Here is a 135,307-nt window from a genome sequence, read left to right on the forward strand (position 1 = left end):
ATGGGGGTGGAGGCTGGGACTCGGTTAAACTTGGTGAGGGTCTGGGGGCACCTGGAGGGAGGGAAGGAGCGGAGTGGAGTCCAAGTCCCCTCCTCTGCTGCCCCCTCCCTCCACAGCTCCCTCGAAACTGGAGCCGGGGGCCCTAAAAATAGCCCCCGAGGAGCAATTGCCAGCAGGCCGCCCTGGTGACCTTCTGGGTAGCGCAGGCTGAAGGCGGGCGGGCAGCAGAAAGGCAGGGCGCCGGCCCCCCAGGACTCATCTTCCAGGCGCCATCCCCCGGGCGCCCCCGTGCCGTTGGTTCCAGCACCCCCCAGCCCAGCTCGCTGAGGCCATGCAGAAATCGCGGGGCCTGCGAGGCGAGGAGGCGGGCACCAGGGCACCCCCCAGCCCTGGGGTGCCTCCGAAGAGGGCCAAGGTGGGGGCCGGCGGAGGGGCCGGGGCCGGTGGAGGGCTCGTGGCCGGGGCGCCAGTCTTCCTTCGGCCCCTGAAGGACGCCGCAGTGTTTGTGGGCTGCGACGTGCGGCTGCGGGTGGTGGTGAGCGGAGCGCCCCAGCCCAGCCTCAGCTGGTTCCGAGATGGGCAGCTCCTGCCCCCGCCAGCCCCCGAGCCCAGCTGCCTGTGGCTGCGGAACTGCGGGCAGCAGGATGCCGGCAAGTACAGCTGCAGGGCCCAGAACGAGCGGGGCCAGGCCTGCTGCGAGGCCGTGGTCACAGTGCTGGAGGTCGGAGGTAATGAGGAGGGAGGGGCTGGGTGGGTGATCAGAGGTAGAGGACTGCCAGGGCCACGTGCATTCATCCAGACTTCTTCCCAGGTGCTTTGGCGTCTCAGCTGCACTGACCCAGAAGTGCCCACCAAGAGGAAAGTGCAGGGAAAGGGGTGTCAAGGTAGAGAAGCTCCCCACAGGAAGGTCAGAGGTCATGGGTCAGCAGTGGGTAAGCAAAGCCCGAGCCCCACTCAGGCCTCTCTGGGGATTCCATAGTGGACACCCTCATAGTTTCCCCGTAGCTAGAGGCCACCTGCAGAAAATCATCTTCATCAGCTCCAGTAACTTAGACTTGAGGCTCCTGATCAGCTCCTGACAGGTGTGTGCACCTCTGGTCCAACTGCAATGTTGAGGGGATGGGTCAGAGCTCCTTGCAGTCTGTTGTTGGTATGCTCAGCACCAGGCTGGTCGGAAGAGGCCAGTGGGTGGATGAGTATGAATAAATGGGTCCAGGGCAACAGGAGATAGGTCTGGGGGCTCCCAGGCATGTATGGAGGTGTGTGCCTGAGAACCTACATGTCAGCATGTGCTTGTGTGCATATGTGTGGGGGTTGTGGGCTGTGGAGGGGTCTGGTGGTACAAGCAGATGAGGGACAGAGGTTTGTGGAGTTGGTGTAGAAAGCCCATGGCCTGGACACACTAGCGGAGGTTTGGAGAGCGTGGAAAGGGAATGCTTAGGCGGGTGCCCGGGGCCCTGCCCCTCTTGTGTAGAGTGCTAGTCTTGTGTGTGAAGGGACCAAGGATGGTCCCAGGCAGGAGAGTGTCTAAGGCTGGGCTTGGTGCTCAGGGTCCTGTGGGTGTGTGTGCCTGACCAGGGCCCATTCTCCTTAGGTCCTTGTTGGGGCTTCCTTTTTGACCTTCTCTAGGCCAAAGGCAGAGCCTTAGGCTAACTGAGCCTTAGGAAACAGAATTCTGAGGAAATAGGCTGCAGTTAAGGGAGATGGCAACGAGCTTGGGGGAGGTCACTGAGTGTGTCTGGGCAGTTTCAAGAGGGAATTCTCACTCCAGCTGGCTGGTGTCATGTAGGGGTACATCCTTGGGGGCTGAGGAGGAGGCATAGGGATAAGAAGTGCCTTAGTAGCTGGAGGGAAAGAAGGTGCTAAGGTGTAGCCATGGCAGGAGATGGAGCAGGGGCTCACCCTCCCTCTGTCAGCATCTTCTCTTTCCCTAGCTCCACCCTGCCCACCCTCCTACAGTCTTCAGTGACTAGTTCCTTGGAGTTTCCTGAGGCCAAGCATGAGGCAGAGAAGGCCAAGGCTGGCTTCCTTGACTGGCCTTGTACTTGGCCAGGTACAGGCTTTCCCAGTCTGGAGTTAGAGAATGGGGCTCATCCTGGAAGAGCTTTGAGCTGGGGAGGGATCGGACTCCTTGGGGGATCTTAGCTCTGGTCCCCTAAGGGGATGGGAAACAGAACATAAATCGAAGGGCATGATAGATAGAGTGATGAGACTGCAGCTCAGGGAAAGGAAGTGCTGAGGAGCTTGGTGGTCACAAAGTTTGTTTAGAGCTGGAAAGAACCACAAGGAACTGAAGCTCCAGACGCCTCCTTTTACAGGTGGGAACACTGTGGTCCAGAGCGCAGGGAGATCTGCCCTAAGACATACAGCTAATTATGGCCACCCTGAATTAAGAACCCAGGTTTTCTCTCTGGAAGCTTTTTACTGCTCCAGGAGTTCTAGAGGAGGGAGAGAGTAAGCGAGGGGAGCTGTCCATTGTGTAGAGAGTAGCTCAGGCCTGGTCTTGAAGATGAGAGCCTCCTAGCCTGCCCTGGTCCCCCAAGGTAGGCAGAGTGATAGGGTACTAGAGCCCCTTTCCTTGGGGCAGGGTTGTCTTCTCAACCCCTCTGTCATCTGGGTGGCATGGCCAGCAGACTGAGCTCTGGCTGGCATATCTAGATGGAGGCCAGGGGGATGGTCTCCAGGCTGTTCTGTTGGAACAGCATGTGGGAGAGGAAAGGACCCTGGGGGCAGTGGCACTGGACTTGGGGCCTTTAGACAGTCATGTTAAACAGGAAGAGGGTTGGGCTGCAGCAAGTCACATTTGAGAACTTTTCCCACCTGTGAAACCTTTAGCCCAAGAGCAGCTTTATAATTAATATTAATTGGTAATAATTTTTAGTAGTAACTTATAATAGTATGAATAGCTACTACACTACTGTGTGGCAGGCAATATGCTGTCATATCCTTTGACATATCATTTAAGCCCCAGGTAGCCCTGGGGAAACTGAGGCACAGAGGGATTAAGTGGCAGGTACTGCTGTACAGATAGCAGGTGGCAGAGCAGGGACGAAAGCCTTGGTTTGTTCCACTTCGAAGAAGAACCACGTACTTAACGACTACACCCCTCTCACATGATTTGGGGGAGGGAGGGGCTTTGCTTTGGTGATGTTGGGGGCTGACTAGGTGAGTCCGGCTTCTTTCTCTTCCTGTTGCCTCCTCACTCCCACCAGTCCCTGCCCAATGGCAAGTTCTGATCAGGGGCAGCTGGGCAAGCAGCTCAGACTTTCTCATGGAAAACGTTCTTGGTTAGGATCAACAGTGGGAGGACTTCAGGGCTCTCGAGGAAGCCCAGCCAGGACCTGGATGCAGAGGGAAGGAGGCAGTTTCCTGGCTGGAACTGTTGTCTGGCTCAGCAAGATGGGGTTGATGCTGAGGTTCCTGGCACTCCTAAAGCCTGAACTGTTAGCTCAAGAATGGAGGGACAGTGCATGGCTTGGGGAGGCTGGGCCCTTGAGAAGACAAGTGGACTAAAGGATGGAAAGTTTGAAAGATGGGAAACAGAAGGTTGGGATTGAGGGCCTAGAAATGAGGAAGGAATAGGAACAGTGAAGATGGTAGAAATATAGAATCCTTAACATGTGTAAAGCACCTTATCTCATTTTATTTTTTAATTCCTTAGCCCAGGTTATTGTTGTTATTACACATATAAGAAAACGGGGTTATAGAGGGAATTTACCCAAGGTCACATGGCTAGTAAGGTGGCAGAGCCAGATCTGAAAGCCAGGTCTCTGGGTCTAGGTCCACATTTCCTGTCAATATCCCAAAGTCATCTCCTGGCCCGTCTCCAAGACAGGCAGGCAGTCTTCTCCTTCGAAATCTCAGGTTCCCATCTGCATGTGCAAATCAAGTGACCAGAGTAAGTGCCACCCTCAAAGCTTGGGGCATGTGGCTGGAAGGGAAGGTCTGCACCAAAGGGCAGGGGGTAAGGAGGATCTGATGATGCTCACTGTCCAGCTGGAAGTTTCATAGCCAAGAAACCAGTGTCAATCGGAAGGGCCAACGGTCAACAGATGGTAGTGAACCATGCAGGAGGTGGGGAATTTGAAGAGAGGTTAGGGACAGGGAGAAAGGGCCAGTTTATTTATTTTATTTTTTAAATATGTTTTTTTAAAAAAAATTTATTTCAGAGAGAGGAAGGGAGTGAGATACAGAACTAGAAACATCAATGATGAGAATCATTGATTGGTTGCCTCCTGTACACCCTCCACTGCAGATCGAACCCATAACCTGAGCATGTGACCTGGCCAAGAATCGAAACATAACCTTCTGGTTCATAGGTTGGTGCTCAACCACTGAGCCACACCAGCCAGGTGAGAAAGGGCCAGTTTAGACAAGGGAAAGGTGGGGAATACAACAGAGCCTGCATTGAGGTATATTCTGCAGTTGTCATATTTTTCACCTGGAATTTGGAATGTCTGGATAAAAAGCCAGGAGGGAACCAGTATGGAGTTGGGGATAGGTATGGAGTGTCTCCATCCATGCATGACAGGTCCTAATCAGGAGAGGAGGAGGGACCAGAGAGGAGCTCCTGGAGGAAAGAAAGAGAAGAGCAGAGAGATCCGGAAACCAGCCTGAAGCAAGGCAGGTCCTCCCAAGCAGATCCTGAGTGGAATGTGAGATGGAAACTTCTCCAGCCATTTTTTGCAAAAGGTCTGGGTCAGGACAGAGAAGGGAGGAAGGCTGGATGAATGAGCTGTTGCAGGAAGATTTACTATCCCCATCCTCACCACCTCTTGTCCTCTCCACCTCCAGCTCTGTCATCCACTCACTTGTTTATCAGGTGGCTACTGTGTGTTAGTCACTGTTCTCAGGATACATGAGTGTGGGGAGGGGGTAAAGCCCCAAACTCCTGTCCTCCTAGAGCAGTGGTTCTCAACCTTGGCTGCACATTAGAATCACCTGGGAATCTTTTTAAAATCCTGATTTCTGGGCCTCATCCTCCGGAAATTCTGTTTATTTGTTATGGGGTGGGGCCACAACATTAGTAACAAAGAAACAGAATTTCCGGAGGATGAGGCCCAGAAATCAGGATTTTAAAAAGATTCCCAGGTGATTCTAATCTGCAGCCAAGGTTGAAAACCACTGTCCTAGAGATGACACAGCATTCAATAAACATAACAAATAAGCAAATATTATACAGTATACTAGAAATACAGAGCTCATAAGGTTTCAAGCTCAGGGTAAGTGAACGAAGGGAAAGGAGAAACTGAATCTAGGCATGTAAGAGAGGAGGCAACGAGGAGGGTAGTGAGGCAGGGCATGATGACAGGGGTTTTCTCTGGTAGGGGAAATGCTGGCAGTGCAGAAATTAGAAGTCTGGGTTTGGGAAATGAGAGGGGGGCACAGCAGTACAGCCATGGAGGAAAAATGGGGTAATATTGGATATACCCTGCAAGCATGCCCCAGATCAACCTTGTGGGGGTGAGCAGAGCAGGCCTAGAGCAGGAACACAGAATCCCACAGGCCTCTGCTCAGCCCAGCTGTCCCGTCACTCACGCCCGTTGCCCATTGGTTATTTTTGCTATGGAATGTGCCAGCCCCTCGGATTCTCCTGGAGAACAGGGGCTCAGGTTACTCCCTCTCCTCACTCAGCTCCCCCATCTGTGAGTGGGTGTGTTTGGGGGTGGCAGGGAAAGGGCCTGTGGGTGGTCAGGGTCCTCTGGCTGGAAATGATATAGACACACATGTGTACCCTCTCAGCACAGGTCCCTGTGCATGTGTCTGCATGTAGAACATTTGCCTCCGGGCATCTGGGGAACTGGACCACTTGCATGTACCCAGAATGTACCAGACATGACTGTAAAGTAAAGGGGCCACAAGTAACTTCAGGGGCCAAGTGGAAACTGATCATGAGCAAGGTCCTGTTGTCAGCGGCTGAACTTGAGCATGCTTGCCCCCCCTAAAATATGTACTGTGCAGGCTGAACAAAACTCATCCTTTGGCTCTGTATTTATTTTGGACCCATGCTTTCAGGGAACCTACTGACCAATCAGTGTGTGAGTCTTTATGGCATAGTGGTCACTAATTCCATCACAGTGTCTGGATTAGAATCCCGATTCTACCAATTGTTGGCTGTGTGACCTTGGACAAGTAACCTCTCTGTGCCTCAGTCTTCCCCTTGTTGTGAGGATTTAGTGAATTTATTCATAGAAAGTGCTTAACACGCTAAGGTGCATACTAAGCATACAATAAGTGTTGATGGTAATGACTCTGTAGTCACATCTCGGAAACCAGGACTGGCACTACTTGTGTATGCTGGGATGGAAATTTGGATCTGGGGGACACGTGGAGACACACAACCTGTGTGGCTTTGGCTAAGTGACAGGACTTTTCTGAGTCTTAGCCTTGTAGGTTAAATGAAGCCAGTTAACGCTCATAAAGATTTCAAGCTCATAGGGTTGTCGTGAATGAGGTAGCATTTATAAAGTGCCTGGCACTTGGTAGATGGTTAAGAAAGTTACAGTAATTGGGTGGAAAGTAGAGTTTTGTGTAGGCAAAGTGTGCATAATGCTATGGGAGAACTAAGAAAGTTTGGTGAGTACGCTCACCTGTGAGTGAGAAGATGGGTCCTATTTGTGAATAATTAGGAGAGCTTCTTGGCACCTTAGCTTGCCTGTGTGTGTGTGTGTGTGTGTGTGTGTGTGTGTGTGTGCAGGGATAGAGTACCTACCATCAAGAAACTCAAGAGCCCTCTCTGGGCTTTCCTGAGATGCCTGGGGGTGTTTACAGCTGGGGCCATGTCAGCACGGAGCCCCCAGCCACGAGGAGCCTTGTCCTGTGTACGACCTAGGCGCCCTCAACCAGCGCTGTGGCCTGCAGCATACTCGGCCACCAGCGAGTTGGGTACCGCCTGGCACAGGTCCGTGTGCGCATGTTTGTAGAGTGAGCAAGTCGAGATGCGCTGACCTTCCGGAGCCATTCCGCGGGAAGCGGAAGGAGGTGGCGTGGAGGTTGCGTAGGGCTGCCAATGAGAGCGTGGCCCGATCTCTTGTGGGGGCCACTGGACCCCTTTCTGTGCCTCAGTTTCCCCATGTGTCCAGGGCCCGGGAGGCAGATGCGGGATGGGGGTGCGGGAGCGCAGGTGATAGCTGTCCCAGGAGACGCAGGGGTGCAGGCCAGGGAAGGGGCGCCAGGTGGGGTGCGGGCTGGCGGGGGAGGGGCGGGCTCTGGGCGCGGCCGCCGCCTTCCCCGCGCCTGGGCTCCCGCGCCCCCGAGGCTGCTTCCGCCACCGGCGCTGGCTCCAGTCCGCTCCCCGGCCGCCCCCGGCCCCGCCTCCGACTCCGACTCCGCCTCGCCCCCGCCCGTCCCCTCCTCGCCCGGCCGCCCGCCCGGCCCCCTCCCCCGCCATGAAGAAGCTGTGGGTGAAGAAGCGTTTCCAGGTGAGGGCTCCGGGGGCGGGCGGCGCCGGGAGGGGGTAGGAAGGGCTGGGCACCCGGAGGGAGGGCGGGTCACCGCGGCTGGGCCCGGGGAGGGGGCGCTGGAGTCGCGCCTGTCCCACCCTGGCCGCTGAGGCCGCGGGGCCGGGCGCTCAGGGGGCTCCCGGATTTGCTGTGTGAGCGCACAGCCCCCCGCCCCTCCCCGCGCGGAGCCCCCTCTCCCCCATCCCCATCCACTGTATTCCCCGCGACCACCCGGGGAGATCTCCGCGCCGCCTTTGGCGTGGAGCGCCCACTAGCTTCTTGGCCACCTTGTTCTCTTCTAGCCTCTGGCCAACCTGGGCCCGGGCCCTGCCCGGCTTCCCCCAGCCCCCCACTCTGGAGCCTTCCATCTTCCCGAGCTCCTGGAAGCCGGGCACAGGGATCCGCGCTGAGCTCAATAGATTCCCCAAGCCCTGCCTTGTCCTCGCATACCCAGGCCTCCTTCCTGCATTCCTGAGGCCCCGGCCTTTTGGGGTACTTTGCCTTCTGGCCCCCATCACCCTCCCTGCCCTCTTGACACCTATCCTTGGGATCTGTCTTGCTCCCGGAAGGAATTTGTGTCCTTATCTCTCCATCTTCCAGTCATCCAAGCAACCCCCCCCCCCCCCATCTCTTCCTTTATCTCATCTCCCAGTCATCCAAACAAACACTGCCCCCCCCCCCCCAATCTCTTCACTTCAGCCAGCCCCCTATCCTATCTCCTAGCTTCTGTCTCTGGGGGTATCGCTCAGGTCCCCAGTGCTGTGAGACTATGAATTATGACCCACAGCCTTGCTGTCCTCTCTCTCCTTCCTCCCCTGCTCCTCCCCAGAGCCGAGCTGACAGGAAGAGCAGAGACATTCTCTATGCGGGAACTTGGCCACCTTGAGTCTCTGTCCCACCACCCCCCACCCCATGCCCACTGGCCCTGGAATGTTTGGACAGGAGGTATAGGGATGGCAGAAGCGAGCCTTCCCCTCAACAACTCATTCTGGCTTTTCTCTTTCAGAAAACCGGCCACTCCCGCCGGGCCTTTAGCCGCCTCACCCATGGTGTGTGGACTGTGGGCTTCCTGCTCTACCCCATCCCACTCCTTCTCTTGGTCCATGTTCCTACATGAGGCACCCAAGTCCCGAAGACAGCTCATGAGATGTGGGACCTCCCCCCCCCCCACACACACACATACATGCATCCATACTCACCTACCCACCCAAGAAGGCTCCTGTGCCCTGCTGCTGAGAGAGGACCTAGCAAAGTGGGGGCAGGGGGAGTCATACACATTCCACCATAGGTTCACTGTTCTTCATCCACGGGACAGAGTGAGGATGAGCTCATTGCCATAGTTTGGCTACCAGTACACGGCTCCTGCTTGTCGTGACACTCATAGAGAAACTGAGGCTCAGAACCGGATAGAGTCTGGGAAAGTTAGACATGGGCCCAGAAATGTTGCTTCTAGCCTAACTGGGCATTTTTGAAGACCACTCAGCAGAAGAGAGGGATGGGGAAGAGGATTCCCGTCACATCATGATGCAGAACAGATGAGGGTGTGGTTTTCAAGGAGGGGTCAAAACACAATACAAATATTGTAATAGCAGGTGAGCCTGACCCCTAATGGGGGGTGGCTGGGCTGAGCACAAGCAGGCATGTGTGTGTATGTACGTGTGTGTGTGTGACCAGTGAGTACACCAGTAAAAGTGCCAAGGGTACAGGAATAACCAGCCAAAGCACTCGGGCTTCCCAGCCCTGGGCACACTGGGAGCTTGCAGGCAGTCAAGAACTAGAGATGCTTTCCCCATCCCAGGTGTCTCCCTCCCCAGCCCTGGTCCCACAGGGCATCTCTGGGCACTGGGTACCCTTGTGCCCTCTCTGCTGCCTGCCCACCATGCCCTACCCCACAAACGCTCTGATAACAGTCTGTCCATGTCTCTCTTCTGCTGCTCCTATGGAAGCGAAGTTTTCCGCTCCTGCAGAAAGCAAAGTTACGGTAGGAAACTGGCTCCTGCCCTAGCCCTCCACTCCCCCCTCTTCCCTGCCCAACCCGCCTCTCCTCACCCTGCCTCAGCTGCACCCCGATGTGTTCCGGCTGGCTTGGGGTAGAGGACAGGCTGGTCCTGCGATTGGTCAAGTGCCCTGACAATACGACTCTGAGGTGACTCCCCTTTATTCCTGGGGTACTGGAACCCAGAATTTAGAGCCTTGGAACCTAGGACCTTGTTATTTGGGAGGCTGCATGGGAACTTAAGCTACCACTGGCAGGGGAGGAGGGGTAGGGGCTGAGGCCCTGGTAATTCATTAGGTAGTTGAGGGGACTACAAGGAAGCAAGGGTGAGTACCCAGGGGCCCAGAGTTGGAGCCAGGGAATTGGCAGGGGAGGGGTTACCCTGAGCAGCCCAGGATGGGCAGGGGAATATGGGGAGCAAAAGAGAGGAGAAGATAGGTACCAGGCAGCCTACAGTGGTAAGATGGAGCCTGCTGTGGGGGAGGTAGGAGGTGACATGGGGGAGAGTTGGAATGAGAGGGAAGAGGGCCCTGCCCACACAGGCCCCTGTTTCTTCAGACTTGGAGACAGGTGAGGATGACATCAGCGATGTGCAAGGGACCCAGCGCCTGGAGCTTCGGGGTGACAGGACCTTCAGCACCCCCACAGGTGAGCTGTCTGGGGCGCTCAGAGAGCAGGTGGGTGGGCCTCCCACGAGAGGCGTGTGTGCTTCACCATGCTCCTTTCTCCAGGGGGCTCCGACACCCTGGTGGGCACCTCCCTGGACACTCCCCCGACCTCCATGACAGGCACCTCCGAAGAGCAAGTGAGCTGGTGGGGCAGCGGGCAGACGGTCCTGGAGCAGGAAGTGGGCAGCAGGGGTGGCACCCGCCGCCTCCCGGGCAGCCCAAGGCAAGCACAGGCGGCCGGGGCCGGGCCACGGCACCTGGGGGTGGAGCCGCTGGTACGGGCATCTCGAGCTAATCTGGTGGGCGCAAGCTGGGGGTCAGAGGATAGCCTTTCGGTGGCCAGTGACCTGTATGGCAGCGCATTCAGTCTGTACAGAGGACGGGCGCTCTCGATCCACGTGTAAGTAATGCTTCTCAGGGGCCTGCACTGTCCCACATTACCATGCTGTCCTGCACTGCCCCTCCACCCCCACCTCCCGGCACCATCCACCCCTCCGTGCACTTCTCCACCTTCCATTGCTTCCACTCCCGGCCCCAGCTATTCACTCATCTTCCCACACTGCTCCATCCGCCTCCTGTGCCATCACCACCCACATCCTCCCACACCTACTGTTCTGGCTCACCATGCCCTCTCCATGGTCTCTGTACCCCTTTGTCCCTTCCTTGTCTCCTCCAAAATCTCCACTTTCCCTGGGGCCCTCTCCTGCCTCACCCATTCAGGCTCCAGTTGTCCCCAGGATCCCCCCCTTGGGGCCCCCTCCGTGCCTGCTGTCTCTGCAGCTGCTGCCTTTTCATTCTCTGCACATTCCTGTTCCCTGTGGGCCTTTCTCTGGGAGGAACGGAACCACGGCAGCTCCCGGGAGAGCAGGAGAGAGCAAGGAAGCAAGAGCACACCAGGAGAGAGAAGCGAGCGAGGTGGTCAGGGGGCAGATGGGGTCAGGGGCCTGGGAAAGCAGGAGTATGTGGGGGGTCGGGGAAGTAGGGACCAGGGCAGGGAGTGATGGAGACAGGAGGCTGGGGTAGAGGCAGAGGGGTTGGAATGCTGGAGGGGGGTGTCTGTGATGATCTTGTGGGAAACGCCTGAGGGTGGGGTTGAAGGTTGTCCTGGTAGGGGGTGTTGAGCACAGGTGTTGGAGTGAGGCATTGGAGCCATTTTTGGCGATTTGGGGGTTGGCCGATACAGAAGAGAGTGCTATGGTAGAAGAGGGGAGTGGCTGGTGAAAGATGTATTGGGGGCATTTGGGGAGCTGACAGGGGGCCTGATTTGTGATGGGTGTGGGTGTGTTGGGGGGGTGGGGTCATCATGGAAGAGAAGGAAGGGGCCTGTTGTGGGTAAGGAGGTTTGAACGGCTAGTGGTGGGTAGGGGAGAGGTCTGGGCAGGGGCAGGGGCAGGGGCAGGAGAGGCTCTCTTGCTTTATCTGATTGGCATTAGCCGGGTGTTCCTGTGCCCTGGACTTGCCTTTTCCTTCCCTGCCTGTCTTTGCCAGGCTCCAGCCAGAGCCTGGAGTTGCTATGGCAACTTCGAGGAACCCATTTCCTTAGTGATGTCTGTGGTACAGAGGCTGGCCTGGAGCTAGAATCTGCCGGCAAGAGGCCTCCTCTGCTGTCCCAATTTCTCTCTTGCCTCACCCAGTTCCCATGGGCCATTCTTCAGGGACTGTGCTGTAGAGTAGATTCTGCCTCCCTTCAGGTGGCTGGCTGAGGTTCTGCGCCCTCAGGGCACTATGGGTTGCCATCCCCATGTCCACTGCGCCCCCCCCCCCCCCCCCCAGAGGTGAGGTCTACAGTGGAGGTTGCTGACCCAGGTAGTCTAAAACATCCTTAGAATTTATGCTTGTGGCTGGTACCCTATTTCTCCTTCCTTCTGTGTCCCCAGAATCCCAGACATTTTGGAGGGAGCAAGGGCTCAGAGGTCAGACTTCGCTGGCTTTCCATCCTAGCACCATTTCCTAGCAGTCTCACCCTGCTAAGGCACGTTTACCTCTATAAGCCTCAGTTTCTTCATCTGTAAATGGACCTGTAACAGTTCCCATCTGAAAGGGTTGTTGTCAGGATTAAATGACTCAGTGCATTTAAAGCATCTAGCACATGCCTGGCACACAATAAGTACTCAGTGAGTCATTTCATACTTTGTATTCAGCTCTCTAATGTGTCAGGTGAGATGCTAACATCTCAGATTCCCTTTCTTATTAATCTTTATGTTTAGCAAGGGTCCAGGTGGGGGAAACTGAGGCCCAGCTCTTGGACCTCAAAGCTCTGTAGGTGAGAGGTGTACTCTGGGCTGACCAGCTCCTTCCCGTCTCCTCTTCGCCCGCACTCCCAACTCGGGCCCACGCAGTAGTTATTTCTGAACTGAGTTATTTCTGAGCACACCCCTTTGGGGAGCCTCTGTGCTTCTCCTGGGAGTTCCAAGGACTCAGGTAACGTCCCCAGGGGCAGGACCAAGTCAAAGGCCTGCACTGGGGGCAGACTGATGAAATGGAATGGGAACCTGGGCATCCTAGTCTCCTACCCTAGGGACCCCCGCTACCACCTGCTGTGTCCTCTCAGTACTGGACTCAGGTCAGAGCTGGTGTTAGGTAACCCCAGGGATGGAGCGTTGCTCCTGGAAGGAAGGCTGAAAGGCTGGTGCCTGTTCTTCTGGGGCCGCTGTGAAGGCGCCATGTCCTGCGGAGGATGGGCAGGACTGTGGGGGGCAGCTGGGGGCAGGAATGGGTGGGAGGCTGCATTCCTGAGAGGGCCCCTCCCGGTGCACCCCTTCTGCCTTCCCTCACCACGTCATCCTTTGGGTCCTAAACCTCATTCTTTTCTCTCCCACCGCTCCGTTTTGTTTCCGCTGTTCCCCAGCTTCCAGGGCTGGGGGGAGGGGCTGGCCCGAGCGCCTGGGGCCGAGTCCTACCTGGACCCAGTCACTAGCCCCATCTCCCGGTGCCTGAGCCGCCGCCTCTCCCCAGCACCGCACCTGCCCTGGCTGTGCCTTCCTCTTTTCGGGGAGGGGGTGGTGATCTAGCCCATGTCACCCCAAGCCTTCCCCGCATGCCCCACCGCCAACCCCTGTCCTGAGCTGAGGGTCTAGGAGGGGAGGCCGCCTGAAGTTTCTACCCTTTGGTCTCGGTTCCGCAGCAGCATCCCGCAGAGCGGACTGCACAGGGAGGAGCCCGACCTTCAGCCTCAGCCGGCCAGTGAAGCCCCTCGTCGCCCGGCCCTGCCGCCTCCCTCCAAATCCGCGCTGCTGCCCCCACCGTCCCCTCGGGTGGGTAAGCGGCCCCCGCCGGGGCCCAGCGCCCAGCCCCCGGCCACCCCCACGGCGCCCCACCGGCGCGCTCAGGATCCTGTGCTGCCCGAAGACGCCACCGCCGAAGAGAAGCGAGGGAAGAAGGCCAAGTCGTCGGGGCCCTCGCTGGCGGGCACGGCCGAGTCCCGGCCTCAGACGCCCCTGAGCGAGGCCTCCGGCCGCCTGTCGGCGCTGGGCCGCTCGCCGCGGCTGGTGCGCGCCGGCTCCCGCATCCTGGACAAGTTGCAGTTCTTCGAGGAGCGACGGCGCAGCCTGGAGCGCAGCGACTCGCCGCCGGCACCCCTGCGGCCCTGGGTGCCCCTGCGCAAGGCCCGCTCGCTGGAGCACCCCAAGTCCCACGGCGATGCCTCGTGGGGTTCGCCCGAGGCCTCTCAGGAGGAGCTGCGGGCGCCGGCGGGCAGCGTGGCCGAGCGGCGCCGCCTGTTCCAGCAGAAGGCCGCCTCGCTGGACGAGCGCACGCGGCAGCGCAGCCCGGCCTCCGACCTCGAGCTGCGCTTCGCCCAGGAGCTGGGCCGCATCCGCCGCTCCACGTCGCGGGAGGAGCTGGTGCGCTCGCACGAGTCCCTGCGCGCCACGCTGCAGCGCGCGCCGTCCCCCCGGGAGCCCGGCGAGCCCCCGCTCTTTTCGCAGCCCTCCACCCCCAAGACCTCGCGCGCCGTGAGCCCCGCCGCCGCCCAGCCTCCCCCTCCGAGCGTCGCGGGGAGGTCGGGGGATGAGCCGGGGAGGCCGCAGAGCCGCGGGCCGGGCGGCAGGACAGAGCTGGGGGAAGGCCCGCAGCAGGAGGTCAGGCGCCGGGACCAGTTCCCGCTCACCCGGGGCAGAACCATCCAGGAGTGCCGGAGCCCCGTGCCGCCCCCCGCCCCAGGCGATGCCCCCGAGGCCAGGACAAAAGCCCCTCCGGGTCGGAAGCGGGAGCCCCCGGCACAAGCCGTGCGCTTCCTGCCTTGGGCCACGCCGGGCCCTGAGGGCGCTGCCGTGCCCCAGGCGCTGGAGAAGAGCAGGGCGGGGCCTGAGGCCGAGAAGAGGCCGCGCCGAGGGCCAGAGGAGGATGGTCCCTGGGGGGCCTGGGACCGCAGAGGGACTCGCAGCCAGGGCAGAGGTCGCAGGGCCCGGCCCACTTCGCCTGAGCTTGGTAAGGCCTCCGGAAGCACCACTGAGAAGGTGCTGGGACTTGGGTGGGAGGGCGTTTGGGGAGAGGAGGCTGCTAGGGTATGGTCTCCCGGGGCAGGAATGGACTCAAGCACAAGTCTGAGTGAAAGTTTTGAAGGTTGATGTGCTAAAACCTGCCTGCTGGTGAGATAGTGTGTGTTTGTGTGTGCGTGTGTGTGTTGTGTTTTTTAGAGTATTTGTGTTTTTATGGAGGCGAGGCTGAGGTGTGAGCAGAAACCCAGTGCTCAGATGCCTGCCATAGGCCCTCTGGGTCTAGGGGCCTGCTAGTCTGTTGGGTTAAGGACCTAACTGATGGAAGGCACTGGTGGAAATCTAAGGAGCTCCTCCCCACACCACCCCTCCGTGGGGGACGAGATGGAAGCCTGTCTCAATATACCAGTGTAATGGGTTAGGTCCCTGTTACAAGAAAGCTCTGGATCAGCCAACTCTCGTCTCTGCCCTCCCCATCCTGGCACCATCCCGGGACCCATCTGTGGCCACTAAGGTCTAACCCAGCCTCTCCTTCTAGCCTCTTTGTTCCCAATCTTGAGTTCCTGCATCGCTGAGCTGACTGGTCACCTGCCAGCCTGTGTGTGGTCTCCCAATCTTCCTGTGGGTGATGGCCAATAGCCAGACTGCCCTTGCCCCTAATTCTGCTCATCCTGAACACCAACTTGGGGCCCACTCCTGGGTTGAAGCAGGGGAAGCCATCCTTCACTCGCTCCCACCCGCTGCTGCTTTCCCAGGCCAGAGGCCCCTACACACCGCTCCCAGGAGACCCTGTATGTCTTTTTCATTGCACTTACCACCCTGTATTTTTCTTCAGCAGAATCACTTTATTTTTCATTAAAGTATTACCGCCCCCAAATTTCTAGAGATGATTAGGCCCCTGTCCCTTGTTCTACTGGCCATCATTATTGCATATGCACAGCCATGTCCCAGGCACTGTTGACTGGGTGCCTAGGGGGTGTTATTTCAACTTAATCTGTATGCCAGCTTTGCGAGATATTGGGTATTATTTATCAGCTCCATCATACAGATAACAAAACTGAGGCACAGAGAGGTTATCTAATTTGCCGGTTTATGTCGCTAGAAGACAGCATAATTGGGATCATCACTGCTCTTTTGGCACTGTGCTTTATCTAGCTTATAGAACGTCAGAGTTAGAAATACCCAGAGAGATCTCTGTGTGTACAAGCGTCCCGTAAGCAGGGACCACATCTTATTTCCTCTTATCACCCTGGTGCCAAGCAGAGCTTAGTATGCAGTGTTACTGTTTGATGAATGGACAAAATCAAAGCCGATTTTCATGGGGCCTCTCAGACGGATATAGGGCGGCATCACTAATATGACAGTACATCCCATGTTGCCCTGTGACATCACTATTATTACTTACATGTCAGGTTGCTATTACCTTGTCTTCTGTCTGTATGGAAACTTGTAGTATCTTGTGCCCCTCAGCGTGCCTTGCACAGGGATGATCGACCATCCCTGACCCCTGATTTGTGTAAAGATGTGGTAGGGCTCCTGCCTTCCTCCAGAAACAACACTGTGGCTGAGGTTGAAGAGCAGACAAACTAATGCAGAGTCCTGGATGCCCTGTCCTGCTTGAGAACCCCCTTTCTATCTTTCTTCCCTGTCTCAGAACATCCAGGAGAGAGGTCTTTTGCTCCCCAACCGCCACCTTCTAGAAGCCCCTCTCTCTGGGTTTGGATTTCTAAGATGCAGGGCTGCCATCACAGCCTTTATCCCTGAGTCATCTCCATAGGACCATATCCCTTTACCCTGTCACCCGTGTCTCTGGCAGAGTCTTCGGATGACTCTTATGTGTCTGCTGGAGAAGAGCCCCTGGAGGCCCCTGTGTTTGAGATCCCCTTGCAGGACGCGGTGGTGGCCCCAGGGGCGGATGTGCTGCTCAAGTGTATCATCACCGCCAACCCCTCGCCCCAAGGTGAGCTCCAGAGTTGGGGCCTGGCTAAGGTTGAGACAGGGAGGGGTGGGTGAAGAGGGAAGCTCATCTGCTCCCCGGCTGGGCTCTCCTGACTCCTGCATGTGTTAGAGCTTCCCCAGAATCCCCTGAGAAAGGGGAGGGCAGGCCTGGGCTTCTGTGAGTGAGGGGAGTCCTCTAAATTCCCTAGGGTGGGGAGAGGAGTGGCTTGGGCTCTGTGTGGGGTGTGGGGTGGAGGGAGATTTGTCCCAGTGGGCCCCTGTGGGCCATGGTGACTGGGCACCCTGCTGCTTCCCCCCAGTGTCCTGGCAGAAGGATGGGTCCACGCTGCGCAGTGATGGCCACCTTCTCATCCGGGCGGAGGGAGAGCGGCACACCCTGCTGCTTCGGGAGGCCCGGTCGGCTGATGCTGGGAACTACATGGCCATCGCTACCAATGAGCTGGGCCAGGCCAGCTGCGCTGCCACGCTGGCTGTGAGACCTGGTAGGGAGCCTGTGGGCCCCAGGGCTGGGTGGGGTGAGCAGTGACCCTTCCCTGTAGGCCCAGGTCCCCTTCCCCTCCCAGCCTAGAGCTCAACTTTCAACCACTGTGCAGATTGTTCTTGTGTCCTTTGCTCTGGTGGAAGCATTTTAAATGGCCTTGGCCTCAGGGCAGAGGCCAAATTCCCAAGGCACACAGCAGGCTGGCCAATTCATGAAGTCCCTGAAATTTGTCTTTAGACATCCTCTAAATGCCATCCTTTCATGGCATTTCCCTGAACAGGGTCCTATGGGGAAAGCAAATTATCCGTGAGTCTCAGAGAAAAAGAATCTCCCTGCTCAAAGGGCTTAAAAACCATCAGGAACCTCTGAGGTCATTTCCTCTCCAGAGCAGCCCCCCTGCTCCCTTAAGAGAGATGCTTTTAAGTGCTTTCCTCCCTCCCTTGTTCCTTCTGTTGAACCCAAAGCTCTAAAGAGGGTCCAGCTGAGACCACTTCTTGGGAGGTGACAGTGACTGAGGCTGCTCTGTTTTCTATTTTTATGAAAGTCCTCACTTGGTGTCAGACTACTTCCTTTGGGTTTAAGCCCAGTTGCTTTCAGGCTCAGGGTAGGGCTGGACTGGTGTCCATGTCCATGGCCATGGCCTGTTCAACTCGTTCAGGTCACTGGGCCCAACAATGTGTTGACCCTGGACAGTGGGGGTAGGAGGAATTGAGGCTGGGAAAGGGGCATTCCAGAAGCAAAAGATGCAGACTCAACCCTCAAGGAGATTACGCTGGGTGAAGACCCTCCACCAGAGGACTTAAGTTGGAAGAAAGTGCAGGGCAGATCAACCCTGTCCCTAGGAGAGTCGAACAGTTGGTCAGTGTTGTGGGATGCTGGATGGAGAGACATGAGGGCCCTGAAGGAGGCTGGGATTTAGACTGGCAGCGGGTGGGGTGGGCATGCCAGGAGGGGCGAGAGAACACGCTGTTCTGTCCCTTCTTTCACTCAGCCCTGCTGGTGACAAGATTACAGAGCCTGTCTTGCTGTGGGTCAGGGCCTCGGCACCTTCACCATCCACCATCAGGGAGTTCTTGGTGGTATCTGACCTGAGTCCAAGTCCTGCTTTACATCCTTATGGTTGTAACTCTCTCGCTTTGCAGAAGAGCAGGTCTTAGCTTACAGACCCCTCCCAGAAGCTCAGATATAAGGCTCTCTCCTTCCCCTTGCCCCTCCCACCTCAAGGAAACATACTGTCCCTCCACTGTGTGCTTCCCTCCTTCCATCACCTCTGGGATCTGCTTCTGATTCAGCTCCCAGCTCCGATTAGGGGGCCCAGGCATGGGTCCAGGACTCTGGTCAATACCTGGCTTGGACTGTTTGGCAAGGAGTGGGGCGGGGGGTGTTCCCCAATACTGGCGCAGGGCCATTTGGGAGCCTTTTATGGTTGGGAAGGAGGCTTGGGGCAAGGCAGCTGTCTGCACTCGTCTTTGCCTGCTGAACCTCCCTGCAGTTGCAGTTTCCTCATTTGTAAACCAGAGATAATTATACTATTCGCAAGAAAGAAAGCAAATGTGTGAACGAGCTTTATGAACTGTAAAGCTATAGACAAATGCTAGTTGTTAGCATTATTAAGTGATGCTGTTGTGCACGGGAGCTCAGGTTCCCTCGAAGCTTCGGGAAGCTGTCTTTCCCGTTTCTTTCCTTTCTTCATACTGTTTATGCCTTGGAGTCTCCTCCCTGTCCTTGCCAAGCCCGCAGCCCCCAACCCCCCATATTTCCCAGATGTCACAGCATCTCTGTGCCTCTCCACCCTGGGGAGCTAGGGTGTGCACCCAGAGCATAGCTCCAGAAAGTCAGACTGGCTCCAGGCTCCAGGGCTTGAGGGGCAGGCACGTGGGTCCAGACTCAGCTCTTGTGGAGGAAGCAGACTTTCTTACCCTACAAGGCTCTGTTTGGTCCAGAGCAGCTGGATGGAGGCCAGTGGACCGGGAGAGCAGCAGGAATGGGCGGAACCAGTGGGTGGCACAGACATTTGGCAAAGGCTGGGGTCCCAGGCCTGGAGTTTGTAGGGAGTGGGAGGGGGGCTAGGGAAGGGTGTTCCAGTGTGGCTGTGGGTGGGGTAGGAGTAGGGTGAGGGAGGGAGTGTCTAGTGTATTTTGGGAAGAGGCCTTGTGGAACCACCTTCTTTTCTTGCTCCTCACCAACCCCTTTGGTAACCAGGACTGGCTGCCCAGTGCCCTCTTGGGGTTCCTACCCCAACAGGACCTGCTTTTGAGGGCTCACAAATCTCAGTTCCTGGTTGGGAACCACTGGAACAGGGAATTGGCAACTAGAGAATGTAGTTACCCTGGTGCTGTGGTTTGGGGGGCACAATGTCCTCACCAGCTCTGGCAGCCCCACCCAGCCCTGGATCCCTCTCATCCTGCCCCACCTCACTGAATAACTGCTGAGTTGAGCTCCCAAAGGGTGTGTGTATCAGGACAGTGGGTTGGAGGGTGTGAGAAGTGCTTAACTGAAGCTAAGCGTTTCACAGCTGCCTGCATCCATCACACAGGCATTTATTGAGTCCCAACTGGGTGCCAAGTGCTACATCTCTTGAAATAGTTTCGTGTGTTTGCGGAGTGCCATATGCTTTCTCCCAAACCCTTTCACGTCTCTTCCCTTACTTGAGCTACGTCACACATGTACAGTTGACCCTTGAACAATTTGGGGGTCAGGGGCACTTACTGCCATTGTAGTAGAAAACCCTCATTTAACTTTAGTTGGGCCTCCCTGTGGGCAGATTCCCGACTGCCAGGTGACCCTTGAACAACGGGGGTTTGAACCGCTCAGATCAATGAGAAACATTCGTGTATGAGGAACCATTGCAGTTCAAACCCCTGTTATTCGGGGTCAGCTGTATATTTCTTGGAGGGACATGATGGGTGGTGACATTCCCAGTTTATAGATGGGAAGGTAAAAATGTGGAGAGTAAAGCGACACAGAGATAGCACGAGGCCAGCATGTCTACTTCACATCTGTAATCTGCCTGGGGTGCTGTAAGCAAGAGGTGAGTGAAATACTCACCTATGGAAAAATAAACATAGTGTGATGGCAGATGAAAATAACATGACTAGTCAGCATCTCCTGAGCACATTGTATATACCAGGCCCTGTGTTGACTGGGTTCTCACATTTAATCCACCCTGTGAGGTAGGTTCTATTATTATGCCCATGTTACAGATGAGGGAACTGAGACTTGGAAAGCTTTAGCAAAGTGCTCTAGAGTAGTGCTGATCAATAGAAATTTCTGTGATAGAACTACTATATACGTGCACAGTCCAATATGGTAGCCACTAGCCACATGTGGGTATTGAGCACTTGAAATGTGGTTAGTGTGACTGAAGGGCTGAATTTTTAATTTCATTTTCATTAATGTACATTTAAATCATCTCAGTGGCTAGTGGTTGCCGTGTTTGCTCAGCCATAGGAGCATAGGGTCCGTGGGAAGCTGGATGGTGATTTGAAGCTCTGCCCTTGGATCTCCCAAGTCTGCACTCCTAACCACTGCACCATACTGTCCCCTTTCCTCTACTCAAGAGGTTCGGGGTTCAGGTAGAATTGTGCTCATGAGCTCATGGGGTGGGGGTGGGAGCAGAGACTGCCGATGCCCTTGGGTTTTCTTTCCTTTCTTGCCCTCCCCCGCCCCTGTGACGGTGGTCCTGCTTTGTTTCCCTGTGTGCCCAGTGTGCACACAGTTGGCTCACCCCACCAAGGGCTCTGGTCAGGAGGAAGGGGGACATGGGTGGCTTCATGTACCCAGGCCTCTGTTCTGCTGCTGTCAGTCCTCCCCTCAAGCACAGGTCTCATCTATTTTCCAGCGGAGACCTTGGCCTCTCCACTTCGCTTTAGCTGGCCACCATGTCCTCATCTGAACAGCAAGGATCATAACCCCTGAGCTGGTTTCTCAGTCAGATTTGTGAGGCTCTGCAGGGCTGAAGATTCAGCTAAGGACCTTTGGTCCAGAGGAAATGGCTTATCAAAGCTCATTTTGGTCCCATCTGTATGATGACATGATCACAACAGAAAAGAGGTGGTTTGGGGAGGTCATGAATATAAAAGGAAAGGAAGAAATTATGGCACTCCTGTCTGCCCCCTTCTCCTGGCCCCAGCAGATTCTTACTTATGAAGTCAGTGGCTGCCTGTGGAAGGGATCTTGAATGCCACATGGCCCCATGGCCCATCCTTGATGGGGTCTGGACAGCATCGAAAGAAAGCAGTGTGGTCTCTTAACTAGACTCAGCCCTCCCTCCCCTTTTCTGTCTCCCAGAAGCAGGTCTGTCCCAACAGGTGTCCCCCCAGGGCTGCTACCTCAGAACGGGGGTCCTCACACACAGCCTATCAGAGGAACGTGGACCTAATTTACTGTGGGTGCCAACGCTGATCTAACATGGGGCAATCTTAAACAGCAATCCTAAATAACCATACGTAACAGCTGAACCACTTCCATGCCTAGGTCAGGCTGACCATGTGAAATGCTCTCTGCTTCCTTGTCTATTTTTAAACCAAAATTAAAACATTCTCAGCACAACTCTTCTCCTTTTCCCTCCCTTTCATGGTGGGATTAGCACAGCAGGCACTTAAACAAATGGCCCCTGGAGAAACCCACTGGGACGGTGCGGGTGGACAGTCGGCTGTGAGCAGCCAGGCCACGTGCAAGGCTGTGAACCTCCAGCACATACTCCCTTCCACAGACACCTCAAGGAGCTCCCTTAGCCCTCAGGGAAGGCACGGAAGCTGGCCTCCATCTTCCGCACCTGAAGTTGATCTGAGGGTGGCTGGAGGCAGCTGAGGCAGCGGGAGGGACCTGCTCTAACATGGTCACGTCCCATTTCTTTCTTCTTTACCTAGTTCTGTAGCCGGAGGGTTTGAGCTGCAGTTCTCTGCACACGCTTTCTGCCTCTGAACATTTGCTCCCGTGGTTTCCTCTTCCAGGATTGCTTTTTTTCTGCTTAAATGGAACTAACTCTTTATTCTAATACACCCCTTCCCTCAGCCCCCTCTTCTTCCCTGGGCCAGAAGTAATGTCCTACTGTCTTCACTACTGTGGCCTTCTCTGCCCCTCTCTTGCCACCTTCCTTGTTCCTGTTTGCTCTTATAGTCCTGTGTGTATCTGGCTTGTCATCCCATCAGCCAGAAGGCTCCTCAGGTTATGGCTGTGCTTTGGCTACTCTTAGCTCTTGCAGCCATACCTGGTGGTCTTCGTGGACAGTCAAGGTCTGTGTGTGAGCTGACAGTGGGGGGTAGAGATCCCCAGGACTTTCCAAGTCCCCGGAACAACCTGGATAACACACAGAGGCTGGGTGAGACACACATCTGCAAAGGGTAATGAGGACCTGTCTGGGAGTGGAGGTTGGGGGCCAGAGGAGACCATAGAGCAGTGGTCCTCAAAGTGTTGTCTCCAGACCAGGAGTACCAGCATCACCTAGGCCAGTGATGGCGAACCTTTTGAGCTCGGCGTGTCAGCATTTTGAAAAACCCTAACTTAACTCTGGTGCTGTGTCACATATAGAAATTTTTTGATATTTGCAACCATAGTAAAACAAAGACTTATATTTTTGATATTTATTTTACATATTTAAACGCCATTTAACAAAAAAAATCAACCAAAAAAATGAGTTCGCATGTCATAGGTTCGCCATCACTGACCTAGGCCCAAAATACCACGTGCGGGCGCGCACGTACAGTGCGATTGAAACTTCGTGGCCCATGCGCAGAAGTCGGTATTTTGTGGAAGAGCCACCCTCCAGGGGCCAAAGAGCCGCATGTGGCTCGCGAGCCGCGGTTTGCCGAGCCACAGTTTGCCGACCACTGACCTAGGGGAATGTGTTAGAGACGCACATCATCAGCTCCAGCCCTGACCTAGTGAATCAGAGACTCAGGGCAGGTCCCAGCAATCTGTGTTTTTAGGAGCTATGTGGGTAATTCTGGTGAATGGTGAATTTGAGAACCACTGCCCTAGAGTTAGGGACCTTGAACAGGTGGGAGGCCAGGTGGTATAGTGGGAACACGTGAGCTATGGAGCCAGACCTCTGAGGTTCAGAGCCCTGCGCTGAAATTTGGTGGCTGAGTGAGATGGGACTGAGTAATACCACCTCTTAGGGTTATCCTCCTTCTCACATGGGGATTGTGTAGGTCCCTAAACTTTCATGTGCATAAGAATCAACAAGGTGCTTTTGAAAATGCAATTTCCTGACCTCTGTTTCAAGAAATCTAATTTTGGGGCGTCAGAGTGAGGCCCAGGAATTTATAGTTTAAACAGGCTCCCAGGTGGTCCTGCTGTGGGTGGTTCAAGGACCATGCTGAGAAGCCCTGAGGTAGAGGGCCTCACACGACGCCTGTCCTGTAGGGGACCCTGACTTGTGGGCTCCCCGATGCCAGTACTTTGATTGACCTGGGAGCAGTGTTGACAGGCCAGACATATGCAGAGTCAGTGTGTTTTGCAGTGGTGGGGTGTGCAAGGGCAGCACCTACATGGTGGACATTTGTGCATCTTGGGTTTGGGGGGTACCTGCTCCCCATTCCCTGGCTGGGGTAACTGTTTCCCACAGTGAGAGCTGGCCTTGTGGGTGGAGCACAGCTGGGATGTAGGGACTGGCTACAAAGATGGTTTTGGTGGAGGGGCCAATGAAAAGGGGTGGTACCAGAGCCTGGTGTGGAACCGTAGTGGCTCTGGGATCTGGAGACAGAGATCCCTGATCAGCCTCCTTGGCCACACAATTTTGGGAGCCCAGAGGGGTGGGGGCCATGGTCTGGTTTCAGAGAGGCCCAGTTCTGGCCCTTCTGTAGCCAGAGCCTCCTGCTTAGGCTGCACTGACAGCCCCCTCTCTGAGGGGCTTTAAGGACTCTGATTAGCTTGGCCACTGGATGCCCCAAGGTGCTGTTCCCCTAGCCACCACCAGAGGGCTCTGAGGATCCCTGCAAACTTTACCCATCAGCTTTAATCTCTCCTCTCCCTCCCTGGGCCAGTGGCCTCAGCGCTGTCCAACCTGGAGGTGACTCAAGAGGTCACCAGAATCCACAGAGGGGAGGGGGTGCCTGCCTTCAGAGGCCATGCCTGTGATCTCAGCATCAGCTAATGGCAAGCCCCGAGCAGATACTCACCAAGTGACCATTCTGACTTCCTTCCCCACCCCCACCTCAAGACAGCCAGCCTGAATGGTGAACCCCCTCTTCTGCCAGTTCCCCCCCCTCTTCACTGGCAATGATGGGAAACACAAGTCATAGCTTGGGAATGTGGCCCTGGGCAGGGGTGATAGGAGGAGGGAGAAGGACATGTGACCTCTCCACAGCTCCCCTGCTCTGTCTCTAAGCCCCTTCCTCGCCCCAAATACAGATGGGTGCTGGTAGTGAGGGCTGAGGGGGAAGCAGCCCCTGCCTCCTGACCGCTGGCCCTGGTGGGGCTGATGAGGGGAGGGACAACTGCCAACTGGTAGCACCCGTAGGAAGAGTGTTGGGCACAGGCCCAGTGTCCTGTGGTGGCTGCTGGGCCAAACCTGCCATGGCAGGATGGGGAGACAGAGATGGGATTCTGGGCCCACTCAGATGGAGAGGGGCTTCTCTGGGAGCCGAGTTCTCGGATTCTCAGCACCAGAGAAAACAGGCTGTGGCCTGGCTCGTAGCATTTGAGGCTTGTTGGGAATCTCAGTGGTTTGGTCAGAGCAAGGGGCCTCATCGGGGCTGTTTGCCTTCGGTACCTCCTCTGGTGGACTCGTTGAAATGAGTGGGTCAGGGCAAGCATCTTGGATGCTGCCACCCCATCTTCCCCTGGGGACCAAGGCCTTGGTGCTTTGAATCGAGGCGCCACTGAGGGGGCTTTGTGCTTGTCAGGGTCCAGAGCTGTAAGGAGAGAAAAGGCAGATCCTGCTGCTGGGGAATGAGCAGGGTGGCTAAATACAGCCGCCAGCACTCTGCCCCTCCCCTCTCCTCCCCCTCCACTCCAGGCCCAGGCTGCCTGTGGTCTCAGCAGGAACCACCTCCCCAGCCAGCTGCCTGCCTGCCACCCAGCCTGTCCCCACCAGGCCAGCCCCCACCTTTCCCTTCCCCTCCCCCAGGACCTTGTGCAGAGCCTCAGCAGGGTCAGCGAGTGAGTGGGGCTGGGCAGGCTGGGCTCTTGCTCTCTGGGGAACCTGGCAGGGTGGGTAGTGGGCAGGCAGCGGAAAGGCCTGGTGCCAGGACAGAGCCTTCGGGACAGGCTCAGGCTGGGGTCTGTGTGGCAGAATCTCCAGGTGAGTTGGGGTGCAGCCCTGTGGGGGGCCGGGCCACAGGGACTTGGGGTGGGGGAACCAGGAGGAGGGGCCAGGGGGCTGTGGCAGATTCATGTCTGTATTTGGCAGTCGGCGAGAAGCCAGCTCAGTGAAGCTGGGCCCCTGGCCAGTTGCAGGGGAGGGCGTCAGGGCCCTGGAGACACCCCTCCCCCAAAGACACACTGGTGCCCCTTCCTCTTCCCCAGCTGCCTTTCTTTGTGGATGACTCAAACTCTGCTCTCCCATCTCCTGAGAGTTTGGGGGCCCATGCTTTAGGTCTGGGGCCAACAGGTGCTCCTGGGGTATCTGGGGCAGGAAGCTGAGAACGGAGAGGGGGAAGGGCAGGCTGAACAGTGCCACCTCATTGGCCCTGGCACTGAGGTCAGGATGGGGCTTGTCTGAGGTGTGTGTTCCTCTGCACTAGGCCCAGTTCACCCAAGATACGGGTGTCCTAGTTGTGCCACCCTGGGGTCCAGAGACGTGAACCACCTGCATTAGGAGCCTGCGATTCTGTGCCAGGAATGTGTGGGTTCCAGGCTCCAGTGGAATTCCACGTCTCCCACAAGGCCCAGGAGTGGCCCTTCTGCTGTCTGAATCCTTGGCCCCAGGCCATTCCCTCTGGTTCCCCTGCTAGGAGGATGAGCAGGGTCAGTATTAGGAGAGTCTGTGACAGGATTCAGGGACTCAGGGAAGGAAATACCTGGCAAGGTCATATAGCAAGCAAGCCCCGGGAAGTGAGGTCACAGCTGGGCCAGCCTGCAGGAACCGTCGTCTCACCTCCTGGGCTCCCATTCCAGACCTTATCAGGTCCTTGATCTCAGGCTGATCCATGTATAGCTCTCTCAGTCTCTCTGCCCTCCTTCCTCTCCTGACATCCCTCTATGTGCCACCGTCTCTCCTCTGTCTCTCCTCCAGGTGGGTCCACATCCCCTTTCAGCAGCCCCATCACCTCTGATGAGGAGTACCTGAGCCCCCCAGAGGAGTTCCCGGAGCCTGGGGAGACCTGGCCCCAACCCCCCACCATGAAGCTCAGTCCCAGCCAGAACCGCCGCTCCTCAGATGCTGGCTCCAAGGCGCCCCCCACCTTCAAGGTCAGATCACGGAGCCCAGCCTCAGCCTCCTGACTACCTCCATTCCTTTGTGTGGCCTCTTGTTCTTGGGGCCATACCAGGTTCTAGCACAGCCTGGAGCTTGACCCCATTAACTGAGAGCCAGCCTAGGTCAAACTGGGGTTGAAGAGGCCTCTGTCCCAGATCCCTTAACCCCCAAGGAGCTGCAGCTGGGCCCTGACACTTTGGGGTTCCCTGCAGGTCTCCCTTATGGACCAGTCAGTAAGAGAAGGCCAAGATGTTACCATGAGCATCCGTGTGCAGGGGGAGCCCAAGCCAGTGGTCTCCTGGTGAGTAGCAGCTAACCACCACCTGCCAGCTCCCCTCCTCCCAGGCCTGGCCCTGTGAGATCTGGCTCTGGACAGAGGGGACTGGGCCCTTGGTGGACTTTCCGTTGATCTGTAGGGGGCCACATTCCGAGGTACAGTGGTGCCACTCCCCCAACCTGCCCCTGCCTCTGTCCCCGCCTGCGTTCAGGGCTCACTGGGGGCTTCCTCCTGGAGGCGGGGTTTGTTCACTTGGGCCGAAGAGCTTGGAGCCATCTCACTCCCTGAGGAGGCTGCCCACCCCCAGTCCATTGACCACAGGCTGATTTTTGAGGCCTTCTCTGCGCCCAGCCCTGTGCTAAGCCCAGGTGGAACCATTTGTTTCTGAGCTGCCAGAGCCCGGCGTTAAATTTGGGCCTCATATGTGGTGCTACATCCCAGGTGCCTGGAGCTTTGATTAGTTCGCTCAGGTTATTGTTTTTATTGGTTTGGGTTCTACTTCATTTTTAATTGATTGTCTCGTCCCCAGTGTGATTTCTTAACATTGTAAGTTATTTCATGTCCCTTTGGGGAAGTGGGGAAGCTACCTGTTCATTATAAAGAAATAAAAATAAGACATGAGGAAATTTAAGAGCTATTAAGAGCTGAAGAGCATGGCGCCACTCTAGGTGCAGTTCAGTTCCAAGAAAGGAGATACCCAGGTGGGAAGACGTGATCCGGAAGTTCCTGGTGGAGGTGGGATGTGGAGTCAGGGTGAAAACCTATCTGTAACCCAGGGTGCCCATGGTCAGTGGGACAGATCTGGGGAGGGGACAAATGATGAGCAGGAAGGAGAGGCCAGCTTGGCGCTGTGCCCCCACTTCCTCATGTGCAGGTGAGGACCCTGGGCCCTGGGACTGAGTTCTTGCCCCTCTGACAGGCTGAGAAACCGCCAGCCCGTGCGCCCAGACAAGCGGCGCTTCGCGGAGGAGGCAGAGGGTGGGCTGTGCCGGCTGCGGATCCTGGCCGCTGAGCGGGGTGACGCTGGCTTCTACACTTGCAAAGCAGTTAACGAGTATGGCGCTCGGCAGTGCGAGGCCCGCCTGGAGGTCCGAGGTGAGTACATCCCACTCCCCATGAACACCCCCCCCTCCCACACACACACATCTGGCCCCGGCCTCATTCCTGCCCAATTGCCAATGTTCACAGAACCTTAGTTACGGGATGCCAGAACTGAAAGGGCCTTCAGAGCCCCAAGTTTAGCTGCTCATGTTGTGGTTGGGGAAACTGAGGTCCAGAGAGGGAAAGTGACTTTCCCAGGCCACATGGCAACTTGCCCAGTGCTCAGCTTACTACCCAGTACTGCCTTCCCCATGCTCAGGCATACCTGCCCCTGATGCCAGCCAGAGACCTTGTTCCTGCCACCAGCCATCCTCTCTTTCACTCTTCTATGCCTTTGTCACCTTGCCCTTCCCAGGCCCCCCCTCACACCCACGCCCCTCTCTCCTATTACCCATCTCATTGCTGTGCAGAATCTACTGTGGCTGGGGGTGGCAGTGGGAATGTCTGATAGTTGGACCCGTTCGGAGGGGCCCTTGGGGTGATTTGGGCATGGAGCATTGCCGGGACTCAGGGGTGCCAGGGTGAGCAGAGCTGTGAAATGTGGAGAGGGCTGAGTACCAGAGTCGGGCCTAAGGGTAGGGGGCCTTTCAGGCATCAGGGATGGCAGGCCCTAGCCAGGCTGCCTTGGGGGGCAGTGCTTTTCTTCCCAAGGACTGGCCATTTGCCTCTCCTTTCACCTCCCTTTTCCCTGTGGACAGTTCAGGGCTGGGAACCCCTTCTCAGCTCCGCACTCAGCCATCGTCCCCCCTTCCTGGCAGAGGCCAGTTTTGAGAGCTTCCAGGATCCCCAGACCCTGCTGGAGCCCAGACCCTCACAGTCATGGTTGCCCCAATGGGCCCCGCCTGCCTCAGTTACCGGACCCTGTGCCTCCTGTTCCTGGGTTCGCCTACTCCTCAGTCTCTAAATTCTTCCATCCCCACCCCAACCCCCATCCCCACAGCCTGGCCCATTCCCTGCCCTGCGCCTGCCCCTTCAGGGTCTGGTCTGCCCTGCTTCTCTGTGCTAACCCATGTCTCGGTGCTTCTCTCTCTTTGGAATTCTCCCCAACATCTCTCAGGTTTTGGGGTGCTCCTGGTAGCTGTGAATGCCTCTCCCCTGGTTGCCCAGGGCCTCTACCTGCCCAGAAAACCCAGGGCCCCGGCCTCTGGCTGGCTGCCTGCCCCCCACCCCAGGGCTGCGCTTGGGGGAGCTGAACGTGGCAGTGCTGCCCTGGCAGTTGGAGAGACAGCTGTCTGTGCTGGGGGCCTAGCCAGGCTGCGTGCGTGCTTGTGTGTGCGTGTGCGTGTGCGTGTACTGCACTAACCTGCCGCTTGCTGACTGAGGTTTTTGTCTGTACACAGGCGAGTGAGCTCAGGGGGCCGACTGCGCTCCCCCCGCTACCCTCCGAGCCGCGCCCTGTCTCAGGCACCTCTCGGACCTCGCTGTGTTTCACTGCCTCCTGCCCACAGACCCTGCCGGCCTGGACCCTGTTCCAGCCTCCCCTCCCCTCCCCTCCCTTTCCCGTGCAGCATCCTAGGGTAGCCCTGGGCCCCTGTGGACCCCTCCCTCCCCAAGTGGACATATGACTGGGCTAGGAGCCCCACATGGACTGAGTGCCAGGAAGGGGTGGCCATGAGGACTATCAAGACCCCTTCCCAGTCTCTCCCTGCAGGGGAGCACCCAGGGAGTGCATGTGCTGCCACTGCTACAGGCCCTGTCTGTCTATCCGTTTGTCTGTCTGTGTGTCTGTGACAGTCAGGAAAGGATGCCTCCAAGCTGGCGTGGGATAAAGCAGAGGGGGAGAGACAGGGCATAGCACCTGCAAGGTGGAGGGCCCAGAGGGGTCGGGGCTGTTGACAAGGAGCTCATGAAGTGGGGGCAGAGCACTGACCATTCCAGGAACGGGTTTTCAGCGGTACAACACTATTTCACAAGGGGCCAGAAGCCAGAGGCCCCGGCCCTGCGCTGATGAGGAGGCCTGGCTGAGTCCTGGCTGTGGGCAGGTGTAGGGCCCACGTGGGGCTCCCCCTTTCACTGTCAGAGTCTGGGAGGCTCTGTCTGGGAGCGAGGGAGTTAGCCAGACTTGACATGGGTGTAGGGGCCTCCTGTAGAGGGTGTGGAGATACTCACAGTACCTGTTTCTTAGTTCAAATAAAGTCCAGTTTGTACCCAGCTGGTGTGCTGTGTGGTATTATTTTCCGCCGCCGTCTCTGCCCTCAGTTTCACTGTCCTTGATTCCTGCCGCTTCCCGAGTTCCCCCTCCCTGGCCCAGCTGGGGTCGCTGTCCTGAAGCCAGGCCTGAGACCTGGCCGGCCATGAGGGTGGGCTTTCCCTGTGTCTCCAAAGGAACAAAATGCATCTCTCTCTCTGTGTCTGTCTGTCTCTCTCTGTGTGCGTGTGTGTCTCCCTCACCCCGTGTCTCCGCTCCATGTGTGCCTACTCCCCGTGGCCGCTCCCCCAGCACACCCTGAGAGCCGGTCCCTGGCCGTGCTGGCCCCCCTGCAGGACGTGGACGTGGGGGCCGGGGAAATGGCGCTGTTTGAGTGCCTGGTGGCGGGTCCTGCGGACGTGGAGGTGGACTGGCTGTGCCGTGGCCGCCTGCTGCAGCCCGCGCTGCTCAAATGCAAGATGCATTTCGATGGTCGGAAATGCAAGCTGCTGCTCACCTCCGTGCACGAGGACGACAGTGGCGTCTACACCTGCAAGCTCAGCACGGCCAAAGGTAACTGCCCACTTGGGCCCCAGGGCTGCCTCGGGCCCCCAAGAGTTGGAGGGGAAGGATTCTGGGGGAAGAGTGATAGATGGGAGAGGGTGCCATACACCTGCCTCAGTAAACGCACTTGGAGTAGCACCTAGAGCAGTACCTGGCAGGAAGGGCCTCCCGTGTCAGTGTCAGCTGCTGTTCCTGTAGGAGCCCCTCTGCTGAGGTGTGGCAGACAAACCTGGGTGTGGGTTCCAGTTCCTGCCCCGTCGCATACCAGCCGCCTGACTTTGGACAAGTCACTTCATCTCTCTGAGCTCAGACTATTCATGTGTAAAAACGGGATCATGATAATGCCTAGCTCGGGGATCGGTAGGATTAATGAGATAATGAATGTAAAGAACAAAGCACAGCGCCTGGCCAAGGGTGCCACCTAATAAATGTCAGCCATTAGTTTTATGAATGACTTCTCTGTCCTGGTCCCCGTCCTCGTTTGAGGAGGAGACAATGCCTCGCCAGGTTGTGGTAATGAGCACCTAAGGTGACACTGGAGGGACCTTGTAGGCAGGAAGGGACCAGGTCAGCGTCGGGTGCTGTCACTTCCCCCAGAAGATTGTCTGTGGGGCAGTGGAGTGGGGCGAAGGGGCATGTGCTTTATGTCTGGGGTGGTGGGAGGAAGTATGGGCAAAACCCAGGTGCAGAGGAGAATTCCAAGGGGAGGGAAAAGGGGTGCAGGGGAGGAAACGGGCTTGCCTTCTAGGCCCCTCTTATTGCTGAGCTGAGCATCATCCTGGGTGGGCAAGGTGAGCTGAGGACGGGAGAGCCGGGCTGGGGCCCTGGACATTGTATCCCTAGCCACCATGGCAGCCTCTGCCACCCTTGCTGACCTCTACCTTCCTGAGAAGGCCCAGTGCCTCTTCCAGTGCCTAGGGACCTTGCTGGGTTCCAGCTCCTGGCCCAGGCAGGGGGCCTGTGGGTCGGGGTACCTGGGGTTCCGTGGTCTTGGATGCCCCAGTGCTGATCCCTCCCGCAGATGAGCTGACCTGCAGCGCCCGGCTGACGGTGCGGCCCTCACTGGCGCCCTTGTTCACACGGATGCTGGAGGATTTGGAGGTGCTGGAAGGCCGCACGGCCCGCTTCGACTGCAAGATCAGTGGCACCCCACCCCCCTCCGTGACCTGGACTCATTTTGGTATGGCCCTCCACCCTGCAGATGTTGGGGGACCCCCAAGGGCCAGAGAGCAGGACCCCTCTCTGAGTCTGCTGTGCATTCCGCCTCTCTCCCCCCAGGCCGCGCCGTGGAGGAGAGTGAGAACTTGCGTCTGCGGCAGGATGGGGGGCTGCACTCGCTGCACATTGCCCATGTGGGCGGTGAGGATGAGGGGCTCTATGCTGTCAGTGCTACCAACACCCATGGCCAGGCCCACTGCTCGGCCCAGCTCTACGTGGAGGAGCCTCGGACAGCCGCCACTGGCCCCAGGTACTGCCTGGGGCCCAGAGCTGCCAGGGCTGCCTCTGTGGGGCCCCAGCCCAGCCTGTGACAGGAGGCAAAGCTCTGGGACTCTGGGCAGCTTTGTGATTTTTGCAGCTCGAAGCTGGAGAAGATGCCATCCATCCCTGAGGAGCCAGAGCATGGTGAGCTGGAGCGGCTGTCCATGCCCGACTTCCTGCGGCCGCTGCAGGACCTGGAAGTGGGACTGGCCAAGGAGGCCATGCTGGAGTGCCAGGTGACTGGCCTGCCCTACCCCACCATCAGCTGGTTCCACAATGGCCACCGTATCCAGAGCAGTGATGACCGGCGCATGATGCAGTGTACGTGCTGGGGAAGGGGCCCTGGGGAGTGTCCCCTCCAGCACCTCTCTGCTTGTGGTGCCCTCCGCTGTGCTCACCCTCAGGCCTTCCTTTTCTAGCCTCGTCAAGGATGAGGCATCTAGTGGAGGGGAGCCCGGAAAGACTATGAGGTCGCCTCCTGACTTGAGCCCACACAGCACCCATCTTGCTGAGTCACGACTCTGGACCTCATTAGCTCCTTAGACACTTACTAGACAGCCTGCTACTGATCGTGGGCAGGTTACAGAACCCCTCTGTGCCTCAGTTTCCTCATCTGTAATCAGTTTGTTAGAGAATTAGATCAGCAAGTACATATAGAACACTTAGGGCGTGGCAAATAGCAAGTGGTCAGTACGTGTCATATCTTATGATTATTGCTACTGTTTTTGCCACCATTGTCATTCTCATTGGTAAAGTAGAGAAATTTCAGTGAAAAGGCCCATGCGGCCAGTGTCTGGCACCGAGAGGATGCTTGGCCAAGGCTATTCATGAATAGCAAGTAAAGAAGGAGCTGGAGGAAAATAGAGGGATGTATTTGGGACCGTGTCCTCAGCCTGGGGTGTATCCCATGGGACTATTTCAGTTCCACCCTCGAAGGAATCAGAGTCTCCAGTGGAAAGGGCCATCTACCCCCATCAGACAGCGCCACTCTGTGCCACATGATGGCCTCCTCTGACAGCAGCAGGGTGACAAAACTCAGCGCCTCATGTGTGCCAGGCCCTGAGTGCTAAAAGCCTGGCGTGGATGATCTCACCATGGGCCTGTGAGGCAGCTACGATTATTCCTGTTTAAAGATGGGGAAACTGAGGCTTACGGAGGATCAAGGACTTGCTCAGAGGCAGGCAAGGACCATCTGACTCTGGCTCCCACCTCCTAACCAGGATGCCCCCTGTCGGCCGTGCCCATTTCCAGTGCCACCACTGAGGTCCTTCCCCTCTGCCCTCCACCACAGCAGTTGTCTGCTCAGCCCACAGGCTTCCTATCTCTCCATCTGCTTGAGGCCCTGGGTGGGTGTCTGGCTCAGAATCTGAGCTGGCGTCTCTTCTGTTTGTATCTGGGGTCAGCGGCCCTTGGTTTCTCTTCCTTTATAAATAGTCTCAGTAGAGATAAATGGGTGACTGCTCCATGGGAGATAACCACTGAGAGGAGGGAGGGTATTTGGGGACAGCCCTTATATGAATGAGGATAGTGTAGGCCTCTTCCTCTTCCTGTCCCTGCTGGAGACAGCTCCCTTATCATCATTCTGGGAACACAGTGTAGGGACAGAGCTTTGAATTCAGAGGGAACCAAGTTCAAGCCATTGCTCCATCATTTATTAGCCATGTGACCTTGGACAAGTCCATTAATGTCTCTGACCTCATTGGCAAAATAAGGATAATTTTGCAAGGTTATTGAAAGGATTATGGGGGTGGGAAATGTATGTCAAGTAGCTGGCATAGCAGAACACTCTTATTGGAGGTTATAATGTAATACATATATTTGGCACTTACTGCATGCTAGGTAGTGGGTTCTGATGGAGATCCTGGGGAGGGGAGAAGGGATGGGGGTGCTGAGTGGGGCCACCAGTCATGGCACAGGAGGTTTCCCAGGCTGGCACTCCCTTGAACTATGTCTTGAAGGAGAAGGCCTTAGTAAGAGAAGAATGTTCCAGAAGGGAGAAATTTTGTGAGCAAAGACCTGAAGATGGAGCCCCTATGGCTTGTTCAGGGACCTGCTGGCTTGTCAAGGTCAGATGGTGGAGGACTAGCAGGGGATGTGGCCAGGTGGGAGTTTAGTCTGAGTGCTCTGGCAGCTGTCAGTAGGTGCCTACACAGTAGGTGCCTACACAGTAGGTGCCTTTAAGATTTCCATGTTGAGACGCAACATGCAGTGCTGTAGGTGGAGTGTGGGCTGCGCTAGTGGAGCGCTCTCAGGGGCTCTGTGCTGGCCATGGGACCGCCATTGGCCATGGGAAGGGCCCTAGGAACAAAGCCTTGATAGAACTTTGACACAGAGGTGTGACACCCTCCCCAGAGGTGCGAAGAAGAGGGGCAGTCAACAGTTGGAGGAAGGTGAGAAGCTGCAGGGCCTGAAGTGTGGAAGGATAGACAAGAGGGGCCAGGGCTGCAGGTGTAGACTTGGCAGTCTGGACCTAGGGTTTGCCACACGATGGACACTCTTCTTGCTTGTCTGCTATTCTTTCTCTCTCCTCTCCTCCCTGAGTGGGTGGGGGTGAAGGGCCAGGTCTAGGGTGGCGTGGGCTCACCCCTCAAAGTATTCTCCTAGCTCAGGCCCAGTGTTACTGTCCCTTCCTCCCCCTCCCCCCCCCCCCCCAGACAGGGATGTCCATCGATTGGTGTTCCCTGCTGTGGGGCCTCAGCATGCTGGTGTCTACAAGAGTGTCATCGCCAACAAGCTGGGCAAAGCTGCCTGCTATGCCCACCTCTATGTCACAGGTGAGACTGCATGCACAGCCTAGCCTCTGGCCTACCCAGGGGGGCTGGTGAAGGGGGCTTTTGCACCAGCTCTCTTCCTTCCATCCCCTGGGGAGCCGTCTGGCCTTGCCCCTGCCCCCAGCCCACTCCCCTGAGGCCTGGTGATCCTGTGGAGCCACTGGGACGCAAAAGCCTCAGCAGATGCTTGACCTTTGGCTTTCAGATGTGGTTCCAGGCCCCCCAGATGGTGCCCCACAGGTGGTGGCTGTGACTGGGAGGATGATCACCCTCACATGGAACCCCCCCAGGAGTCTGGACATGGCCATCGGTGGGTCAGAGCCACACAAGGCTGAGTGGTGGGGATGGAGGCATGGGCAGGGCTGGCTCGGGCAAGGGTGCCAAGGGAGCCAGGAGGGGTGGGGGGCAAGGCACAGGGAAGCATATGGGGACGTAGTGCTGGGAGCATGGCTAGGAGCAGCCTTGACTGCCTCCTCTGCATGGTGGATGGAGCTCCGGGTCAGGAGGGGACAAAGGGAGCCACCACATTCCCGTATCTTTCTCAGAGGGATTGGGTGCCTGGGTCGTGCTCCTGGGAATATGCTCTTCTTCCCTGTCCATGACCTCTTCCTGCTCTCTGCCTCAGTTTCCCCACCTCAGATAGTAACAAGGAATTGGGATACAAGGCAAGCTCCCTCCATGCCTGTAACTGGACCCCATGCCTGGCACTTTGTTGGCTCTTAGCCTGGCTAGGCCAGTGGTCGGGCAAGAGCAGATGGAGAGCAGTTAGAAGCAACAAGAGACACTGAGACAGGTCCTCAGAGCAGACTGATGATGAGTTCCTGGGTCCTGAAGAACTGAATGGGGGTGGAGCAGGGCACACCCCAGCCATGCCCATCTCTAACAGCTGCCTCCCCATCAGACCCGGACGCCCTGACCTACACCGTGCAGCACCAGGTGCTGGGCTCAGACCAGTGGACAGCGCTGGCCACGGGCCTGCGGGAGCCTGGATGGTCAGCCACAGGGCTGCGTAAGGGGGTTCGCCACATTTTCCGGGTCCTCAGTGCCACCATCAAGAGCAGCAGCAAACCATCACCCCCTTCTGAGCCTGTGCAGCTGCTGGAGCGAGGTGAGCCTGGGTGTGCTTTTGGAGCGGGGATGGGTGCTGTTGGGCCAGAGAACTGGGTCCCCTCGGTGGGAGCTCAAGGGCTGGTCTGGACATTAGAGCTTTGACAGGAACAGTGTGGCTGGGTGCGACCTTGACCGTCAAAGTGCTTCCTTCTCACTCCTGAAAGCAGCACTCACAGTGGGCGAGGCTGAGGCTCTGGAGTCAGATAAGCTGGGAGTGCAGTCCCAGTTCTGTGGCTCCTAGACAAAGTGCTGACCCTCTCTGAGCCTCAGCTTCCTCCTCTGTAAAAATGGAGCTCACAGGGCGATGGGGAGGGTTAGAGGAGCAGTGGGTCCTAAGGATCTCCTCCTCCCAGGCCCACCCCTGGAGGAGGCGCCCGCTGTGCTGGACAAGCCAGACATCGTGTATGTGGTGGAGGGACAGCCTGCCAGTGTCACCGTCACCTTCAACCACGTGGAGGCCCAGGTCGTCTGGAGGAGGTGGGGCCCTGCCTTGCATGCCCCATTCCCACAAGTGGCAGTCCAGTTCTGGCCGTCCTAGCCTGACCTCCTGTTACTGGGTCCTGGGTGACCTCCCTCTCGTGTGTCCCTTAGCTGCCGAGGGGCCCTCCTAGAGGCGCGGGCAGGGGTGTACGAGTTGAGTCAGCCAGATGACGACCAGTACTGTCTTCGGATCTGCCGGGTTAGCCGCCGGGACATGGGGCCCATCACCTGCACTGCCCGCAACCGTCACGGCACACAGGCCTGTTCGGTCACACTGGAACTGGCAGGTAGGTGATAGCAGACCTCCTTCCCTCTCCTCCCTCTGAGGCCCGTAGCCCTCTCCTCCCGCCCCCAGGTGCACACACCCATTGGCCAGTCCTAGGTCTTCCCTCTCAGCCTGTCCATCTAATGGCCATACTAATACCAGTACTACTACCACTAATAGTAATAGTACTAACAAGATATTTATTGAGCACCGAGTACGTGTCAGGCTTAGTGCCAAGTATCTCACATGTAACTACTCATTTAATATTTACATCAACCCTGTGCGATGGGGGGTTGGTTATTATCCCTGTTTTACAGATGGGGAAACTGAGGCTCAGAGAGTGTGGTAAATAACAGGCTCAAAGTCACACAACCTAATAAGACCGGGAACTAGGATTCAAGCTCTGATACCCAATTCCAAAGCCAGAGGGTGCTCCTAGCTCCTGTGATAAGCACAACAGGAAATAATACCTCAAGTGTAACAAGCATAGGGAGACAAGATCACTTTAAAAAAGAAAAAAACCCCAAGGGAGTGCATCTTATCAGGAGACTCTCAGCTCCCGGATCCTGGCTGCCCTTGGCTCAACTTGTCGGACAGAGTCTCCCAACCTTTGCTGTGAGGACTTTTTTTTTTTAATTTCTCCATCACAGACGTTGTCCCTCAACCCCAGCATGCATTAAGTAGTAATTGCCTCGTGTTCCAGTTTGTTAATTAACTCTAGACATATGTAACTGCCACTCAGGGTTTCGGACCAGCGCCAGCTAAACAGTGTTACCTGCTGAGCAGATACAATTCCAACCAAATGCAAAGAAAGTGACATTTTAGTTAGCACAGGCAAGCTTCTCGTGGGTAAATGGGCATTTTCTGGTGCTTTTAAAGAATTGTTCAGGTTCATCTGATACACCTAGTGCTTTGACCTTCATAGAGCCTACCCTCTCACCCCCACATCCTCCCCTCCCACTAGAAGCCAGATTCCTAGAGGGGAGGGAGAGCATCTTTAAAGTGGAAGAGAAGTGGCAGGAGCGGATGAGAAGATGGGAAACCGCACTGCCCCCCTGTGGATGGTGGATGGGGTGAAGCCGCAGATCACCTGGGCCCTGGATCTCCCTTTTACATGTCTTTTCCTTGCCCAGTTTCCCCCACCCCATCCCCTGTCAATTTCTCCTTGACCACCGCTTTGCTCCTTGATAGTACCATCTGCAGGGCTCATCTTTCTTTCCAGATATAGGGAGAGGCCCTGGCCACCCAGCCCTCAGCCTGGCCTGGCTGCGACAGTGACACAGAGACTGTGTTCCAGCCAACCAGGGCGAGAACAGGCCTGGGGCTTGGGTCTACACTCTCTCCCACTGTGCTCCCCGCCCCAGGCAGGGCAAGTGGGATGGCCTCTTTCCTCCCCTTTCCTCCATATCCATCTCACTCTAGATCAGTGATGGCGAACCTATGACACGCGTGTCAGAGGTGACACGCGAACTCATTTTTTTGGTTGATTTTTCTTTGTTAAATGGCATTTAAATATATAAAATAAATATTGAAAATATAAATCTTTGTTTTACTATGGTTGCAAATATAAAAAAATTTCTATATGTGACACAGCACCAGAGTTAAGTTAGGGTTTTTCAAAATGCTGACAGGCTGAGCTCAAAAGGTTCGCCATCACTGCTCTAGATCTTCCCCACTCCCAGGATGCCCTTCCCTTTTATCTATATCAAACCAAGCAGTGTGCCTGTGATGGTGGGGGTCCCTGCCCAGTGCCCTTGCTCTTCCCCAGGGCCTGACCATCCACTCTCCTTAAAGCCTAGATCCTCAGCCATGCTGAGGAAGAGGGCACCAGGAAGTTACAGGCTCCTCTGCAAAGCACACTGGAATATGTATTTAATTCCATCACGAGAATTAGAAGCCACTTCATAAGGAAATAATACGATTGCATGATATGTGTAGAGAGTAAAATCACAGTCACATGTGAGAGGACTAAGCTGAGATTCGGCTCCAGTTTGTTCTTACATCTCCAAGGTGGCAGAGGGCCCCTTAAGCATTTAAACAAGATTCAGAGAGAAAACTTCAAGACAGAGGCAATGCCATCGGGAACTTGATTCAGGGTCACAGGCTCAGTGGAGTTTGGAGCTCAGGACAATAAAGTCGGAGAAGCCCTCAATGGGACTGTGCACAGGGCGATCGCCCACAGGGGGCAGCGTTGAGCCACTCCACGCCAGTCCATTAATGCAGTGAGGGAAGAGGCTCCGTCAGGATGGCCAGCCCTGATTTGTCAAGAGAGACAGGAAACCCAGATTTCTTTTGTGTGTGAAAATCTCATTTCAAAGCTGGCAGATGAACACTGAGGGTCAAACAAAGCAAGCCTGCACCCTCTGGCTTAGGTTTTCTGAGATTCAGGGGACATCACGTACAGATTTACAGGGAGAGCCGTTGGTCCAGGCTAGGAGTTTGTGAGCCCCAGTGGGTGAGGGGCTGGGGTCTGGGAAGTGGGGGCGGGGGATGGGGTCCTGGGTGGCCAGGGCCTCTTCCTCAGTTGCTGAGGAGGCAGGCCCATGTGACCCCAACATTCTGTCCCCCTCCCTTCTCCACTCCCACCTCCTGTGTTTCAGAGGCCCCTCGGTTTGAGTCCATCATGGAGGACGTGGAGGTGGGGGCTGGGGAAACCGCTCGCTTCGCTGTGGTGGTTGAGGGGAAACCACTGCCCGACGTCATGTGGTACAAGGTCAGAGGGTGACGCCAAGGCCTCAGGGGAGGCCTAGCCTGGGGCTGGCCAGGAGCTTGGGGGAAAGGAGGAGGGATTTCCTGGGAGAGTGGGAGGGGTCCAGGCAGCCTTAGGAGGAGGGGAGCTGAGGCAGAGAAGAGAAAGGGTGCTGCCAGAGGTGCGTTTTAGAAGGAAGTGGGACCCAGAGGTGCTGAGTGATGCTGGTGGGTGTGTGAGGAACCGGGGGACTAATTGGGGTAGAAGGGGTTCCTGGCCCTGAGATAGGGGTGAGACTGGGTCTCTGGCATGGAGGTAAACCTGGGTCCCAGGTAGAGGTGAAGCCAGGCCCAGGCTGGAGGTGACGGCTGACTCTGCAGGATGAGGTGCTGCTGACTGAGAGCAGCCACCTGAGCTTCGTGTACGAGGAGAACGAGTGCTCCCTGGTGGTGCTCAGCACGGGCGCCCAGGACGGAGGTGTCTACACCTGCACTGCCCGGAACCTGGCTGGAGAAGTCTTCTGCAAAGCAGAATTGGCCGTGCATTCAGGTGGGCTGGAGCTCCGGGGCAAAGTGCTCACCCCCTGGGACCCATATGAGCCCCTGTCCAGGAGTCACTCATCCGGCCCTGCACTCCTGGGCTCCCACATCTTCCAGCCCCAGCACCCCACTCAGGCTTCCAACATTCTTGCTCCTCTTCTGTCTTCTCCATCTACCCTGCCTGTCTCAGTCTCTGCCCTCATTTCTCTCTTGCCCTTCCCATCTAACACCAGGCATCTCTTCCCCAGCTCAGACAGCTATGGAGGTAGACGGGGCCCGGGAAGACGAGGAACAGCGAGGAAAGAGACTCAGCGACTTTTATGACATCCACCAGGAGATCGGCAGGTGTGGGCGAGGTGTGGGGTGTGGTGTCTGGGGGCCAAGAAAGGCTGGGTCTGTGGCCGGGAGGGTGAGGAGAGTCAGGGTTGCAGCAATGCCTGAATCCCATCCTCTCCGTCTGTCACCACCCAGGGGTGCCTTCTCCTACCTGCGGCGTGTGGTGGAGCGTAGCTCTGGCCTGGAGTTTGCAGCCAAGTTCATCCCCAGCCAGGCCAAGCCAAAGGCATCAGCGTGGCGGGAGGCTCGGCTACTAGCCCGGCTCCAGCACGACTGTGTCCTCTACTTCCATGAGGCCTTCGAGAGGCGTCGGGGGCTGGTCATTGTCACCGAGCTGTATCCTGGGACAGGCTGGGTGTCTAGGGGATACCTGCCTGAATGACCGGTTCCTGTAACAACCAATTAGTAACATGTTTCACACTTAACAAAGTGGTCCCATTGACAGTTGGGAGGGGCTGACAACCTTTACAAAATGTGCCCATTGACAATTGGGAGTTCTGAAGGCATCTTATAAATACTTCATAGAGTGGAAGTATTTAAAAACCAACATTTTCTGCCCCCCTCCCCTTTTAGCTTAAATGTACATAGAACTTAATGTGTGCCTCACAGTGGTCTAAGAGTTTTATTTATTTAATCTTCATGTATACCTACTTATCTCGTGGACTTTTATCATCCCCATTTTACAGATGATGAAACTGAGGTACAGAGAGGTTAACTCACCAGAAGTCACACGGCTAGGAAAAGGCATGAGATTTTGGTCACGAAATGCAGTACAGCACTGCATTTCTGAACATTTGAAGTGACCCCATTTCAGATGAACATCAATACTTGGCTTTAGTAGGAGGCTGTTACCATAAAGAATGGACTTTAGCTTTGTAAGAGAGTTTTTTAAACAAAGGCACACTATGGTAAGGATGCTGGGTGGTTGGCTTATCACTCTCACAAGCAGGGTGACCATGTCCTTCACACCAGGCTCCCAGTCTGCACTGTTAGAATCCAAACCTCAGCAAAACGGCCAATTATTATGTGTCATGGACCTTCTAGGTCATTCTCAAATAGCCAAGAAGTCCCATCTACAGTCAACAAAAGTCTGCTCCAACTTGATCCCTACAAATACCTCACAGGGTGGGCAGGAGGAGGTGTTATCCTCGTTTTACTCCCGAGGGAGTGTAAGCTCAGAGAGGTTAGGAGGCGTGCCTGAGAGCCCACAGCAAGTGAGAGTACAAGTAGGGTTGTCCCATCTGTGCACCCAGGTGACAGGCGGAAGAGTGAAGCCACAGTTGCTAACTGGTACCAGATGTGCTTTAAGGGAAAGGAGAAGCCTGCGCTGAGCTGGGATCTGACTTGAGCTCTGGGAGTGGGGGCACTGCCCAAGGAGGGCTGGGCAGTTGGCATTGGTCACTGTTCTCCTTGATCCAGGGCACAGCTGCACAGAGGAGCTGCTGGAGCGAATGGCTAGGAAGCCCACCGTGTGTGAGTCTGAGGTGAGGGCAGTGGGTGGCAGGGGTCAGGTTGGGCACTAGCGTTCACCCACCTGAACTCTGAGAGCTGAGGGGTGGGTCCTGGACATGCCATCTGTGCCCATGAATAGGCCAGGGGTGGTCCTGGAGAGCAGTGGTAGGAGGGCAGCAGAGCCCTTTTCCTGCATCAGACCAGACCCCCACCCAGGGACTTGCATATCTCAGCAGACCTACCCTGTCCCTACTGTGTTTCCCAGGCTTCCTTGCGTCAACATTCCTCAGACACTCCTCCCAGCAGGAGCTCCAGCTGGGCTCCATGCAGCCTCACTCTGTCCTGGCACGGGGGGCGTGCAAGTTGTGCACTGCACACTTCTATTCATTATCATGTAAACAACTCCCTTCTGTAATCGTGGTGTGCCTGACTGTGTAGCTGTACATGGAGGCCCTGGGTCTCAGCAACCCAACCTATGTTCCAGTCCCCTCCACCAGCCGTCTGAGGGCCACCTACCAGGCACAGCCTCACCTCTTGCCACAGCCCTGGTGGTGATCAGACATAATGCCCCACCCTTCCCCCACGGACTCTGGGTCACCTGTTTCCACAGATCCGGGCCTACATGCTACAGGTGCTCGAGGGGATATGCTATCTGCACCAGAACCATGTGCTGCACCTGGATGTCAAGGTGAGGTGCAGGTGGGGGTGGGAGCAGGCAGCCCCGTGGGAGCCAGGCAGCGGGGTGTCCTCCCCTTTTCACTCAGCTCCCACACCTTGCCCCGTGTCCTGCAGCCTGAGAACCTACTGGTGTGGGATGGTGTAGAGGGTGAAGAGCAGGTGAGGATCTGTGACTTCGGGAACGCCCAGGAGGTGACTCCGGGAGAGCCCCAGTACTGCCAATACGGCACACCTGAGTTTGTGGCGCCCGAGATTGTCAACCAGACCCCTGTATCTGGAGTCACTGACATCTGGTAATGTTGGCATCCTGAGCGGCTGGGGTGGGCCAGGGCAGCTGCCCTCGGTGCTGGGGAGATGCTCACTGGCAGAGAGGAGCTTTACTAAGCCCAGGTTCCTTCTCTGACAGTCGACGGGTGGCATTGCTCATGGGTCCCTTGCCCACATAGCTACCTACCCCTACCCCTCATCAATCAGGGATGACCCAGGCACTCGAGGCCTGTCCATCCTTGGTTCCTTATCTCCCCTGGGTGGTCAGCCACCCCCTCTGCAGCCACCTTGCCTCCTCCTCCCTGGCCCCCTTCCCCCCCAGTGAGGCAGGCATTGTCCCTTGGTTCCCAGATTTCTCATGGCTTCCTGGGCTGGCCCTGCCATGACCCTGGACTCCTCCAGGGATGTCTGGACCTTTGAGTGCAGAGTCTTCCCTGAGGAGGCATCCTTGCATAATCCATTTGTCCAGTGTTCACAGGATGCTTCTGGCTAGATTCTCAGTAGCCAAGAACGGCTCACTTCTGGTGGGAGGTGGGCTGTCCTCTCACCAACCCTCTCTCCTTCCCCAACAGGCCCGTGGGCGTCGTTGCCTTCCTCTGGTAAGGACCTCTTTGCACTCAGAACCCCAGTCTCCAACGGTCTCTTAGCACCCCCACTCCCAACATGTATAGGGTCCTAGCACCCCCACTCCCAACATGTATAGGGTCCGGGGCTAGCGAGCAGTTAGGGGTGTGCAGCCCACCCCTTCTCTTCCACACCCCCTGCTGCTTCCTGCACAGCAAGGGGCCGCATATGCAGGAATGTGGATGTCCCAGCCTGTGTGTCTGACTTCCACCGCCATGCCCCTCCATAAGGGGTGGCACACAGCTGGATGGAGAGGTCAGAGCAGGCTCGGTGCCATTTAGGCAAGGGGTACAAGGCCCTGACTGTCCAGCAGGGACTGGAAGGAGTAGGCTCAGTCTCAGGGAGGCATATCCGCCCACCCCCGCCCCCTTGCTCCCCCCCCTCCCCCAGCACAGACTCCTTACCTCAAGGACAGGCCACGGCTGGACGAGGCACAGAACAGGTCCTCTAAGCATGGGCCCAGGGCAGGGACCTGGTGGCTGCCTGTCTGGGTGGTGGTGGGAGTAGGACAGGCAAGAGTCCAAAAGACTCTGCCCAGGTTCACCCAGCCTCTGTCTGCCCCACAGCCCCAAGGCCTCCACCTCTTCCTGGCCCTATGTCCCCACTGGCAACCTGTCATCTCTTGCTTAGCCCCAGGGCCCTGACTACTTCTCACTCAGCTCTCTCCACCCCTGCAGCCTGACGGGAATCTCCCCGTTTGTTGGGGAAAACGATCGGACAACATTAATGAACATCCGAAACTACAATGTGGCCTTCGAGGAGAACACGTTCCTGAGCCTGAGCCGGGAGGCCCGGGGCTTCCTCATCAAAGTGCTGGTGCAGGACCGGCTGTGAGTACGAGCCCCCGAGGAGCCCCGACCTGCAGAGCCCCCTCATGCCACCCCTACTGCTGCCCGAGCCTCTGCCCTTAGACATCCAATTCTCCAAGTCCTTAGAGGCCCCATTTTCCCAAACATTTATTGACTGACTGAAGTAATGAGTGATGAATCCTTTCTTAATCCTCATTCCTTACAGGAGGCCTACTGCAGAGGAGACCCTAGAACATCCTTGGTTCAAAGTGAGTCTAGTACTGCAAAGTCATGGTAGAAGAGGTGGAGAGAGAGAGAGAGCATGTGAACAGCTTCATTTATTGAGTAGCTACTGTGTGCAGTTACCATGATAGGTGTTTTATATACTTATGATCTATCCGCCTCAATTAGCTCTGTAAAGGTAGGTATAACTCCCATTTTGTCCATAAGGAAACAGAGGCTCGAGTTGGGGTATCATGGATTCCAAGGCACAGATCTGGACTTCCCATCCTGGGGGTCCTCATCAGGGTTTTTTCTGGCTCTTGAAACCAACCGTGTGTCCACCTCTGTCTTGCACTGGTCCCACACTCTGTGGTTGGTATGTGGCCTGGCCTCTTGGCTTTGAGCTCTGTGTGGGCAGAGTTCTCATTCATCTTCTAACGCCAGCACTGCAGGGCACAGCGCCAAGTGGGGGGGTGAGATTCAGCAAATGACCCAGAAAGAGCAACTAAATAAACCATCCATTGAGAATTATGCTGGGTCAACTGAAGGCTGAGGTAATTCTGGTATCTGTCCTTGGAGAGCCAGCCTTGTCTCCCAGGTCAGAAATGAGCCCCAAAGAGGACAGCCTGGGTGGTTTGCTGAGGGAGGTCTCTGTCATGGCCTGGCCCACCAAGGCTCCAGATACTGGGCCGCTAGCTCCACATGGAGATGGGTGGTGAGCTGGGCAGTAGGGCCACGCCCAGGGGCCTAAGCACAGGCCTCCCAGGCAGCCACTGTACTAGGACAGGGCCTTGAGTCCTGGTGTAAGCTCTGAAGCCCACCCCAGAAGCCACCAATTTTTGGCCTCTCCTCTTAGGTTCAGGGAATTTGTCTACATGTGGGCACCTTGGCTGTTCGAGTTGTTGTGACAGATCCAAGGGGAAGGGGACCCCCAGGACCTGGACTCAATGCTGCTTGGTCCAGTGTCCCCTCCTGTGGACTTTGTCTCTCCATTGTCAAACCTTGAGGGTCTAGGTTGACAGAAAACTTTCTCTAAGTCCCTCTTTCCTGGGTTTGCAGACACAGGCAAAGGGCGCAGAGGTGAGTACCGATCACCTGAAGCTATTCCTCTCCCGGCGGAGGTGGCAGGTGAGTTTGGCTGGGTCCTGCTTCTGTGCCTTCTACCTTCTCATTCTAAGCCTTCTCTCTCTAACCTTGCCTTTTCTCTATCATGTGCCCTCACCTCCTGCTCCTCTGTCATCTGCTTTTTATTCTCTCAACTCCCGGTTTCCCTCCTGCCCCCTGCCCCTCTCTCTGTCTGCCTTGGGCCTTCTCCCGGGGCTGAGGTGAGCCTGAGCGGGTCAATCTAACCCCCGGGGGACTGTAGGTCTGACTCTAGCACTCTTTCTTCAGCGCTCCCAGATCAGCTACAAGTGCCACCTGGTACTGCGCCCCATCCCTGAGCTGCTGCGGGCACCCCCCGAGCGGGTGTGGGTGGCTGTGCCCAGAAGACCACCACCCAGCGGGGGGCTCTCGTCCTCCTCTGACTCTGAAGAGGAGGAGCTGGAGGAGCTACCCTCAGTGCCCCGACCACTGCAGCCCGAGTTCTCGGGCTCTCGAGTGTCCCTCACCGACATTCCCACTGAGGATGAGGCCCTGGGGACCCCGGAGGCTGGGGTTGCCACCCCTATGGAGTGGCAGGAGCAGGGAAGGGCCACCTCTCAGGACCAGAAGGCCCCAAGCCCTCCTGCCCTCCCCTCCCCAGGCCAGGAGCCCCCAGCTGGGCCCAGCCCCAAGCGGGGAGAGCTCCGCAGGGGCAGCTCAGCTGAGAGCGCCCTGCCCCTGGCCGGGCCGCGGGAGCTGGGCCGGGGCCTGCAAAAGGCAGCGTCTGTGGAGCTGCCACAGCGCCGGAGCCCCAGCCCGGGGACCGCCCGCCTGACCCGGGGAGGCCTGGGTGAGGGTGAGTATGCCCAGAGGCTTCAGGCCCTGCGCCAGCGGCTGCTGCGGGGAGGCCCTGAGGATGGCAAGGTCAGTGGCCTCAGGGGTCCCTTGCTAGAGAGCCTGGGGGGCCGTGCCCGGGACCCCCGGCTGGCACGGGCTGCCTCCAGCGAAGCTGCACCCCACCACCAGCCTCCACCAGAGACTCGGGGCCTGCAGAAGAGCAGTAGCTTCTCGCAGGGTGAGGCAGAACCCCGGGGCCGGCACCGCCGAGCCGGGGCGCCCCTTGAGATCCCTGTGGCCCGACTTGGGGCCCGAAAACTACAGGAGTCTCCCTCCTTGTCTGCCCTCAGCGAGACCCAGCCCCCCAGCCCTGTGCGGCCCAGCGCCCCGAAAGCCAGTGCCCGCAAACCCAGTGCCCCCAAGTCTTCAGAACCTCCTGCCACCAAACCCAGTGATGCTTCTCAGCCCTTGGCATCCCAGCCTGCCCAAGAGAAGGCCCGGGAGTTCAAGGCAGAACCAGTCCCAGCCCCCAAACCGACACAGCCTCCCGTGGCCCTGCAAACCCCAGCGCCCCCCCTCACACCCTATGCCCAGATCATTCAGTCATTGCAGCTGGCGGGCCACACGCAAGGCCCTCCCCAGGGCCTGGCCACACCTCCGACGGAGCCCAAGTCCCACCCCGCGGTGTTCGCCAGGGTGGCCTCCCCACCCCCGGGAGCCTCTACCAAGATCGTGCCTGCAGCCTCGGCTCCCCCAGCACCGGCCGAGAAAGCCCGGGTCCCCACGGTGCCCCGCAGGCCGGGCAGCAGTCTCAGCAGCAGCATCGAGAACCTGGAGTCCGAGGCCGTGTTCGAGGCCAAGTTCAAGCGCAGCCGTGAGTCGCCCCTGGCACGGGGCCTGCGAATGCTTAGCCGCTCACGCTCAGAGGAGCGCGGCCCCTTCCGCGGGGCCGAGGAGGACGGCATGTACCGGCCCAGCCCGGCGGGCACGCCGCTGGAGATGGTGCGACGGCCCGAGCGCTCGCGCTCGGTGCAGGACCTCAGGGCGGCCGGGGAGCCGGGCCTGGTCCGCCGCCTCTCGCTGTCGCTGTCCCAGCGGCTGCGGCGCACCCCGCCCTCGCAGCGCCACGCGGCCTCGGAGGCGCGCGGCGGCGGGGACGGGGAGAGCTCGGAGGGCGGCAGCTCGGCGCGGGGCTCCCCGGTGCTCGCGGTGCGCAGGCGGCTCAGCTCCACGCTGGAGCGGCTGTCCAGTCGGTTGCAGCGCAGCGGCAGCAGCGAGGACTCCGGGGGCGCGTCGGGGAGGAGCACGCCGCTGTTCGGACGGCTACGCCGAGCCACTTCCGAGGGCGAGAGTCTGCGGCGCCTCGGTCTCCCACACAACCAGCTGGCCGCCCAGGCCGGCGCCACCACACCTTCCGAGGAGTCCCTGGGCTCCGAGGCCAGCGCCACGTCGGGCGGCTCAGGTGAGGAGGGGCAGGGTGCAGGGAGAATAGGTGGACTAGTATGGGTGGGTTGGAGGTGTGGGGCCTGGATGACAGGTGCAGAGTTCAGAAGAGGGTGGCGCTCGCTGGACGAGAGGCTCTGGGAGGAGGAGAGGGCAGGGACACCCACCAGAAAGAGGCCGAGGAGGCCCTGGAGGCCGCAGAGGATTGAATTGGCATGGCTGGAGCGCAGGAGGTGAGGGGCAGAGGCTGGTGAGGGAGAAGGCCAGGAGGGGCTGGGTGTTCTCTGCTTCTCTGGGCTAAGGGCTGCAGCGGGTGGGAGCTGCCTGGCCCTGGCTGGGCAGCTACTAAGGCGCCTGGGTCTTCACAGCCCCTGGGGAAAGCCGGAGCCGGCTGCGCTGGGGCCTCTCTCGGCTGAGGAAAGACAAGGGCTCGTCACAGCCAAACCTCTCTGCCAGCGTCCAGGAGGATTTGGGTCACCAGTATGTGCCCAGTGAATCAGGTAGGAGGTGCCTGCTGGGTGGGAGATGGGCCACTCTGAGGAGCCCCAGCAGTGATGCAAGGGACCTGGGATTAGGAAAACAATAACAACAACAATAATAGCAGCATTGTCATTAATTAGCAATGCCCAGCGTCCTATGAAGCACTTTACAAGGGCTGCCTCACTCAACCCTCCCGCACTGTTGAACTATTTATTATTTGTGTCATGTCCATATGGCTCAGGTGAGGAAACAGGCTCAGCCGTGCTAAGTAGCTGGTGGAAGGCACAGAGCTGGTAGTAAGCACAGCAGCCAGAGTTGGAGTGTATGCCCCTGTGCACCAGACCCCAGAAGCGGCTTCAGGACACCATAGCTTTTCTTTGGCTAGCCTCCTCCCTCATGGGAGAGGGTCCCCATAACTCCGTGTAGTTCTGAAGGTCAGGGGAACGCTCCCTTGCTCCTACAACCCCCATACTGATGTGTGTATGCAAAGACACTATTTCTCTCCCAGTCTAGAGGCCCACAATCCAGACTGTGCCCCCAATTCTACATTTCTCTTCAGCCTGAACACCCGACTGCCCCTCCCTGCTCCCTGCCCTGCCCCTGCAGGGTCTCCAGCACTTTCAGCACCTTCAGGGCTCTTTGCTGGAATGAGGGGAACATGGGATTTGCCCTGGTCTGTTTCTCTGCCTGGTGTCCTGCAAGGAGGCAGGTATTTCCCATCTGGGGTCACCCCGTCCCTCACCTAAAAAAGGGGCATTACTCAAGGACTATACACAAAGGCTCAGGAGGCCAGGTTTCCCCGGCTGGCATGCAGAAAGGAGCAGGCCCACCAGGGCAGGCTGCGTGCAGGATCTTCAGCAGTCACCAGTCTGTTCTTCCCCAGTTTCTGATAAAACTCCTCCGAACTGGTCCAGCTGTGCCTCCAGTAGGCTTGAGGTGACTATGTCTGGCCTCGGCCAGGGGAGCTGGGGCACCTTCTCCTCGAGGCAGTGGGCATTGGGGGGCTATAGTGCAGGAAGAGGGAGGGAGGCCAGCTGGTGGGGACAGGGGTGGAGAAGGAGAAGGACTAAGACAGAGAGAGAGAAGCCAGCACAGAGGCCTGGGGACAGCTGATCCCTTCCCACCAGGGGCCTCCCTCCCAGGTCCATTTTGCTTGTGCAGCTGATTTCCTGCTGAGGCGGTGTCCCCTTACCTCATCCTCCCCCCTCCCTGCGGACTAAGGCTGCCCATGTCCACTTGACCAGCTCGGGCTAGCCTCTGGGGGGTGGAGGTAGAACTGGCAGAGCTGGGCCAGGATCACCTTTCACCTTGCCTCCTGGCCTCCCTCTCTCGCCCCTACCCAGTACCCTCCCTTTGATGAAACCGTATTCACTTTGTTATTGGAGCCTCAGTGTGGGACCCCTCCTTAGGGAAACGGGTACAGTGGGAAGGGCGGGCATGCTGCTATTCGGACCATCCAGTCCTGCTGAGCATTCCTCTCCTCCCAGCTCACCCCACCCCCACTCCCTCCTGGTTCTTTAGACAGGCAGCTGGGGCTCCCTGGGGCATCCATCCCTCAGCCTTCTCTGCCCACGTGAGAAAAATCCACCCACCCACCCCCACCCCCACCCCCGGTGGCCAGGACCAGATTGGAATATTTCTAAAGACATATGCCAGGGAGCAGGAATACAAGTGCTCACGGCACTAAGGAGCCACAGGCGACTGCACTGAGCAGAGACCTTGGCCCATCTGCACCCAGGCCATGACCGGTTCACCAGCCAGCTGTGAAGCCAGCTTTGCCGAAACAGCCTCTTCCTCTGAGAGTCTGTGCCTGGCTCGCTACTGAGCATATTCATGAGCTAATAATCATAACAATAACAAGAGCTAACGCTTATGAGCACTTATGGTTATATCTTAGACACGTGCTAAGCACTGTATATGCTCCTTGTAATTCTCACAACAACCCCATGAGCTTGGTGTTTTTTTCTTTTCCTCAATTTACACAAGACATGGTCCAAGGTCATGCAGATACTGTCTCTTGCCCCTTCAAAGGCTCTCAACACTCGGCTGACCTGAAAGAGTATTAGAAGTCTAGAACTGAATCCCTGGACCCCAGGGACAATGAGGGGTGGGGAGGCTGACACACTTTCTGGCGCTGCCCCCTGTTTTGCCATGACTTCAGAGCTTTTGAGACTGCATTTTTGGATTGAATATTGTGTTCAACCCCAGGATTCTCAGCTCAGGTGACCAGCTCCTCTCACTTACCTGTGGTGCCCCAGAGGGAGTGAGTATTGCCAGCTTAACCATTACGGTTTTTCAATATTTACTTGTTTTTATTTTATTTAACAAGTGTGTATAGAGCACTTGACGCAGTGCCAGGCGCTGCTCTGAGTGATTTGCAAACATATGAATGAGGTCACTACCATGCATCTTCAATAGTCAGCGAAAGGAAAAGATAGCTCTACACACAGCGAGTGCCTGGAGAGAGTGCTGCTCACCCCAAAGAAAATTCTCGAAAGTATGGCCTGGGGTGGCACTGTTCGCATCTGACTGGGAAGAGAGAAGCTTTTACTCTGCTCTCCACCTCTCACGTGTATCCTCCCCTCCCTCAGCAGTGTGAGCTGAGGTCCTTGCAACCCATGGCCATCTGCTCTCCCTGCAGACTTCCCCCCAGTCTTCCACATCAAACTCAAGGACCAGGTGCTGCTGGAGGGAGAGGCAGCTACCCTGCTCTGCCTGCCGGCAGCCTGCCCTGCACCCCGGATCTCCTGGAAGAAAGGTGAGATCACTTCTCCCCAGAGGGGGCATGGCATGTGACCCCAATGCCCTGCGAGGCTTGGGGGAGTGGCGGGCGAGGGGTCCCAGAGGACCATATGTGCTGCCCCACTCAGCAGCCCCTCCTGCTCCTCTCTGTCCGCAGACAAGCAGTCCCTTCGGTCAGAGCCCTCAGTGGTCATCGTGTCCTGCAAAGATGGACGGCAGCTGCTGAGCATCCCCCGGGCGGGCAAGCGGCACGCGGGGCTCTATGAGTGCTCAGCCACCAATGTCCTGGGCAGTGTCACCAGCTCCTGTACCGTGGCTGTGGCCCGTGAGCCTGGGGCAGGGACTGGGGGGGGGGGGCGGGGGCGGCTGTGATGGAGGGGGTTGGGGCAGGGCTAGATGGGCTCTAAGCTGGAGCATAGGGGCTCACTGAGGCTCCCTTTCTCTTGCCAGGTGTCCCAGGGAAGCTAGCCCCTCCCGAGGTACCCCAGACCTACCAAGACACAGCGCTGGTGCTCTGGAAGCCAGGAGACAGCCGGGCACCCTGCACATACACGCTGGAGCGGCGGGTAGACGGTGAGGGACTGCACAGGCTGGCTGGGGGAAGGGGTGGCAGGTGGAAGGCGAAGAAGCCAGGGGGCAAGTGTCCTTCCCAGGCAGAGTTCCGCTCCCTAGACTCCTTACAGATAGCACTGGGAGCTTGGGCCACCCTCTGTGACCTCAGCCCTTCCCCAATGGTGCCCGCAGGGGAGTCTTCCTGGCACCCAGTGAGCTCAGGCATCCTCGACTGTTACTACAATGTGACCCACCTACCAATCGGCGTGACTGTGAGGTTCCGTGTGGCCTGTGCCAACCGTGCAGGACAAGGGCCTTTCAGCAACCCTTCTGAGAAGGTCCTCGTCAGGGGCACGCAAGGTCAGTGTGATGGGGCGGGGGGGAGGGTGGCCAGAAAAAGAAGGGGACCCTAAGCCCAGGATCCACCCCCTTCTCAGAGCACCACAGTTTTGCTGCTAGGGGCACCATGGTGATGATTTTCCTTGTCTTTCCTCAGATTCCTCAGCTCTGCTACCTGCTGCTCACCGAGACACCCTTGTTACCTCAGGGCCAGCCAGGGCCCCGCCTCCGGACTCTCCTACCTCACTGGCCCCATCCCCGACCACTGCTGCAGCTCCTGGTCCCCCAGGCCCCCAGTCAGCTGCTCTCAGCCCTTCATCTCCCCCAAAACCCCCCAGCCAGGCCTTGTCCTCACTCAAGGCTGTGGGTCCACCACCCCAAACCCCCCCACGAAAGCACAGAGGCCTGCAGGCTGCCCGGCAAGCAGAGCCCTCCCCACCCAGTGCCCAGGTCACCCCAAGTAAACCCAAGTCTTCCGTCCCTAACACTGGGACCCCCGACCCCAGCCTCCACTCCTCAAGGGGTTAAACCAGCGTCTTCCTCTACTCCCCTGTATATGGTGACATCCTTTGTGTCTGCACCACCAGCCCCCGAGCCCCCAGCCCCCGAGCCCCCTCCTGAGTCCACCAAAGTAACTGTTCAGACCCTCAGTTCAGCCAAGGAGATGACCAGCTCCCCTGGTGGCAGTCCCCGCAGCTCTCCGGGGCCGGAGGGCACCTCTCTTCGACAGGGCCCCCCTCAGAAACCCTACACCTTCCTGGAGGAGAAGGCCAGGCAAGCAGAGAGGGGAAGGGATGGAGGACAGAGTGGGGAGTGGGTGGAGCATAGGGGACACAGGAATTCAGAGAAAAAACTGGGCTGCCCACCCAGCATGGGGAAGGTGCTGAGATCTGGGTCATCAGCACTATTGAGCTCAAAATTTCTCTGGGCCACACACTGTGCTAAGCTCTGTAGCCATATGATCCCATTTAATCTTCATCACTTGGAGAGGAAGCCACTGCATTATTATCATCACTCATTTCACAGATGGGAATACTGAGGTTAGAGAGGTTATGGGATTTGCCTAAGGTACAGAGTCACTGGAGGGCAGAACTGGGACTTGAACCCAGATTTCTAAGATTAAACCCCAGAGCCCACACTTGGGTCTCTGCTCGCCAAACCCCAGTCCCCTTAGCCTTCACAATGGTGGTGTCCCCCTCTTTCCTCTAAGCCTGTGGTGTCTCCTTAACACATAGGGGGCGCTTTGGTGTAGTGCGTGCATGCCGGGAGAATGCCACCGGGCGGACGTTTGTGGCCAAGATCGTGCCCTATGCAGCTGAGGGCAAGCGGCGAGTCCTGCAGGAGTATGAAGTGTTGCGAACGCTGCACCACGAGCGGCTCATGTCCCTGCATGAGGCCTACATCACCCCACGCTACCTTGTGCTCATCGCTGAGAGCTGTGGCAACCGGGAGCTCCTCTGCGGGCTCAGTGACAGGTAGCTGGGCATTCTGGGGGAGCAGGGAATGACAGCAGAGGAAGCTGGGCTGAGATATCACCTGTCTTCCCTGGACCTCCAGGTTCCGATATTCAGAGGATGATGTGGCCACCTATGTGGTGCAGCTGCTACAAGGCCTGGACTACCTCCACGGCCGTCACGTGCTGCACCTGGACATCAAGCCAGACAACCTGCTGCTGGCCTCTGACAACGCCCTCAAGATCGTGGACTTCGGCAGTGCCCAGCCCTACAACCCCCAGGCCCTGCGGCCCCTTGGCCACCGCACGGGCACACTGGAGTTCATGGGTGAGGGCACCACGCCAGCCAGGGTAGGGGGTTGGGGTACTGCCAATGGGACAGCAGCCATAGCTTCCCCCACTTCACCCACATATATGCCATTTATTGGGTGCTTACTGTATGCAAGAAGTCCTTTCTATGTTTGTTTGTTTTTCCCCCAGTTTATCTTCACAATAGCCCTGGAGATTGGCATAACATTACTTCCATTTTACAGATGAGGAAACAGAGGCAGAGTGAGGTTATTTGTCCCATAGAAGACAGTTTCCAAAGGTGGAGCCAGGATTTGATAAAGCTGGAAAGATAGGAGAACCAATATTAATTTATATAAGTAAGGAAAACCAGCTACCACTTAGCTACCTGCTAAATACTTTATGTTCATTATCTGTATCCTTTAGATTTATTCTGAAAGCCACACTTTACAAATGAGGAAATTGGAGCGCCAGACGGGTTTAATACATTGCCCAGGGTCCTATAGCTAGAAGGGGCAGGCCTGGGATTGTAGGCAGCCAGGCCGATTTCAAAGGCTCTTCATCTTTGAGCTGGCCACATTCACTGTGAATGGGTACTCCACCTTGGAGCTGACCCGAGGGAGCCAGTGACCCTGGTTCTCAGCAACTCCGCGGTTCTGGTGACCCCACCATTCAGAGCCTGGGCTGATTCCTCAGGTGCCCACAGCTCCCCTGGAGGCCACCCCCACTTCCACCCTGCCTGCTGCTCTGGTCAGACCCACCTCAGGGTGGTGGCCTCAGGGGCCTCCCCAGCCTTTTCCTGCTTCCCTGCCACCAGGAAACTGGTTCAACTTGGCCTCTGTCTCCTGTCAGCTCCTGAGATGGTGAAGGGAGACCCCATCGGCTCCGCCACAGACATCTGGGGTGCGGGGGTGCTCACTTACATCATGTGAGTGCCCCGGACCCACCTTCCGCCCACGGTCTTCCCCCTCCCCAGCACGTGTGTACCCAGGTGCCAGTAGCCCTGTCCCTGAGTGCTGTGCCCCTGAGGACCCCCATACTAATGTCTCCCTGGACCTGTGAGTTGACTCTCTGTTCACATGTCTCAACTGAACTGTCTCCACCACAGGCTCAGTGGACACTCTCCGTTCTATGAGCCAGACCCCCAGGAAACAGAGGCTCGTATTGTGGGGGGCCGCTTTGATGCCTTCCAGTTGTACCCCAACACCTCCCAAAGCGCCACCCTCTTCTTGCGAAAGGTCCTCTCAGTACACCCCTGGTGAGTGGGCCCTACACCTGCCAACCCCCCAGTATTACCTTCTTGGCCTCGGACTGCCCTGGTCTAGCCCATGCCCTGGTCTAACGCCTCCCCTGCCCTAATAATACACTGTTGCTGCTACTACTACTAAGTGGTTGTCCTACCCACCATGTAAGACCTATGACACAAGCAGAATCACTGTCCCCATTCCAGAGACTGGGAAACTGAGAGTTGCCCAGAGTCACTCACTAGGGGTAAATCCAGGCGTGGGACTCAGATATATGGGAGGACAGAGCCCAGCCCTGCTCTAGGCTGTCCTCCAGGCTCACCATTCCTGGCTGGGCCTGGCAGGAGCCGGCCCTCTCTGCAGGACTGCCTGGCCCACCCGTGGCTGCAGGACGCTTACCTGATGAAGCTGCGCCGCCAGACGCTCACCTTCACCACCAACCGGCTCAAGGAGTTCCTGGGTGAGCAGCGGCGTCGCAGGGCCGAGGCCGCCACCCGTCACAAGGTGCTGCTCCGCTCCTACCCAGGCAGCTCCTAGTGGCTCGGACCACAGCCTGGCCCCGGGATTCCACTCGGGGCTCCCGCTGATGCTGCGGGACATTCCAGGGCCCACGCTGAACTGGGTGGACTCAGGGCTTCGGACACCACCAGCAGAAAAATCCAGCCGGGCTGTTACCTCATGGACCTGCGGGGACAGAGGCCCCGGTTTCGGGAGCTTCGGCCAATGCCACCAGGCCAGAGCCAGAGCTGGAGACTCACTGGCCAGGCTGGGTGGAGTTGGAAGCAGGAAGAAGGGCAAGAACAGAATGGGGAAGTGAGAGGAAGGAGTGGGAGACTCTAGGAAGGTTCTGGGAATGGGGGACAGTGCATCCAGGGGAAAGTAACCCAGGAGGGTGTGAGTGGCTGGAGAGGTGGAAAAGGAAGGAGCCCAGGGTATCAAGGCCATGGGCTGAGAGTGCCAGTGAAGCAGGGACAGGACATCGGACAGTGACAGGGTGCCAGAGGCAGCGTGTGAGAGAGGGCAGCAAGATAGGGGAGGGAGAGGAGAGAGGACTCAGGTGGGGATGGGATGGGCCAGCTGCCAGCATCCCATTGAAGAATTGTGGAGGGCTGGAGGCAGGAGGCAGGAGGCAGTGGTCACTCAACCCAGTGCTCGCCTGTTGCTCCAGTGAGTGCAGCTCTGGGCTCTGTGTTGGCCCAAGGATGTCCCCACTGGCCCTCCATGGCCTTTGCCCTTCTTCCCATTCATATTTATTTATTTATTGACTTTTATGAAGTTTTCCTTCCACCCAATCCTAATTGCTCATGTTGTCCTGACCATCCCCCTCCACCCAAGCCATCCAGCTGTCTGTGCAGCTGTCTGTCTGTCTGTCACAAGGGAAATAAAAATAGCAAGCAGCAGGACCTATGTGTGATCTATGGGGAGAGATGGCTGGGGAGCAAGGTGCTGTGACAGGAGTATTCCAGCCTCCTCTGGGCCAGTGAGAGCCCAGGTGTACCAGCCAGCACCTTCAGATGTCCTCCTCCCTCCCTGGCCCTCCTGGCCCCTTACCTCTCCCTTATTCCTGAGGGAAGAGAAACTTCAGTCTGCTTTTCCCTCTGATGTTTCTGGAATCCTGGCGGGACCCTGAATCCCCACCACAACCCTCTAACCACACTCTGGTGGTCCTCACCCTTTCTCACATGTTCCATCATCACACCTTGGAAGATGCCAGGCTCTGAAATGGACCGGCCCACACCTCAATCCTGGCTCAGCCTTCTTTCTGCAATGCTTCCCAGCTCTGGTCCTGGTGCCCCAAGCAGAGGGGGTTTATCATGATGCGAGCAGGTGGTGTGAAGAGCTGCACAGGAGCCCAGGACAGGCCCACCCCCCATGCTCTCAGTGTCAGACCACCAATCAGGCACCAGCTGTCCGGAGCAGCTGAGTTCTCTGGGCAGTGTGTCTGCTGTGACGATGCTACAGACGAGCATTTTCCTAGACCCCAGAGACACCCAGACTGGACCTTCTGATCCCCATGGCAAGCTGCTGTGAAGTCTGCTGGGGGTGAAGGCACCTCGACTCTGGCTGCAGTGCCACAGAATGGTTAGTGGGTTCTAGAACTGAGGTGGGGAGAGAAGGGAGCCAGTTCTCCTTGGTTCCAAAGGGACTGTCCTCCCCCCTTCACCCCTTGAAAACCCTGTTCTTGACAAAGTGACAAGAATAAAGTAGCCACCATGAGCAGAAAGCTGGTGCTGGTGCTGGTGTGTTGCTGATCTAGGTTGAGGACCCCTTGGCTGGAGCCCAAACAATGTCATCCCAGCCCAGCCTCTCTGGCTTCTCAGGACCTGAGGGAAAAGGCAATACCTATCATCATAAAAACAGCAGTTAAAGCAGCTGGAAGGGACCAGAGAGACATCTTTTAGCTCACCTGTCATTTTAGCGATGAAGATATACAGTTTGCCTGTGAGAATCTGTAATCCCCTACTCACTGCAAGTGTTTTCATATAAAAATGAGGTGCCTGAACTCATATCTTGATAAATGGTAAAATTCCTCTCCCGTCCCCCTTCTGATCTTGAACTCCCTTCGCATCTCCATTGGAAATGGCATGTGAACTGCTTGTTCCAAACCCGGAGGAGCAAAGGTAATTTATATCAGCAGAGCTGTGTCAAAATTGCTCTGATCAAAAGGTGACAGTGCTCCATACCCGGGTGGGCAGTTGCCGTAAATGGAAGCAATGCTCTGCCTGGCAGGCTGGACACCAGGCATGTCCCATCACCTCTGGTGCCCCTATACATCAGCTTTGCCCCATAATGGGCCTGGGCCCACCCAGAGTTGCTGAGTCAGTATTAGTGCCAATCTCCAGGGACAGTGCAGCCCATACCGTATCACATGGAGGAGAGTGCGTGGAGATGGGGGTGGCAGGAAGGGATGCTGTTCTTAAACATCTTTACGGTCCTCTCTAGGTTTATCTCAGTTTACCGCCAGGGGGCACAGTGCGGAAATGACAACCCTAGACTCTGGGGTGGGGGTGGGGGTAAGGCGCTTTCGGATTGGTCCGGACAGCCACGTGGCCCTCTCATAATTGGCTGGATGGACAGTTAAGTCCGCCACTTCTCTGGCTTCATTCAAGGAAACCCTCCCCCGCCACTCCCACCCCCCCTTCCCCCCCACCCCGCCAACACTTGCACCCCTTAACTTACAGTATCTCAGGAAGGGCACATTGTCCCATTGTCCAGGGACCGACTGAGTGTAAAGTTGCCCCCCACAAGGAGTTGAATCTCCTGTCGGCGTGGGGCCCGCCTGGTCCTCCCCGGAGTGGGATGGTACCCCTTGCCTTGGAAGGAGATGGGGCCTTGTCCAGCTGTCCAGCTGTCCAGGCGCTGACGCCCGGTGCACCCCAGAGCCGCTCGAGTTTCCCCCCACCCCACCCCCCTAGGCCTATTCTAGCGACTGAGCCAGCATCGCAGGCATCCTCGGGCTAAATAAGGAGCCTGCTTGGGTCAAGGGGCGGGAGCTGGGGTCCCGGGGGGCTTGGGGCAACCACGCCAAACAAGGCAAGGAGGGGAGCGATGTATAAAACCAGGGCCCAGGGCTGAGCACCTGCCCGCGCCCCTACTGTGCCATCGGAAGGGCTTCGCACCGCCTGCTGCCCACCTAGTTCACTCAGGTCCCGAAGTCGACGCCCCCACCCCCACGGTGAGTCTGATCCTCAGACCAGCTCTAGCCACTTCCATCCCGGGGAGTTTTGAATCCGAAGGGCAAAGGCTGAAGGTCGCAGTCTCTGTGTCAGCCTAGACCCCAGTGTCTGTTTTCCGCTGCCCAGATGTCCAAAGCGGCTCCCGCCAAAAAGCCGGGGGCTACGGCCCCGCCTCCGGGATGTAGCCTGGACATCAACGACCCCCAGGTCCAGAAAGCGGCCATTCGTATCCAGGCCTCTTACCGGGGCCACAGGTGAGGGGTAGCCCTAGCGCCTCTGAGGGAAGGGAACTGAAACTGCAGAATCCGCATTCCGCATTGGGGAAGGGCGGTCCTGAGCACAGGGCCAGGACTGCTAAGGCCACTGGGTTTAGGGGAGAGCAGTTGCTGAGGTGTGGCAGGAGACCGACAAGAGCAGGTCATTTCATCGGGGTAATGATTCAGGAGCGGCCCCTCCCCCGCACCTCCCTGTGCTTACGGGTCTAGTCGGCCGAGGGGGCGGGCAGGGGACTGTGTGCGGGCGGACAGGGCTGCGGGAGGGTGCGAACGGTGTCTGGGAGCTCTGGGCCCTGCCCCTGCCCGCGAGCAGGTCCCGGAAGGAGCTGCGGGAGACCGGGCCGCCGCGCGTGCTGGAACCGCTGAAGGACGTGGTGCTGATCGAGGGCAGCGCGGCCAAGCTGACTTGCCGCATTTCGGCTTTCCCGGACCCATTCATCCGCTGGAGCAAGGACGGCAAGGAGCTGCGCGACGGGCCCAAGTATCGCTACATCTTCGAGGACCCTGACGTAGTCGCGTTGGTGGTGCGCGATGGCGAGCTGGCGGACCTAGGCCAGTACAGCATCAACGTAACCAACCCCTTCGGCCAGTGCTCCGACTCGGCGCGCATCCTCGTGGAAGGTGGGCGCGCCCCGCGTGCAATGCTGCGGAGCAGAGCAGCATCGCTGCCTGCAGCCGGGTTCAGCCGCGCGTTTATCCTCGGGCCTAGCTGAGTCCGGATGGGGATGTGGCCAGCCCAGCCCCTGGCACAGCCTGAGGCACAGAGTAGGGCGCAGAGCCGCACGGCCTGTGTAGTCTTTTCTACCTCGGGATCCCATCCCACCCAGGCTAACAAGTCCGGTATGGGTTTCAACCACTCGACTTCAGAGCGCCAAGGGCGCAGCGATCCAGAGGCAGAGCTAGGGTTAGAGAGAGCCCTGATCTTCTGGCTCCCAACCCAGGGCAATCTCCACTATCCAGAGCTGTCTCCAAGGCACCCCGAGAGGTGTGAGCATTCCTGGGCTTTCACCCATAGTATCTCTTCTCATCCTCCATTCAACCCTACGAAGTAGGAGGGGCAGGGGTTAATCTCGTTCAACAGCTGAGTCGCTGAAGCCCCGAGAGGCTAAAGACGTGCCCAAGGTCACGCTGAGAGTTCAAATCCATCTCGTATTTAGGGCCGGGTAATAGTTGGGAGGGTGATGCCCCGCCTCACCTTTAGGTCCCTGACTGGGTCGCATTCCCTTCCCCTGTCTCTAGTCCCGGCGAAAATTCAAAAGGGACCGGATAACACTAAGGCGCGCAAAGGCACCACCGTGACGCTGACTGCGGCGATCATGGGCGAGCCTGCGCCCAACGTGGGCTGGACCAAGGACGGCAAGGACATCGAGGAGGATGACAGGCGAGGGCGGGGAGCGGCTGCAAAGGCAGGGCCTGGCGCTGGAGCCTGGGCCGGATGGGGCCCAGAAAACCCGCGGGAGTGGGACGAGGGAGGGGAACTGGGAGGCAAAGAACAGCGCTGGCTAAGAAGCCGGGCCCGGGCAGCCCGTAAACTGACACGCGGCCCCGCCCCCTTCCCCCGCAGGGTTTACTTCGAGATCGGCAGCACCAACACAACGCTGACCATCCGCCGGGCCACCCCCCAGGACAGCGGCAAGTACGAGGTGTACGTGGAGAACAGCCTGGGCATGGACCAGAGCTTCGCTCGCGTGGACGTGGCCTGAAAGGGACCCGCGGAACTTTCGCTCTGTCTCCACGCCTTGGGGTGGGTGGGACTAACAACCCCCTTCTTCTTGCTTAATAAAGCTGCTCTCTCGGATCCTCCGCGTCTGTTCTCTTCTTATGAGTCGCCATTTCCACTCCCCGGTACCCACACACCGAAGTCACAGTGTTGGGGGCAGAGGGAAGTTTGGAGAGTGCCTAGTCCAGTGCCTGTATTTACAGACAGTAAATCTGAGCGAGATCGCTTCTCTCACGGTAGGAAGCTGCTTCACTGCCCAGCAGGAGGGCAGAGGCGTCTACGACTCCTTCTTTTGTAACCTTCAAGCCTCACCCTTTCGTGGGGGATTTGCGCGCTGCCCACGTCCGTTTCAAGGGTGACCACACCCCACTCTCCTCTGCAGGCTCGCTTCCCCTGTGACCTACTTTCTCTACTTGAACTACTACCCCCGGGCCCATTCCCAGACGGCTGGTGATCCTAATCCAGGCTCCCGCCTCCGCTTCTCATTTCGACCCTCCCCTTCAATCCCTTGGCCACGCCTCCTTGTTCTCCCACAAGTTCCACCCCTTTCTCAGTGGGAACGAGGGAGGAACTTCAGAACTACAATTCCCGGCAGACCCTGCGAAGTTCTCGCGAGTGGCGAGAAGACACGTGCGCGGAAGGAGCCAGCAGTAGCGGGCGGCAGAGCTGGCGGAAAGGGGACTGGGGGTAAAGAGATCCGATGGAGGGGTGGCGGAAGGGGGAGAGGGCGGGGCACGGCCCCTAGACGAAGGGCGGCGCGGAGGTCCGGGCTGGCTCTCCGCACGTCGGTTGCAGTCCTGGTCCCACAAGCCCTGGATACTCGAGGTTAGGGTTTATTAGTTAGTTGTGGGGTTCAGAGGGTCAGCAATCAGTCCTCCGAACCCAAAGATTCAGCACTTGTCAGTCTTGGGACACAGGCGATTGGCATATTGTGTTTGGGATGCTAAGGGAACCTGTCTTTTTTGATTCAGGGATCATCACCCTAGAGGTTAATTTTAGGATTTAGGTTCAGCATAGAAAGGGTTTTTGCCAGGGGTTGGAGTTGTCAAATGTAGATCAGTGTTAGTTTAATATTTAAAGTGGACTCTTAGGACTGTCGTGAAGTATGTGGGGCTCACTCGGGATTTGAGGTTCAATATCAGGATTCACTGTTGGGATGCAGGGCTTAACATCTAGAGTGGGGATGGGCCAATTTGGGAATCCGTGGTTTGGGGGTTTGGTTTTTGAAGGTTTGGGGTGTGAGAGGGAGGTCTATTGCTGAGCTTCGGAGTTTGCTGAGCTTTCAGCCAGAAGGAAGTCTGTTAGGGATCAGATTGCGGGGTGTGGATTTCAGAATTTGGGAGGAATCACTGTGAGGTTTGAAGGCTGGCTGGATTTGGGTTGGGATTTGAGATGTGTGAGATGTGTGAGGTGGGGTGCCCAGGGAGGGACTAGATTGAATTTATATCCTGGGAGGGCTCAGTGTTGCTATTTTGGGTTTAGGGTTGGTTGGGGTATGAGTGGGGTTCCAGGATTGGGGTGTGAGATCTGAGCCTAACTTTTCTTTGCTATTTGAGGTTTAGGTCGCAATTGCCATCATGCTTAAAGCTGTGATCCTGATTGGAGGCCCTCAAAAGGGTGAGGAGCCAGGGGAATGTCGGGAGGCGGTTGAGCTGGAGTGGTTGGGAAGCAGAAAACAAAAATATGCTTCTCTCTCTCTCAGGGACTCGCTTCAGGCCTTTGTCTTTTGAGGTGCCCAAACCCCTGTTTCCAGTGGCAGGGGTCCCTATGATCCAGCACCACATTGAGGCCTGTGCCCAGGTAATCCTGTAGGCTCCCCCCTCCCACCTCCATTCATCTCCTTCATGCTGTATTTCCCCCTTTACCAACCATGACCTCTTCCCACCAGGCATAACTCCAGGGACCACCATTTACAAATGACATTATGAATCATCTCTCTCCCCCATCACCACACCACCAGTTGCGCAATGCAGTTGTCATGCGTCTTCTCCTAATCTAGCTTCTTGTCTGGCTTCTTCTTGCTCATATTTCACTCCTATGGAATGTGAGATTAGGCAGGAATCTTAGAGGCAACTTAAAGCCGTACGTAGCATGAGAAACCTTAATGATAACAAAGCACAGAATCATACTACTCTTGCTCACTATGGAGCTAATTCCTGTATTGCTTTTGGTATTGGGACTGGCAAGGTTGATTTGAGTCCAGTCTCTGCCTGCTAAAAGGAACTGAGCAAATTTCTCAGCCGTAGTTTCCTTATTTGTAAAGCGGGGCTGATTAGACCTACTTTGTGGGGTTGCAAAGCTTAGAGATGATGTTTGTAAAGTAATTAGTACAATCTAGACCAGGGGTGGGCAAACTTTTTGACTCGAGGACCACAATGGGTTCTTAAACTGGACCGGAGGGCCGGAACAAAAGCATGGATGGAGTGTTTGTGTGAACTAATATAAATTCAAAGTAAACATCATTACATAAAAGGGTATGGTCTTTTTTTTTTTTTTTTTAGTTTTATTCATTTCAAACGGGCCGGATCCGGCCCACGGGCCGTAGTTTGCCCACGGCTGATGTAGACACTTGATAAATGGTATCCTTAACCTCAAGCTGATCTTAAGCTCAGATTGACAGATAATAAATATGAGGGAAATGAATGGATTATCCTGTAATGCAACTTGATAGGCAAAATCTTTCCTAGGGTGAACCCCACTTCAGATTGGGGGTGGGGGGAATAATCTATAATAATAAAAGCATAATATGCTAATTAGACTGGATGTCCTTCCAGACAACCTTCTGGATGAAGCCGGGGCTGTGAGGGAAGCCCGGGTCCCAGGTGCCAGAGGGAAGGTGGTGATGGCAGCCGGAGGAAGGAAGGCCTACTCTTGCACAAATTTCGTGCATTGGGCCTCTAGTAGAATAATAAAGGATTAAAGGACTCTAACTTTGAGAGTCTTTTAATTAAGGGAAATAGACTCTAACTTCGTCATTGTCCAGAGGAGAAATCTGACCAGCATGGTAAAATGAATGCCCAAGGCCACAGTTGAGACTGAACGCGTGGTTTCTGGATTTTGGGCCAGGACCAGGGATTTCTCCCTCCCATAATTCCCTCCTATCAGATGCTGTTCTTCTCTCAACCTCTTCCCTTGATCTCAGGTCCCTGGGATGCAGGAGATTCTGCTCATTGGCTTCTACCAACCTGACGAGCCACTTACCCGGTTCCTAGAAGCTGCACAACAAGAGTTTAACCTTCCAGTCAGGTCAGGTGTTTGTGCGCATGTGCTGTGTAGGGGTGGGGGAGCAGTGCCCTAAGCATCTGAGTTCTCAGGAGTAGGTTGAGCCAGCATGGCCAGAAGTCACCCTCACACACTAGTAGGTTTCTGAATTCCTGTATATATTGAGTTTCTCTGTGGGCCTTAGGCAGGCATATCCTGGGAACAGGAGGGGTCAGTGCCCAGGTTCGTGGTATCTGACTCCTCTGATCTCACTGAGCTGGCTCTCGGGTCCCTGGGGACAGGTACCTGCAGGAATTTGCGCCTCTGGGCACAGGAGGTGGTCTCTACCACTTCCGGGATCAGATCCTGGCTGGGGACCCTGAGGCCTTCTTCGTGCTCAACGCTGATGTTTGCTCTGACTTCCCCTTGAGCGCGATGTTGGCTGCCCACAGACACCAGCCTCACCCTTTCTTGCTCCTGGGCACCACGGTGAGGGGGGCTGGAGGGTGTCAATGGGGTGATCCAGAGAGGTTCCTGGGATGCAGGGTGTTGGGGAGGCAGGGCCAGAACAGGGAGTTGGAGTGGGAATGCAGGTCAGGAGGGGTAGGTGCTAGAAACCCCAGCAGTAATGGAGGTGGTGGTGGAGAGAGACCTTGAGCCCTTTAGCTGCTCAGAAGTAGAGGGGGGAGGGCAGCTGTCAGTTGTCACCCCATCTGAAGGCTTGTCAGTGGCACAGCTATGTGCCAGGTGCTATAGGAGAGGGAAAGCACGAGAGAGAAAACAGACCTTGCTGCCCTGGAGCAGGCAGGTCACTGCCTCGGTGTGTCTGTCTTTCAGGCTAACAGGACACAGTCCCTCAACTATGGCTGCATCGTAGAGAATCCACAGACGCACGAGGTAAGAGCAGAGAGGAGGCTGGCTGGGTGCCTATTCTGTGTATCATCGTTCTCCCACTCTTCAGCCTCTAGAGCAGCAGTTCTCAACCTGTGGGTCTCGACCCCTTTGGGGGTCGAACGACCCTTTCACAGGGGTCGCCTAAGACCATCGGAAAACATATATAATTACATATTGTTTTTGTGATTAATCACTATGCTTTAATTATGTTCAATTTGTAACAATGAAGATACATCCTACATATCAGATATTTACATTACAATTCATAACAATAGCAAAATTACAGTTATGAGGTAGCAACGAAAATAATTTTATGGTCGGGGGTCACCACAACATGAAGAACTGTATTAAAGGGTCATGGCATTAGGAAGGTTGAGAACCACTGCTCTAGAGAATGCTGGAATGCTATGGGGTGGGCCCCAATCTTGTCCAACAGGTGTGGCACACCCTCAGTTGTTCCCTTCTATCTCTTTAAGAAAGATTAGGAAGAGGTCATAGATAAATGCCATGGGTGTGGTGCTCCAATAGATATATGCATAGGTTGCTATGGCAACACAAAAGGGCTCCTACCCAGCCTATCTGGGTGGGGGTGGGGAGGGCTCCCTGGAGGAGGTGTGGTCTGAACTGAGTTAAATTTGGCAGCATGAAGGAGACAGGAAGGCATTGCAGGTAGAGGGAACAATATATGCAAAGACATGGAGGCAGGAAACAGCATAGTGCCTCCAGAATTATGGAGGTGGGAGCATAATTAGTAAGGCGGGGGTGGGGCTGGAGATCTCTGTCCCTATCTCTGAAACTCTCTGGAGCCTCACTGACTTTCATACACCCCTTTTGTCTATTCAAGTTTTAGTATTAAAAATACATATGTGAATACATTATATATATACTAGAGGCCCAGTGCATGAAATTCATGCACTGGGGGTAGGGTATCCCTCAGCCCGGCCTGTGCCCTCTCACAGTCCAGGAGCCCTCGGGATATCCGACTGACAGCTTAAGCTGTCATCTCCAGCCATGACCCCAGCTTCTAGCTGAGCACACTGACCACCAGGGGGCAGCTCCTGTGTTAAGTGTCTGCCCCCTGGTGGTCAGTGTATGTCATAGCGACCGATCATTCTGCTGTTTGGTTGATTTGCATATTAGCCTTTTATTATATAGGATATTTACACACGCACAGAGTTTTGTGTTAGGCACTAACTAGGTGTGAAAGAAACAGCCAGAAAGACACAACCCTGCCTCTCAGGAGCCCTCAGTCTGGGGGAGACATCAAAAACCAACCATTGCAGAGGACACAAGTGCCACTATGGGTGGGTGAGATGTGGCCAGAGAACAGGAGTGCCCAGAGCTGAGAAGCTGACTCTGGGACAGACAAGAGTGTACTTAGAGAGGGAGTGACGATGTCAACTGGGTTTTTGAAATCAAAGTCTTCCAGACGAAGAGTTGGTTAAGGGCATTCCGAAAGGCACCGGCATGCGTGGCATGGAGTTGTGTCCTGGAACCGCTGGGAGGTGGGGAGGATCTGGAGGGAGAAGGCAGACAGTTCGGACTTATCTTGAAGGTGGAGTTGAAGGGCAGTGACAAGATATGCTCTGCATTTTAGGAAGACTCCCGTGGCAACAGGAGGACCTGGCCATTTGGAGGGTCTTAGGGGATGGTGGCCGTGGCCCCTCCTCTGCTGACCCCAGCCTGCTCTGTCCTCAGGTTCTGCACTATGTGGAGAAACCCAGCACGTTTGTTAGTGACATCATCAACTGCGGCATCTACCTCTTTTCCCCGGAAGCCCTGAAGCCCCTTCGGGATGTCTTCCAGCGTAATCAGCAGAATGGGCGACTGTGAGGCAGACCCCATGGCCCTGTAACCTCAAGTACCCTGAGTCACAGCCCCCCTGCCCCAGTCTCTGCTGGCTCCATCTCAGCCAGCTCATCTTCCTCCTCCCTTCCCCCTTCCACTTGTCATCTCCAGCCAAGCCTCTCCAGTTCCTCCCCTTCTAACCTCATTCTGTCCCTCTTCCTTATCCATCCCAGTTCCTCCTCTGTCACCACCTGCCCACTCCCCTTCTGGTCCATTTCTCTCAAGCCCTGAGTGTCCCAGAGATGTCTTTCAGAACAGACGGTAACACACACACTTGGGCGCACATATGTTTGGGTGCAGGCATGCGTGTGTGCACGTGCGCGCGCACACACACACACACTCTCAGGCTGAGGAGGCTCCCTTTGGAGTATAGTACCCCAAAGGGAGCTGTGCTCACCACAAACCACAATCCCAGGGTGGTCTTCCTAGGCCTGGGAACGGTTCCCTTCTCTGGCTCCCCTGCCTTCATTCCCTCTCATGCCTCATTCCCTCATAGCCATCTTTTCACTCCCACTCTTATCTCTGCTTCTCTCTCCATCTCTCCTGGCCTCTTTGTTTCTGCTGAACTGGCATCTCTACCATCTCTCTCTCCCTCTTTTTCTGTGACTGTCTCTGCCCTCACCAGCTGCCTTCCTCTGGGGTGAGTCTGTCTGTGTTTCATTCCATCCAGTGAGAGGGAGGGACCGGAGGTGGGGTTTAGAGGGGTGGGTGGGAGGAGGATGGGATAATTGGGGGAAGCCAAGTCTGGTTGAACTCCTTCTGGACATGGGGCAGGATGGGCAGCAGGTCTATGCCTGGGGCTCCCCTGGGATAATCTCCAGCTGGGAGAGTGAGGGGCTGAGTGGTAGGTGAGCCTCCTGGGATGTGAGCATCCTTAGGAGAGGCCTTGCAAGGTAATGGGGTGCCCTCTGATTCCCCTTCCTGAGAGACTGTATTGGCCACCCAGTTGGGCTCAGTTGGGGAACTGATGTCAGCATCCTGTCCCCTCTACCAGGGAGGACTCTTCAGGCCTGTGGCGGGGGGCAGGCACCATCCGCCTGGAGCAGGACGTGTTCTCAGCCCTGGCTGGGCAGGGCCAGATCTACGTGCACCTTAATGACGGTATCTGGAGCCAGATCAAGTCTGCAGGGTATGGGAGAGGCCTCTGATGGGGTGTCTGGGGGTTGAGACTTCAGGACGGTGGGCACAGGCCCTGCTGGCCCCTGAGCCCCTGCTCTACTTTTGTGGCCCCCCAGCTCAGCCCTCTATGCCTCCCGCCTCTATCTGGGTCAGTACCAGTTCACTCACCCCGAACGCCTGGCCAAGCACAGCCCAGGCGGGCCGCGGATCCGAGGTACCCATCCTGCCACGATTCCTGAGCTCTGCCCTTCCCTCTCCCCTTCCCCCTGCCCCCCCCCCCCCCGCCCCCACTCCCCATCCCTCTACCCTCAGAGCTTTGACTCTGGACTTCAGACCCAGAGGTGAAATCTGAATCCCTGCCCTCCCTGAACCAGATATGGTCTGGGGCATTTGCCTCCAGGTCCTCTCTTCTGCTTCTAGGAAATGTTTATATCCACCCAACGGCTAAGGTGGCCCCATCAGCTGTGGTAAGCAGTGGCCCAGCCCAGGGAGGAAGGTGGGTGGGGCAGGGCGAGTATCTCCAGAGCTTGGAGTACAGGTCTCTTAGGTTTGTCACAGCCTGGCATATGGCCTCAAGTAGGTTCCTTCCCCCTTATGAGCGGGTTGGATTTGGGGTCCTCCAAGCCCCCCAGGGCTTATGGTATATGTTCCTCTCCACAGCTGGGCCCCAACGTCTCCATTGGGGAGGGGGTGACTGTGGGCGAGGGCGTGCGCCTCCGAGAGAGCATTGTCCTCCATGGAGCCACGCTGCAGGTAGGCACCTCGGCATGTGCCCCAAGAAGCTGGGGAGAGGGGGTACTCCACGGGCTCTGCCCCCTCACTTCACACCGTTCTGTTTGGCAGGAGCACACGTGTGTGCTGCACAGCATTGTGGGCTGGGGGAGCACTGTGGGGCGCTGGGCCCGCGTGGAGGGTACCCCCAATGACCCCAATCCCAACGACCCCCGGGCCCACATGGACAGTGAGAGCCTCTTCAAGGATGGGAAGCTGCTGCCTGCCATCACCATCCTGGGTATGGCTTCCCAGGGGACTCAGGGCCGTGAGAAACCACCACAGGTGATAGGTGGGCTCTATGGGGAGAATCTGTGCTTGTGTGAGGGTGTGTGTGTGTGTATTTTCCGTTAGCAAACATTTACCAAGTGCCTGCTGTGTGCCAGGCCCTGTGTGAGTCACTGGGGGCATGGGGCCAGGGCACAGATGGGCAGGGAGGGATCCCCCCTAATGGCAGTGGCCCCCCCAGCTCCTTGCCCCTGGATTCCTCTCCCCATGGCCTCCTCCTGGTGCCCTCGTCCACACTGCAGGCTGCCGCGTCCGGATCCCTGCTGAGGTGCTCATCCTGAACTCGATTGTTCTGCCACACAAGGAGCTGAGCCGAAGCTTTACCAACCAGATCATCCTCTGAAGGGGGCCGCCGAAGGCCCCCCAACTCCTACCCCTCCAGCCTCTGTCCAGAATGGACCTGGGGAAGCCGGGCAGAATCTTCACACACTGGGAGCAGCGTGGGTGGGTGGGTGGAGGACTCGGCCGCCCTCTCCGTTGCTCCCTAATAAACCCCATGAACCTTGGAGCCAGTGAGGACTCGGCTTGTGCCTGGACTGGTGTGGGGGTGGAAGGGGGGCAGCTGAGTCAGGCCCCCCCACATTAGCATTTAAATTGGAGTCATTGCTGCGGGCTCATGAATAATGAATCTGGAGCCCTGGTAAATCTCCCCCTCCCACTGCCTCAGCCTCAGCACTGCTGCTCAGAGAAAGGCCCTCCAGGCTCCCAGCCTGCCGGCCCCGCCTTCACCCCTACCCTGATGCTGCCTGCCTGCCCGCCTCCCTGTTCCTCTTCACTGGGTTTGGCTCAGGCCTGGGAGTGGAGGACTTTCCAAGGGAAGGGTAAAGGATTTCAGTTGGGCAGTGGGGTAGGGGTGGCGGACACAGGGACCAGGAGCCACAAGTCTGAGATTGGATCACAGACATCCCCTGTCTTCAGTTTCTGCCTCTCCCCGGCCTGTTTTCTGCTTTGCCAGCTCCACCCGCTCCTGGCCCAGCGTTTGGCAGAGTGGTGGTTTCCCCCTCGCCCACCAGAGCTTGGTGTCTGTCTTCTACTCCCCTGGCAGGCACGGTGGGCCTAGCTGGTACCTTTCCCTCCATAATCATCACTGTAGGCAGCGCTGTTCCGGGGGAGGAGGACACCTGCCACCTCCCACCTCCCACCATCCTGGCTTTGTCTCTGGGGGCCCCAGCCTTCCACTCCACATTCCTGAAACCCCAGAGAAACCCGGCACCGCTCATGTTTGCCCATGACCCCCGCGTGCCCCTCTTGGTGCCCCCCCCTTTCCCCAGCTGTGGGTGCGGAGCTTAGTTGCCAGATGAGCTGGTAATGATCGTAATCTGCTAATTGAGAGGAATCTAATTACCCGAAGAGAATGGGGGGGCAGGGCGTGGGTGGGAGGGAGGAGGGGGTCCTGGCAGCAGGCTGCAGGGTGCTGGGCCTTGTTATCAGCACCAGGGCCTGGGACAGAGCCCAGGATTTCAGAGCCAGGCGGTTAGGAAGATGAGCTTGTTCAGCAGCTGGGCTGAGGGTGACATGGGGATTGGGCTGGAAGTGACCTCCCAGGCCCTCAGGTCCTGCCGGCTGGGTGAGAGTGCCTGGGAAATGACCTAGGGCTCTAGTGGGCGTGGCTTCTAACCTGCCTTGACTCGGCCCCTTCCTGTTTCCTGCAGCCCAGACCTGCCATCACCTCGGCTGGGCGTGGGAGGAGGCTGCAGGTGCCTACTCTGGGCCTGGGGTCAACTCCCTGAGGAAGGGATTGGGTCCCTTCTCTTTCCTCCCCCCAGTCCTGACCCTTCTGTTTTGAATGGTTGGCAGAGGCCATGGCAGCTCCATCATAAATATGATAATTTAATTATTTTCTCAGCAAAACACCGTGAAATCCAATAAGTCTGTGTCAGGCCCTGGCCCCCAGGACCCCCCTCCTATGCCTGGTGGGGGTGGGGAGGCACTGGAAGGGGAAAGGGTCAGTGTTCAAAGTGGGCGGGGGCTAGTGAAGCGGAGGTCTTTGTGACATGCCCCCCAGGCTGATGGAGCCACTGTTGTGTGTTTGTGCTCAGGTGGAGGGGAGACTAAGAAAGGGGGCCTAGAGCCCCATCCGCTCTGAGGGCACCACTCAGGGCCCAGGATGTGGGAGCCCCCTGCCTCTGGAGGGGGGGAGAGCAGGGAGCCCCCTTCTCCGTCACCTCTGGGACCTCGCTGTAAGGGTGCTGGCCCCCTGGAGGAGTTGAGAAGGGAGAACTGAGGGAACTGGGGTGGGAAGTGGGGGATGAGGAGGGGAGGGATGCGGGGGAGGGGTGCGCTCCTGCCATTAGTGCTTTTCTCCGTTTCCATAAAAAGATTATTCTGTAAAATCAGCGAGGGGGAGCGAGCTGGGGGCCGGGGAGAGGGGTGGGTCCCTGGCACCAAGCTGGATGGGGCGACTGGAGGGGAGAGTTGGGATCGGGGAGATTTGGATGGGCTTCCAGAACCAACCAGGGGAGAGGCCACGCCAAGAACACAGCCTGCCAGGAGGCTGGCCAGGACAGGGTGGGCAGGGACCAGCCCTCATCCCCTTCCTGCCCCTTTGGTGGGATTGCCCTGGGCCCCGGTCCCACCCCCATCTCCATCTCCTCCCCCAGCACTTAGCAGCCATTATCGGGGGAGCAGATTGCATCCCCCTCCTCCTCTCCGGGAAACAGACACAGCTGGGGCCCCGCCACATCTGCCGCATCAGCACGGAGCACAGCTGGGTGTGCCCAGAGCCACCATCCCCAAAACACAAAGGGGGGCGGAGGCCAAGGAGAGCCCAGACCCCTGAGACAGACACACCGACATCTCTGCCAACAGACATACTCCTAGTGGCAAAGCTCTACCCACCACCACACAGGCTCCCTCGCTCCCTCGAGTGCAGACAGAACTGACAAACATGCAATTACTCTGCCCCACCCACCACCCCCGCTCCCCTCCCCCTGCCCCCTCTACTCCTCCTCTTCCTTCCCTCCAGGCTCCCCTCCGTCACCTCCACCACCTCTAAACGGCTGCAGACTCGTCTGGAAGGAGCAGGGGTCTCACCCTCCCCAGGTGCACACGTCTGGGAGGCTTGGGGAGCAGGGGGGCTGGAGATGGTGAGGGGCTTCCAATCCAGGGCGCCAGCCTGGAGAAGCTACCTGCCTCCCTCCATGCCCATGCCTCACTCCACAAAGAAACCCCCTTGAAATGCGGGTCCTTGCCACCCTGGGCATGATGAGGTCTCCACCCAAGGACAGGCTGGCTGGGTACCCTACGGATGTTCCCCGTGACCCTGGGTTTCATTGGCCACCTCTAGGAGGCATTGCGTGCCCTCACTCTTGCCAGGAGCTCAGCGGCTCCCAGGGCTGGCCTCTGCCACTTACTCCCACCCAACAATCTACCAGCACCCTACCCTCAGCAATGGCCCCTTCTGCTTAGCTCTGCTGCCTCTGACAGGTGCAGGGTGTGGGGCTCGCCAGTGGTCGAGAAGACCACCCTCCGCAGGAGATGCGCTGGGGTCCCCTCTATCCCCCCTCATTCCTAGGTGATGATCGCCTCTCGGTTCCTGACTAAATCCTGCCCTTTTGGCAGCCCTCGTTTCTCCCATCATCTCCTTGGTCCTGATGTCTTGCCCTCAACCCTCTCCTCCCTGCCTCGCCCCCGCCCCCGCCCCCACCCCTCAGCGCTTTAATCCCTCCTGCTGCTGTGCCGCCTTATCTGTTCCCAGCAGCTTTCGCTACTGCAAAGCCCTCTCCCCCTCCTCTTCTGGATCTTCTCCCTGCTCCTTCCCTGGCTCTCTCTTCGCTCTGACCTGCACTGCCCCCCCCCCCCCGCCCCCCGCCTCGCCTCTCAGGCCGGGAGATGGCTCCTGGCTGACACCAGATCTGCACCCCAATGCCCTCTCTCCAGCCTCAACTCCGACATTGCCAGCTGCCCACCCACTGCTACACTGGCCTCCTCCCCCCACCCACCCCTACCCCAAAGGCCCCACAGACTTGGTCAGTTTCTGTCCAGCCAAGATTTATCTTTCTTCTTTCCCTGCCCTCCCTTTCCTGGCCCCCTCCCCAGTTCCTCCAGCCGCCCTTCAATCCTGGACCTGGTCTCCTTCAGTCCCTAGTGACCCACTCTCTCAGCGTGGGCATCCCAAAGGGGGTTGGGGGTGCCACAGGAGTGGGGTCTGGGCTGGCCCTAGGATGGGGCCTGGGGTGCAGGGGGCAGTGGGGGAAGGGCCTGGTGGTGGGACACTAACCCTCCTAAGTCGCTTCAGATCACGTCCGGGCCTCCCCACCCCCCTTCTCCGGGACTCTCATTAACCGTTTCTCCTGCCTCGTCCGCAGCATAAATAACCCAGATAAATCAGCCGCGGTCCGCCCCCCGCCCCTCAGCCCCCGCACAGCCCGTTTGTCACCGCTGCTTGCTCACCAGCCAGCCTGGCCCAGTCCCGGCCTCCACCCCCCAGCGTGGTCCCTGCCCACCCGCACTGGCTCATCCCTTGGTCTGCACCAGAGCCGGGGCTGGAACAAGTGTCTGGGCTGTCGAGGATGGCAGGGGGGTGTCCTTTGGGACCAGGAGGGAGGCTGGGGACTCTCTCTAGGGGAATGCTTTCTAGGATTTTGGGGGTCATGTCATTTAGAATGGGGCCACCAAGACAAGGAGTTGGGGCCACACATGGTGGGAAGGGGCGAATGCAGCTCAGCGTGGGGGTCCCTGTGCTGGGAGAAGAGGCAGAGCCCCAGGAGCCCTGATGCAGGAAGACCTGGAGGGTCCTTGGAGCCCCACAAGCTGCATTCTGGGAGGTTTTATTTTGCCGGAATAACACCTCCTGCCCCCTCCCAGGTGCTCTGAGTCAGAACCCTCTACCCTCCCTGTCCCTCCGTCACTCTGCCCCCATTCCCATGCCCTGCCTGGTCAGGCTGGACAAATGCCACTCTAATCTCACCTCGCAGTCCATCCGCCGTTTTCTTTCTTGGTCTGGAAGCCTAGTTCATCCCGTTTGGGGGGGGGGGGGGCGAGTGGAGAATTGAACTGGGAACTAATCTGGGGAATGGGGACAACAGGGCACAGGACACCTGGCTAAGGCTTCAAGCCAGACCCTGTAATCAGCCCCCACCATGGCCCCGGCTCTGTACCGGGCACTCACACTCCCAACTAGAGTCCCTGACGGCCCTTCCCATTTTGATCACACCCAGTTCGGGTTCTGGCCAGCTACACTTGGCCCTGATGCTCACTGCAGGGGGCAGCCTGTCCCCTGGGAGCGGGTGGGGGGGGGGCAGGGAGGGGATGGGAGAGCTTGGGCGCTGGGCTGGGGGTGGGGGTGGGGAAGAAGCTGGGCCGGGCCCCAGGGACCAGCTGGGCAATGAGCCGGGGAAGCAGCCAGGAGGCTAAATGAGGGAGATTATCACCCAACTGCAGCCGGGCAGAGAGGGAGGCAGGCAGGGAAGCAGGGAGAGGGAGGGGAGAAAGGACGGGGGCCAGAGGGAGAGCGGGTGTAGGGGGCCAGGGGGGGAAACAGGAGACACTGGAGTGGGGGGCAGACCAAAGGATGGGCTGAAAGGGTGGGGTGGGGGACTCCCACTTCGCATAGCCGGATTCCTGGGAGTCTGTACGATGGGGACGCGGGGACACCTGGAGACAGCTGTCTGTGGGGCAATGGTGGGGGCACCTGCCCTCCCACTTTCCAGTGCCCCGGAGCTCCCGCTCCTCCCCCCACACCAGTTACCACCCAACTTCATTCCCTCTAAAGGCGGAAGGCTTCCTGCCAGGCCCTCAGGAGGAAAGAGGATGTGCTTTTGGCTCCTCATGGAGGCCAGTATGTTGTGGGGAGTATGACTATGATCTCAGTGGATGGCAGGGCAACTTAGGGATGTGCACTGAGTCCAGGGCCGCAGCGAGTACTGGGGAAAGCTTGGGGAGTAGCTCCCCGCTTTCTTGGCTGAGCCCCAGACTGAAATAACCTTAAAAAAGCAATTAAATCACCTTTTAAAAAAAGCAAAGAAAAATCAATACTAGGAGAAAGGGGAAGAGAGGCTGGGGGAGGACAAGGGGGTGGGGGAGGAAGCACTGGAAGGGTCCAGACTTAAAGTCCAGCAGAGAGGGGAAAGCGTGGGAGGGGCTGCGGGACAGGGGCAGAGAGAGGGGGACGATCAGCAGCTGCTCCCAGTGCCAACCCCACTTTTCTTTTGGGGACCCTGCCAGATGCAGCCCCTGGCCCCAAGGGTCTTATCTTCCCAGCTTGGGGTGCTGGCTTGTGGGGAGGCTCAGCCATGGGCTCCCTCAGGATGCTACTTTGATGAGAGGTTGGGGACAATCCCAGCAAAGTGCCAACAGGGCCAGGGTGTGTGTGTGTGGTGGGGGGGGGGGGGTGTTGAGATCCATGCTGGGGTGACCTGTGATGACTGAAGGGGCTGACCTGGTCTTGCCTCCAAGGGTGGCTCCCTGCACCCCCTACCCCCATGGGGCTATCCCTGGGCCCCTCCTCCAGGGCCAGGCAGGGGCTGCGCCCCGAGGGGCAGGCCTGACGCCTGACACGCGGGAGGGGTGGCCACCGGGCAGCGGGTGGACCTCGGGCTCTAATCCCCAGCAGCTGCAGTTTCCCTCAGATCGATTCCCTTCTCACTTTTTTTTCAGCTGCTGGTTCTACGGCTCTCGGATCGATGGAGCTGCCTCCCCCGCCCCTCTGAGCTTCCTCTCCCTGCTGCTCATTAGCGCCCCGATTAATCAGTTCCCCCCCCCCCCCCCCCCCCCCCGCTTCCTCTAGGGGACAAGTGCTTCCTCCTCCTTGAGGACTTGCGCTTTCACAGGGCACCCCAGATCACAAGTTGCTCACTGGGACCCCCCCCCCCCACACTGGGGGCACCGAGACTTCGCCTCCCGGCTGCCAACAGGGTCTGTCCCTGCCTGTGATAACGGCCCACATGCCTGCCTCCCCCACCCCCGCAGGACAGCAGCCCCCCTGGGCTCCCCTGCCCCAATCTGCCAGGGGACACACCGGTCTGTTTTTTTGGGTTGCACACCCTGCCATTCAAGCCCTGCACACGTCTGCTCCCTCCAATACCCCCATTTGGCCTCTCTGCTCTCTGGCCTGTTCACTCAATAGCATCCTCCCACCCCCAGCCTGGCTGTGGCTAGAAATTTGGAGAAGCAAAGTGGCCACAGATGTACAAGCCAGCCAGGGTGCCCTCTGTCCCAGACATAGGAGTGACTGAGTCGGGGTGGGGCGGGAGAAAGTGGGGGAGGGGTGGCCAGCGTCCCAGAGGGGGCAGGGTATGGTCAGTGTGGAAGTCTGGAGCAAAGCTCTAAGGAAGCCAAGAATCTTGGTGGCCTCATGTTGTCCCCTTGTCTGTCTATCCTGCCCTCCTCTGCCTCTCCCCCCCCCCCCCCCCCCATTCAAACAAGTGGCTCTCCCAAGGAGTTTCTAGAAGCCACCGTGAGGGGTGGGGGGAGTGGGGTCAGGTGGTGGCTGGATGCTGGAGTCAGAAGTCAGGGAGGCCAGGCGCTGGGAGACAGAGTTGGCTGACCCCTCCTGGGGTGTGGCCCAGAGAAGTGGCAGAATGAGCTGAGGACTCTGGGTGCAGCGTCTTCCTTGGGTGGCCTGGGAGTGGGGCCATCAGAGGACCCCGCGAGTGGCTAGGGTATAGCAAGAGTTTGTGGGGCAGCTCGACGAGGTCTCCGGCAGAGACCAGGGATCCCTGTCCTGGGCTGGGGGCTGCCCCCTCCCCTGGCCTGGCTCCTGCCGCCCGTGCCGCCGGTGAAACGCTGTTGACATGTCCTGAATTATTAAGCACGGGGTGGGCTCCGGAGCACATGCTGAGCGGAGCGGCTGGGGCTGCGCGGCGTGGCGGAGCAGCTCACTCGCTTGCTCGCAGGGACACACGCAGGGGCTGACAGCTGTGCTGGTGCTGATAAGGGAAGCCACAAGGAGACGATCGAGGAGAGAGACAAGCGGCGGCAGAGGCAGCAGCGGCAGAGGCAGCACCAGGGCTGCGGAGCTGCTGGGAGTGGGAGTGACTCCCCCACCTCGGGCCCCCACCCTGTCCCCCTCCTCCTCCAGCTTGCCCTGAGTTTAGAAGAACAGCCGCTGCCACCACCGACACTCCGGAGGGCACCGGGGGCTGCTGGCCAGGGAGGGACAGGGGCAGGGAGGCTCTGGCCAGTTCCAGCAGCCGGGGACAGATGCCGATCGAGATTGTGTGCAAAATCAAATTTGCAGAGGAGGATGCGAAACCCAAGGAGAAGGAGGCAGGGGATGAGCAGAGCCTTTTGGGGGCTGCGCGGGGGGCAGCAGCGCCCCGGGACCTGGCCACCTTTGCCAGCAAGAGCACTCTGCACGGGCTGGGCCGGGCCTGTGGCCCAGGCCCCCATGGACTTCGTAGAACCCTGTGGGCACTGGCTCTATTCACCTCGCTGACCGCCTTCCTGTACCAGGCGGCAGGCCTGGCCCGGGGCTACCTGACCTGGCCTCACCTGGTGGCAATGGACCCCGCTGCCCCAGGCCCAGTGGCGGGCTTCCCGGCTGTCACCCTCTGCAACATCAACCGCTTCCGGCATTCGGCACTCAGCGACGCCGACATCTTCCACCTGGCCAATCTGACAGGGCTGCCCCCCAAAGACCGGGACGGGCACCGAGCCGCCGGCCTACGCTACCCGGAGCCTGACATGGTAGACATCCTCAACCGCACTGGCCACCAGCTTGCCGACATGCTCAAGAGCTGCAACTTCAGTGGGCATCACTGCTCCGCCAGCAACTTCTCTGTGGTGAGTCCTGCCAGCTGGCCCGCCTGGCCCGGGGTGGCCGGAGGGTGGTGGTGGTGGTGCATGGGGGCATCCTCAGCGGGGTTTTCCTTCCTTCCGCCACCAGAGGCTGGCCTCGAGTCTCCCCCAAGCCTGGTGTTTCCCTCTGGCTCCCCAGCCATGGAGCTGGGGACACCCAGGGGCTTACCCTGGTGCTGCTGCTGCTCCTCCTCTTGGCTTTGCTGCCACCGCAGTGCCCAGGTCTGGGGCTGGGGGTCCTGGAGGGGCCCAGGGGCCCCAAAGCTGGTCAGCTTGCAGGGGAGGAATGCACCACGCCAAGGCTGGGCCAACTGACCCCACTTTTCTTCTGTGGCTTCTGGGTTCTTCTCCTCACCAAATGAGGGTGAAGGGGAGAGGTGGTGTGGGGGGTTCCAGCAAGGGAGGGCCTCCGACTGCCTCCTGGGGAGCTGGCCCGGCCGGTGGGCTGGATGGAGAGGATCTTCGTGTACACTGGGCGTCAGTGTCTCTTCTGTCTCTGTCTCTCACACACACCCCCTTTCACAGACTCCCTCACACATCCCTCTTTCATGCTGCCCCTCGGCTTCTCCCGCGTTCCAGTCCCTCCCTCCGTTTCCTGGTTGCTGCTGCTCCCTTGCCCGGCTCTGGCTCTGACACTGAGAATCACTCATTCACTCTTGTGTGCATGGCTCACCCTCACTGCTGCCCAGCGCGCGCACACACACACACACACACACACACCCCTATGGCTCCAGGACACAGTTTCCTGCACACTCCCTGTCACACACATTCAGTGTCCCTGCCATTACACTCACGTGCACACCTGCACACCCACACAGCTAGAGAGCTACATATCTCTGTGCACACATCCCAGCTTTACTTAGCTGCCAAGGATCACAGGGTCACGCAGTAGATGCCATGCCCTCTTGTGACACTCCCCATCTCTCTCAACCCTGCTCCCCATGTGGGGACTGCTGTTGCCATCTCTCACCATGTATGTGAGTGTGGGGGGTCTTGCATGCCATCTGTCTGTCAGTGCTCCATTCACCCAGTCAGGGGTTATCTATTATTCCTGGTGCCTGGGATGCCTGTCCCAGTCCAGCTTACTCCCAGCATTGTGTATGTGAGTGTTTTCATGCGTGTTACCACTGCCCAGACGCATATGCACATATGTGTTGTCAACATGGTACCCACTTCAGCCCAGCCTCCAGGGCCAGCCCAAGAGACGGGGGACTTTCCCTCCTTATGGACGGGCGACCCCTACCCAGGCTCTCACTCACTGCCTCAGTATCACCAGGAAACATGCTCCCACTAGGTGCCTGCCTCCCTCCTGCAGCCTCGGGTCCTCCTGCCATTGGGTAGGAATGGGGGGAGGGGCAGAGGGAGAGGAATGTGCTGGGACAGGAGTCAGGGCACTGACCTGCCATCCTGCTACAAACCTCCTCTTTTATGAGAAAGTCACTGCTTCCAAAGCCAGCGCTTGAGTGTCCCCCAGAAGAGGTGGGGAGTGCAGTGTGAATGCGGACTTTCAGATCCGTGGGGCTCTTCTATGTGGCATCCTCACCCGTCTGAGGTGGGGGGACAGAGCCCAGTCTTAGCAGGTGCTGTTGGGGCAGAAATCAATGGGCGCTTTGTGTCCCTGAGCTGGAGTTTGTGTCCTGGCCCTGCCTGGGGTGGAAAGGGAAAGGGAAAGGGAAGGGTGATGAAACCCTGGCAGGAGGGAAAGGGAGGAAGAGATGGAGGGATGGGGAAGCAAGGTGAGGGAGGGAGGGGGTTCCTGCCTGGCCTTCAGGAGAGGAGCAGGTGCCAGAGGATACGGGAAGAGGGAGTTCCTTGCTCAAGGCTGGCGAGTCTGAATCCTGGGGATGCCCCAGCGAGATGAAGCTGGATCTCCCACAGGCCCTTGTGTGCGCTGGGGCTGGGGAGAGGAGGATAGTACAAGTGTGTGGGTCTCAGCTCTGCGGCTGCGGCAGGACAGTGAGGGGCAGAGGGGCAAAGCAAGCATCGAGGGGAAGGAATTTCTCTTTGGATCGTGCTCCACCTCTCCCCCACCCAGCTTAGACCCCAAACCCTCTGCCTGCACCCCTTCCCCCATCTGCTGAGTGTAACTCTCCGTTGGACCTGGCATTCTAGGGCTGAGGCTGCTGCAAATTCACAGGGTCTGGGATTATGGGTTCTGATGGGGGTCCATGAGCTATGGCATTGAGGAAGCTGGGTCGTATTGCTGTGGCAAGATGGGAGAAGCGGCATGGGGTCTCTGATGAGGGCGTGAGGTCCATTATGAACTGTGGTGAGAACATGGAGCCATGATAGAGATTTCGGTCGATGGTGGGGAGATGGGTACAGGGCCAGGGTGTGAGTGGTGAGATGGCCGGTGACAGAGACACGCTTTGGGTAAGGAAGGGGCTGTTGTGTGTTTTGTGTTGCTTTTCCTGTTTCCTCCTTTCCACTCCCCACTCTGCTGTGACCTTTCCTCCAGAATCCAAGTTAATAAATGTCACATTTTCCAGCCTATTTTTACTCCGGGTAATGCACCCTCCCCCAGTCCCCTAAGCTGCTGCTCTCGCTTCTGTTACCACTGCAATTGCTTCCCCCCCACCCACAACCCCACCCCCACGCTTCCTGATATCCCCTCGCTGACTCCTAATCAGTTACTTACTCAGTTAATCAACAGGGTGTTCTGAGCACCACCCTGGGCCAGGCTCCCTGCCAGGTGCTGCGGGGAGAACAAAGAAGGGAAGCCCTACTGCCCAGTCCCTGTCCTCAAGCAGCCTCCAGTCTTGTGGTGGAACGGGGACAGGGCCACTCAAAAGCTTAACCAACCATGCACACCAAGCGGTGTCCTGAGGTGCCAGGATTAATTGCCAAACTAGGTACCTGGATGGTAAGAGCCTGAGTTCAGAGAGGGAGGCTACTCTGGGCCAAAGAGAACTGGGAAGGTTTAAGGAATGAGCCACGCTGGGCTGGACGAGGTTTGGAGAGGAGAAAAGGGAAGGGGGAGAGAGAGAAGATGGCTCCTGGATGGTGAGGATACTCTGGCCTCTTCGCCCATGCTGCCCTCCACCTAGCCCACCCGGCTGCTCTTCTCCTCTTTCCCTTCCCTCTCCTTACTCAGTCTCATACCAAGCCGCTCCCACCTCCACCTCCTAATTTCACCACCACCTATATTCTCCCCTTTCTCCCTGATTCCTTCCGCCATCTGGTCCCCCGCCCCAAGGCTCCAAGCCCCATCTACACTTTCCCCACTGCGGCTTGCTCTCAGCCTGCCCACTTACTAGAAGGCAGAAATCACTCTTTCTTCCTAGGCGTCATTTCTTTAGCTGTAAAATGCAAGGATGACTCTAAGATTCAGCATCTCCTCTCAGCTGGGGACTGCATGGTATGGCAGTCAAGTGTGTGGGTTCTGGAGCCAGACCATGTGGATTCGAACCTCAGCTCTACCCTTTAAGCTGTGTGCCCTTGGAGGAGTCAAAAAAGCTTCCCTCAGCATCAGATTCCGTAGCCATTCAATAGAATATTTGAACCTAAAAAATGTGGGTGGTGGTGAGGATTAAAGAGGTGGTTTAGCACACTGCCTGGCAGGCTCCTAGTGTGCACTCTGGAAGTGTCAGCTGTTAAAATGCCAGCACCCAACTCCTGGCTCTCCTTAACCTGACTGTTCCCAGCACTGCCTGCCGAGTTCTGACCCAGACACTGGCATCTTCGCTACTCCTTCACCTAGCCCTCCCTCCTTTCTCTCCCTGAGGCCCGCACTCCCCTCTCCCCTATTATCGCATTCCCATGCTAGCCAACCCTCCCAAACATGCATGCACCCGGGCACAGGTGCAGGAGCGTGAGCACACACTTGAGATCCCCACTCTCCCACAGGACTCCTGTGATGACAGAAATGTGCTGCCCCACATGGTAGTCACTAGCCTCCCCGGCTATTGAGCATCTGAAATGTGATTAGTGTGACAGAGAAAATGAATGTTCCATTCAAATAGCCTCATGTGGCTCGTGGCTGCAGTATTGGACAGAGCAGCTCTGGTCCTGGGAATGAGGTTCAGACGGCCCGATTGGGTGGGGCTGGGAGCGCCAACTGGTATCAAAGGACGTAAAATGACAGCTGCGGGCTGTGGTCGGAAGCCTGGCATCCAATCTCTGGGCTGAGGTCCCAGGTTGAGCTGAGGTTAGAGCCTGTGTATGGGGACATCGAGGTGTTTGGAAACACCACATGAGCAGTGCACCTTTCTTCCCAGGTGCAGGATGTGGCCTTGGTCTTTTCTCTTCCATTCTATTGTCTGGAAAATTGAGGCACAGGGGAGAAGGAGAATCCTTGAGGAGACAGGGGTAGGACCCTGCCCCTCTCTGTGGTGTCCAGGCAGCCCCTAGAGCGGCAGGTGACCAGGGACCTGTGGGCACTTCACTGTCTCCGTTCCCTCTGGGCTCTGACTTCCCTCCCCCTTCCACCCCTCCTTCTGCACATGCTGGTGACTGCCGAGACTATTAATCACTCGCCCTGTTCTCTTCCTCTCTACTAATCAGGCACAATTAGACAAGGCCTCTTCCAGCTGGGCAGTCCCCCTCCCTGTCCTTCTCCCTCCTCTCCCAGCTCCACCCCAGCTGCCACCAGGACAGCTACGAGGCAAGGAGAGCAACATGCAAGCCCTCTATCATTCTCTGGCTTCCTGGCCCCCAATTCGAGGCCCCTTAGCAAACCTCTGCCTTCTGTCCAAGCTTCCTCCTGCGCCTGTTCCCTTCCCTGGTGTGGTGAGGCCCATGTTGACCATCTCTGCCCCCTATTCTCTGTGTGAGAGGGGCCACTTCACACATATCCCACTCCATACTTTGCCACTGGCTCCAAGGGCCTGAGGCAGAGAGGGGGTATCCACTGAGGTTGGTTCAGGGCTCTTACTTCCAGATGAGCTTACCTCTCACCCCCACCCCCCAGCCCTCTGTCCTCTCTGGTCTATTTTCTCCTGAGGCATGAAACTTGAGAACATTTAATTCAACATCTAAGTTCAGGATTGGTCCTGTCTTCAGGAGCCAGGCAGGTTAGGTCGAGAAGGGCATGCAATTGGGAAGGGTGGGGTCTGAGGAGAACTGAAAACCTCTTCCAATTTGTCCAGAGAAGCCCTGAGCCTTGATTATTTTATTTGTTTTTAATATTATTTAAAATATATTTGATTGATTTCAGAGAGGAAGGGAGAGGGAGAGATAGAAACATCAATGATGAGAGAGAATCACTGATCGGCTGCCCCCTGCAGCCCCACACTGGGGATTGAGCCCGAAACTCAGGCGTGTGCCCCTGACCGGAATCGAACCCGGGACCCTTCAGTCCGCAGGCCCACGCTCAATCCACTGAGCCAAACCAGCCGGGGCGAGCCTTGATTGTTTTAATAAAATTTTTCCTGATTAAAAAAAATAATACTCTGAGGTCTACCTACAACTCACAGATTGCAGAAACCCAGTGTACTAGCCCTCATCTTCCGCCCTGCTACTGGCTGCTGCCCCCAGGCCCTCCTGGAGGGGGCGCTCTCAGTCTGGCTGCTTCTCATTGGCCCGTGGAGACGGCGGCGAGGGATTTGAGTGGTGTTGGTGGAGCAGCCAAGGACAGGGGCTGTTACTGTTACAGAGGGCTGGTCTGCAAGGGCAGCGGGAGGGCTATGAAGGACGTGCCCCACCCGGCCCCACTCAGCAGCCCTGTGGCCTCTTCATTAATCAGGAATCAGCCCCGAGCTGGGCTCATTATCGGCTCAGCGTCTCGCGGCACTGCCGGAAGATGCTGATTAGCATTTGAAGAAATGGCCCCCACGTCCCCCTCTCCTCCCCTACCCGTACTTCTTTCTGGACTCCCACCCCTGCCCTCCAGCTTCCCAGAGGAATCTGCTCCCTCTCGTGGCTGGCGGCAGGGTTGCCTCTGCTCAGCCCAGGCTGGGGCAGGATCAGGAATGGGGGGCAGGGAGGTGGGAGCACCAGAACCTCAGGGTTGCTCAGGTTGAGACCCTGGGCAGAGGGCAGGGAGTGAACGCCGGGTGCAGACTAAGGGTGGTCAGGAGAGTTGGACAGTCACCCTGGTGGGGGAGGAGAGGGCAGCCTTCGGCTGGTGAGTTATCAGTGTTTCCCTGCCCTGCCAGGCTCTCCCAGCAATGCCACCTCCTTAAAGCAGCTGGGGAGGGGACAGCCAGAACCGTGGACAAGAAGCCCGAAGGCGGAGTTTGGGGTTATTATTTTTTGCAAATCATGGTGCAGGCTTGGGGTCTTGGAACCATCTCAGATGAATGAGGGTGGAAAGGCAGGAGGTGGAGGAGAGGGGCAGAGAGAGGGTTCAGAGGGCTCTGTTTTCCAGAGGAGTAGAGGGTGTCTACACTTCTTACCGTGGCTCCCAGGCCAGAGGCTGGCAGCGCTGAAGATCCCCCCACCCCTAAATGTTCACCATGCCCTTGGGACTTCGGTTTGGGTTGGAGGGGGAGCCGTTCCAGAGAGACAGGCTTGGGCTGCAGCAGCCCAGGCAGCAGCGAGAGTTCAGAGAGGAGCCACCGGATGATTAAGGGGAAATGGAGGATTGATTTAGGAGGAAAGATTAAAGGAGCTAAATCCGTGGCGCTTGGCTCAGCGGTGACTAAGCGTGGACAGGATAATAGCTTACAAATGTGTGAAAGGTGTAAATACCAAGCGGGGGGAGGGGCGGCGGCTCGGCGGGCCAGGGGGGCAGGGCGGGGGCTGGGCGGCCCCGCGAGGGCTGGGGACCCTTGGGCGACTGCCCTGTACGGCTGGCCCCTCTCTAGTGGGTGTACATAGGGGGAGGGAAACAGAGTGTCGGGGAACCCCAGGTTCCAAGCAGGGGTTCCGTTTCTGGGGCGCAGCTTTACTGGCCAGGCGCTGCCCTCCAAGTCCCATTCCCGCCCGCCGGGGCCCCGAGGTCGAGGGTTCAAATCCCTCCCGAGTGCCTCTGCGCCCCTCCGCACCAGGCCTTTCCCGCCGCTCCCAGGCCCGCCAGCTGGGCCCGACTCTGCAGCATCCTCTCCCCGGCCCCCGCCCCGCAGTCCAGGCGCGCGCCCCTCGCCCCTCGCCCCTCGCCCCTCCCCGGGCAGGCGCGGGGCGGCGGTGGCTCCCTCCGCAGTGGAAGCCTCTGGCGCCGCTGTGTGCGGAGGTCACTTTGCCGAGGAGCCGGGAGCCGAGGGAATGCAAATGAGGCAAACCCAGGGAGGAGAGCTGAGGAGCCCGAAGGAGACGGGAGGGAGGGCGGTCGGGCGCGGTGATGGATGCCTGCCCCGCGGGAGAGAGGAGGGGCGGAGAGGAGCGCGCGGCGCTGGGTGCGGCTCTCTGGGGCGGGTTGGCCAGGTCTGGTCCCCAGGGTGTCTGTGGGATTGGGGGGCGGTGGGGACAGTGGGGCCCTGAGTGGCGTACACCCTCCCACCCACCGCAGTCGCCACAGCCACTACCACTGCCACCTCTCAGTCTGGGCTCCTGAACTCCCGCCGGGTCGGAGCGGTGGGGCGGGGGACGGGGGTGGGGGTGGGGTTGGCAGGGGAGGGGGCCTGGGGATGTGTGCTCCACGGTGTAAGCAAAACTCTAACGCATAACTTTGCTTCGAGGGGCGGGAATGTCGGGGAAAGACCTCGTTACAAATTAAAAATATTCCCGCCTGGAAAGTTGACGTTTTAGGGTTTAAGGCCTAGGCAACTGTTACCTGGGAATAGGTTTGGCTGTTTCCCTGCGCCCGGCGGTCCTGAGCGCTCCTCTCCGGTGGAAACGCGCGCTGGCCTGGGGTCAGGGTTTCCCCGCCCGACCCCAAGCTCTCTGGGGCTCCGAGCTCCAGCTCAGCCTCAGCCTGAGTCACAGGGCTGAGACCTGGGTCCTACTTTTCTTCCACCCCCGCTCCCACATTTAGATGTGAACAAACCCTGCTGCGCCCATTTCCTCTAGACCCACAGCACTTCTACCTCAGGAGGAAGTCACCGTGAAAAGCACTTGGGGGGCCGTGGGGGTGAGGGCTGGGGGACTGTGCCGGCCGTGTGGTAAGGGAGGGGGCCAGGCCTGCTTGGGGAGTGGGTATTCTCCTCTGTCTGACTCTGGCATGGTCTGATGCCCTTTCTGGGTGGGCGATTGGGCTTGCTCTGAGGAGCTTTATTTACTCTCCCACCCAGTTGAACCCCGGTTCCACTGTCAGAGGACTGGTACCAGCCCCCCATCATAGCACCAGTCACTGCTAGTAATGGTCTGTCTATGCCTGTGCGCTTGGAGTTTTGTTGCCCACTGCTTTGCACCTGGCTCAGAGTGTAAGTGCTCAGTAAACACCTTCTGAATGAATGAATGTCTCTGCAGCCGGACAGCAAACTCCTTCAGGGCAGAGGCTGTCTGTTTTGTTCTCTGGATCATCCCCAGTACCAAGCACAGCACCTGACACACCGTACAGGCTCAAGTGTTGGACTAATACGTGTTGTTAGAACAAAGAGTTTCTTGAGCACTTACTGTTTGTTGGTGCAAGGCCAGGTGTATCTCATCGCACAGTGGCTGTGAGCACAGACTCAGCAGCAGACTGCCTGGTCCCCAGCCCCACTACATTTGCGTGACCTGGCAGGCTCCTTACCTTCTCTGGGCTTCCTTTCTTGTCTGTAAAGTGCAGATGATTAGAGACCTCCAGTTTAGGGTTTTTGTGAGGATTAAGGAGTTAATAAAGCACTTAGGACTGTGCTTGGCACAGAGTGAGGCTAAATAAATGTTAGCTGTGGCTCTTATTTATGTCCATTGTTTCTTCCCTCGCAGTACCTCGGAAGGGTGTCTATTATTACTTACATTTTACCAGAAGAGAAATGGAGGATGCAAGAGGTTAAAATGACTGAGTCCAAATCCTATAGACAATAAGGGCAGGTCCCACGTGTGAACCTCACTGGGCCTCTGGCCTGTGCCCTCGGTATTGCTTCCCATCTTGTGGGGGAGCCCGAGCTCAGAGCCTGGGGGTCTTGCTCTGGCAGAGCTTTGTCCTCTACGAGCTGTCTCTCCCAAAATGCAGAGAGAGCCTTTGCCAAGGTGCATGAGGCCTTGTGGTGGGGGGGGGGGTGGGGGGGTGTCGGGGAATAAAAGATCAAAGTTGCTGCACCATTTTGGCAGGAAGCCAAAAAAGCTCCCCCTTTTCTTGAGCACCTACTATGTATCACTCTGAACTGATCTCTATTCTTCGTGACTAATCTTAGGAGGAGGAATCCTATTCCCCTTGTACAGATGAGAAATCCGAGGCTCAGAGAGGTGAAACCACAAACCTAGGTTGTTCGTTCGAGGTTGGTGGCAGTCAGGATTTGAACCCTGTTTGTCAGGCTTCAAGATTTGTGCCCTGCCCCTAGGTTATGAACTTATGTGGCTCCATTCCTGGCACCTTATGCAATGGTTGATCTCTGCCCCACTTTGGTTCTTATTGGTCTCTACAGCACTCTTATTATACTAATATTGAGGCATCATGTATATGATTTCGCTTTGCAAATGGCTTTCATATATATCGTCTATTTTGAGACTTACAACCACCCTGTGAAATAAATCAAGCAGGAATTTCTGTCCTCACTTGACAGATGAGGAAACTGAGGTCCAAAGAAGTCAATAAATCACTTTACTAACCAAGCTTACACAGGCTGTCAGTGGTGGAGCTGGAGCTGGGACCAGGCTCCCCTGACTCCCCGGGGGTGACTGCGGTTAGTGGAGAAAGCTGGGGCCCCTGGGTGGGGGGACTGGGTTCTCATTCTGAACTTGCCCCCCTTTTTTCTGTGTGTCCTGAGATAAGCACCTTGCGTCTCCAGGCTTCTGTTTTGGCCTTTGTACAGCGAGGATTTGGACTGAGTGACTTCCAAGCCCCCCCGGCCCCCACCCCCGTGCAGACACCCCAGGTTTTTTGAGTTGGTGCCCTCTTTCTTCCTCTGCCCCTGGTGAGAATAGAGAATGAGGCTTTGAACCTGGACGCTTGTGCCACCCCTGAGTAAAACTGGGCTGGGTGCTCTCGGACCTGGGGGTGCTAGTCACAATCCAGGGTATATGCAGGTGCACCCCCTTCCACTGGACCCCAGGGCACTGCAGGCTGAGGGGCAATGATCCCAGGGGCCTAAGTACTAGTAAGAGACTGGACTGCAGCAGCAGAGGGCTGATGGAATTTTGGGGGGAAATGAAGCTGCCATGGAAAAATGGGGGGTGTTGTGCCAGGGCCTTGGCAGAGGCAGGGTGCCCAAAAGGCAGCAGAGATAAAGCCCAGGCTGCAGATTAGCTCCGGGATTAGCCCAGCCTCGGCTGCTCCTGGCTGCTTCTTATCTCCTGGAGGCTGGGCCCTCTCCCTCGCAGCTCTGAGCCCTGGACTTGCTAATTGCCTGTTAACCCCATGGTCTCTGTGACTGCCGGGAGGATGAGGGGATGGGGAGGGATGGGAGAAAACACAGCCAAGCCAGCCAGGGGAAATGGAAGCTGTGGATAGACGGAAGTCAGGGGGCTGAGAAAAGCCGCTTACATCTCTCCCAACCCCTGATCATGGACTGGGGCAGACCTGGAGAGAGGGCCAGGTGAAGAAGGGGAGCACACCTAGGGAGGGGTTTCTGGCTTGAGCGGGGAGCAGCCTCAGGCCCAGGTAAAAGTCTCAGAGGAACACAAGAAGCAGACACTGGACAGCTGGACTAAGCGATAGAGAGGAAAGGAGGAAAGCAAATAAGATAGAGATATAGATAGCAAAGGAACAGGGTGCCAGGTGGTGGGGGAGGGGTGGTGGTAGCCAGACCAATGGAAGGGAAAGACAGAGGCCAGGGGGGATGGACAGGCCAACAAAAGGCAAGGGACAGAAAAACAGAGGCCAGATGGACTAGAGGCTGAGAACAGACAGGCCAGGAGGAGGGACTGGAGAGACAGACAGATCGGGGGACAGAGGCCAGGGAGACAGACCGACCCAGAGCTGGTCGAGGCTAACATTAAAGGGGGGTGATCCGGGAGTGACAGGTAGAGGCTAGCCAGAAGGAAGGTGGTGGAGGGCCCAAGGGTCTGCATGCAGCGCAGACAGAGTCTCACCAAGCAGCTGTCCAGACTAGGGCCAGAGGGCTCTGGGAGGCCATGTGCTCAGCCTAGGGCCAGGAGGGTGGACCTGGGAACTAAGGCAGAGAGCAAGGAAGGGCAGAAAAGAGGAGGGCCTTTTGAGGGAGGAGGTGGGGTCTGACATGGGGACAGGGTCCAGAGGTGTGGAGAGCAGCCACAGTGTTTGGACAGGTTCAAGCCTCAGACTAATGAGAGGGCATGGTCCTCTTGTGGCAAAGCCACGTGCAAGTCCCAGCTTGGAGGGCAAAGCCCTCCCAGCACAATTATAGCCAAAGGCTATAGTTGTAAGCTTGAACCTATGGTCCAAACCTGTGGTCCCACGTAGCGGAGTGATGTGGGCTTGATAGAGTTCAGGTGCATGTAATTGAGTAGATTTGAAACCTACGAGAACGTTGTGACCACGCCCTTACTTTGCCTTGTAGAATCTGGCTATAAAATAAAGACACGGCTTATAGGCATTGTCGCTAGCTCTCCATCAGAGAGGACAGCGTCCCACCGAGACCCAGCTTTTTTCTCTTGTCTGTCTTTTCTCAATCCTTCACCGCCCCCTCTCAGGCTCACCGAACCTGACTGAGCTGGCTTGGCACACAGAGGCAGAGGGCTGGTGGTGGGCGATCTGGAGATAGCCCCTGAGCCATCGGGTCACATTCTGCCCCTTCCCATGGCTGAGCCCTAGACACTCAGCTCCTGTGCACATGCCCTCCTTTCAGGCCTGTCCAGGGGGAGAGAGCAGTGGCCAGCAGTGGGACCATGTGCCTGAGTGGCCGTGCCGTCTCCATGGAAGAGACGGTGGTTGTGCTGCCACAAATGTTCTGCCACTTAGGAGCTGGCGGCTCCACCTGCGCTGCCTGCCTGACCCAGGGGCCGTCTCCAGAGCAACGTTCTGCTCTGCGCAGCAGTCGGGCCTGACCCAGGCGGTGCAGGTGGCCTGGCCCTGCCAGTCTGGCCTGTCCATTTCCTGCAAAGTATACACATCAGACTCAGAGTCCTTCTACTCCTCTCCCTTTGTCACACCCACTCTGCACAGCCAACTTGAGGCAGGGGTGCCAGATAACCACTCCCCTCCAAAGCCATCAGAGCCAAAGCCTCCCCGATGGGCTTGGCCCTGCACAGGGTTGAGCTCAGGGTCATGCGCCGTGTGTCTGTGTGTACCTGTTGGAGGTATCAGGTAGAGAGCTTGGCCCAAACCTACCTGAGTCGTTCATTCGCTGAACACGACCAGGTGTTTTATAAGCATTCTGTTTTGGCATCGGGCTCAGTTCTGTTTGCATCTCTGCTGTCATTTACTTGCTGTATGTCCTTAGCCAGGTCACTGTCCCTCTCTAAGATTCCTCATCGTTAAGTGGAGGTAATATTTACCTTGGCAGCTCAGAGGAGAAAACAGATCAAAGGCACGTAGCGCAGGACCTGGTACTAGGTGGGGCTGTTTGATAGTGTTCACTCTGCACTCCTTCCCTCCATCTCATGTCTCCTTCTGCAAATTGCACTGGGCTCTGGGGATGCCGAGATGGTCAAGTGGGGCTCCTGGCCTCAGTCCTTAGTCCCACGGGTGAGGCTGAGATGTGGGAAGACCGCGAGTAGCCAGCAGCCAGGGCTCTGCCGAGGTGGTGCAGCATGCCGGGAGGCACGAGTGAGCAGTTTACTACCCTGGGCCCCATGCAGCTCATGCCTTGTTTAGCCTCTCAGCCGGAGCGTATGCTTAAAACTGGCTGCGTCAGCAAGAGCTGGTTCCAACATCTTGGCCCGGAATAGGAAGAGGGTGGGTGCTTTAAAATTGGGGGCGAATGCTTATATATTCCCTTCTGCCTTTCCCACACCACTGGGGGGCCCAGATAGCTTGCACCCAGCCCCCTCCAGGGCGCCCCGCCCTCTGGTGAGAGTGCCAGTCTAGCTGGACTCTCCCTCTTTACCTCAAAGTGCAACCAGCAGGTGGTTAGAAATGCAGAATCTCAGTCCTGCCCCCTAACACATTCAACACAATCAGAATCTGCATTTACCAAGATCCCCAGGTGCACATCGACACATTGAAGTTTGAGAAGCACTGATCTTGGAGATTTCGGCAGATCAGCCCACCTCTCCAAGCCTCGTTTTCCTCACCTGTTGGACATAGGGTGGTTGTGAGGATGCAATTGGAAAGCATATGCTACACACTTAGCACAGTGCCTGGGCCAGAGAGAGGCTCTGGAACTGCCAGCGATGTCCACTGCTGCCCCACAGATGGACACATGGCAGGCAGTTGGCCAGGGGTGACACAGACAGAGTCAAAAACTGGAACCCAGAAGACAGCAAGGGTGCAGAAGGAGGAGGGAAGGGACAGGCAAGGAAGTGAGGAATTGAGAGGCAGCAGATCTGGAGAAGAAAGAGTGAGGAGGGTGTAGAGAGTGGAGAAAAGGGGATGGGTGTTGGGTCACGTCAGCAGAATGGGGCGGAAACAAGGGCAGAGAGTAGACTTGGTGGGGGGGGGGGGGTCGGGCACCCACATCTAGATGAATTACACTCCTCCCACTGATGAGCTGTGTGACCCTTGAGCAAATCCCATCACCTCTCTGAGCTGCGGTTTCCTGTCTGTAATAATCTGGCTAATTCAACCGGCCTGATACCAGGTTGCTGAGTGGGTGAAATGGGCAGCAGTGGATGTGGCCCTGTTTTGTAACGGCACGGCGCTTGTTTTGTTGTAGGAACCTGAGGCAGCGTATTAAGATGATGGAAGAATGGTGTGAGAGGGGAGGATCAGCAAGGCGATTCACCTAGTGAGGATGGGAGACCTAACCCTGTCCCACAACCAGATCCTCATTCCCACTGCTCTCAACCCAACCCCTCTCCCTTCTACACCCTCCCTCTGAGGCATTTAGGATATCTTTTCCCTTACACGCCTCATGCCTTCTTCCCAGTTTTGCCAGTGTAGCAATGTTCCCAAGGAGAGGGGAGGCGGAGTGAGAGAGATTGAGTGCGCCGACCCCTGGCCCCCAGGGAAGGTGCTGCCTGTGATGGGTTTGACACGGGGGCTCTGTGCAGTGAGGCGGGCAGGGGGGGGAACTTGTATCCACCTCTCCCTCAATCTCCTCTTCACCCCAGCTGCTGAATAAATCCCCACCACAGCTACGTCCCCAGCGGAGCCTCGACTTCCATCCCCAGGGCGCTAGTGCCATCTGGTGCCTATGCTGGAGAACTCTCTGCAGAGTTAGAAGATGGGCTTTGTTCAGCGCTGCAGTAACTGCTTATTAAACAGTTCTTGCCCAGCCAGTGTGGCTGAATGGCTGCGGTGGACTCCAGGAGGTCACGGTTGGATTCCCACTCAGGACATATGCCTGGGTTGCAGGCTCGGTCCCCAGTGTGGGGCATGCAGGAGGCAGCTGATCAATGATTCTCTCTTATCATTGACATTTCTGTCTCTCTCCCACTCCCCTCCTCTCTGAAATCAATAAAAAAATATTTTTAAAAAAGAGTCCTTTGTGTCCCCCCCACCCCCACCCCCACCCCCCGCACTGGGGCAGGTGCAGTCTATTGGTGGGGGAGAGTTAGACATTGAACTAAGAGACAAACAGATAAACAAGATCATCTCAGGTGTTGATAAGTACTTTGAGCAAATCAACAAACATGTTGATTGATGGTGGAGGTGGAACTGTGCACGTGAGTGGTATGAGTGTGTGGTGAGGAAAGACGCTTAAGCTGAGGTTTAAGAGGTGAACAGCTAGCCCTGCCAAAATGGGAGGGGGAGGCATTCCAGGGGAGGGACCCCAGTGAGCAAAGGTCTGAAGAAGGAAGGCGCACCATGAGGTTGAATTTGTCAGAGAGCTGGGGGCGGAGTGGCAGGAGAGGTAGGCAAGGGTCAGGTCACACGCAGACTTTCAGGCGAGGGAAGGAATCGGGCTTTGTTCTGCAGGGAATGGAAAGCCGTTGTTGGGCTTTAAGCGGACAGGCGACTTGGGTGGAAGGAGCACCCTGGCTACTGTGTGAACTGCCTGGAGGCAGAGGCAAGGATGGGCGAGGGGAAAGCAGTTAGAGGCCCACTGTAGCCAGGTGGGCAATGATGGTGAAAGGGGGACACAACGCGGAAGGAAAGTGGATGAATTCTAAACAGATTTCAGATGTAGAATTGCCCACGACAGTTGCTGGCGAGGGAAAGGGAGATTTCAGGGATTCTGACTTGAGAAATTTGGTAGATAGTGGGGCCCTTCACTCAGAGGAGGAGAATGGTGGCGGGGGGGGGGGCGCAGGATTTGGGAAGATGTCAAGAGTTCTGCTATTGATTTGTTAAGCTAGGGATGCCTTCAAACATCTAAGGGAGGATGTCAGCAGAAAAGATATAGCTCAGGTGAGAGGCTGGGCTGTAGACTGATTCCTGGAATATGGGACAGGGCTGCCCAGGCAGGGAAGGGGTGCAGGGAAACCTAAGGAGTGTTAGCCCTCCTTCCATCTCCCCTTCTCTTCTCTTTCATCCTGCAGGTCTATACTCGCTATGGGAAGTGTTATACTTTCAATGCAGACCCGCAGAGCTCCCTTCCCAGCCGGGCTGGGGGCATGGGCAGTGGTCTGGAGATCATGCTGGACATCCAGCAGGAGGAGTACCTGCCCATCTGGAGAGAGACAAGTACGCAGGCGGGAAAGGGACAGGGCCGCCCTGGGGACTCGGGCCGGGGCCAGCTGCCGGGGATGGCTTTCCAAAGGTCCCCCTCTCCACTGTGCAGATGAGACATCGTTTGAGGCTGGCATCCGTGTGCAGATCCATAGCCAGGAGGAGCCACCCTACATCCACCAGCTGGGCTTCGGCGTGTCCCCAGGCTTCCAGACCTTCGTGTCCTGCCAGGAACAGCGGGTGATCACCTCCAGCTGGGCACTGGGTTGGGCCCGGGGCTGGGCCTTTGGGCGTAGAGGGGATGCTGACCAGACCTGCCCTCCCAAGCTTGCAGCCCACCAGTCCACCCATGGACTTTGCTGGGGCTGTGGGCACTGGAGGGCCAGATGGTACTCCTGGGCATGACCCCATCATGCCCACCTCTGCAGCTGACCTATCTGCCCCAGCCCTGGGGCAACTGCCGGGCGGAGAGCGGGCTCAGGGAGCCTGAGCTTCAGGGCTACTCGGCCTACAGTGTGTCTGCCTGCCGGCTGCGCTGTGAAAAGGAGGCCGTGCTTCAGCGCTGCCACTGCCGAATGGTGCACATGCCAGGTGGGCACCCACCACCCTGCCGACCCTCTGTGCCACCCTGCCAGGCTCCAGAACCTCCAGGGGCAGAGGACTGCTCATGTGCACGGGCAGGTGCATGTGTGCAACATGTGTGCATGTCTATACCCATGTGAGTGTGTGTATTTGGGATTTTATGCATGTTTTAACATATGCACATAGATGACATGTATTTATACATACACGTGACCATGTACATATATACCTGTGTACTTCTGGGAGTTGTGTGCACATGTTTCAATCCATGTATATAAATGTGTTTGCATACGTGTGCACACAAGTGTGCATATGTTTGTATGTCTATATGCATGTGTACATTTACATGCGTATATGCTTGAGCATGTATACATTCATGCCTGCATGTGTGTGTGCAAACGTGTACATCTTGGGTGTGTGTGTGCATGCACAAGTGTGCCCACATTTGGGAAAGGGGTGGGACAGCGGGGATGGAACCATAGACTCCAGGAATAATCTTCTCTCCTTTCAGGCAATGAGACCATCTGCCCACCAAATATCTACATTGAGTGTGCCGACCACACACTGGGTCCGTGCTGCCTGCTCCCTTTCCTGCCTCTCCATCACCCTCCTCTTCACCTCTCTGTCTACCCTTCACCTAACAACCTTGGCTCTCCTCCTCCCAGTCTCTTCCTGGGGGTTCTTCCTGGGGGTTGAGCCTTATCCCATACCTCCAGGGGTCTGAAGACCTTTGCAGGTGTGAACATTTGGGTAAGTGGAGGCAGCTGGGTGAGGGGTTGCAGAGAACCCAGACTTCTAGGTTTGGTTCAGAATGAGCTTGCCTCTCTGGGGAAGTGAAATGACTCCTTTCTTGGTGTAAGGAAAAATGCATTGCTGGCTCCCAGTGTGGGTAAGACAGGCCCCAACTGTCCATAGGTCCTGTCTGATCTGCACTTCATTCATTAATTCATTAATTCATTCATTCAACAGACATTTACAGCCTGTGCTGGTGTGTGCATGGGAACAAGAGCCCTGCTCTTGGCAGAGCTCACTGCGGCAAGGCATTAAGACACAGTGTGTTAGTCCTGGGGTATGGGAACCTCAGAGATTCTACAAGGCCCCAGGGAAGGGCATGCACCTGGGAAGGCAGAGGGGCTTCTTAGAGGAAGGGCCAGAGACTGAGACTTGAAGGGTACGTCAGAGTCACCCAGGTGAAAAGGGGACATGTTCCAGACAGTAAGAAGCGCATGCTAAAGACCTTGTGGCCAGAGAAAGCGTATGTCTGGGGCACTGAAAGATCAGTGTGGCTGGAGGGCAAAGCACAGCGGAGGGGGTGGGGAAGAGTAGAGGAGGCTCTGGGAAGCCAACAATGGCTTAAGGCAAGGCAAGAATACTATCTGATTTTAGGAAGGTGACTCTGATTACATGTGGGAAATGGATAGGTGTGGAGTGAGACTAGAAGCAGGGTGAGTCGGAAGAGCCTGGCAATAACCCAGATGATGCGGCCAGGGGAGGAGAGAAGTGATGGGCTTGAGATGCTGAGGCAGTAGAATCACATTGAGGCCTTCCCTGTCCCACACACCAACTGTGGCAGTCAGAGGGGTGGGTGAAGGGTGTCTAGTGAAGGAACAGGTGTGTGAGCAGGGATAAGTAAACCACAAGGGATGGTGAGACTTCACAGAACTAGCAACACCAGCAGGCTTTCCTCCCCCAGGCCTGGATGGGTGCAGAAGGGGAGCCCCCTGGAACTCACAGAGAGCGCTGTGGTTGTCTGAGAGGGCTGATGAGCAGGAGCTGTGGTCACGAGAGGAGGAATGAAGGCCCTGCTAACTATGGCCTGGCAGCAAGGAAGCAGGGAAAGAAATACCCTGGTACCTCTCCCCTCCTGGCCTTCTGACCCTGCTGGGGCCTCCCAACCCAAAGCCAGAGGATGAGGGAGTCAGGTGATGCATTTAGCAGAGCTCAGCCTCGTGGGCACAGTGAAAGACAGAGAATGGAGAGTGGATCTGAAGGTGTGAACAGAGAAAACCCAGCTTACTAAGCATACAAATCCTGTCCATCCACTTGTTCTCTTGTCTCTCCGTCTGTCCTTCCATCCATCCACTCATCCATCCACCCATTCATCCCAGCTTCCTCTCCAAGTCCTTTGTGTGTCTGAGGCCTCATGTGTTTGATTAGCTCTGAGCAATGAGGACCCCCCTCCCTGCTGCCCAGGGAGCTGGGGACAGAGGGACAAGCCTGTGGGAGGGTGCCGGGAGCTTTGTCTTCATCTGCTTTGTTGGGTAGCCTGAAGCTGGTCCAGGAAGGGACCTCCCCCCTCCCCCATCCAGTGTCCTCTAGGCAGTGCCAGTGCTGGCCAGTAAAAGCCCTTAGTGTGGGCATGGCTGCCTCAGGACAGCCTCTGCAGCTGGTGGGCCTTTGGGCCACCCCCCCACCCCCACTGCAGTTGGTGCCTCTGTGTTGCAGACTCCCTGGGTGGGGGCTCCGAGGGCCCATGTTTCTGTCCTACTCCCTGCAACCTGACCCGCTACGGGAAAGAAATCTCCATGGTCAGGATCCCCAACAGGGGTTCAGCCCGGTACCTGGCCAGGAAGTACAACCGCAATGAGACCTACATACGGTATGTGTGTGCATGTGCGTGTTCGTGTGTGCATGTGTGTGTGGTGGAAGCCACCTTCACACCCGGTGCATGATGGAGACGGGGAGTAGGCTGCATCTTTGTTAATAATGAGCCTTCTGCCAGGAATGCTTTCAGTCCTTTTCTTCTAACTAACCCCCACCCATCCTCCAAGTCACATCCTTTGTCTCCACCTCCGGGGAAGTCCTTGTTGGTCCACATGCCTTTCATTTGAGCTGCTATAGCACCCTATCTCTGTCATTGCACGCACCCATTGTTGTAGAACCCCCGTTTATGTGTTTTCTTCCTCAGCAATCTGGGGCTGTTAAATGCATGTTGAGTGAATGCTGTGCTGAGGGAGAGAAACTGGAAGGACTGGGAGAGGAATGAGGAGGGGCCACACTGAACACTGGGTCTGGCACCCGGCAGCCAGTCTACAAATGCTGAGCATCCTCTGGGTGCCAGGCCCAGTGCCGGGTCCTGTGAAGACAGATGATTATGACACAAAACCCATGCCACAATTTGTGGATGAGCCCATGTGTGAGGGTGTGGTATGCTTCTCAGGCCCCAGGAGAGATTCATGGGCATGGGGTAGGGAAGCAGGGTAGGCATGAGCTGGGCCTCTGAGGAGCTGGGTCTGTGAGAGGAAGAGAAAGGAGGAGAGAGGGGTGGCATCCCAGTTAGAGAACTATATGGTGGTGTGGAGATTGACCTGAGTAGGAGGGGGATGAGAAGCAGGTAAGAAAGCAGATTAATAAGAAGGCACAGTACAACAGATTGTGGGCAGTCTTGGAAGTGTGGAAGAAGACTTTTGGAGTGGACTGTTGGGCAATAGGGAGCCACTGAAGGTTCTAGAGAGGGATAGGGATGAGGCAACATGAACACTATGTGCTGCTTTGGAGGAGGATAGGCGGGAATCTGCAGGCCCAGGCATTCTTGCTCTCCCAGGCCTTTTGATAACCCTCAAAGTGTGAAGCTCACATGTGTCTGGAACTGCCTACCCGCACTGTCTGAGGGTAGTCACCAGCTTCCCTGCACAAGGGGTCTCAGAGCAGCATCTGCTGGACCTGGGATGTCCCTGCTGGCCACCTCCTTGGAAGGTGATCCCACATGGACACTCTGCTTCCTGCCTCTGCAGGGAGAACTTCCTGGTCCTAGATGTCTTTTTTGAAGCACTGACCTCCGAGGCCATGGAACAGCGAGCAGCCTATGGCTTGTCAGCCCTGTTGGGTGAGACCTGGCTCAGATTCCATGGGCATGGGTCAGCTGGGCCTGCTCCCTCTGACCCCGCTTTCATGATCCCCAGGAGACCTCGGGGGACAGATGGGCCTGTTCATCGGGGCCAGCATCCTCACACTGCTGGAGATCCTCGACTACATCTATGAGGCAAGGAAGGGGCCTGTCGGGGGCCACCACACAGCTGGCGGAGGAGAGGAGGGGGCCTGTGGGAAAAGCAGAGGGGAGTGTGGGCTTCCTGGGGGAGCCGGCTGCCGGGAAGTCAAGCTCTGGGTTCTTTGCCAGGGCCCCCTGACTGACTAGAAGGCCTGAAGTTGCTGAGAAGTCAGGAGAAGGGGGTGGGGGAAGAGGGTCGGGGAGTCCTAGTTGGGGTTTGCTGGGTAGCAAGTGCTATAAGGTGAACCTGGCTAGTCTGCCCTTCTCCTCTACCAATACCAGGGAGAGATGCCAGGATATTTCTTCCCCCGCTTCCTTACTGCCCTTCTCCTCTACCAAGTTTCCCGAGCCCACAACTGTCCCCTCACCCTGAACCCCAAGGTGTCCTGGGACCGACTGAAGAGGGTGTGGCGTCGTCCTAAGACCCCCCTGCGGACCTCCTCTGGGGGCATCTCCACCCTGGGGCTGCAGGAGTTGAAGGAGCAGGTGAGGATGAGCCCTGAGAGGATGCAGCCAGCGCCTTCTCCCAGGACTGAGCACCCTCATGGTTTCTGTACCAGCCTGAGAGGGGTTCCTGGGCTCCCTTGGAGCCTCTGCCACAGGAGACAGGGAAAGGCTGGCTGTGTGACGCTTGGGGGCATGGTTTGAACTCTCCCTCTTCACCTTGCAGAGTCCCTGTCTGAGCCGGGGCCGGGCTGAAGGTGGGGGAGCCAGCAACCTGCTCCCCAACCACCACCACCCACACGGCCCTGCAGGAGGCCTCTTTGAAGACTTCGCTTGCTAGGATGATGCTGTGTCTAAAAGGACCAAGGCATCTGGGACTCCTCCCTGCATCCCCAAAATAGTCTCCTCCTGCTCCCAGGACAGAAGGCCTGTGGGCAGCCCAAGGCTGACGGGGAGAGGGTGGTGCTCACTGGGAAGACACTCAGTTCCTGTTCTCACCGACCCTGGCGCCAGCTGCTTCGCACAAGGGTCCTTCTTGTCCATATCCCCTCCCAAGGTTGGTGCCTGGGGAGAGCTGGAGAGCAGACCATGGCCCCCTATGGAGGAGAGAGGGAGGTGGAGGAAGTGGCCAACCCCAGAAGGGGTGGAACCCTCTGTACATTTGTATATATTTAGGGAGGACAGGGTGGGGGTGGGAGTACAGATATAGAAGATGGGTGGGGTTATGGGGGTGGGTGATTCAGTGACAGCCAGGGTCCCAGCCCTAGAGTGTCATCAGGAGAGGGCGGGCTCCCAGGAGTTGGGACTGCTGGGCTTCTCCTACTTCCTGCCCCTCTCCAGGCCCACTCCATGGAGGCAGGGGGAGCGGATGGCCCAGCAGGCCTGGCCCAGCTCCCAATACCCCCTGTCCCATCCCCACCGGCAGAGTCCCCTCTATAAGGAGCAGGCAAACCTTTCAGACCCTGGCTGAGCTTGGGGGTGGGGGAGAAAGTTTTCTCAGGCCTGCGTCTCCAGTCTGGTTTTGTAAGTGCAGACGAAATTAGGAATAAAGAGGCATAAAGAATTCTCTGTGTCTATGTGTGACCAGGCTGGGAGCTGGGGCGGGGCTGGGCATATGCAAGACTTGGTCCCCAGGAAAAGGAAATCCAGGCCCAGCCGGGACAGAGTTTCCATCCTCACTGTCAGCTCTCCCTGCCCCTTGCCTACCTTTCAAAAACCCAGAATCACCAGTCCACACTCAGCCAGTTTATTAAAGGCAGAGAGCTTCATCGGGGTCCACAGGGGAGAAGCTGGGAGACACCCCACATTCCTCCTCTCAGCTCCCCCCTTTCCCAACAAGTCATCTACAGCCCAGCCCCTGGACTTAGAGGCAGGCCTGGCGTCAGGCGACTGCACTACATAAATATCGAGGCCACAGCTTGAGTCAGCAGTGTCAGGGGCAGGAAGGGGTGGCTCTGAGGGCACCTCTCGCGGGGCTTCTCCTGAGCCTGAGCACCCACAAAGCCAGAGAGAGGAGGCCAGTGGACTGTCCTGGAGTCTGAGGCTGTGGCCAGCCAGCTCTGTCCAGGGAGGCTGACAGGTGGCTCCGGGTAGTTGGGGAGAAGCACCCCCAGGCCAGGGTTTTGGGGTACAGGGTGGGTTCAGGTGCTGTTGCCCTGCTCCTGCTCAAAGAGCAGCATGGCGAGCTGGGTGCGGGAGCCTAGGCCCTCCAGTACACTCTGGCGACAGCGATGGTACAGGTCCTCGCTGAGCCGTGCACTGCACGTCTGGGCCCGGTAGTGCTGCAGCAGCGCTGGCTCCACCGCCCGCAGCACATGCAAGCTGGAGAAGCGGAGGAACAGCTCGTACACGTCCATGCTCTCCAGGAGCTCCTCCTCCTGCTCCGAGGCTGCTGCCAGCTGCCCTCGGGCCGCCACATAGTCAGAGTTATAGAAGCAGGCCTCACTGGCCGCCTGGCGGTCAAAGTGGCCTGTGTCTCGGCCCAGCTCCGGGGGTCCCGGGCCCTGTGGTGGGGCCACGGCTGGGTGGAAGGCCTGGAAATGCATGGGAAAGAAGGCCTGCCAGCCGGAGATGGCGTGCATGCGGCATCGGTTCAGGAAGTCAGGCGTGAGCACCGTGTCCGGCCCAGCCAGTAGGAATAGCGTGTCCAACGGGTGCTTCTTGGAGAGTAGATCCATGAGGCGCAGTGGTGAGGGGGCGGCTGTCTGCACACTGAGCCAGGGTACCCGGGCACCGGGGAAACGCTGCTCTAGCTCTGCCACATGGGCCTTGACAGGTGCGAAGACATCTGCATGGGCTGCCCGCTGGGCCTGTCGTGGCTCATATAGCAGCAGCAGGGTCAAAGCGGCTGCAGCATCGCCAGGCTCCAGAGCTGCTGTGGCGAAGGCCTCCAGGAAACCAGGGGCCAGGTCACGCTCCGCCGCGGCCAGAGGCAGTAACACAGTGAGACGTGAGGCCTCGGTGACGTAAGGCACAGGCAAAATCTCCACGCGGCTCAGTGGCCGTAGCAGCTGCACCCGGTGAGTGAGGGGCCGGCGGCCACCCTGGGGGGTCAGCGCCTCCAGCTGCAAGTCCAGTGTGTACTCCATACCCCGAGCAGGATCAAAGCGACGGTAGCCATTAATCAGCTGCTGCTTCTGGAGCTGCAGGACTGGGTGGTAGCGGCGGTTGAGCTCCTCCAAGGCTGCCCCCAGAACATCGGCCACATCGGCCTGATCAGCCCCACGCAGAGGGCAGCGGGGCGAGCCATCAGCACAGGAGAAAGCATGCTGCTCAGTGAAATAGTCCCAGCGCAGCACCTCAAAGCGGGAGGCTGGGCGGGATGGTGCTGGAATGCCCACGGGCCAAGCGGCTGCTCGCTCCCCATCAGCTGCCAGACGGCTGGTGTTCTGGATCTCCCACTGGGTTGGAGAAACAGACTGTGAGCAAGGCAGAGACCCCAGGGGCCAGCTGGGGGACTGGGCAGACGGCAGGTGCCACTCGGGATGGGTCCTGTCCCCTGCCAACGTCTGCCTTCCAATGCCCCTACCTATCCTTTCCCCAGACGGAGGCAGCCTGAGAGCCAAAAGGGGGGTTTCTGGAGGGGCTTCTCAGAATGGACAGAAAGAAACAGGGACAGGAGGCAGATGTGTTCTGATTCTAGTGCTCATAGTTTATTTCCCTGGGATCTCTAAGACCTCACAGGACCTGCCACCCTACCCCAGGCCCAGACCATACCTGCAATTCCTGGATCTCCTGGTATGTGCGTTCCAGCTCAGCTCGGGCAAAAGCCTTGTGCAGCTGGTACATGTGCACAGGGTCACGCACAGGGTAGGCGGTCAGGGCGCTGCGGAAACGAGGGTCCCCCTCCTGCACGGACTCCCCAGGGCTCAGCTCCAGGTAGCTATAATGCACTCCCTGGAGAGAAAGAGTAGGAGTCCATAAAGGGAAGAATGATGGAACAGCCTCCACCCCTCCCCTCCTAGTGTGTGTCTCATTTCCCCACCCTATGACCTGTTGTGGACTTGCAATCAGAATTGTGTTTTTAAGTACCTTGGCTGGTTGTCAGCTTGTGTGTGACCTTGGTCAAGCCTCTGCTAGTTCATCTAGGAAATGGGCATGCATCCTATCTCAGAGCTGTCCAGGGACTCAAATAAATATTGCCAATACTGAACACCTACTATGTGCAAAGCTCTCTTATTTTTTTCTAATCCTTATAACAACCCTGAGCAATAATTGTTTCCATTGGTATGGATGAGGATACTGCCACTCAGGAGATTCAGTAATTTACCCAAGGTCATAGGGATAGAAAAGGGCAAAACTGGCATGGAAATCCAGGCCTGTATCTCCAACCACCCCTTTGCCTCTCAGGGGAAGTACACAAGCTCAGATAGGAGGCACCGGTGGGGCGGCTTATCTTCTCACCTCGTGGTCACCAGTGCAGCCCACCCCTGTGGCATCGAGGATGCAACGTCCCAGCCACTCATCGGGACGCGCACTGACGATGTCGTTGCGGCAGCCTTCCAGATGGGGGCGCAGCTGCTGCAGCAGGGTGCGGGACAACAGTACCCCAAAGCCTCCGTTGCAGTAGCGGCCTGGGGCAGGCTCTCCACCGATGAAGTCCTGGGGCCGGCCCAGATAGAGGTGGGCAGCAGCTGCCAGGCTGAGGTGGCCAGCTAGGCGCACCAGTCCGTGGGCCTCAGTGTAGGTGGTATCAGGTACTAGGAAGAACCAGTCAAAGTCGTTGCCGTGCTGCTCCAGCAGGTGGCGTAGTGCCAGGTGTAGGTGGCCAATAGGCCTCTCCTCGCCCAATGTCACCACAGCCATGCCTGGTGGTGCCCTACGGCCCCGAGAGCCTGTCAGGAACACCACACGCTCTAGCCGGTGCCCCAGTGTGCGGTTCATGGCCACACCCATAGTGGACAACGTGGCCTGTGAGGTCAGCACTGCCACCAGCAGCTTCTGCCTGATGCCCAGCTCGGTGCTGATGTAGCGGGTCCTAGGGGAGAAGGCACACGATTATCAAAAAGACAAGGGGGCCCTGGCCAGTGTGGCTCAGTGGATGAAGCGTCTGTCTGCAGACTGAAGGGTACCGGGTTCGATTCCAGTCAATGGCACATGCCCAGATTGTGGGCTTGATCCCCATTAGAGGGCTTGCAGGAGGTAGCCAATCAAAAATTTCTCATCATTGATGTTTCTATCTCTCTTTCCCTCTCCCTTCCCCTGTGAAATCAATAAAAGTATAAAAAAAAATAATAAAAAGACAATGGGGCCCTGGCCAATGTGGGTCAGTTGTTGGAGCGTCGTACCTACACCAAAAGGCAGTAAGTTTGATTCCCAATTAGGGCACATAGTCAGGTGGTGGCCTCCATCCCCAGTCAGGGCGCATGCAGGAGGTAAACTGATTGACGTTTCTCTCTTCCTCTCTTTTCCCTTCCCTCCCTCCCTTCCTCTCTCGAAGATCAATATTTTAAAAACATTTAAGGAAGACAGGAGGCAGCATACATAGGCTTCCGCAGGTCATGTCCTCTCTGGGCCTGTCTCCTCACCTATGAATAGGATGAGAATAACATGTCTCTCCCAGGTGTCATGTGAATTTAAGTAAAATGTTAGTCTTGCCTACATAGTGCTTTTGGGAGATGGCAATATCCATGCAGATATGAGAGATATATTGTGGGTCTGATTCCCTGTTTCACTACTTAGTAGTTGTGCCCTTGAGCAAGTTATTTAGCGTATCTGAGCCTCAGTAGCCACATCTGAAAAACGGGGTTGACTGTATCTACTTAAAGCACTTAGGCAAATGCTTGACTCATAGGTACTCTACACACCGTGTGCACAGTACTCATTTCTATATAAATATGCCATTATACCACAAACACATCACAGAAATGATGTAATGGAATATATGGCATACGGGTGTATTGAGTGTGTTTGGGGGAAGGGCAAGTTGGAGCTCAGGAGTTCCAGTAACTTGCCTTCCATAACACAGACGCTAAGTTGCAGAACTGGAATTTGAACTCAGTGTTGCCTAGGAGAATGACTTCAGCTCCTGGGGAGGCATTAGTGGGATGGCTACATCATTTCTCTCCCACAAACCTCATCACGAGGTGTCCCACCCAGGAACAAGAGATACAGGTAAATCCTAGTTTTATCCTTTTCCTTTCCCTCTCTCTCTATAAATGCATTTTCATACCAATCATTTCTCTAAAACCAACTGCCAGCCAGGGAGCTCAGAGGAGATTTGGGGGACCAGGGAGTGGAGCCGGTTTAGCACAGCGCCTACCGGGTAGGTTCAGCCCAGAGAGGGCCTCAGACGGCTCCACGGCCGGGGGAAGCAGGGCCATCGGAAGTTATCCGGCCCAAAGACTTCCTGGCCGGCCAGGCTCTTCCTTCCGGAGCCTGACCCGGCCCCGGCGGCGTCCCGGGAGAGCCCGTCCCGGCCGGTGCCCAGGGGTGGAGCTGGCGGGGCTGCTCCCTACCTGACGGCCTTTTTGGCGGCCTGGCCCGGCTGTGCGGGGTGGTAGGGCAAGACGCGCGGCTCCCAGTCCTCCCCGGCGCCGGCGCCCGGCCTCTCGCGCTCTGCTCCGTGCTGCACCGAGTTGGGTCGGCGCGCCGCATTGGTGTTGCCTCGCGGCGGCAGCTCAGAGTCCCCGGGTTGGGGCGGCCCTGGGCCGCACGGCTCCTCCACCCAGGTGACGCTGAGCAGGCTCAGCGTGAAGCCCAGGGAGATGCCCACGGCCACGGGCCCTGCGGGCCGCAGCACCGACAGCAGCAGCGATGCCCGCATGGCGCCCGGACCGCGGGCCCCAGCCCGGGAGCAGCCCCAGAGCAGCCGGAGGAGGCTCCGAGGGGGCGGGACCGGGGAGGGGGCGGATCCGGAGGCCCCGGGCCAAGCGGCTGGCCCGCTCCCACTCCGCCGAGCAGAGCTGGCGGCCGAGCCGAACCCCCCGGCGCCGCGCTCCAATCCCGCTCCGGCCGCCGTTCAGGATCGCGCAGGGTCTCCGCTTTCGGTACGGAAGCCTCCGCCGCCGCCGCCGCTGTCCGACGTGTCACTGCGAGGGCTCCGCCCCCGGGGTGGGGTCTCGGGCTCCGGCTACCGGAGAGGGAGGAGAAGGGGGAGGTGAAAGGGGAAGGACCCCCGGAAGTGCCCCCTCCTCAGTGAGCGAGAGGGAGACGCCGGGGGCGGAGCCCTCTACCTCCCCCCGGCGTGGTTGGTGCGTCCCGGATGACGTCAGAGGCAGCCCGCCCCGGCCCTAATGATGCGCCCGCGTGACGTCAGGAGCCGAGGCCGGAGCTGTCCATCAGCACCAAAGGCCGCGGGCGGGCTCGGGGCATGGGGCCGCGGCTCTGGGGCGGCCCGAGCCCTGCTCCTGCTCCTCCTTTCCCTTCCCCAGGCCCAGCCCGAGGCCCCGGACGCCGCGGGACTGGAGTGCCAGCCGGTGCTGGAGGCGGAGCGGCGCCGCCGCGCAGAGACAGGTTCCTCCGGCCCAGCAGCTCCCTTCCCCGCACGACGGACTTTTCCTGGACCCCAGGCAGCTGGGGCCTCTGGCGCCCAGCACCCCTGGACCCTCTGGCCTCTGCACAGCCTCTTCCATTCAAAAGCTCAGGTCGCTTCCAGCCCAGGTAGATTTTGGACAATCCCAGATTTAGCCGCCCACAGACGAGTCTCCTGGCTGCCTCCTCACTGGCAGCACACTGCCCTCATCTCCCCCCAACCAGTTCCCCTTTTGACTTCTTCATTCTGGCCCCCTCTAGCCAGACACTTTTGTTCCCTTTGTCTTTTGTCCCCCAATTAGCGATGCTTCTGGAGCTGCCTGATGTGGGCACCACTCCTTTGTCCAGCGTGTCCTTGCCTAGGTCTCCCACTCCCATTCTTGCCCCATCCTTGTGGAGACCCAGGACTCCTCCTTGACTCCAGCTTCCTCTCTGTCAGGCTGACCTGGGAGGGTGACTCCCTTTCGTTCCTAGCACTATGCCAGGCACTGTGGCGACACTGCGGTTCCAGCTCCTGCCCCCTGAGCCAGATGATGCCTTCTGGGGTGCACCCTGTGAACAGCCCCTGGAGCGCAGGTACCAGGCACTGCCAGCCCTCGTCTGCATCATGTGCTGTCTGTTTGGAGTCGTCTACTGCTTCTTCGGTGAGACCCCCAATTCATCCCTCACCTCGGCTCCCCATTCTCTCCCTATTTTCCTGATGCACTCCAAATCTCCTCCAGAACTTCACCCCCACCCCCACCACTGCCACCAAAATTAGCATGAATAACTCCCTTTTCTTACTTTCTTTCATGCCACATGTTCCTATATCATCTAGACCAGTGGTCACCAACCTGTGGTCCGTGAGGTCCGAAAGGTTGGCAACAGCTGATCTAGATCCTAGAAAACACAAATTTTTTAAAATTAGGCATGCTTAAATTTGAACCTGGCTTTGTACCTTACTAATTGTGATGCTTTGGGCATATTAACTTGCCTTAGCTCAGTTTTCTCATCTGAACAGTGGGAATAATATGTTTTTATTGATTTTATGATATTTACCTCACATAGAGTTGTTGTGAGAATTAGTAGGGACTCAATAAATAATAGCTATTGTGGTGAAGATGTGTTTGGGTCACTGTTCTAGCTAGACACTGAAAACATTTAGCAGGGTGATTAAGCATGGTCCCTTCACGCAGAGTATAATGGGGGAGAGACTTCTGGAATATTCACACCTTGATACATATTATAGTTTACCCTTGAATAACATGAGGGTTTGGGTGCAGTCAAAAACCTACATATAACTTAAGTGGGTTCTTAGCATGCACAGATTCCCAACCATAGATCCAAAATACTGTTTTCAGTCTGCAGTCAGTTGAATCTGTGCATGTAAAACCTGAGGATATGGAGGGCTGACTGTATATTTATTGAAAATATTAATGTATAAGTGGCCCTGTGAAGTTCAAACTTGTGTTGTTCAAAGGTCAACTGTAGAGTAGGCTAGATAGTAGTCATACACATGAAGATTGCCTACAAGGTAGGCTCCAATAATCAGGGTGGCTGTGAACAGTTGTGCAGGATGCCTACTATACAAGTGAGTTGAGTTCATAGGCAAGTGGGGCCTGAAACCCAGCTCATGCTCCACTTGCCAAACTCTAGGCCTTGGCACAAGGCTGCTTTGCCTAGAGGAAGGCGTACCTTTTTCTTTCTCTTTTTTGTTGTTGTTAATATGTTTTATTGACTTTAGAGAGAGAAGAAGGGAGAGGGGGAGAGAGAAAAACATTGATGCGAGAGAGAAACATTGATCAGTTGCCTCCCACATGCATCCCAAACAGGGATTGAACCCACCACCTGGGCATGTCCCCTTACCAGGAATCAAACCAGCAATCTTTTGATGCATGGAACACTCAACCAACTAAGCCACACTGGCCTGGGTGGCACACCTTTTTCTAATTTGCACAAAGGTGCCAGATAGACTAGTGGAGTAAGTGCCCAGTGACTCTACAGCTAGAGTTGCAGAACTTCAGAGAGGGGAGCAATCTCTATTGGCTGGAGGCCCAAGGAAAGCCTCCAAGAGGAGCATTATCAGTGACTGAAAGAAGTGTAAAGGAAGCTTGGAGGTCTGGGTTCTAGGCTTGGCAGAGGTGGGATGAGACTTGTGCTCTGATGCCTCTACACCTCCCCCCTAGCTTGGCTGGGTAGTAGGCAGGAATGGGAGCCAGATGGTCCTTTTCTTTCCACCCCCAGACTCTTGGCTGAACAATTGTAGAGTGGGCAGGAGGCAGTGCCCCTCTATGGGTTCAGGATACATTTGGGCCTCCAAGGAGTCTGTGTTACCTCACTCCCTCCCCTACCCAAATCCATACCCATACCCAATCCCTCTGCAGTTGCTCAATACACCCTGACATTCCCTCTCCTGTGCTTTCCTGCCACCTTACCCCTCTTGGATGCCCCCACTCCCAGGCTCTTGGACTCTGAACCTTGTGTACGCCCTGCTCCTCTTTCTGACTCCAGAACCTCCTGGATTCTAATGCTTCCCTTCATTCCCAGAATTGAATCTTCTCTTGGACCTTTCTCGTTGGCTCTCCCTGACCCCTTCACCCCCATCTTCCCAACTGTTCAGGATCAGCAAGTCCCTCACTCTTCTGGTTACCCTTAATGGACCCAATGACCCTATAACCTCCATTTTCCTGGAACTCCATAACCACTATTTCACCCTATAATTCTCTTTGACTCCCCATGACCCCTTGTAAGCCCTAGTGACCGCCCCCTCCTCCAGCTATCTCATCACCTTTTATCCCTCTGACTCCATCCCCCTAACTATTGCTAGGAACTCATTGCCTGATTGCTCCTCCCCCACCAAGATCTCAATAATCCCATTTCTCTGGCCTCAACATTACCCTCTCTCTGAAACCCTTTTTTTTTTAAATATATATTTTATTGATTTTTTTACAGAGAGATAGGCAGAGAGATAGAGAGTTAGAAACATCGATGAAAGAGAAACATCGATCAGCTGCCTCCTGCACATCTCCCACTGGGGATGTGCCCGCAACCCAGGTACATGCCCTTGACCGGAATCGAACCTGGGACCTTTCAGTCCGCAGGCCGACGCTCTATCCACCGAGCCAAACCGGTTTCGGCTCTCTGAAACCCTTTAATACTCCCAATGATTCCATGTCTATCAATCCCCCTGACCTGCAAAGGCCTCATCTCCTGGAACCAGTCCCTAATAACCCTGCTTCCCTTTTCTCTTTGTAACCTTTTAATGATGCCATATCTCTGAAGCCTTGTGACCCCTTCAAGACCTCATCTCTCAAATTCTTTCTGACTTCCAAATACCTCATCTCTCTGAACAATCCCCCCTCATAGACCCCAATGACTCTATTGATGATCCCCTGATGAACCCAGTGACCTATTTCTCTGACCCCCATGACTCCAACGACCCCAATGACCCTATCACTGATGCACTCTTGAGTCCAATGACCTGTCTCTGACTCCTCTAACCCTCAAAGACCAAATGTTCATCTCAATGTCTGTCTCTATTTTCCAAGTGACTCCTAGTGACCTATCTCTCTGACCTCCCTTGACCCTAGTGGCCCCATCACTGGTGCCCTCAGGACCCCAATGACTCCCAATTTTCTTACCTTAGTGTCCTGCCTCTGGTTCCCCCGTGATTTCATGTCCTGACCCCTCCACCCCTTGCCTCCAGCCAGGTGACCTCACGTTGGCCCCTCACTGGCGCCTGTTCCCCTCCAGGTTACCGCTGCTTCAAGGCAGTGCTCTTCCTCACTGGGTTGCTGTTTGGCTCGGTGGTCATCTTCCTGCTGTGCTACCGGGAGCGGGTGCTGGAGACACAGCTGAGTGCCGGGGCGAGTGCGGGCATCGCACTGGGCATCGGGCTGCTGTGCGGGCTGGTGGCCATGCTGGTGCGCAGCGTGGGCCTCTTCCTGGTGGGGCTGCTGCTCGGCCTGCTGCTCGCTGCTGCCGCCCTGCTGGGTTCCACCCCCTACTACCAGCCAGGCTCGGTGTGGAGCCCTTTGGGGCTGCTGCTGGGGGGCGGCCTGCTCTGCGCGCTGCTCACACTGCGCTGGCCTCGCCCGCTCACCACTCTGGCCACCGCTGTGACTGGTGCTGCGCTCATCGCCACTGCCGCTGACTACTTTGCTGAGCTGCTGCTGCTGGGGCGCTACGCGGTGGAGCGGCTGCGCGCCGCCCCGGTGCCTCCCCTCTGCTGGCGGAGCTGGGCCCTGTTGGCGCTTTGGCCTCTGCTCAGCCTGATGGGCGTCCTGGTGCAGTGGCGGGTGACAGCCGAGAGGGACTCCCACACAGAAGGTGAGAGGGCACGGACCAGGGTGGTCATAAGAGAAGTGGGGGATGGGTGGGTGGGTGAGCAATTGGGGAGTGGGGGGAGAAGCTGTGCACACCAGCAGTGGAAGGCCCCAATAGGGTTAGAGAGGTGACTCGATCGTGGTCTGGGAAGGAAGATAGGACCTCAGTGGTACTATTCATTCCACAACAACGTACGGAGCAGCAGGTCTGAGCTAAGCCCACTCCAGAACTGGAGATACAACAGAGACAAAAATAGAAGAGGCCCCTCCCTAACAGACATGCAAACAAACAAGATAGTTCCAGTTGTGCAGAGTGATATGAAAGATATGCAGGGTAATATGAGTGACCTTCAGAGGCCATTATAGACAGGGTGCTCAAGGACGGCCACTTGGAAGAAGTGACGCTTAAGTAGAGTTCTGCAGAATAAGGGACCAGCCATGCAAAGAGCTAGAGAAAAGGGAATAGCAAGAGTGGGGGCCTGAGAAGGGATGGGCTTGGCTTGCTGAAGAAATGGGGCTGGACTATGAGGACTGAGGGATGCTGATTATGTGGGCCCTCTGGGCCACGATAAGGATTTTATTTATGTTTTATATTTTTATTGATTTCAGAGATGAAGGGAGAGGGAGAGAGAGATAGAAACATCAGTGATGAGAGAGAATCATTGATTGGCTGCCTCCTGCATGCCCCACACTGGGGATTAAGCCCACAACCCAGGCATGTGCCCTGACTGGGAATCGAACCGTGACCTCAACCACTGAGCCATACCAGCCAGGCTGGATTTTATTAGGAGGGCAATGAGATGCTGCTGGAGGCTTAAAGCAGGGAGGACATGATCTAATTTAGCATTTGGGATGTTCATTCTGGCTGCTGAGTGTAGAAAACATCGGGGAAGGCAAGTGTAGAAGGGAAACCAGTGAGGAGGCAGCTGAGGTTGTCCAGTAGAGGGATGATGATGGCTGGTCTTGGTGAGTCACGTAGACCTCAGGGTTGGGAGAGGGATGACAGTTGGAGAGGGGTACCTAGAAGTCTAGGAATCTTCCATAAAGAATTCAGAGGTAAAGAGCAATGGAAGTCCCATCTGGGAGGTGGGAGACCAGGAAAGGAAAGCGAGGGGTTACAGATAAGGGGAATCTGGAAGCCCTAGGCCACCAGGTAGGAAGGGTGGAGATGACCCATGTGGACCCCTGAGACTCTCCTCTGCCCATCCCTTCACAGTGGTCATCAGCCGGCAGCGACGACGTGTGCAGCTGATGCGGATAAGGCAGCAGGAAGAGCGCAAGGAGAAGCGTCGCAAGAAGAGACCCCCAAGGGCTCCCTCCAGAGGTTCCCGGGCTCCTCCAAGGCCTGGGCCCCCTGACCCTGCTTATCGGCGCAGGCCAGTGCCCATCAAACGCTTCAATGGAGATGTCCTCTCCCCGGTGAGTACTCCGAGCCCCTCCAATCCGAATGGGGTCAAGGGAGTGTGTAAGCTCCGTCCAAGCAGGACTGGGCTTTCCCCAGGGGCTGGGCACTGTCTAGAAGGCCTTGTGTTTTCCACCCATCATAACCCCTGCACCAGGAGCCTGATAGGCCCAGCGCTGGGATGGGGGAAAAGTGCCTGAGTAAGAATTTTAACTAAGTATGGTATGGGGTAGGGTCTCAGGGCTAGACTATGAGTGTGATGAGGTCCTGGGACTGCAGCCGTCTGGGGTGAGTCTCAGACTTGTGGGGGTGCAGGGAGAGGATGTCTGCCTGAGGTGGCTCTCAGGGCAGGGGTCTGTGGCTGCACTCACACCTGTGTTTATTCTCCCACAGAGCTATATCCAGAGCTTCCGGGACCGGCAGACAGGAAGCTCACTGAGCTCCTTCATGGCCTCACCCACAGACATGGACTATGAATACGGGTCCCGGGGACCACTGACAGCCTGTACAGGGCCCCCTGTGCGGGTATAGCAGTCTAGCTGCTCCCGCCCACCTGGACTCTGTGGTCACCAGCTCTGTTAGCTTGCGGAGGCCTGCTGGGCCACCACCCAGCCCACTTCGCCCTGTAGCCTATGGCTGTTTCTCTACCCTGGAGAGGACTGGCCTGGCTGCTAGAAGGGAGGACCTGTCTCGGGCTATGCCTGGTCTGAGGGAAAGCCTTCTCCCAAGGGGCTCCTGAGGGACAGGGGGTGTGAGCCCCTTTGGGGTGTGCTCAGGGTTGTGAGTGTGTCACCTGTGTGTGCGTGTGCATGAAGGGGTGGGGTTGGAGGGAACACTGGGACCCTTGCCTTAGATTTCTGACTGGTAGGGCTTCTGCAAGGTTTGCCCACCTCCTCTTCCACTGCTGGGGTCCCATGGGCCACTCTCCTGCATGTCTAAGTGGGGGAGGTCTGCCTTCTCCCTCCACCGCTCTGCCTCTCAGCCAGATTCATCCAAGGCTTCTTGTCCTTCTCCACTGCAGCACCCCTCACCCTGGTTCCCTGTCCTTGGCAAAGCCACCAGCCTGAGGGCAGTGGCAGAGGATGGGGGTGGGGGCTGCTGCTCTGGGCTGGGTTGGGGAGGGGGCCTGGGGCTAAGGGGGCTTAAATGCACGATGCATGTCTGGTGTCTGTCATTACCACCCTGGACACCTCATGCTTCTGTCTCCCTTCGCCCCACCCTGTTTTACATCTTTTATAAATGTGCCAAACTGTGGCTTCTGCCAAGAGTAGTGATCTTCGGTGGCTGGCACATCCATGGGCTACTCGGAAGCACTGTAGTTCTTGGTCCCCTGTGTCACTCACCACACAGGGTCCTCCAGGCCAGTTCTGCCCTCCTTCGTCATACAGAGAGCCAAGGAAAAGGGCTACACCACTTTTATTGTTTTTCAACACCTCTGGTTCCCTGCCTCCCATCCCTGCCCAGGGTAAGGGCATGCGCCTTCCAAGCTGTCCGAGGGCACCCGCCTGGCCTGGTTCGGTCCTTCTAGCTACCTGCAGAGGAATAACTCCACGTGGGGCTGGGGAGAAAGTGGGTACCACCATCCTCCCTGGCAGAACCTGGGCATCCACACAGGAAGAGTGGCCCTCACCCTCTGCCTCACCCCTTCTTGGGCCTCTGTCACGGCTGTCTGCGCTGCAGGAAAGTGGGAGGTGGGGCAAGGCATCTGAAGGGAATGAAGGAATTGGGGTGGGGAGTGGGGCATCTGCTATGTGGGAGAGGAAAGAAATGGGACTAGCTCAGGAGCTCTCTGCCCAGGCTGATGTTGAACTCACTGAGATGGGCAGAAGCCAGCAGAGAGCAGGAGGGGGTGAGGGACCTGTGGGGGCCACAAACCAGGAGCTGGTAGTTGGGAGGATAAGAACTTGGCTACAAATGGGGTACTCAGGTGAGACAAACTGGTAGGGCTTCTGCAAGGTTTGCCCACCTCCTCTTCCACTGCTGGGGTCCCATGGTGCAGTGGCAGGAGGAAGTGAGGAGGGTACTGGACAGGAAGGGGTGTAGTAAGGTGGGAATCGCTGCCCTGAACCCAGTGGTTCCCGTGGAGAACACAGCTCCTTCCTCTCCTCAGCCTAACAGATCCCTGGCCTCCTCACTTCCTACCTTCAATACATCCCAGGACCAACTGGCCACCCCACGCCCTGAAATAACTGCGGTAGGTGTGTCTCAGCCCACCAGCTCCCAGGTGACCACTTTTGCCTGGCCAGGCCTCCTGCCCAAGTCAGCTTCACTCACCCTCTACCAGCAGCCGCGTGTGGGCGCTGTCTTGGCCGGCCTGGCAGCAGTAGGTGCCCTGGTCCTCAGGTCGCACGTCACGGATGACCAGGCTGTGGGTGGGGCCATGGCTGCGCAGCTCGTACTTGTCTCCCGGGCACAGCGCGACCCCCTCCCGCAACCAGCACACGTGCCCCCCGGAGCGCGACACAGTCACCTCCAGGACCGCCCGGCGGCCCACCAGAACCGTCTTCTCGCGAGGCGGGCGGCGGCACATCTGGAGAGGCAGTGCTGGGGTGGAGGACGAGGGCTTAAGTTAATAGGGACACGCAGGACCCCCAGGAAGAGAAACGCATCTTCCCTCCCCCCACGGCCACCGCTCCGGGTCTCAGATCTCAATGCCACGGGCCCATTCCTCTGTACCCTCAACTCAAAGTCTCCTCCTCCCCCGGAGACCGGCGCACTGCCCTCTGTGACCCGCCCAGGGAGAGCCCCCCGAGAAAGGGAGGTGGGGGAGGCAGCGTTCCTAGGACAAGCCGCCAGCCTGCCAGGCCCAGGGAAGGTGATGCCCACTCCAGGCCGCCCCCGCGGCAGCGGCTTACCCTCCACTTCCAGCTCAGCTGCGGACTGGGCGGGTCCCGCCTGGAAGCGGACCTCACCGGCGTCCTCCGCGCGCAGCTCACTTAGCACCAGAATATGTTTCTTCCCTGAGGATGAAGGGGGCGCTAGCGAGCGGAGCCACTCTGGGAAGGGATCGGAGATGAGGGTGGTGGGGCAGGAGTAGGTCGCCGGGTCGATTCGGACGCAACAAACGTGCGCTAGGATGGGCGGAACTGGGAAGCGGAGGGGGAGGAGGAGCGGGCCAGGACCGAGGGCTCAGACCCGGGGCTCGCGGAGAGACAGGCTGACAGCTTAGGGACGTGGGGCGGGGCCCGTTCGAGATGGAGGCGGGGCTAATCCTAGTGGGCGGGGTCTATGCGAGCCGGGGGCGGGGCAGCGAGGAGCTAGGGTAGCAAGTCGGCCAGACCTTCCTGTCGGATGCGGATGCGGCCTCCGGGTCTCAGTGGGCGGCCTCCGAGCTTCCAGCTGCCGGTGGTCTCGACCTCTGATACGGTGCATTCGAACGTAGCGCTGTCGCCTTCGCGGGCGCTCACCGGCCGGAGCTCGGACAGCACGGACACCACGCGCTCTGGGGCGGAGCCGGGGGCGTGAGGTGGGGCGGGGCGGAGGGTGGTACCCACCCCTCGCCCCGCCCCTCGTCGGGGAGCACCCGAGTCAGTCCCAGGGAAAGGGCGGTCTGCAGACCCCGAGCCCACATCAGTGCCCGGTCCCAGCAGCACCCCGTACCCACCGCGCACGGTCAGGCGGACGGGACCCGCGCGGGCCGTTCCCGCCGCGCAGCTGTAGGTCCCAGCATCCAAGGAGCCACAGCGCCGCAGCTGGAGAAGGCGCCGCGCGCCGAGGGCCTGGAGCCTGAGCCGGGGGCTGGGGATGAGCTGGCGCCCGTCCTAGGGATGGGGGTAGCAGAGGGTCCGGATGAACTCAGTTGGGCACCGGCGACCGCGGCCCTGGGAGGCGGTGGCGCCCTCTGTTGATGCCAAGCAGTTTGGAGGCGTGTTTATGTTAGTCTGCGTCCCCCAGTCTGGGGTGGAGCCGTCCTGCTCTTGCGAGCCGCGCTAGGAGCCTCATTGGGAAGGTGTCACCCTTTAGGGGACATTAAGGTTGAGAAGGGGCTCCACAGGCGCGGGAAGCCCTGGGTCATGTACCAACCACATTGGCCATGAGCATGGATTCTGGAATTAGACAAACCTGGATTCAAATATGGGCTCGGCCCCTTTTGTCTTCCCCTGGGGGCCGGGCCTGGGCAATCCTTTACCCCACAGAGCCCTGGTCTCCTTGGAGATAACATGGAGATAACAAGACCTACCTGAAAGAGTTGTAAAGATTAAAGGATTAAGTGTACAGCACATCTGAGCACAGTGGCAGGCACATCCACTCAGTATTAGTTTGGGCCATTATTACTATTGTGGTGCCAGGGTGGGCTGGGCTGGGGCTGGGCTCTGACCTTCTCCCAGGTAACATCAGCCAAGGCCTGGGAAAGCTCGCACTCGAATGTAGCTGTGTCGCCCTCGGTCACCTCGAGGTCCTGTGGCACCTGCACAAAGGTCACTGGGGCCTCTGGGATGGGAAGAGGAGGACAGTGCAGAGGGAACAGGGGTGAGGGCCGGCTGAGGGCCTGGCTCTCAGGGACATGGAGAACACACAGGGCACAAGGGGTTAGTGGTGAATACATTTAGGCAAGGTGAGCAGTGGAGGTCACCAGTGGGGATGTGTTAGGACAAGTGGACGATGCTGGTCGGTGGAGGACACAGTGGAGTTACAGGGGTTAATGGGGCAGGAGTAGCCAGCTGGTGGTCACACTTTAAGGTGGTCAGTGTGGGGTCATGCTGGTGCTAGAGGGACTGGGGGCAACTAGAGCAGAGATGCCAGTGGAGTCACCCACAGACAGGCATGGACTGTGATGAACAGGAGACACTGGACAATGAGGGGTACAATGTATTCAGAGTAGCAATGGGGGGATACACTGTGCTAGAAGCAAACATGGGGGGCACAGACAGAGGGTCACTGGGATTTGAGTGGTCATAAGGGCACACTCAGGTAGGCAGACGGGCACAGCAGGCAGGTGTGGTCAGTGGGGTCACACTCAGTGTGGTGAGTGGGGCCATGGTCAGCACGGGCAGACAATAGGGACCAGACTGGCACAGGCCTGCTCACAGTGGTTCACAGTGGCTCACAGTGGCCCAGTCAGTGGTTTGCAGGGACTGGAGGGCCAGTGGAGCCACACTCAGTACGGCAGTCGCTGGGGCCACACAGGGCCAAAAGGTGGGGGGAGCCACACTCTGGCAGAGAGGTCAGTGAGGGGCACACTGGGCCATGGTCAGTGGGGGCCACACAGGTAGTGGGATCAGTAGGGTCACACCCAGGCTGGTCAGCAGGCAGCAGTGTCCCGGAGGCCGCACCTCTCACAGTGAGTCTGGCTGCACAGCGCAGGGCGTCCGCCGTGAAGGAGATGCAGCCTGAGTCGGCCAGGCCCAAGCCACTGAGTGCCAGGTGGTAGGTGCGGCCCTCTGTGTGAATGCGGCACTGGGGTCCCGGGCGCAGCCGGACTCCACCCCGGGCCCATTCCCCCATCACACCCTCCTGGGACAGCTCCAGCTGGAAGGTGGCGCTGCCCCCCTCGATGATGGTCACGTCCTCCAGAGGCCACAACACCCTTAGCTGCCTTGCTGGTGGGGGGAGATGGGGAGAGGAGGATGAGGGCTTCAGCTCTGGGCATGGGTTTTGGGGGTCTCACACACCCTTTGGTCCTACCTGCACCACCCCTAACACCTAACCTATGAAGGGCTTATCAAATGAAGCTCAGAACTAGGATGCAGGAAGAAGGGAGCACAGCCCACCAGACTTAGGGGGAGAGAGGAGCTTACTGGGGTTAGGAGAAGGGGGTGAGGTGTGGTTAGAAGGCTGAGGAGTTTGGGTGGGGGGTGCTGTGACCCTCACTCAGAAGAAGCACAGAATTCTGAGTCAGACATAACAAGATTGGACCCTAGCTCTGCCACGTAGTTGTATACTGTGTGACCTTTGACAAATTGCTTGACCTCTCTGGGCCTTAGTTTCTCCAATTATACAAGGGGAATAGCATTGAGATATGGGTTTAATGTGATTAAATGAATGAAATAAATTAGAAAAGAATATGTATCACCAACAAGAACCATTTACCAAGGTTTTTGTGGGCATTTTTCATGTTATCTCATTGAATATCCCCAAAGACTCTTGAAGTAGGAATCAGCCTCATTTTTAAGACTTGGCTCAGAGTAAGTAAGTACTTTGCATGAAGTCACACAATTCATAGAGGGCTCCAGCTTGGGGGGTGGGGGTGCTATTTGCCGGCCACCCCTGCTTCTGAAATGGACCCACGTATCCTGGGGCCTGTGACTAAAGGATAAATACCGCTAGTCTTTCTGAAGGATAATACTTATGTTTATAGCAAAGCCAACTTGGACATGTGAAATGGAATGCAAAATCCACATGGACTTCTAAGGTAAATAGAAAACTTTAGAAAAAGAAAAGTTTTGCTTCCAGCAGGCCACTTCAGGTCACAGTCCTGGAGGTCAGCCAGGGCTGACTGGCCTCAGAAGCCGGGGGCACTTTGGTGGGGGCCTGAGGGGCCCTGGGCCAGCCAGGAAAGGCTGTGCCGTAGGGTGGGCAATTCATTAGGAGAGGACAGGGCACTCACGCCTTACGCTGAGCCTGGCCAGGGTGCGATCGTGGTGGCTCTCGCAGCCGTAGGTGCCTTGGTCAGCCAGTACAACACCGTGGATGAAGAGGCGGTAGATGTGGCCATCCTGGACCACAGACAGGCGAGAGTCGTGGGGTAGGGGCTCCCCACCTCGAACCCAGCGCACGGCCCCTGCTGCACCCACTCGGCCTGTCTCCACTTCCAGGCACACGTCCTGGCCTTCCTCCACCCGCATGTCCTGCAGCCGCCGAAGGAACAGCAGCTCGGTTTCTGGGGAGGCAGGGGGAGGGGGCCATGGAGCCTGGGTGTGCCTGGAGGCGGACCCCCTGTTCCATCTCACTGATTTGTCCCTGGGCACAAGGGCAAGGCTGCTAGGGTGGGGCAAGGAGGGTAGGTAGAGGGAATAAGACCACTGCGTCCCCATCGGGACCAAACCTCGAATGTGGAGCCGGGCACTTGTTGCTGTGCCCCCTGCTTGGGCAGTCACCGTCCCTGCGTCCTTCAGCTGGCACCCTCGCACGGTCAGGGTGCGGGTTGACCCGCTCTGGGCCATCTCTAGCCCAGGTCCTGGAGTGACAATGGCCCCATTGCGCAGCCAGGTGACGTCGGCGTCTGGAGGGGAGACTTCACACCGGAACGTGGCGTCGTCACCCTCGTGGACAGTGAGTGGTGTCAGCTCTGAGACCAGCTTCACCGGTGGCGGTTCTGGTGGGGGGTGGTCAGGCAGTGAGGCAGGCTGGGTCTCTCTCCCTCTCCCTTCTCATCCCCTCCAGAGGGTAGAGGCGTCACCCCCAGTTATTTAAGAGACTTTTCCTGGGACCTGCTGTGTGTCAGCCACTGGGATGTCCCAAAGGACTAGACAGATGCCTCACTTGGCCAACTCCTCTCCACCCTGGCCTGGTACCCCACCTCTCTGGCTCCGTAATAACAATAAATCACTTACCATGGACCCTATTTATTTCATTTAACTGTCACAATAGTCCTATAAGGCAAGCACTCCCCCCGCCCCGCCCCCAACACACACACACACACACACACACACACACACTTCAGAGCTGGGACTCAGAGAAGTTATGCCACTTGCCAGTGTCACTCAACTACTGGGAAGCAGAATCCACACTGGAACCTGGGTGGGTCACTTCAGAGCCCCTGCTTTTAACCACTGGGCCTCCTATTTGAGAGTTTCTAGACAAGGGGGCTCTGAGCCCCTATCCAAGGAACAGTTGTGCATGAATTGGTTGGAGTCAGAGGCAGTGAGGTGCGGGGGTGGGTGGGTGAGGGGATCCCAGCATGGTGAGGGGTGTGGACCCTGGGGGGACCAGGGCCCAAAGGGTGTGAGGGGTGCAGTTACCTTCCACACTGACGAGGAAGATGCGGCTGTCCTGGGGTGCGTCGCACAGGTACTCCCCAGCGTCTCCGCTCTGTGTGCCCCGCACCCGCAGCGCCTGCCTCGCCCCGGCCTGCTCCAGCTGCACCCGCCCCTGGCTTGCCAGTCGCTCCCCGTCCTTGTACCAGCGCACAGTGCCCCCAGGCCCGGAGAGGTGTACCACCAGCTCTAGGTCCCTGCCTGGGGTGCTGCGAACTCTTGTTTGGGCAGCTTCTGGGGTCACCACCCGCACGGGGGGCTCTGTGGGGGCAGAGCTTTGGGTCACTGGGAGGAAGTGGCTCAAGGGCTATATAGAGAGCAGTGGAGGCAAGATGGGGAAAGGTACAAGGAGGGGACAGGCGTGCTAGAGGAGCGGGGAACACATGGGTTCTTGCCCAGGCTGTACTCACCAGCCACTTGGACAGTGAAGCTGAGGCTGGGGGCGCCTGGGGCCTCCCCGGACTGGCAGGTGTACAGGCCGGCGTGGGCTGGCTCTGCAGCCCGGATGCAGAGGACACGGCGGGGGCCCTCGGCGTGGAGCTCCACGCCCTCCTCCTCCTGCACCGGCCTCCCGTTATGGCTCCAGAACACGAGGGCGCCAGCCCGGGAAAGCTCACAGCTCAGCATCACCGGCTCCCCGGGGGCCACACAGAGCGGGCCGGGGGCTGCCTCTGGGGCAAGGAACTGGACTGGGGGCTCTGAACAGAGAGAGGAGGGGTCAGCTTGGGCTTGCTTCCACCTCCCCCCGCCCCAGGCTGGCTGGAGGCACCCACCAGCCAGGCTAACGTTGAAGGTGACAGCTTCATCACGGGTCTCACACACATACTCCCCGGCATCCTCGGGCTGGGCGTGGGGCAGGGTCAGGGTGCGAGCGGGCCCCTCGGCGCCCAGCTGCAGGGCGTCTGATGCTTCCACTTCCAGCCCATCCTTGTACCAGCGCACCTGGGACCCAGCAGGGGCCACCTCGCAGCGCAGCTCCACGCGCCCTGGAGCCCCAAACTGCAGGTCCAGGGAGCGAGCTGCAGGCCGCACAATCCTCTCTGGTGGGGCTGGTGGGTGAACAGAGAGAGGCACACGTGGGCTCAGCCTCACCTGCTAGCTTCTCAACCACCTCCCTTCACAGTGCAGCTCTTGGGAACGGTCCCAGCTACAATCCATAGGCACCTACTGTGTGCCAGGTGCTGTGATAAGCACACTGCAGTTCCTTTCTCCGCTACTCCCGACACTCTCCGGAGGGGTGCTGCTGCCGGCTTCACTTTACAGGTGAGGACCTGAGGCCTCTTTGGAGGAAAGTGACTCACCCAAGTCACATGGACAGAAAGAGGTAGCCCAGACCTGCCTGACCCCCATGCACACCCTTCCTACCCCACACCCACTTTCTATCCACTTTCCCTGCTTTGCCTCCGATGCACGTATACCACGTGAAAAAACATCTATTTTAGCTATTTGTTGTCTGTCCACCCTCATTAGAATGCGTGCTCCCTGAAGACGGGAGGCTTTCTCTTACTGGTTCATTACTGTATCCATCAGCATCTAGAACAGTGCTGAGCACATAGCATAAGCATTGGTTGAAAAAAATGAATGGACTCCTGATTGCCAGACTCTCTTGACCAGCCCCCCGGTCACTGTTCCGACCTGATTTGAGTCATCTAGGGCTCTCTGTTGGCTGAGAATAAGGAGGCTGGAGAAGGCAAAGGCTGCGTGGGGTCAGAGGGGAGCCCTAAGATATAGGAAGTCAGGGGTTTGGGTGTCTGTCCCTCAGCCTCCTGCTTTTCTACTCTCCAGTGTGCCCCAGAAACTGCCCACCTGTGACGGTGACAGTGAAGAAGGCCGAGTCGTCTCCAGCGTCACACACGAACTCGCCCCCGTCCTCGGGCTGGGCAGCAGGCAGCACCAGGCGGCGGCAGGGCCCGTCACTCTCTAGCACCAGGGCCTCGCTCTCCTCCACCTCCAGCCCATTCTTGTACCAGCGCACCAGGGCGTCCTCCCGCGACAGCTCACACATTAGCACCACACACTCCAAGCTCACGGCCGTCAAGGTCACCTCGTCCCGGGGGTGTATGATGCGTACGGGGGGCTCTGCAGAGTGAGGGCAACCACGGGCTATGACAAACTCACTGCCAGCCTCCCTGGAGCCATCTGGCAGCGTGACGTCCCTGTCACCCACAATAATGAGTAACGAGGATAATCACAAGGAATCATAGGTCCACAATTTGTTCTCTGAAGTCCCTGGGGCCAGAGGTGTGGCAGAATCCAGCATGTTTCAGACTGCAGAAGTGGTGCATTTATCACATCTCATCTACCCGCCCCTTCGGCCCCCATGGGGCACCCTCATAATCAATCACATTAACGTAACATACAGATGTATTCACTCTAAGCAGAATAACCAAGGAGTACAAATATCTTCACAGCAATAAAGCTCAGGTTTTACTAAAATGACTTTGAATACCGAACTTACTGAAAGCCTTTGGGTTTTGGGAGATTTTTGGATTTCGAAACTGTGGATAAGGGATCATGGATCTGTACTAGCAAGTATTTATATACTGCGTTCTGAGGTTTCTAAGCACTTTACACAGTTAACCTTCACCGCAGTCCTAGGAGGTAGGTATTGTTTTATCCCGGTTTTCCAGATGAGGAAACTGAGGCACAGAGTGATTAAGCAACTTCCTTAAGGTCACAGCTGGCTACACCTACTCTAGGCCAGGAGGAAGAACTACCACCTGTTAAAGGAACACAGACGCTGCAACCAGTGGTAGGAATTCTGAGCCAAGGCTTTCGGGAACACTAATGATTTTTGCATCTGCGCATGGATTGCCAACACCTGGCTGAGAGTTCTCTAGGGACAGTCAATGCCGATCCTGGGAGTTCCTCTCCAACTGCTCCAAGGTGGTTGCTCCTCCATAGAGAGAAAAGGATGTCAACACTGACTAGGGCAGTGGACTGAGCCAGGGCCTGCTCACATTCCCTCGGCACCCTGGGGGTCTCCCAGAATCTTGTGTACGGGACACTTAGTGCTTCGTTAGCATTCGGCCCCCTTGTGGCTGGGCTGGGGAACTGCTAGCTTCCCGGTCTGTTTTTGCAGGGGTGTGAGCATGGGCAGAGGTGCCCATCAACACACACTCAGCTCTCTGCCTCTGCAAACCACCTTCCTAACTGAGCTCCTCCTGAGTCTAGAGGATGCAGGCTGGTTCTCCGGGCCCCACCAAGGCCAGCTGATTGCAGACTGTGGCTGTCTGAGGGTTGAGGGAGGGTATAGGGCAGTGGAGTGAGGACTGGGTGGAGCGATGTGGCTGGGGTGCCTGCACCTCCGTGGAAGCTCAGCTTGGTATTAGACTTAATTCTCCACCATCCACACCGAGGTGGTGGTGTGTGAATTTCCTTATTCAAATCTGGTGTTTTGTGGGGAGGCCAAATGTGGGCTGGCCTATGTGCAGCTGTGGCCATGACATCTGTCCAGGGCTTAGGGCAGGTGAGTTTGAAGGGACTCACTACAGGACAGATGCACAAAGGCCTCTCTGACTTTGTGGGCTGGTATGTGTCAAGCTGCACTATTTGGGTGCAGGGAGTGGGGGGCCCTACGCTGCTCAGCCTAGGTTGAGGCATTATTCCCAGGGCAGAGCAGGGGAGGAGGCAAGACTGTGCCAGCAGCGGGATGGTCGCTCCAGTGTGGCCAGGGGGGTTCTTCTGCACCACGCAGAGATGCCTAGGCCCTGAACCTCCCCCACACCCCCACACCTACACACAGGACTGGTGCTGGCTGCACTTCCAAAGCTCTCAGCACCGAATGACTAGCACTTCCATAGTCGTCCTGTGCTCTTCTCACTTTGCATATTCTCCCCCCACCTTCAGCCCCAACCCCATTTCCCTCTTAGCTAACTCAGCCCCTGCCCCAAGTATCCGTTTCAAAGGCACTTCCTGCTGCCAATCTGGTTAATAGACCCAGGCCTTGGGCTCCCTCTGCTCCCTATCAGGACACCTGACAACCCCACACTCTAAGACCCGCTATCGTGAGCTCCTGGAGGGAAGTGGCATGTCTGCCTGGGAGCTGCTGAGCATCCAGAGCGCAGCCCAGGGAAGTACGGTCACGGTCACTCGGTGACTCTCCGAGGCCCTTCCTGACTCGCTTGCTCTGCTCTCTTGAGCCCTCTGCCCTGTCCCTCACAGCACTTGTCACAAGGTGTCGCTGTACATTTATTTGCATGTTTATTGATTTAACAGGGTCGCAAACGCAAATGCCCACAGGGGAAGTAGTCTGGGGAGAAGCGGGAGGGTGGGACAGGAAAGTGGGCCCCGAGTTATGGGGGCAGCTGCTACTCAGCGCCAGCTGCTCGTCGCCATGGGGGGAAGCGGGACCAGAGCCGCCGGGTCTTCGGCCTTTTCAAGAGGATGCATAACTCCGGATTGTTATTTGAACTGTCCTGACTTTGGTAAGACTCTGCAGGCCAAACAAAAACACATCTGTGGGCTGCATGGGGTGCTAGGGACTGCCCATTTGCGTTCTCTGGTTAACAGGTACCGCCCCAGCTAGACTGGCAGCTCTGAGAGTGGGAGGGGTCTGCATTGCATACAGTTACCCACAGCACATAGACAGTGTTCAGTTAATTAGTCTGTGAACCACAACTATTCCTTCCTGGCCTTAGGCATGGGACGGGAGGGTGTGGGGGGGACCTGTTCACTCAAACACAGACCCTCGGTTCTTCCAAGCAGGGAGCTCTGGTACATGCACCCACAGCCCCCCGCCCCCTCCGGTGTGCTAGCTAGGGACTATGTGGCCAGCTTCTCCAAGGGCTCGGGACTGTCCTCTGGTGACCCCGGGCAGCTGGGGTGGGTCCACACCTGTGACAGTGACGGTGAAGGAGGCTGACTCGTCATCAATTTCACACAAGTACTCGCCGGAGTCCTCGAGCTGGACGGCAGGCAGCACCAGGCGGCGGATGGTGTCCTCCTTCTGCAGGAGCCGCGCTGGACTCTCCACCACCTCCTCGCCATCCTTGGTCCAGCGCACCTCGGCCCAGGGCCGGCATAGCTCACAGGTCAGCACCACGCGCTCCAGGCGCACGGCTGCCACATACACCTTGCCGCTGGGGTACACGATCCATGAGGAGACGTCTGGGGGACAGGGGCAGTGTGGCCGGACGTCAGGGGCTGGAATCAATAGGCCCTGCCTGATCCATGCCTGTTTCCTACTCCTGCAACGTGCGCCACAAATGGAACATTCGGGCCCTTCCTCAGAGAGGGTCTCACAGGCCTCACACTCACAGCTGGAGACAGAACAGTCACCAGTCACATCAAGGGCACAAAGGCAGCCTCAGCTGTAGGACACTCCACATTCTCTGGGTTGTGACAGGGACAGTAGGAAGGGTGGGACTGGGGAGAGGAGTTGGGGTCACCTGAAGGCCTCAGATCTCCTGACCCCTCTAGTGCCCACCTGCCCTATGGTACCACTATCTTCCCTCAAGTTCCCTTTAGAGGGGTCTTCAGGAGAATGGAGAAGGCAGGGCTTCCCTGTGATTCATGCAATTGTGACCAGCGTATTATGACAATGAATTTCCTGCAATGACTGAACCTCGGGGTGCAGACCATGGGCAGGCGTGGGATCAGCTGGAGGAGGAAGGGGCGGGGAACACCGTCCCCTGTCCCGTGGCCCTGCCTGGACCCCCACCTGTGATGTTCACGGTGAAGTAGGCACGCTCATCTCCAGCGACGCACTGAAACTCGCCCCCGTCCGAGGGCTGGGTCGCGGGCAGCACCAGGCGGCGATGGGGTCCTTCATTCTCCAGCACCATGATGTCGCTGTCCTCCACCTCCTGCCCGTCCTTGTACCAGTGCACAGGGGCGTCCTCCCGGTCCACCTCACAGGTCAGCACGACACACTCAGAGGTTATGGCGTGCACGAACACGTGCTCCCGAGGGTCCAGGATGTGTACTGGGGGGTCTGGAGAGAGACAGGGTCACATAGATACCCCCCAACACAGGAGATGCGAGTCCATGCTGGCTGCTTGACCGCAAGTCTTCTCTCTGGAGGACACTGGGAAGGTTAAGGCCATGCTGTGCAGGGGGCTCTGGGGTAATGACATGAGGCATGACAGATCATGTGACACCAGGATGCTATGTGAGTGCCCAGAAGTCACCACTGGGTGGGGACATGGAAGGAGGTGGCACGGAGAGCCTTTGTCTAGGCCAGTGATGGCGAACCTTTTGAGCTCGGCGTGTCAGCATTTTGAAAAACTCTAACTTAACTCTGGTGCTGTGTCACATATAGAAATTTTTTTTATCTTTGCAACCATAGTAAAACAAAGATTTATATTTTTGATATTTGTTTTATATATTTAAATGCCATTTAACAAAGAAAAATCAACCAAAAAAATGAGTTCACGTGTCACCTCTGACACGCGTGTCATAGGTTCGCCATCACGGGTCTAGGCTGAGAGGAGGCCACTATCACAGGCTGTATTGCTGCTGCTTTGACAAAGAAGCCTCAGGGCACTGGTCCCGGGTCGGGCAGGAGGTGGGAATGACCTAGCGGGGCCACAGTGGGACAGCTTCTCTCTATAGGTAGCGAGTTCCCTGTCACGGGTGCACTCAGACATCCTTGGAGTTGAAACAGGATCTCCTCTTAAAGTGAAGATGAGCTGGTTGAGTGGCTCCTCGGGCTCTGACCTGTGTATTCTGGCTCTGGTGGTCTGGGGGGCTGGGCACAGGCACTGTAACAAGCGTCCAGGACAGTTCTGAAGCAGCCAGGACATGGACCAGCTTCTGAGAACCACTGGGCCACTGCACTTAATACTTCCTTTTCACCCTGCTGCCTGGGACAGAGGGATAAGCAGTCCTGTGTGTGAACCCCGCGGGGTGTTTGCTAGCTGTGTGATAATTGGCAAATAACCTCTCTGAGCTTCAGTATCTTCATCTGTGAACCGGAGATGTATTGCCTTTCACCTAGTTGTGAAGAGTAAATGAAAGCATGTACCTTGACTAGTAAATGTCCAATAAATGTTAGCTCCCACTCTCCCTCCCTTAGCTGAATCTAGTTCCCCACACCCTAGCCCCACAGAGGGTATGTAGTGGGCAAATGTGCTGGTGTATGTGATTTGAAAACACTGCCCCTGGCCCACCAGGACCACCCTGGAAGGAACCCTCTCCCCCCAAAAAAGCAGGCAGACAGCAGACAGGGCTTGCATGGCCCCCAGAGTCAGCCTCCGCTAGAGGAACCCAGCTGCCATGGCTCCTGACCTCGGACAGTGATGCTGAAGAAGGCCGAGACCCCTTCCGTTCTGCACTCAAACTCGCCGCTGTCCCGGACCTCAGCAGCGGGCAGTATCAGGCGATGTTTGCGTCCATCCATCTTCACCACCAGCGACTCACTCTCCTCCACCTTCTGCCCATCCTTGTACCAGCTCGCCGGGAAGTCCACCCGGGAGAGCTCACATGTCAGCACCACCCGCTCCAAGGTCGTGAAGGTCAACGACACCTTGTCCTGGGGGCTCAGGATGTGCACCGGGCTTTCTGTATAAGGAGAAACTTGGTCACACACAGGCGCTGGTCACGTGCAGGCCCTCGTTGTTGCTCTGCCTGAGATAAGCACTCCTTCCCTCTGAGTGTAGAAGGCTGAGAACATCAGGCCAGACAACTGCTGTTCACACATTTGTTGAGTCTTAAAAAACAGGTTTGGGCTTATTAACCAGTTCTTAAGAGCAGTGGTTTTAGTGTAAGGATTCCTAGGGATCCTGCTAAAATGCAGATTCTTAGACACCCCCTCCCCAGTCGGACAAGGGCCAGGGAATCTGCATTATAACCCAGCCTCCAGATGACTCTGATGTTGGTGATCCTGGGTCACATTTGGAAATGCTGCTCTGGCTGTTAGTTATTTCTTACTTTGCCCTCTTCCCGGGATGCTGGAAGCTGACCACCTCAAGGCCTGTGTTTGGGTGCTGAGGAATTCCTTGATTGGCGTTACATCTCCAGCAATGGTGAGATGGCAAATGCCAGTGTGTTCCCTGAACTTTTAGACCCCCATCAACTGTCTTCCTCAGGGCACCTCATTCCCTCTTTTTCTCTGTCTCCACAAGTGATTCTGGAGCCAGAATGCCTGGGTTCATAATCCAGCACTGCCACTCATTAGATCTGTGAATTTCTTTGGCCAAGTCACTTAACCGCTCTGTGCCTCAGTTTCCTCATCTATAAAATGGGATGACGGAAGAACCTACCTTCTAGGGCTGTTGAGAGCATTGTGTTAATATATGTAAAGTGATTAGGACTGTGCCTGGCACATAGGAAGAAGCTATGACAGTTAGCGATTACACAATAGGGCAGGAAGGTAGGGCCTAGGGGCCAGGGTCTATGGCTCTGAGATGACAAACATGACAGAGCTCTGTAAACCATAAAGTGCTCCAAAGAATTTGGATATGATGCTCATGAATTACCAAGGGGGCCCTTGTACATTTCGTGTGGGTTAAAGCCAGCCTCCTGGACCAGAATCTTCCATCTGAGCCCACCATGGGTGCTCTTTATTCTCCTGGTCCAGATGTCAGTGGGAACAGCATCTCCTTCATTTTGTCAACAGGAATTGTGTCCTGGCCCTATCTGCCCACCCGGGTCCCCACCAGCACCAACCTTGGATGGTGAGGGCAGCCGAATCCTGCACACCCGGGCAGCTGAAGCCGACCAGGGCTCCGCTATCCTGGTGCTTGACGGCTTGCAGGGTGAGTCGGTGCTGCGGGCCATTGTGCTCCACACAGTACCGCAGGGCTCCAGGCCCCACTTGGCCCTCTGGCTCAGTGCCTTTGAGTTCTTCCCCGTTAAGGAACCAGGTGCCCTGGATGATGGTGGAGAGAATGAGGGAGAAAACAGCATCTTCCCCGTCGTATACCTGCACATCCTTCAGACCTGCCACCAGGCGCGCTGTGGGTACTGAGATGGGGAGAGAGTGCAGCCATCAGAACCAGAGAGGTGACAGAGGGCTTGCAGGTGGAAGGCATTTAAGAAGACGGGGCCGATTGCTGTAGAAGGAAGGAGAGGGTGTAACGTGGGGTAGCACTGCTGACAGGCCCGGTCTGGACCGGAGGACGGACTCACCGAGGTGAGCAGACCCGTGGAACACAACGTGGGGACTGCGGCCGTGCTCGCTGACCGAGCAGATGCGGAAGCAGTAGTCACCCTCGGAGGGCACACAGTCTCCCGGCACCTCCACGGCCCCGGCTTTCTCAACGCTGAAGCACTGGACCCAGTCTTCCGAGCCCACCTTCTGCCGCTCCAGCCGGTAGATGAAGGGGGTCTCGGGAGCTGGCTCGGGAGGCTTCCAGGTCAGCAAGACCACGTTCTTGCGGCCCTTGAACATCTCTGCAAGCACCGGGGGTCCCGGGGGGCTGTGCTTGACGCCTGAGACAAAGGCAGGGTTTGTATGGGAGCCCTGCCCCAGCCTCCCATCGCCCTTCCTCCTTAGGTCCACTTCCCAACCCGGTCACCCTCCTGCCCTGGCTCTCCTGTCCAGCCCTTGAGGAGTCTGACCAAGGGCTTTCACGCCCTCACATTTGACTCTCAGAAGAGTGGTGGTCCGGGAGTTGCCCAGGCTAAAGGTGACTTCGCCAGCATCTTCTCGAGTGACCCCCGGAAGGACCAGGGCATGCATGTGGCCGGAGCTGCTCTGGCAGGTGGTCGGCAGGTCCTCCCCATCGCGGCTCCAGCGCCCCTCTACCCCAGCCTCTCGCGTCTCCACCAGCAGCACGGCGTTCTCGCCTTCCAGAACGTCGAGCTTCCGGGGCAGCCGCTTCAGGATAGGCCCTGAGAGGCAGACGGGAGTCCATTAGCCCGGGGTCAGGGGTCAGGGCACCTGTCTGTCTCAGCCTCGGCCTCCTCCCGCTGGCCAGCCGACCTTTGACCGTCACATTAGCCACGGTGCGCACCCGGCCGCGCATTTCGCACAGGTAGACCCCGTCGTCATCCGCCTTCAGCCTGTGGATGATGAGGCGCCTGACGGTGCCCTCCTCAATCTGTTCGTATTTGCGGCAGGGCAGCAGCCGCTGGTCCTCGCGGAACCAGGCCGTGGGAATGCGGGAGTTGGGTACTTTGCACTCCAGCACGGCAATCCCATGCTCCCGGCCCTCCACATCCTGTAAGGGCTTGGAGAAGCGGAGTCGGGGCTCTGTGGAGAGGAGAGAGACCAGAGAAGGCTCTAGAGAGGGACTCCTCTTGGCATCAACGGCCTAAAACCCACATTAGCTCACGCCATTTGCTTTTCTCCCAGAGTCAGCAGGCATTGTGGAAGCACAGAAAAACCTCGAGGGGAAGTCAGAGGCCTAAATCCTTGTCTCACCCTGACACTAGCCACATCACCTCGAGCAAGGCCATTTTAGTGACCTTGGGCCTCAGGTGTTTTACCTATAAGTGGGAAAAGGGGTGGAAGGGCTTGGACCACATCAGTGATTTTCAAACTGTTCCCTGGGGCCCTTCATGGGCACCATACAAATTCCCAGTTGAATTTTCTTTTTAAGGTACTTTAAGCATTTTCAAAACTGCATTTTGCAAAAAGAAAGCATGATGCTGGAAACAACCCCATGGGTTCACCTGCTGCTGGAGCAGTGCGACGCTCTGCCTGCCTGCTGGGCTTTTTTGTCCTGCTAGAGTTCAGCTCCCCTGGCCAGTGTGTGGCCGCCTGCCCGAGAGGTCACCCCTGTAGCACAGGTGCCACATGCTTGAATGTGTGCCAGGCTGGGCTCAGGAGATTTGCCAAGTTTTTTTCCTCGGAGGAAAAAAGTTGGACAATAACTAGTAGAGGTATAATCCTGCAGGTTGTGATGGATTCCTATTGTGGAGAGCTTTAATTTCCAGTGTGAGCTTGGGGTGCTTCCCCCAACCCCATTTTCTATTTATGAGTATTTATTAGATCTTGGTGACTCAACTTTGAAATATAAATTTCTTCTCCTTCACCTTCCTCTTGCAAACCCGGGGAGAGCAGTCTAAAGAAAGAATGGCTAAAATTCGCAGGGCAGTTTTTCTCCCTCAAGTTTACCTTTGGTCTGAATCAGGAGTTGCTCAATGTGAGGCCTGCAGCTAGGCCTTCCCCACAAGGCTCACAGACCAGACCCAGTAATGAGTACAACCTCCACTTTAAATGTGTGTATTCAATAAAATAGCCCCTGTTCTCACTGATTGGCTCTATAAGTATGTTATAAGTCTGAACTTAGAAACTTACAGCCAGAAAATGATCCTTTTCTCTTATAATATACTAGAGGCCCGGTGCACGAAATTTGTGCAGGGGGGGAGGTAGGGGGTGTGTCCCTCAGCCCAGCCTGCACCCTCTCCAATCTGGGACCCCTCGGGGGATGTTCGACTGCCGCTCTAGGCCCCTGTGGGATCGGGCCTAAAGAGGCAGTTGGACATCCCTCGCAATCTGCAACTGCTGGATCTTAACCGCTCACCTGCCTGCCTGCCTGCCTGCTGGCCCCTAACCGCCTCTGCCTCCTCCTGCCACTGAGGCTTTATTCAGAAGATGTCGGTCTAATTAGCATGTTACCCTTTTATTAGTATAGATTGGGGCCCTAGATGGGATTTCCATTGGGGGAGGGGAAGTAAAATAACAGGCTGAAAAAACCACTGGACTAGAAGAGTGCTAGGCCTCTCTCAGTTAATAAGTCAAAGGGAGGTTTTCCACTTCATGCCTCAGAATCACCTGGGGAGTTTGCTAATCAGGTCCTGGATACCTTGGAGACCTAGTAAATCCGAATCCCCGGGGGTGGGAAGCGGGAAGAAAGTGGGATTTTAATACCCCGCCTCCTGTCTCCCAGTCCCCCCACCTTCGCCCAGCAGCACAGGGCACCGAGAGGGCTGGAGTTAGGGGGACCTGGGAGGGGGCGCCGCCACACCTTTGACGTGCAGCTGCACGGCGCTGAGCGTCTGGCCAGCCGAATTGCGTGCCGCGCACACGTAGAGCCCGCGGTCCCGGGCCTGGCAGTACAGCACCTTGAGCACAAAGCCGCCGTCGCGGTCGCGGTACATGAGGCGGCGGCGGTCGGGGAGCAGCGGGCGGCCCTCCCAGAGCCATTCGATTTCGGGCTCGGGCTTGCCCATCACGTAGCAGCGGAACTTGGCGTGCTTGCCCTCGTTCACCCAGAAGGTCTTGGGCGCGCACTTGAGCGGCTCCACAACGGGCTCGGGGGCCTCGTCGGGGTCCTCGGGCGGGCTCTCGGGGAGCTGGCTCACCTGGAGCAGCGCGCCCGCCTGCGCGTGGCCGAGCGCGTTGCGCGCGTGGCACACATAGACGCCCGAGTCGGGCAGCCGCGCCGCCCGGATGCGCAGCGCCAAGCTCACGCCCCCGCCGCCCTCCGCGCGGCCCGGCTCGAGCGCGAAGTGGCCGCTTTCCCACACTTCGTCCAGGGCCATCCCGTCCTTCTCCCAGGACAGCGTGGGCGCGGGGAGACCCCCCGCCTGGCACGCCAGCACCACCTCCGTCCCCCGCAGCACCCACTGCGACCGGGGGCCCGTCAGGAACACCGGGGCGCCCTCTCCGGCCCCAGGCGGCGGCAGTGGGCGCTCGGCGGGCTGGGGCTCGGGCTCGGCGCACGGAGGCTCCAGCACGGTGACCGCGGCCGCAGCGTAGGCCTCCCCCGCCGCGTTGCGGGCGCGGCACACGTAGACCCCCGCGTCGGTGGGCAGCGCGCCGGTCAGCAACAGGCCGTGCTCGGCGCCGTCGGCCGGGAAGCTCAGGCGCTCCGAGGCCGCCAGCGGCTGCCCGCCCTTCTCCCAGACGACGGTGGGCGGCGGCTCCCCCAGGACCACGCACTTGAGCTCGGCCTCCGCGCCACTTACCACCCGCACGGGCCGCGGGAAGCGCAGGAAGCACGGGGGGCTGCCCTGATCGCCCGCGCCTGCCTTCATCGCGGCGGCCGCCGACGACCCGCAGCGGCTGGGGGAAGGGCGGGTGGTGGGTGGACGCGCGGAGGCCCGAAGTTGTGGAGGGAGCCCGGGAGGCGGGGGGCGTCCGGGAGCTCGGCGTGGGGATCCGTGCAGCTCCCCCCGGACCGCCCGCCTCCGCTCGCCTCCTTACCCTCGCCGGGAGCTGTGGCTCCGCGGCGCAGAGATTTCGGGCCGGGAGCCCAGAGCTCAGGGGGCAGTCCTTCCTGTTTGCCTTCACAGTGAGGAGCCCTGCAGCCTCCGCGGCAGCGTCTGGGCCTCCTGCTCCCGAGAGCCTCTCTTCCCAGCCCCCTCCCACAGCCTGGGCCTCTTTCCCCTCCTCCCTCCCTCCTCCAGCCGCCAGGTCCCCAACCACCCGCTGGGCTGGGGCCGGAGTGTCAGGGCGCCTGCAGCTGCCAATCCCAAAAATATTCTCTGATGACACAGCTGGAGGACTAAGCCCAGACTGGCTCCTGCAGGCTAAGTTTAGAGCAGGCGGGACCACCTGCCCGCACACTACCCTCGGTTCCAGCCCCAGTCTCAGCCCTTCCTCCAATGCCGGCCCCCCGCAGCGGCTTGTTTGAAAGGGGCCCCAGGAAGTCTGAGGGGCTGGCGCACTGTCTCCCCGACAAATAACACTTTTAGGAGCTGGCAGACCCCAGCTCCTAGCCTCCTGCCCCACCTGATGTCACTCCTGTGCTGGGTCGGGGATGTGACCCACATAGTGGGGTGTGTGTGTGCGTGGGGGTGGGGGGGGTGGGGCGCGGGGAAGGGGTTGTAAGTGTGGGTCAGGTCACTTAGGGTGAAAACCCTCCCCAGCACCTTCCCGCACATTCCTGGCGGGAGTGGGAGATAAGGCTCAGGGCCACAGACATCTGCGTCAGAGAGAAGGTCTCAATGCCATAGGCAGGGGCAACTCAGACTGCAGGGCGTGGGAAGGCCTGGGGAAGACGGGGGTGAGAAGGGTAGAAGAGGGCGGGGGAGGGATGGGGAGGGGACAGTGGGGAGGTTCTGGGCAGACCCTGACAAAGGGGCCGTGATAGGGTGTGGGTTCAGCATTGACAGGGACAGGTGAGCCATGTTGCTACAGCTGCCACTGCTGCTCCTCTTACTGGTGGCTCCACAGTGGGGACATGGCTGCCAAGGGTCAGAGCTGGACCGAGAACTTGTCCTGGCCAAAGTGAGGGCCCTGTTCCTGGATGCTTTGGGGGCCCCAGCAGTGAACGGTGAAGGCGGGGACCCTGGAGGCAGGCGTCTGCCCCGAAGACATGCTGTGGGGGGCATCCTGCGCAGGGGCTCGGAGCCTGAGGAGGAGGAGGTCTCCCAGGCCATCCTTTTCCCAGCTGCAGGTAACGAGGATGGGGACCGGGGGACTTTGAGAAGCAGTGTGGCGTATAGCATGGGATTGGAAGGTAGGCAGATCTGGGTTTGAATCCCAGGCCTGCCACTCAACTGGCTTGGCAGCGTGGGCCAATGACTAAACCTCCCTGAACTTCTGTCTCCTCATCTATAAGACGGGTAATGATGCCTACCTCTCAGGATTCAGGGAGATGGTGCATTCCGCGAACACACCACTCAGAGGAGGAGGAGTTAGGGGGGTTTTCGCCTGGGAGGCCAAGGGTCTCTAGAGACAGAGATATCTGGTATGGGACCTTTTTTGTCACCTTTCCTCTTATCTCTGTCTTTGCTCCCTGCTCCAAACCTTGTTTCTTTTTTTTTTTTTTTTTTTTTTTAATATATTTTATTGATTTTTTACAGAGAGGAAGGGAGAGAGATAGAGAGTCAGAAACATCGATGAGAGAGAAACATCGATCAGCTGCCTCCTGCACATCCCCCACAAGGGATGTGCTCGCAACCCAGGCACATGCCCTCGACCGGAATCGAACCTGGGACCCTTCAGTCCGCAGGCCGACGCTCTATCCACTGAGCCAAACCGGTTTCGGCAAAACCTTGTTTCTTTTGCCCCAAGTAGCTGAGTCTTGGGGAGACATCAGGGAGGCAGGAGAAAGAGTCGTTGGGAAACTTTTCTGGGATACTTAGTCGAGCTTCTCTTCAGTTCCTTTCTCACCTTTCCTTGTTCCACTAACTCAATGAGGAGAGGGCTCCTTTGGGTGGACTTTCTTAGGATCTGGCCCACCTTTCTTTTAGGGGGGACCCCTGCCCCCCTGCTCTTCAGTCCCCATGCAGCACAGTGAGTAGAAGTATGGCTTTGGGATTGGGCAGAATCCCGGCCTGGCTTCTTAGAAGTTAAATGCCACTTTACCTTTCTAATCCTCGGTTTCTCTATCTGCAAAATGGGTCAATTGTTGTGAGGTTTATAATGAGATAATCCATGTAACAGTATAGCCCCAGTTGCCACTTCCTCAGCTGGTGCTGGTTCGTGCTTGTTTATTATAGTCTGTGTACCTGTCAGGGTAAGGATGCCGACTGCCCTTTCTTAGAAAGAATGTTCCTTTACTCTTAGCTTTCCTTTCTCCTCTTCCTGCTCTTTATACAGTGGGCTTGTGTTAAAGAATTTGTCGTGCAATATTTCTGACATGTAAAAAGCTATAAAGTGTAATATAACAATTGCCTGTGAATGCACCATTCAAGTTGCCATCTCACACTAGCAGATGAACAAAACGTTAAGTCTAACTAACAATTCCAAGTGCTGGTGTAGGTAGAGTGGCAGGGCCTCTTGCACATTGCTGATGGGAATAGAAACTGGTAAAACCACTGTGGAGAGAAGCCGGCAATGTCTTGTATTTTTGAAATCCTTTTATGATGAAATAACAAGTGGGGAGCCTTTGTCAGTTCTCCCAAGACTGAGAAGAGTCCCTGAGTCTGGCAGACCGCTCAGGGGAGTGCTTGGCAGGTTCCTGAATGGCAGTCGCTTTCCTCCTGTCTAGGAGGGGGGCTCCTGGGCTCTGCCAGTCAGGGTTGCCCTCTCTCTAACCTCTGTCTCCTGCAGGTGCCCGCTGTGAGGACCAGCCAGCTGCAGGAGAGCTGGCCCACAAGGCAGAGGAGGGCCTCTTCACATATATGTTCCGACCGTCCCAGCACACACGCAGCCGCCAGGTGACTTCGGCCCAGCTGTGGTTCCACACGGGACGGGATAAGCGGGGCACAGCAGCCTCCAATAGCTCTGGGCCCCTGCTAGACCTGCTGGCCTTGTCATCTGGGGTTCCCATGGCTGTGCCTATGTCATTGGGCCAGGCACCCCCTCGCTGGGCTGTGCTACACCTGGCCACCTCCGCCCTCCCTCTGCTGACCCATCCGGTCCTGGTACTCCTGCTGCGCTGTCCTCTCTGTTCCTGCTCAGCCAGGCCCGAGACCACACCCTTCTTGGTGGCCCACACACGGGCCAAGCCACCCAGTGGAGGAGGAAGAACCCGACGCTCCACTCCCCCGCTGCCCTGGCCTTGGTCGCCCGCTGCACTGCGCCTGCTGCAGAGGCCTCCAGAGGAGCCTGCCGCCCATGCCCACTGCCACAGAGCAGCCCTCAACATCTCCTTCCAGGAGCTGGGCTGGGATCACTGGATCGTACACCCTCCTAGCTTCATCTTCTACTACTGTCATGGTGGCTGTGGGCTGCCTACTCAGCCAAACCTGTCTCTGCCAGTCCATGGAGCTCCCCCTACCCCTTTCGAGCCCCTTTCTCTGCTGCCAGGGGCCCAACCCTGCTGTGCTGCTATCCCAGGGACCATGAGGTCCCTACGTGTCCGCACCACCTCAGATGGGGGTTACTCTTTCAAGTATGAGACAGTGCCCAACCTTCTCACGCAGCACTGTGCTTGCATCTAAGGGAGTCCTGCTGGTGGTCAAGCCCTGCCATCACCCCTTCTACTTCTCTGCCTGAGGACTCCCCTCCTCCCCACCCCTGCAACAATAAAGAACCCAGTGCATATTATGTCTATGAGTTGACATTGCATTCTAGGGCTTCTCTGATATGGTCAGGGTGGCGGGGAGATCTGGTCTCTGGGAGCATGGGACTGTGGGATCTCAGGTCGCTCAGCCTCACTTGACCTCAGAGATCTGGGGTTCAAGAGCTGGATTTGGATGCCTATCTGGTGGGAAGCTATAATGCTTGGGGATGACACAAAGGTGTTCCACACTCTTGACAGCCACTCTGGA

The 135,307-nt window shown here is 57.4% G+C and overlaps 8 protein-coding genes across 17 annotated transcripts; 6 read left to right on the forward strand and 2 right to left on the reverse strand.

Moving 5' to 3' along the window:
• The first annotated feature begins 218 nt into the window (after positions 1-218).
• Positions 219-55,980, forward strand: SPEG (striated muscle enriched protein kinase). The gene is given in 42 exon segments (XM_070422209.1): positions 219-728; positions 9,997-10,086; positions 10,170-10,506; positions 13,231-14,534; positions 16,359-16,502; positions 16,801-16,983; positions 26,164-26,339; positions 26,559-26,647; positions 27,543-27,718; positions 30,165-30,425; positions 31,438-31,596; positions 31,695-31,884; positions 31,993-32,216; positions 34,550-34,669; positions 34,872-34,976; positions 35,568-35,774; positions 36,130-36,253; positions 36,368-36,543; positions 39,122-39,234; positions 39,591-39,759; positions 39,998-40,094; positions 40,221-40,421; positions 41,512-41,569; positions 42,148-42,225; positions 42,330-42,508; positions 43,055-43,081; positions 43,784-43,936; positions 44,121-44,163; positions 45,176-45,244; positions 45,509-47,498; positions 47,848-47,979; positions 50,601-50,717; positions 50,859-51,026; positions 51,152-51,274; positions 51,446-51,613; positions 51,750-52,087; positions 52,089-52,366; positions 52,828-53,067; positions 53,150-53,373; positions 54,186-54,261; positions 54,442-54,591; positions 54,922-55,980. Coding segments are annotated over 42 exon segments (9,846 nt in total). The 5' UTR covers positions 219-331; the 3' UTR covers positions 55,115-55,980.
• Positions 55,981-58,380: 2,400 nt separating this feature from the next.
• SPEGNB (SPEG neighbor) lies at positions 58,381-60,319 on the forward strand. Its single transcript, XM_070423322.1, has 4 exons — positions 58,381-58,508; positions 58,843-59,150; positions 59,769-59,910; positions 60,094-60,319. The coding sequence occupies exons 1-4, from the start codon at positions 58,381-58,383 to the stop codon at positions 60,230-60,232; spliced, it is 717 nt and encodes a 238-aa protein (XP_070279423.1). The 3' UTR covers positions 60,233-60,319.
• Positions 60,320-60,875: 556 nt separating this feature from the next.
• Positions 60,876-68,878, forward strand: GMPPA (GDP-mannose pyrophosphorylase A). Of its 7 annotated transcripts, none has more exons than XM_070422212.1 (14): positions 60,876-60,936; positions 61,812-61,866; positions 61,952-62,049; positions 63,392-63,495; positions 63,753-63,939; positions 64,288-64,347; positions 66,043-66,173; positions 66,818-66,832; positions 67,187-67,321; positions 67,428-67,525; positions 67,732-67,778; positions 67,972-68,064; positions 68,155-68,323; positions 68,613-68,878. In XM_070422212.1, exons 2-14 carry the CDS (start codon positions 61,827-61,829, stop codon positions 68,711-68,713), a joined length of 1,278 nt encoding a protein of 425 aa, XP_070278313.1. In that variant the 5' UTR covers positions 60,876-60,936; positions 61,812-61,826; the 3' UTR covers positions 68,714-68,878. The 7 variants fall into 7 exon arrangements, with proteins under 7 accessions (XP_070278313.1, XP_070278312.1, XP_070278315.1 ...); XM_070422211.1 differs by having other exon boundaries at positions 60,884-60,936; positions 61,806-61,866; XM_070422215.1 differs by lacking the exon at positions 60,876-60,936 and adding an exon at positions 60,978-61,074.
• A 7,524-nt stretch (positions 68,879-76,402) lies between these two features.
• ASIC4 (acid sensing ion channel subunit family member 4) lies at positions 76,403-98,388 on the forward strand. Its single transcript, XM_070423323.1, has 10 exons — positions 76,403-77,094; positions 92,572-92,716; positions 92,814-92,941; positions 93,130-93,292; positions 93,795-93,851; positions 95,729-95,882; positions 97,018-97,109; positions 97,186-97,265; positions 97,653-97,757; positions 97,942-98,388. Exons 1-10 carry the CDS (start codon positions 76,513-76,515, stop codon positions 98,053-98,055), a joined length of 1,620 nt encoding a protein of 539 aa, XP_070279424.1. The 5' UTR covers positions 76,403-76,512; the 3' UTR covers positions 98,056-98,388.
• Positions 98,389-98,945: 557 nt separating this feature from the next.
• On the reverse strand, positions 98,946-104,322 carry CHPF (chondroitin polymerizing factor). The gene is made up of 4 exons (XM_070422220.1): positions 103,673-104,322; positions 101,619-102,192; positions 100,932-101,111; positions 98,946-100,615 (listed from the first exon to the last, which is right to left on the reverse strand). Exons 1-4 carry the CDS (start codon positions 103,978-103,980, stop codon positions 99,356-99,358), a joined length of 2,322 nt encoding a protein of 773 aa, XP_070278321.1. The 5' UTR covers positions 103,981-104,322; the 3' UTR covers positions 98,946-99,355.
• TMEM198 (transmembrane protein 198) lies at positions 103,259-111,472 on the forward strand. 3 transcript variants are annotated; one of them, XM_070422222.1, is made up of 5 exons: positions 103,259-103,328; positions 104,588-105,331; positions 108,420-108,995; positions 110,208-110,410; positions 110,787-111,472. In XM_070422222.1, the coding sequence occupies exons 2-5, from the start codon at positions 105,166-105,168 to the stop codon at positions 110,922-110,924; spliced, it is 1,083 nt and encodes a 360-aa protein (XP_070278323.1). In that variant the 5' UTR covers positions 103,259-103,328; positions 104,588-105,165; the 3' UTR covers positions 110,925-111,472. The 3 variants fall into 3 exon arrangements, with proteins under 3 accessions (XP_070278323.1, XP_070278322.1, XP_070278324.1); XM_070422221.1 differs by lacking the exon at positions 103,259-103,328 and adding an exon at positions 103,382-103,479; XM_070422223.1 differs by lacking the exon at positions 103,259-103,328 and having other exon boundaries at positions 104,483-104,816; positions 105,127-105,331.
• Positions 111,473-111,793: 321 nt separating this feature from the next.
• Positions 111,794-131,416, reverse strand: OBSL1 (obscurin like cytoskeletal adaptor 1). Of its 2 annotated transcripts, XM_070422218.1 has the most exons (21): positions 130,168-131,416; positions 128,178-128,447; positions 127,835-128,086; positions 127,382-127,684; positions 126,920-127,216; positions 125,540-125,812; positions 123,972-124,244; positions 123,146-123,418; positions 120,116-120,388; positions 119,083-119,358; positions 118,720-119,007; positions 118,295-118,570; positions 117,379-117,648; positions 116,941-117,213; positions 115,667-115,933; positions 114,712-114,824; positions 113,998-114,154; positions 113,674-113,835; positions 113,249-113,353; positions 112,668-112,937; positions 111,794-111,925 (listed from the first exon to the last, which is right to left on the reverse strand). In XM_070422218.1, the coding sequence occupies exons 1-21, from the start codon at positions 131,177-131,179 to the stop codon at positions 111,918-111,920; spliced, it is 5,691 nt and encodes a 1,896-aa protein (XP_070278319.1). In that variant the 5' UTR covers positions 131,180-131,416; the 3' UTR covers positions 111,794-111,917. The 2 variants fall into 2 exon arrangements, with proteins under 2 accessions (XP_070278319.1, XP_070278320.1); XM_070422219.1 differs by lacking the exons at positions 111,794-111,925; positions 112,668-112,937; positions 113,249-113,353; ... (8 more) ...; positions 119,083-119,358; positions 120,116-120,388 and adding an exon at positions 122,496-122,744.
• An 832-nt stretch (positions 131,417-132,248) lies between these two features.
• Positions 132,249-135,068, forward strand: INHA (inhibin subunit alpha). Its single transcript, XM_070423325.1, has 2 exons — positions 132,249-132,543; positions 134,145-135,068. The coding sequence occupies exons 1-2, from the start codon at positions 132,273-132,275 to the stop codon at positions 134,975-134,977; spliced, it is 1,104 nt and encodes a 367-aa protein (XP_070279426.1). The 5' UTR covers positions 132,249-132,272; the 3' UTR covers positions 134,978-135,068.
• The last annotated feature ends 239 nt before the right edge of the window (positions 135,069-135,307 follow it).

Source organism: Myotis yumanensis, unplaced genomic scaffold (assembly GCF_028538775.1).
Source record: "Myotis yumanensis isolate MYYU_CA2020_CCGP unplaced genomic scaffold, mMyoYum1.0.hap1 SCAF_8, whole genome shotgun sequence".
Classification (NCBI taxonomy): Eukaryota; Metazoa; Chordata; class Mammalia; order Chiroptera; family Vespertilionidae; genus Myotis; species Myotis yumanensis.

Coding starts and splice junctions, on each gene's coding strand:
- INHA (XM_070423325.1), top strand. CDS start 132,273: ATGTTGCTACAGCTGCCACTGCTGCTCCTCTTACTGGTGGCTCCACAG. Junction 132,544..134,144: donor CATCCTTTTCCCAGCTGCAG/GTAACGAGGATG, acceptor TGTCTCCTGCAG/GTGCCCGCTGTGAGGACCAG.
- GMPPA (XM_070422212.1), top strand. CDS start 61,827: ATGCTTAAAGCTGTGATCCTGATTGGAGGCCCTCAAAAGG. Junction 63,496..63,752: donor GAGTTTAACCTTCCAGTCAG/GTCAGGTGTTTG, acceptor CCCTGGGGACAG/GTACCTGCAGGAATTTGCGC. Junction 63,940..64,287: donor TCTTGCTCCTGGGCACCACG/GTGAGGGGGGCT, acceptor TCTGTCTTTCAG/GCTAACAGGACACAGTCCCT.
- SPEGNB (XM_070423322.1), top strand. CDS start 58,381: ATGTCCAAAGCGGCTCCCGCCAAAAAGCCGGGGGCTACGGCCCCGCCT. Junction 58,509..58,842: donor GCCTCTTACCGGGGCCACAG/GTGAGGGGTAGC, acceptor GCCCGCGAGCAG/GTCCCGGAAGGAGCTGCGGG. Junction 59,911..60,093: donor GACATCGAGGAGGATGACAG/GCGAGGGCGGGG, acceptor CTTCCCCCGCAG/GGTTTACTTCGAGATCGGCA.
- OBSL1 (XM_070422218.1), bottom strand. CDS start 131,179: ATGAAGGCAGGCGCGGGCGATCAGGGCAGCCCCCCGTGCTTCCTGCGC. Junction 119,359..120,115: donor CTTCACTGTCACCGTCACAG/GTGGGCAGTTTC, acceptor TTCACCCACCAG/CCCCACCAGAGAGGATTGTG. Junction 112,938..113,248: donor AGCTGAGCTGGAAGTGGAGG/GTAAGCCGCTGC, acceptor CCTCCACCCCAG/CACTGCCTCTCCAGATGTGC.
- TMEM198 (XM_070422222.1), top strand. CDS start 105,166: ATGCCAGGCACTGTGGCGACACTGCGGTTCCAGCTCCTGCCCCCTGAG. Junction 105,332..108,419: donor AGTCGTCTACTGCTTCTTCG/GTGAGACCCCCA, acceptor GTTCCCCTCCAG/GTTACCGCTGCTTCAAGGCA. Junction 108,996..110,207: donor GAGGGACTCCCACACAGAAG/GTGAGAGGGCAC, acceptor ATCCCTTCACAG/TGGTCATCAGCCGGCAGCGA.
- CHPF (XM_070422220.1), bottom strand. CDS start 103,980: ATGCGGGCATCGCTGCTGCTGTCGGTGCTGCGGCCCGCAGGGCCCGTG. Junction 101,112..101,618: donor GCTGCACTGGTGACCACGAG/GTGAGAAGATAA, acceptor CTTTCTCTCCAG/GGAGTGCATTATAGCTACCT. Junction 100,616..100,931: donor AGGAGATCCAGGAATTGCAG/GTATGGTCTGGG, acceptor TCTCCAACCCAG/TGGGAGATCCAGAACACCAG.
- ASIC4 (XM_070423323.1), top strand. CDS start 76,513: ATGCCGATCGAGATTGTGTGCAAAATCAAATTTGCAGAGGAGGATGCG. Junction 93,852..95,728: donor GTGTGCCGACCACACACTGG/GTCCGTGCTGCC, acceptor TCTGTGTTGCAG/ACTCCCTGGGTGGGGGCTCC. Junction 95,883..97,017: donor CGCAATGAGACCTACATACG/GTATGTGTGTGC, acceptor CTGCCTCTGCAG/GGAGAACTTCCTGGTCCTAG.